The sequence below is a fragment of the Etheostoma spectabile genome, chromosome 11 (assembly GCF_008692095.1).
Source record: "Etheostoma spectabile isolate EspeVRDwgs_2016 chromosome 11, UIUC_Espe_1.0, whole genome shotgun sequence".
NCBI lineage: Eukaryota > Metazoa > Chordata > Actinopteri > Perciformes > Percidae > Etheostoma > Etheostoma spectabile.
The window spans coordinates 16,611,242-16,755,420 of record NC_045743.1 but is presented as its reverse complement, the minus strand read 5'-3'; the positions used below and the strand labels follow the sequence as shown (position 1 = coordinate 16,755,420).

The 144,179-nt window shown below is 39.4% G+C and overlaps 3 protein-coding genes across 3 annotated transcripts in view; 2 read left to right on the top strand and 1 right to left on the bottom strand.

Moving 5' to 3' along the window:
- The window catches only part of LOC116698423 (uncharacterized), a 20,200-nt gene extending 6,693 nt beyond the window's left edge, over positions 1-13,507 (top strand). The window contains exons 4-7 of the mRNA XM_032530356.1: positions 535-645; positions 2,445-2,635; positions 12,424-12,904; positions 13,464-13,507. Coding sequence (XP_032386247.1) covers positions 535-645; positions 2,445-2,635; positions 12,424-12,904; positions 13,464-13,507 — 827 coding nt within the window. The remainder of the gene's footprint in view (positions 1-534; positions 646-2,444; positions 2,636-12,423; positions 12,905-13,463) is intronic.
- Positions 13,508-16,240: 2,733 nt separating this feature from the next.
- LOC116698422 (polycystic kidney disease protein 1-like 2) lies at positions 16,241-44,779 on the top strand. Its single transcript, XM_032530355.1, has 28 exons — positions 16,241-16,364; positions 16,633-16,776; positions 19,182-19,306; positions 20,953-21,073; positions 22,792-22,923; positions 24,211-24,321; positions 24,672-24,786; positions 25,005-25,195; positions 25,281-25,511; positions 25,606-25,707; positions 27,947-28,125; positions 28,540-28,686; positions 29,392-29,591; positions 29,883-30,109; positions 31,004-31,181; positions 31,912-32,158; positions 34,278-34,518; positions 34,717-34,813; positions 34,898-35,029; positions 36,142-36,327; positions 38,069-38,399; positions 38,643-38,776; positions 39,047-39,174; positions 40,220-40,380; positions 40,842-41,052; positions 41,794-41,895; positions 42,029-42,160; positions 44,292-44,779. Exons 1-28 carry the CDS (start codon positions 16,251-16,253, stop codon positions 44,415-44,417), a joined length of 4,545 nt encoding a protein of 1,514 aa, XP_032386246.1. The 5' UTR covers positions 16,241-16,250; the 3' UTR covers positions 44,418-44,779.
- A 29,855-nt stretch (positions 44,780-74,634) lies between these two features.
- On the bottom strand, positions 74,635-138,381 carry pth2ra (parathyroid hormone 2 receptor a). The gene is made up of 13 exons (XM_032530066.1): positions 137,871-138,381; positions 131,385-131,490; positions 129,216-129,326; positions 128,329-128,450; positions 125,888-125,985; positions 119,417-119,600; positions 116,603-116,756; positions 112,388-112,448; positions 104,535-104,601; positions 99,688-99,782; positions 96,120-96,258; positions 80,549-80,590; positions 74,635-77,211 (listed from the first exon to the last, which is right to left on the bottom strand). The coding sequence occupies exons 1-13, from the start codon at positions 137,955-137,957 to the stop codon at positions 76,825-76,827; spliced, it is 1,653 nt and encodes a 550-aa protein (XP_032385957.1). The 5' UTR covers positions 137,958-138,381; the 3' UTR covers positions 74,635-76,824.
- Positions 138,382-144,179: the final 5,798 nt, after the last annotated feature.

Here is a 144,179-nt window from a genome sequence, read left to right as displayed (position 1 = left end):
TGTGCCCTGGATGTGCATCCCACAAATCTCCATCAACTGCAAGATGCTATCCTATTAATATGGGCCAACATTTCTAAAGAATGCTTTCAGCACCTTGTTGAATCAATGCCACGTAGAATTAAGGCAGTTCTGAAGGCAAAAGGGGATCAAACACAGTATTAGTATGGTGTTCCTAATAATCCTCTAGGTGAGTGTATACAGATAACACTAATTCTGACACATCCATAGAAAAAGATTTTTAAATACAGCTGCATTTCATTACCGTGGAGATAGTTGAGCAACTGAACATTAGCAGTCCAGGGGCAGTGTGGGAGCTTTGAAGTGCTTTGTTTTGTGCTCATGTTAGAAGCACCACACAAGTGCAGTCTATTTATGATAATAATGTCAGTGAGTTGTTGTGTAGGATCACTAGTTGAATTATTACCTTTCCACTGGCCCACTAGTAATGCTAAATATTAAGTAGTAAGTTGTTAAATTTTCCATAATGTCATTTTGATTGGTATTATAGTTAGCTGATTATGTACTGTTTGCCAGCTCACTGCCACAGCCGTCAGATCTGCCAGATTGCTGACGTTGTGGACTCCTTTGATGACCCCTGTCCACAGCTGGGGAGCTACTTGTCTGTAGACTACCACTGCAAAGATGGTAAGTCACAATCATTCTAAGCAATCATAAATGTTCCAAGTAAAGGGTATATCACACATTCTACATCCAGAAGAAGAGACAAGTCCCATTTTTGGATTTTGGCTTCTAAAAATCATAAAAACAATCTAATCCCTAAAGTTGATTTTTATTCTTTTGCATATTCCATTGTGTCTTATGTTCTGAATGGGAATTAAAAAAGTTCAACAGGAAAGGTATTAAGTGAAATTTCCCAGTTCAAGGTGTTTTCAATGTTGATTTGGTAAACTTCCACTGTTTTATAAGTTAAATAAATGCAACATCTTTCCAAAAGTCGATTAGTAACAAAATTTTGAAGATATTATTGTCCAGTTTTTCTTACCGTGCCTCTCTGCTGTCTGCTGAGATGATGAGGATCTGTGCTTGTCTGTTTTGTTGGAAGCCCAGTTTGTTAAAGACACTTTGCTTTAAATTATCTCCCCCCAGGGCTCACACTGTCAGTGAGCGCAGTGGCTGCTGTTTTTGATATCATCACCATTAGCGTGAAGTGGCTCGTCCATTTGCCACAGGGAAACCTTAGCTGCATACTGAGTACAGGAGATGGCCATGTTATTTATCTGCATAGTCCAGAGGGGTGAGTAATAACTTTTACAGACTCAACTGAGACAGACTAAGTGGGTTTTAAATAAATTATACTACTCAGCCTGTGAAAACAGTTAATAATGCATTCCGTGACTCTGGAGCAGCATTGCCAAGTTTGAGAGAATAACCCTGATGATGTGATGATTTGGCTTGAGACTTTAAATTCATAACAGGTGGATTGTATTACAAATTGTAGGGGTAGAGTTTGAAAAACATACAGCAGGCATTAACAGTCAAGGAAGGCCTGACAAAAGAGTTGCATTGTGACGAATGTGACATCCAAACATTTTGGATCACCCAACGTGGGACTAAAAGTATAATATACTGTGTGTGTGTGTGTGTGTGTGTGTCTGTGTGTGTGTGTGTGTGTGTGTGTGTTTGAGTGTGTGTGTGTGTGTATATATATATATATATATATATATAGGATTTCTTTTTTTTTTTAATCTGTCTCCCAAAAGTCCCCCAACTTTATGGTGTATGGAGCACTAATACATTGTTGGGGTACCCCTAGCCTCGCACTGCCAGATGCTGCCAGACCCTGGCGAGTCCAAACAGCATTCTTAGATGGGAGAAAAATGTGCTCTGGTTTATTAGCATTTCTTTGAACCAATAACAATAGTCATAGGCGGCGCTAAGCAGGAAGGTACTTGTATTGGTGGAACCTGTGTACGTTTAAAGGTTGTTTTTTAATGGATAAAGTTCTATTAATTGATATCAAGGAATTGACTGATTAGACTGATTTGTGTGTGACCTATCTAACCTGAATTACTTTTTTTTCTCCAAGAAGCAATAAGAGCACACTGTGATCAATGTTAACTGTTTCTATGTTTGATTTTTCTCAGGCTGGAGAGAAGCGAGGCACACAGATATACTTATCCAAGCACATTTCTTGTGGCAGTTGAATGCACCAGCAGGGAAATGTACATTAGAGCTCAAAACATAATAATCATTGAAGAGCCCATATCAGTGTTTGGTGCCATCAGGTGCTATGCTGGGAAACGGTCTTTTCATGCAACCAACTGCAAAGCCCTTTACAGGGAGCCATTTCAAATTGAAATAGAGGTAAAAGCAGGTAGGTGCCATCATGACCATAATATACCATGATTTATTTTTCAAGGTTTTGGTGTTTTTTTTTCATTTTTTAAACATATTTCTTTATTTTCCCACTTTTCTTTCTGCAGGTACAAATGTGACCTACCGAATCCAGAGTGAGGAACATTTGTTGTCAAACATATCTGTGTTCAGAGGAAATGTACCCCAGAACATCACAGTGGCTCCAGAAAGGATGAAGCAGCTAGGGCCTGGCTGCCACCAGCTGACCCTTTCTGCATCTAACACGGTCACGTTCCCTGAAATTTCCACAGGCCTGCAAGTAATGTAACATCAATCAAGTCAACATATCACAATAATAACACAATAGCAAGCATCATGCAGCAAGATGCATCAACCCTTCGTCATTTTGTTTTGGTTGTGACATTTTCATTAAGTTGATTGAAGGCCTCTCTAAATTAAGAAATTAAATTCAACCTTTAATTATAGCATCCCATTGCTTAATTAGTGGCATATCTGTACACACCAGAACACAGTGGAAGCATCATCACTAATCAAAGTTGGTCTTCAGACACCGTAAAATCGCATGAATGAGGGGAAAACACCACCAATAAAAATTTCCAGGGCTTTGCATTAATAGCAATCTTGCTATAAAAGGCATCTTAAGTTTTAAAGCATAGTCACAGTTTTAACAGCGATTGGCATTCTTGTTTTCCACTTTATGCCTTTTCAGACCTACAGTATCTCTGAAAAAATGAAACCGCCATGATGAGAAATTTTCTTAAAGGTGCCCTGCCACACATATACTGCCACACATAAACATATTTCAACAAAAGCAAATGAATACTGAAGATACTACAAAATCAAATGAACATATATGAACCCTGTAAGGTTACATACTGGAGTTATTGTTATTGTTATTACTCATTAATATATTCTTTATTAATAGGTTACCATTTCTTAGGTCACTATGCATAGACACATATGTATCTGAGGTTGCCTGGTTGTGAGTCCTCAAACTTCACTACACTGCAGAAAAAGATGAAAAGATAAAAAATCTAGAGCATCCAATAACTCTATAACAATGACATCAACTTTTGAAACTGAAGACCTTGATAGTTTTAACATGAGCAACACGATAAAACTGGGGCAGCTGCGTGATCCCGCATTTCTAAAGCTTCAGACCATATTTCAGTTTTTTTCAATTTTTTACATTTCTGAAAGCATACCCCTTTCTAGGAATCAACACAAAACCCCCAAAAAACCCCAAAAGGCAAAAACCCCAAAACCCCGCAAATGAAACTCTCCCCTTTAGGCAAAGGGAAAGGCAGCAAGGCGCTTTATTGATGCAATTTCGCAACAAGGCAAACAAAGTGCTTTTAAAAAAAATCGTTAAAAAAAAAACAAAAAAACAGTTAAATCACAAGCATTTTAAAACCGTTTAAAAACATGAATAGCAGTTAAAAAAAAAGAAACATAAAACAAATAAAAATTTACAGGCAGCAAAGAAATTTAAAGAAAAGATTAGTTTTAAGAAAGGCGTCAATAAAAGGCTTCACCTTGATTAAAAAATGAGAGTAAGGGGTTACGTTTCTGGGGGTTTATTCCCGTAGAGGACATGAAATGAAACCTTACCCCCGTTTAGTTCTGACTCTGGGCAGAAAAGGACCTGTCCCAGATGACTGGGGGGTCGGGTGGTTTATAGGTAACAAACGCATATATTTGGACCTAAAATTAAGTGATTTATAAACGCAAAAGTATTTGAAATCAATTCTTTGAGACACAGAAACCGTTAAGACTTCAAAAGGAGTGAGTATCCATCCGGTCTTGTGGGACCCGGCACAGCGTTTTGACCTGCAGCTGCCATTGATTTTTTTTAGGAGCCTTTAAAGACCCCTTACAGAGCAATCTACTGAAGATAAAAGGGATGGACAATTTTTTCCCAACCCTTGCAATAAGCCCTTTTAAAACCCTTGATAATTTTTGGGTTATGGGGGCCGATTTTTGGAAATTGGGTTTAATGGGGGGGGGTTAAAGTTCAGGTCGACCCTGAACCCCCAAGTTTTCCTTTTTTGGGTCTGTTTTTTAACATTGTTGTTTGAAGTGAGCCCCCAGACTTTTATCTTTCCCCTCTCGGGCTCCAAAAAAAAACCCAACCTCATTTTTTCCTTCATTTTTTTCCCGAAAGTTCGGAAAATTCCCACCCGGGAAATTTTGGTTCGTGCACTTAGTCAGTTTTTTGTTTTGGCTATAGCCCCCTGGCGAAAAAGGGTTTTTAAAATTTTTGTGTGCCCGCCCGCAAAACAAAAGGGGAACTTTTTTTGTTTTCCCCATAATCGACCAGGGGAAAGCATTTTGATGTTAAAAAAAAAGGGGCCCAGAATGGAGCCTTGCGGAACCCCGGCAGGGAAATTTTTTTACGCCCCGTTTGCATAATTCCCAAAAGGGGACAAAAAGGTAATCCCTTTTTTTTAGTAAAATTAAAAACCGGGTTTAGTACTGAGCCAGAAACCCAACGCATTTTTCCCCAATCGGTTAGTAGTATGTCGTGGTCGACCGGGGCCAAATGCGCACGAGATAAATTAATACTAAGATTAAAATTTTGGGCCATTATCTGTGTTAAGGGGGATGTCTTTAAAAGACTTTGAAAGACCCCTTTTTCATTGCTGGGGTTTTTGGGTGGGAAAACCCCATAAAAGGGAAATCAAAACTGGGGCTTAGGGGACAAGAAAGGTTGAGTTGTTGAAAGAATTTTTTTCAATGATTTTTTTAAAAAAAGGGAAGGGGTTTGATTTTTGGCCTAAGTGCTTTTAGGACTTGCCCTGGTTTGGTTTTTTTTTAAAGATTTTGGTTTTGTTTTACTGCATTTTTCCGGGGCTGTGGAAAATCCTAAAAGAAAGATGGTTAACAATTTTGTAAAGACAAAATTCAAACAATTGCAAACATTTTAAAAAGTCCCTTTGGTAAAACCAAAAGGGAAAAGGGTTCGGGTTTTTTCAGATGTTAAAAAATGCCTCCAGGTTTTATGGTTAAATCGTGTGAAATTTTGGAAATTTGGGGAAATATTTTGCTTAAAAACACTGGGAAAACACATACCCGGGATTGAAGGAGGCAGACTGTTTGTCAATCTTTTAAATTTTTTGTTTTTGGAAGAAGGAGGCCAAAGGGTCATTGCGGGGCCTTTGGGGAAAATAAAAAGTTCAAATGTTTACTGGTACGGGGGGTTTTGGTTAACCTATCAACGTAAAAAAACAAACCCGGGGGAAATTATTATTTTTTTCTAGGGGAAGATCAGAGAAAAGGACCTTTTTGGCACCCCTCATTCCCCAAATTTTAAAAAATGCAAGTCTCTTTTTTATAGGAGTTAAAGGACCAGGAGATTTGTTTTTCCCGCCCCCATTCTTTCACTTTCCTACACCTTTTTTTTCGGGTTTCTAACCATAGGAAATTTCTCCATGGAGATCTTTTTTTCCGGGATAAAACTTTGCCTTAGGGGGAGAAATGGCTCAATAACATTTGTGTTTTTAAACATTTGAATTATTTAAAAGCTACTGACGTTTGCCCAAAGGGGGCGGGTTTTGGGAGGAAAACCGCTTTAAAAAGTGTAAATGTTTTTTTCGTGATATACCGTTTTCTGATTATCTTTGTTTGGGAAAATTTTGGGCACAGAGATAGTGCCCTTAAAGAAAACACAGGAAGATCGGGGAGAGAAAAAACAGTCCCACAAAACCTTGGGGAAAAAAGTTCAGAAACCCTTTGGGGGGACAAAAACAATCCAAGGGGTGCCCCCATTGTGGGGGGGCCCGTCACATGCGAGTCAGTCCCCTAGTTCCCCCAAAACAACAAAAAGCTTTTTGTCCCCCCGTCCCCCGGGGCTGTCAAAAAGAAAAGTTTTAAAAACACCCGCAAGGGTTACACAATCAAAGGTTTTTTTCGATTTAAAAGAAAACAGTTTTATGAAGTCCTCAATGAAGGTTGCAAAAATTTTGGTGGCCCTTTGAAATTTTGAAAATCGCTTGAGGGGGAAAATCTTAATTTTTGGAGCAAAAAAATTTTAAAAAAACAAAATTTTCCTTTAACATATTGGGGTACGTGGAAGTCCAAAATTAAAAAAAATGGCAACCCCCCTCCTTTTATTCACCTATTCTCACGCATAAAACGAATTAGGGGGAACTGACCGATGAGAAAAGCCCCGCGCTGTTATTATGGTCTAAACCCGGTTTTAGTTAAAAAATAAAATCTAGATTTGGGGTTAGTAAAAAAAACATTGATTTAAAAAAATTTTTTGCCCAAAAACCGACGTTTAGTAAGGCTTTTTGTTAGTTTTTTTTCTTTTTTGGGACCGGCTTTTAGTGACGAGGAAAGGGTGGAAAAAGGGTAAATTTGCGTTAAGTTTCTTTTACCATTCTTTTCCTATTACCTACACAAAGAAATTTAGGAAAAATTGAATCCACGGGGCCCCCGGTTGTTTTAAAAAAGTATTAATACCCCTAGTCCCCGCACCAAGGCCCCCAATATCGATATTTCTTGCCGTTTTGCACACAAACGCCTTTCAGTTGGGGGGAAGGAGTTTCTGACATCCTGGTTTGTGGTGCTTGGCGTTTTACTTTTGGGCCCCCTTTTTTCCCCTGGGGGTAGGGGGGGGCAAAAATTTATGGGGGAAATAAGGGAAAAGGGGGGTGGAGCATCAGTAGAGACCGCTTTAATCCCGAAGGGTTTGGGGTTGGGGAAAGGGTTTTAGGGGGGGGACGGGGGGAAGAGGGGAGTTGGGGGTTTTTTCCCCTGCTCCTGGTTCCCATGGTCAAATCTTTTGCACAAGGGGGGGCTGTGCTTTGGGTTTACTGGCACTTGTTGGTCTTTCCTTTTTTTTTGTGACCTTTGGGGAAGGAGCAGGGGTAGCGCCGAAATTAAAACCGATTTGAGGGGAAACACCCTTTTCTCCTTTGGGTTGTTAAGGAAAGTCTATCGGGTTTTAAAAAAATGTCTGCGCCCCCGAAAATGTTTAAATTTTCAATAAAATTCAGAGGGGGGAAAGGACATTTTATTTAAAGCCTTTGGTTTTAAATCCCAAACTTTGGCTGGGAAACTCCCTCATCTCCCTTTGAATGAAGGTTTTGGAAATGTAAACCCCCCATTTGGGGCTTAGGGGGGGGGCTTTTCAAGCAGTTCCCTAAAGTCCAGTTTCAGAATTTAACTGTTTTTTTTACAACACATTTTTACCCTATATGCAGAAAATGTTTTTCACGTTTTTGGGGGTGCTGCCACGAATGGGATTTTTTGGGGCCCCCTCCCGACACCATGTTCCTTTTGGGAAAAAAAAATATTTTTGGTGGGTTTTTTCTGTTTTTTAAACCCTTTTTCAGCATCACCCACAATCAGGGTTTGAGGCCCAGGTTTTTACTTTTTTCTTTTTAATTTCTCTCAGGCCTTTCCCTTCTGTGGCGTGTGAGACGCAGTCCCGGGCCGGGTGACGGGCCCGCGTCTTTGGGAGAGAGGGAAAACAAAAATTGGGGGTTTTCCCCCGGGAAACCAGGTTGTTGGGGGGGGATTTTTTTGCTTTTTTCCCTTTTGCAGCTTCCCCGGCTTTGTCCTACTAGGTTTAAAAGGGGTTTTAAAGGCCCCTTCCCAATTTTAAGGCAGGCCACCGGTCATATCCAAAACTCCGGGCGCTGTCCCCCCCGTTTTTCGTCCTCCCCTTTCCCGGGAAAAAAAATTTTAATCCCTTTGCTTGCCCCCGACGAGTTCCAGGGGGGCCGGGCCCCTTTTTTGATTATTACCCGTTTCCCCCCTCCTGTTTCTTTGTAGCTTGTTGGTGCTAATTAGCCGGGGTTAGATACTTTTCTGTCCATTGTTTTTTTCAAAGGAAAGTGTGTCATTTTCCCCAGGAAACCGTTAACTTCCAGTTTTACCCTTTTAAAAGGGGCCCCGGGGTTTTCCCGAAGTGCAAACTTTTGAAGGAAGTTTGTAGTATTTCTTCTACGGAGAAAGGAGGCATCTTGCTGTAATTAGCTTTAGCTACAATCACTGTAGGACAGGCTTGAGCTATTGGTAGGCCACGCTCACGCAGAAAAATTTTTAAAATATGGCAATAGCCTACTATGTCACAAAAATGTTAGTCCAGTGTTTTTGAAGTGTCCAAGAGCCGCTGCTCCATAGTTTCTCAGAGGAAAAGCACGATTATCAGCAAAAATATGCAAGCAGAAGCAGGAGCAAGCAGCAAAGCGTCTGCACTGTAAGAAGCAGGAAGCAATAAGCAAAACAATGGGATGTCATTTCAAAATGTAATTCTGTGTTCAAATTACACACACTCATCATATGAATAGTCATTTACAAAAATCAATTAAACGCTTAGGTGCTCAGTGTAAAACACTGTTATAAATGGCACATGCCAAATCCAGCCCTAAAAAGCTTCCACAGCTTCTGCAGGTGCATGTTCCACAGCTTGCTGAAGAGGTATATACTGTACATGTACAGCATGGTGATTGCGATCATTACTGTGATCCTGCTCAAGTTTGGTTGTGCTCTCTGCCCAGCCTCTTTCATTGTTAGACTAAAGTGGCCCGAATCTCATCAGAGATTATGGCTCATATTGCTCTTCCAATTTCTTGTCCTCCCTCTTTCTGTACTCCCATTTCTCGTGCCTCTCTCTGCTTTGTTGGCCAAAACAGAGTAGCTCACCTGTTATTGCTAAACCTCTGATTGCTAATTGAAAAATTTTGCATCATGTGTTTTCCCATGTGAGGAGTCAGAGGGGATAGTAGGACCTTATTTTTTAAAGTGTAGCATTTTGTGTAATGCATATAAAAAGAGTATATTTTAGTTAAGAATGTCATGCCAAATGTGGAGAAGTGTGTGTGGTGTAAAATTGGTTAAGCGGGTTAGTACATAAGTTTAAGTTTCTGGTCATTGTGTCTCAGGTAAGTATTAGTGTGTGAACAAAAAAAGAAAAACTGTAAGTTAATATTAGATAATAGATCACCAGCTTTTTAGCAGCAATTAGAGCTAACGACAAGTGATAAATGGGAAGTTGATGGGAATTTCATGTTTCTCTGTTTTGTAACTGCAGATTTGTGTGTTGGAGAAAGTAGCCGGGCTTCAGGCCTCTGTGTTGACAGAGAGAGATGATTGTCTAGACTCTCCAGCTATTACTCTTGGGGTTTCCCTTGAAAGGGGAGCGCCTGTGCTGCTTCTCTTTTCTCTGACTGGAGACAACAGCTCATACTCTGAAACCAGAGAAATGAATACAAGCAACGACATTTTTCATATCGGACACCAAGTTCGAGGTATGGAAAACGCGGACCATGTATGAAGCAAAATGCCACTGTGATTTAATGACTTGCAAAACACTTAACCATCAACAATCTGATTAAAATAGTATTTAATCTCCTCATGTTTCAGCAGTTTTTATGTGCAGATTGTATTGAAATTATTTGAATGTATTCCATTTTCACAAGTGAATGTTTTGCTACAGGATCTGTGCAAGTGAAACTCAGAGCATGGAACGCATTCTCCTTTTTGGAAGTAGATGTGGATACGTTTGATATCTGTGGCAAGGTCATTAAACTAAATGAACAAAATAACCATTTGTTCAGACAGGTAAAATGTTTTTCTTTTTTTGCTTCAACATTTATATATTTATTTTATTATAATACATTATTTATTATTTAAGTCCTTTTTGTTAATTTTCTTTTTCAGAGAAAGAAACATCTTAGAGTTGTCAGGTCTCCAATGACCATCATTGCAGCACCTTCATATAAAATACCTGCCAAAAATCTAAGTATCACTCTTTCAACAAGTGATCCAACAAAACTAACTGACACCAAAAAACGATATGAGTGGGCATGCAGTAAGAATTATGCTTTTTCTACTCTTTTTTTAATTGAAAGATTAAGTATTAAAAATGTATTAGTTTCATAAACATAGGTTTTGTATTGATTGTCACAGGCCAGAACATTACATGTAAAGGAGTTTGCTAAACTCCACTACCCTCAGTTAGTCTTGCTCTGCGTGTCAGTTTTGTCTCCATTTTGACAAGACATATGTTAACAGTGGCAGATTGAAATTTTTAGTCATATTTTCAAGGCAGACACTACAGGTGAATATGGAACACTTTTTAGATATTACCATGAAACTTCCCCAGGTTGAGTACTTGCATTAAGACAATTATTTTTTTGTATTACAAGTTTTCTGAAATTTCGAGGCATTGTTTAATCAAATATCCGCTACAAAAACAGAAATGTGAACATTGTATGACAGCGGGTTCAAAACTCTTGTTTCATTCAGTGTATATATATTAGAATCAAAGGTTTAAACAGTGAGAATATGGGCTATCTCTATTTATTACTCCATTCATTGGAAGTTTGCCTGTGGTGTCTAGCTTTAACCCTTGTATTGTCTTCACTTTCGGGACCCTCTCGTATCCCTCGGGTCAAATTGACCCGTGACTTTTTTGGGGTTTTAAAAACAATTCTGAAATGCAATCAGTCTCTACTAGAAAACAATTAAAAATGGAAGTGTGATTCATTTTTTGTCATAAGGTTATAATTCATGTTAAAATCCACTATGGAAAAAAACGTAAGTGATCATATCTTTAATTTTCTGAATTGAGTCAGAAATGCATGTTCATCACAGAAAATAAGTTAAGGCCATTGATTTTTAGGTAGAAAAATGTATACTTGGGTCAATAGAAATGGGTTAATTTGACCCGAATACCGTACAAGGGTTAAAAGCTTCCCAGTTCTATATGGCCTTTGTTAATTTTGAATGAAAGCTGTAATTTGCAGAAGAAATTATTCTTAAATGTTTTGCATCAGCATGTCAATTGTTATTGCAGCAGAAAAATCAGTCCTTATTGATTCACAGATGATCCCTGTGTATGTCAAGAACGTTTTGAGGGACTGACGTACACTATTAATGGAAAGTGCCTACCTGATCCACTTCAATTTATTAAGTATGATTTTAATGAGATAAATAAAAAAGACAATAACGTGGAAAAAACCACATCTATATGCATCACCGTTACCCCTCAGATGTACGTGCCAGCTTGGCTCAGGTAATTGAAACTGATCATACTCTAGCATAAATTATTTTAACAAGCAGAGACATAAAATCTAATTGTTTTGCGCCTATATGGTTTCACAAGGCATTTGTTTGTTTGTACAATAGTCTCAGTTGTACTATAGGCTGTAACCCGATAAAGGAAGACACAGATGCAAAAATTGTAATGGATTGTGAAGGACAAGCACAGTGTCCAGTCGTTGTATGGAACATTGAGGACCCGAGTGACAGAAAGAACTGGCCAGTAAGTTTGATAAAGTAATTCTAAATGGTTTGGGACTAAAAGATCAGATTGTGTTAAATATTACTAATAACGTTAATGAGTACATGTTAATTAATTTACAGTCTGAGACAAGTGATTGTTACAAAGAAGAAAATACAAGGCCACTTATAAATAAACAGAATGGTGGGACTGAATACACTGTGGCATATAAGACTCTTCAGTCTGCCAAGTCAAATGGTCGGGATGTCACCGTTGTGATAACTTCTGGTAAGTTAGCTTCTGGTCCGTAACATATAAAATCTGATATGTGAATTATCTTGCCATTTCTGGTTCAGACCAATTATAAATGTGTGTTACTGAGGTAGTAGTTTTCTCATGAATATCCTTTGTTAACTGAGGGACAACATTAAGTTGAACTCACTCACACCATGGCAGAACCACTTTTTTTTAAATCCAGTTCTGTGTCATTGCACTGTGTATACATGAACTGTATGTAAGCTCCCTGCAGAACAGAACAATAGACGTCTGAAAAGATCCGTCAGATGTGAAATGCCGCATGGAAGGTCGTTTGAGATCTGACGGATTTTGACAGACCTTAAGCTGCCTACACAATGATGACACGGAGCTGGATAACATTTGGCAAAGTATCTCCAAAAGGATTTAAATGCTGTTGATCTTCTTTTTTTTTCAAATATTCATTCAATATGAACAAACCTGTTTTTGCAGAAAAAAAGTACTTTTATTTCTTTGAAATAATAGTCTACAATTTTTATTTCTTCTTTTATACCAAAGCGGATGTCATATCTTATTACAAAACGTACACCATAAAGACATCATCGTCTAAAGAGACATCCGATCCAACAGATGAGAACGAAAACCCAGTTACCAACCCAGTCACCAACCCAGTCACCAACCCAGTTACCAACCCAGTCACCAACCCAGTCACCAACCCAGTTACCAACCCAGTTACCAACCCAGTCACCAACCCAGTGACCAACCCAGTTACCAACCCAGTTACCAACCCAGTAACCGCCAGTACAACAGCAAAAGAAAAACCAAATACCACCGCTGGTCCTGCTTCTACGTCACCTGTCACTGCTGGTTACACCACCAGCACCCCTGTCATTGCTGGTCCTGCTTCTACATCACCCGTCACTGCTAGTTACACCACCGAGACCCCTGTCATCGCTGGTCCTGCATCTACATCACCTGGCACTACTAGTTACACCACCAACAACCTTGTCATCGCTGGTCCTGCTTCTACATCCCCTGTCACTGCTAGTTACACCACCAGCACCCCTGTCACCGCTGGTCCTGCTTCTACATCACCTGCTATTAGTGACACAACAACCACCAACAATTTTTATAGCCTCAAGTGTCACATATCTCCGCTCAATGGGACAATCCTGGATGCTTTCACTATAACTTGCAATACTAAAATTCCTTGTTTTAACTGTCAGTATTGTTTTAAGACTGATAAAGGTAAGTTTTCCAGGTTAGCAAACATTTCTATGATAGGAAGACTAATTTATCTTAACTTTCAGTTATAATATAACTCTAAAGCATAGTCTCCCAGAAACCCATTGATCAAATTTGTTTTCTTGTTTGAAAATTGTCAGGTAAGCCGCTGCGTTGCAGTAGCAACAATGAAGTGAAGTATGTATTCTTACCGCTTGGAGACACCAATTCCAACTACAATTTGATTGTCACAGCAACTGCAAATAATAGCAGCTTTGTAGCTAGCACCACTCTAACTGCAAAGGTTTGTTAAAAACATGCTGATAAAAAAATGTTGGTGCTACTAACAAAACAAGACTGATGCAAATGCTCTAAACCTCCTTTATGATACAGTCTGGCTTTTTCTCCACAGGTGCAGGATTTTACAGCTGCCTCAGGCTCTTCAGAAGATCTTGAGGCTACAGTGGAGTATTATGTGTCTCAGCTAAAGAAACAAGATCTACTGTCAGGTGAAACTGTGGGACAACTTTTCACTTCTGTAGCCAACAAACTGAACGGTCAATCAGATGGATCGAAAAAATCAGATAGGCAAAAGGTAAATGCACTTACAGACTGTGGATACTAAATATAAATCTATTGTATGTTTCAGAGGCTTCATTTTCAGGACTGCAGTTGCAGGACCCCTGTTTAAGTTAGCTTATTAGGAAATATAAGGATGGAATTATCTGCTATTGCTTTTGTCACTAGACAGGATATTTGAAAGTTGAGAGAAGCAAGACACAAGGAAGACTTGGGGCAGATAGAAATCAATATATTATAGAATAGATTAAATAAATTTAAGAATTAATAAGGTACATCTATTGCAAAATTGCCTGAATGAAGTGATACAGTGGGAGAGCCCAGTGGAAAACGCTATTGACCTTCATACGGGAGGCTGGAGTTCAGATCCCTGCCCTCCCTTTCCCAGCAACCAGTCATGATTACATTGAAAAGCCTTCCTGTTTAAGTGAAATCCTCTCACACACACTACTGAAGCACTCTTATCAAGACTATTGAATGCTCTCTGAAACACTATTATGAAGACAATTTAAAAGTTCTCACTCACACTACTGAAACACTCTCATCTACACTATTGAAATGTTCTCACAATACGGAAACACTCATGTACACAATTAAAAGTGAAATCTTACCATTTCAGTAGTGTATAGGATAGTGTTTCGGTAGTGTATATGACAGTGTTTCCGTAGTGTATACTATAGTGTTTTAGTAGAGTATGAGAGTATTTCAGTAGTCTATGACAGTATTTCAGTAGTGTATATCACAGTGTTTCCGTAGTCTATATGAGTGGTTAAGTTGGGTATATGATAGCAACGTCATATGCCCGAACCACCTCAACTTGCTCCTTTTGATGCAAAGGAGCAGCGGCTCTACTCCTCACACATGACTGCGCTTCTCACCCTATTGCTAAGAGAGACGCCAGTCACCATCCTGAGGGAACTCAATTTGGCCGCTTGTACCCTAGATCTCATTCTTTCGATCATAACCCAGCCTTCATGACCATAGGTGAGGGTAGGAACAAAAATTGGCCAGTAAATTGAGAGCTTTGCCTTCTAAATTGTATGTAACACTGCACCTGCTGCGCCAACCAATTTGTTCCATTGTCCCCTCACTCGCAAAAAAAACCCCAAGGTATTTGAACTCCTTCACTTGAGTTAAGGACTCATTCCCTACATGGAGTAGGCTACTCGGTTTCCTGCTGAGAACCATGGCCTCAGATTTAGAGGTGCGGATCCTCATCCCAGCCGCTTCACACTCGGCTGCGAACCAATCTAGTGAGTGCTGAAGGTCGCAGGTTTATAATGCCATCAGGACCACATCATGGAAAAAGCAGCGATACCGAGCCAACCACACTGCAACCACACTTCACCCTGATTACCCCTCAATATCCTGTCCATAAATGTTACAAACAGGATTGCTGACAAAGCGCAGCCCTGGCGGAGGCCAACCATCACCTGAAACGAGTCTGAATTACTGCCAAAAGCCCAGACACAGCTCTCGCTTTAGTCATAAAAGATTGGATTGCCCTGAGAAGGTACTCCCTGTCCTCATACTCCTGCAGTATCTCCCACAGTATGGGATCCACAAAACACATGTAGAACCGTTGGGTATACACCCAGGCTACCTCCAGGATCCTTGAGGGAGTGAAGAGCATGTCCGTTGTTCAATGACCAAGACGAAATCCGTCCTCTTCAACCTCTTCTTTTTCTTCAGCCAAAGGTTCCTCTTAAACCCGAGGACTATTGGCCAAACCCTCCTTTCCAGCATCTTGGAGTAGACTTTACCAGGGAGGCTGAGAAGTGTGACACCCCTGTAATTGGCACACACCCTCGGGTCCTTCTTTTTAAACAGGGGAACCACCACCCTGGTCTGCCACTCCTTTGGCACTGTCCCAAACTTCCACACAATGTTGAAGAGGCGTGTCAACCAAGACAACCCCTCCACACCCAGAGCTTTCAGCATTTCTGGATGGATCTTTACAATTCCCAGGGAGTTGTTTGACTACCTTAGCGACTTCCACCAGGGAAATTGATGACAGTACCCCATTATCCTCTATTTCTGCTGCTACCATAGAGGGCATATTAGTTGAATTTAGGGGTTCCTCAAAGTGCTCCTTCCACCGCCCTATTACCTCCATATTGACTACTGAGGCTGCCCTCAGTAGTCAATATGATAATGTTTGAGTAGTGTATTTTAGAGTGTTTCAATAGTGCATTTGAGAAAGTTTCAATGTAGTATGTGAGTGTATATTTTTTTCAGTAGTGTATATAAAAGCAATTTTTGTAGTTGCATTTCACGTGAATAATGTCCCTGATGGCCACTCATATTCATATATATTATTATAGATTACCGCCCTATAAAACTAGAATTAACCCACCATGCGCATTTCAAACAGTAGCATTGTACATTACATTGCACATTTTCTTTTTGATATGAATCTTAAACTTAACATAACACTCAAATTGGAAGTTACTTTTATATTCATTTAGTGTGATTTGTATTCATGTGTGTGAAACAAATCAATAAAGAAAAATGTTACAAGGTGGTGGAAGGAACTTGATATTAAACTTAATAACAAAATTAATCCTAAATGCTTTAATGCTTTGGTTTGTTGAAGCTCCGTGAGAAGATGCTGAACATAATGATTGACATGGTAAATGAAACTTCCACCAACACACCAGAAGAGGTTCAGTTGATAGCCAGAGGACTTGCTGCTATCGTCATGAAAGGCACTGAGCTCAGCTCCTCTGCTCAGGTACTGTACAGTGAACCCCACATAAAATAAAAAATGACATTATAGTACAAAGGAAAGGTTAGTCTAGTGCTGTTTTCACTATACAGTTCACTGTTTTTTGTTAATGAATTTTGCTTTAGCTAAGCCTTGTCATTTGTATGTGTAAGGATATTAGAAGTGAGATCTAAAAAGAGTGGTAAAATGTCCTTGATAATACAACAAATAGATACTTCTGGTATATAACCCCACAAATATGTCTGTGATTGTTTGAGTTGATTCCCACCTCCAGGAAGAGGCTTCGTTATTGTTTGCAAAGCTCAGCTCATCTCTTCTCATGGATGTGAACGCAAATGAAGAAAACGCAAATGAAATACATGCTGCAGCCAGCACCATTGTGGAAGGAGCAAGTAATATCCTGGACTACTCTTCAAATGTGAGTGTTACACCTCAAGTCCAATTCTGATGAGATTAACTTCTCTTAAATCCTTTTCTCACAGGAGTAGTATTACCTGGGGGCCTCTAGTAATTTTTAGTAATTGCGGAGGTTATCTGTGATCTTTATTCCGTGTTAATCTACCATGTCTTTAAAAAAATCTTACATATTCTGGCAAACACAGAGGCTCTGTGATAATATTATTAGATGAAAGTTGATTAAAGATTTGACAGAGCCATGACACCTCTCCGGGAACCATCACCTTATTGTGGTGAAGAGGTTTTTGTGTCCCTATGAACCTGAGGGCTATGTTGTCTGGAGCTGTGTGCTCCTGATAGGGTCTCCAATGGCAAAGTGGTCTCAGGCAAGTGGCCAAACAATGAATGGTTCAAAATCCCTATGAGTGAGCGAGGCAGAGAGGGAGTGACCCTGCCCGGAGGAAGCTTACGGAGGAATTTACCCCAGTGGACGAGAGGGTTGCCACCCTATGCCTGCGGGTGATGGGGGGGGAACTCTGACTGTTGTTTGTGCATATGCACCAAACAAGAGCTCGGAGTATTAAGCCTTCTTGGAGACCTTGAATGGATTCCTGTACGGGCCTCCAGTGGGGGACTCCGTAGTTCTGCTGGGGGACTTCAACTCACAGAACTTCAACTAAACCAGAGTGGTTGTCTGTTGTTGGACTTCTGTACTAGTCATGGATTGTCTTTAACAAACACCATGTTCAAACATAGGGATACTCATAAGTGTAGTTGGTACCAGAGCACCCTAGGCCGAAGGTCAATGATCAATTTTATAATTGTTTCGTCTGATCTGAGGCCATATGTGTGGAGGCTGGTGGCTTTGAAACAGAGTGGACAATGTTAAAAGTTTCCTTTGTTAAAGCTGCGGTGGAGAGTTGTGGTCTTATGGTCGTAGGTGCCTCAAGGGGCGGTAACCCACGAACACCCTGGTGGACACCGGCGGTTAAGGAAGCCATCCAACTGAAGAAGGAGTCTTTCTGGGATATGCTACCCAGAAGGATCCAGAGGCAGTTGCAAGGTACCTAAGGGCCAGAAAGGTTGCAGCCTCTGCCGTGAAAGAGGCAAAGTAGCGGATGTGGGAGAAGTTCGGAGAAGACATGGAGAAGGACTTTCAGTTGGCACCAAGGTGCTTCTGGAAAACTGTTTGCTGGGGAACTGTTTGAGGGGGAAGCAGGGAACCATCCAAGCTGTGTACAGTAAGGATGGGATTCTGTTGACCTCATCTGAGGAGGTAATAGGGTGGTGGAAGAAGCACTTTGAGGAACTCCTAAATCCAGCTAACACGCCCGCTATGGTAGAGGCAGAGCTGGAGGAAAGGAGGGTTCAGCCGATAGTCGAACCTTGGGTTGAAGAGGAACAATGCACATTCTATCCTGGTCGTGGAACAACGGATCAGATCTTCACTCTCGCAAGGATCCTGGAGGGAGCCCGGGAGTATGCCCAACTGGTCTACATGTGTTTTTTGGATCTGGAGAAGGCGTATCATCGGGTCCCCCGGTAGATACTGTGAGAGGTGCTGCTGGAGTATAGGGTGAGGGGGTCCCTTCTCAGGGCCATCCAATCTCTGTATGACCACAGTGAGAGCTGTATACGGGTTCTCGACAGTAAGTCGGACTCATTTCAGGTGAGGGCTTGCCTCCGCCAGGGCTGCGCTTTGTCACCAATCTTGTTTGTAGTATTAGTGGACGGGTTATCAAGGCGTAGGTGGGGTTGGGAGGGGTTTTAGTTCGCTGGGCTGGGATCTCATCGCTGCTTTTTGCAGATGATGTGGTTCTGATGCCATCATTGGCCTGTGACCTTCAGCGCTCTCTGGATCGGTTCGCAGCCAAGTGCAAAGTGGCTGGGATGAGGCTCAGATAAATTTGAGGCCATGCTTCTCAGCAGGAAACCGATGGAGTGCCTTCTTCAGGTAGAGAATGAGTCCTTACCCCAAGTGAAAGAGTTTAAATACCTTGGGGTCTTGTGTGCGAGTGAGGGGACCATGGAGCGGGAGATTGGTTGGAGAATTGGCTCTGCGGGTGCGGTATTATATTCAATTTATCGCACCGCTGTGACGAAAAGAGAGCTGAGCCAGAAGGCAAAGCTCTCAACCTACCAGTCAGTTTTCATAATACAGACTTTGCTTTTCCTGTGTGATCGCACAAAGCACAAACGTGTGTGCAAGTGTGTATTCAGGGGGGTCCTCTGGTTATACTAGTCCCATGCAAATTTGCGTTTTACCAACACTTGGGCTACAATGTTGTCAGGAACAATTAGTTTAGGGACCAGTTGCATGGCCAGTGATTAATTCACCACAATATCCATTTCAGTTTATTTGCAGATGACTGACAAAAATTAATCAACCTCTCACTTGTCTTGAATGCTTTGTGTCATCCTGTGCAGAAAAACATCTCTGATGCCCTTCTTCTTGCTATGAGCAATACGCAGAGTGCACTGTTAGCATTTAAAGAGGTTAATGGGGCCCCAACTATCATCCAAGAGGCTCATATTGCTGTGTTTGTTAAGAGGTAAGTTTGTCCTCAGCAACAAGTTGTGACATAGACAAGACTTCAAAACGTTCCACATTTTGGGAAAATGTATTTCCCTATACTGGGTGATTTTTAAACATTTTAGAATTTCAATTCATATGTATGTATATTGATAAGGATGCCATGAAATTTCCTTTTGTGTGTGTGTGTATGAGTGTGTGTGTGTGTGTGTGTGTGTGTGTGTGGTTTGTCTCTTTGCATATTCCTTTATCATCTCTCACAGTTAAAAAGATCTGCAGTGTTTTCAGTTGAACAGTTAACAATCATAACTAATGTATAGAATGTATAAAACAACACTATATGAATGAGACACTACTGGAAAGTAATTATTCTTTCCTGCACATCCACTATTGACATCATTTGAGTCTGTACTGAAGTTATTTGGGGCACGATCCCGAAAGATGAATGCAAACACACCATTAGACAAAGTGAAGAACACAAGCAAACTAAAATTGACAACAAAACAACTAACTAACTAACAAACTAACTAATAGAGATGTGCCGGATATTCGGCTGAAAACTAAAATTGACAACAAAACAACTAACTAACTAACTAACAAACTAACTAATAGAGATGAGACAGATATTCGGCTGAAACAAGTATCCGGGAGTAATACGAGTTAATATCTGTGCTCGGATTGAATACAAATCCTATTGGGTAGCGGACTGTGTCTGCGTTCTGTAATAGGCTAGTCGTCACAGCACCCTCCCCTACACACACACGCTCTGCTCCCTCACACACAGATCACTGAGAAGTGAACAGCTCTCTCCCTCTCCCTCAGGCACTCAGGTCCGTGGGTCATTTACATTAACGTTTAGGGTTTCTTCAGGTTCAGGTTTGTTTTTTACTTCGGTTTGTAGTACTTAGTTAACCGGTAGATTTCTGGTAAACGTGGGGTTTTTTCAGACATGGTACTTAGAATGCGACTCGCGTTGCGTCTCTACCGTCTGAGTTTTTTTTATTTTTTTTATTAAATTTAATCTATTTGATTCGTAGAACACAGTCCCCCCTGCCCCCTCTGTCTCTTTCTCTCTCTTTCTTTCTCTCTCTCTCTCTCTCTCTGTGTGTCTCTCTTATTTCACACACACACACTCACACATACCTGGTGTGGAAATTAAAAAAAAGAACCAAAAAGAACCAAAAACAAAAAAAAATCACACTGATCAAAAACAAATTGAAAGTTAAAAAAAGAAAGTTATATGGAGTATGAAAACTCTTGTTCATTACATTTTACTTCATAATTGCAACCGCATGTGTTGTATTCATTGTTGCAAAACTTGTTTTGTATATAGTTTGTTTGTTACCATGACAACACCATTGATCTGAAGCTCAATGCTGATGCTGTCATGTAAATAGTTTTCTAATCAGCAATAAATATAACAATTTTTGATCAACCCATATCAATTGCATGCTTAAATAACATACCGGCTAAAGCCCCGCCTATTTCAAGACAACCCGACCCACTTCCGGGTAAAATCTGCCCACTTCTGGGTTAGGCCCCGCCCAGTCCGAGTACGGATCCGGGTACAGATACAGATAATGCTGTACTTGCTCATCCCTACTAACTAACTTATCTTTAACTAACTAACTAACTTAACTGAGTCTTCTTATGTCTTTTCCTCAGAATAACACCGGGAAGTTTGCACACAGAGTCTATTAGTATTCTCAACAGTTCCTGGCCCACATTTTCTCTCCCAAGTCTCCTCTCCAAAATGTTACCTCCAAGTGAACCAGTGGATGTACGAGTAAGTCAGGAGTGTGTGTGTGTGTGCGCGTGTGCATAATCAAGTAGTTTTGTTTTTATGTGTTTAAAACTGTGACTGTTTCAAAACATGCGCCTCTATTACAAGGAAGTGTTGAAACAAGTGTTTTCAGGAGAAAATACATTTTCATAAAAATGTAATGAAGAATGCAGTTTAATTGTACTGGGATAAGATCCCATTTATTATCAATTTTCAAGTGTCTGACCTGCTAATGGGGTTTAAACAGACCATTATCACCCAGAAAACGGCCGTATATGTTGATTGTGAAAGCAGCTCATAATAACCCCTAGTTACTCCTAATCGTTGATAGGCGGCGACCTCTCATGGCTGAAGAAATTATCGCACACAATCAGGTTGGGGTGGTGGATGGATCAAATAAAACAAGGACATGAACTCAGGAGACCAGTACTTGTGTCCCGAGTGAAACCAAAGTCAACGGTCATTTCTTTTTTAACAGATTTTAACGGACTGAAGTCTGTGACGCAATGACATCTGTTCCATCATGTTATCCTTATTTTAGTAGTTTTACGTGACTCATTTTAAGCCAATCCCTGATGTTTTACTAACCTTAACTATTTTTGAGCTTTGTTGTCTAAACTTAACTAGTTCCATTTTATGACAGTAACTACTTTTTTAAAACTGCTCCAGTTTGTTATATGAAACGCTCACATGATTATACATTTGACAGCTGTCGCACTTCAGGGTCAGATCTTTGAAACAGCCACCGTGGGGTCTTCTTTGCTCTCGCAATAAATATTTCAGCCACCTAACATAAAATCAATGATTGGTCGTTATGAGCTGCATTAAGATCATAAATGTCTTTTTGGGACACAAGCTAAGTTTCCATCCACTTGTCAATCGAATTATATGAAGTTTGGTAAAAAACAACCATCCAAATAAAGCTGGTGAAAGTAGGTTTACATCCAACGGCTTTAAAGCAAATAAAAACCTGTGCGTAATGACGTAACATGTCTTTTTTGCAATTAAATTTGTATATGGAATTGATTTTAGACATGTTAAGGTGTTTCCATTCATTTTCGCACTGCAAACATTTGCGAACAAAGTTTTTCTAGACAAAATGGATCGCGCCATCTACCAACAAATGATCACTATTGCACAAGTTATAATTGTGCTTATGTCCCAGCTGATAGCAACATATCAAGCTAAAATAAGAAAACCATGACGCTATCAACACATTGCTATGATGATGCAGACATAACTTGCCTTTTATTTTCCCTCCGGCACCACTGCGAGACAACTCTTTTTTTGTATTGCTGAACGCCTTCCATTTACTCCGGAGGACGTCCCACAACTTGTCCTAACATTTGTCGGCCATTTCGTTTGCGAGTTCCTGATAAATTAAATTCAGAAAGTCTCTCGCCTCCTCGTCCGTCTACTTCCATCTGTCTTTGTTGACGCCATGTGTGCAAACAAACAAATAACGTTTCCATCAGCGTTCATCACATAAGCCGTATATCGATCAAGATAAAAATCCGATGAGACCCAACGTAGTTCCTTTGAGTTTATATTCATGAAATTTCATCGAATTTTACTGTTTCCATAAGGAATTTTTCATTCAATATCACTTAATTCAGATAAAACGTGGGGATGGAAACATAGCTACTGTCAACCTATTCTGTTGTTTAGGTATGCGGATGTGTTGGGTTTAAACCGATTTTGCTCTTTGAATACATTTACAGATGCTGAGTATGAACAAAAATCCATTCTCCTGGAATAAGAGAGGGAACATCAGTGGTCAAATAGGTGCTTTATCCCTTACAACAAAAAATGGCTCCAGTATCCCTGTTGAGAACTTGAGTGAGGATATTAAGGTCAGTGCAGCCGCTCAGAATTGTTCTATATACTGTGCTCACCTGTTGAAAACATATTTTATGTGGGGACAAATGTAATGTGGCAGTAGCTCAGTCCGTAGGGAGTTGGGTTGGGAACTGGAGGGTCACTGGTTCAAGTCCTCATATGGACCAAAAAGTAGGGAGTGTGGATTGGTGGCTGGAGAGATGCCACTTCACCTCCTGGGCACTGCCAGGGATTTTGAGCAAGGCACCGTACCCCCCCACCCGCTCAGGGTGCTGGTTCAGCTAGCAGCCCACTCACTCTGACATCTCTCCATTAGTGCATGTATAGTGTGAGCGTAGCCTGACTGTGTGTGTGTGTGTGTGTAGTTCAGGACTGTGTGTGGTTACTAACAAAGTGTGGACACAGAGTGGGAATTGTAATTTCCCCATTGGGGATTAATAAACAGATTAAAATTAATCCTTCTTTTAACAAAAACAGACTTCAAAGCATCAAAATGTATTTAGAGTTCATGAATAATAAAACATATTTCATAAAAATAGTATATTGAACTAAGAACCTTAACTTTTGTTAATGTGAAACGTTTTGTATGTGAAACACATTTAGTGAAGAATTACTTTAAAGTCGCATGTATGTAGTCTGGCTATCACCAGACCAAGCCAAACTCAATAGATTTGAGATTGAGCGTTGGTCTGGGGAGTCTGCTCTGAATTTTCTTTGCAAGAGGCGTAATGAATGGGCATAGTTCAAATGACTCTTGGGTAGACATTCAACCAATCAGACCAACAATCCAGGTGACGTAGAAACGATGGCGGCATCAACGGACAGAAAGAAAGTCTAGTTTGTTCATCTTAGCAGTGTGGATGTGTTTTTTATAAGTACTGAACCAATTACATTTATTAACACAATAACATAAAAATATATATGAAGTTGTACTTATCCTTGTCTATCATGTTATGATTAATACAATGAAATCAATATCATGAAAATCAGAATATTCAGTAAACAAATGCAATTATGTTACACCTGTTGAAATGATACACAATAAACTACTATCTTAAGCTATTGGGGGCCCGACGCTTTTAAATGATTGTGAATTATAAATAATCTTATTTGTGCAATGCATGTAAAAATATATAAAATATAAATGATGACCCTGGAAGGCACACTTTGTTTATTGTTCTAACTTTTTGTTCAAATGTCTTATTAGATTACAAACTGCTCATGGTAAGGAGAATTGTTTTACACTTGTATGCAGAATATTTCATTTGGATGTATTTTCTGGCATTTTGTCTGGTCCACAGATTTTGTTGCCGAGGCCTGTTGGAGAGCAGGTAAACACCTCTGTGTTGGACCTAAGGAACTTCAGCACAACGTCCATAGACATTCCTGCTGACACTACGCTGGTGTTAAAGGTCCCACAAGATGTTTTTATCTCCACTTCTGAGACGTGTAATACACACTTAAAAAAAAAAAAAGCTTTGGTCTACTTTGTCACGATGGACAGTTTTATGAGATTAGCTGTATTATTAGCAAGACACTCTTATTACAGCCACTACAATTGCAAACAGCATAATGTCCTCTCCTGTTACCAATCATATTTTTGTTAATTGTTCCATTTTTTTCTTCAATCCTGATATCATGAGGCTAAAAGACAAAATCTGTTCTACTGTGTTTAAAATATAGTGGTTGTCTTTGCTTTTTGGATTTACCAACTCTGGCTTTGAGACTTTTTCTCCAACTATGTTGACATAACTTTTCAAAGATGGTGCCTTCAAATGATCCTCTACCCTTCAAACTGCTCCTTGGTTATATGGACTACCCCACTGAAACAAATAATGTAGCTATGACAGAAATGCCTCACCAGGGAACAACACAAGGTATGATATTTCTGCTTAGTGGTTGAGACTTATGTATTAAAATCTAACGCCTTTTCAAATATACTTTGGATTCATTACTTGAGTACCGTATGTGTGTGTGTGTGTTTGTGTGTGTGTGTTTGTGTGTTTGTGTGTGTGTGTTTGTGTGTGTGTGTGTGTGTGTGTGTGTGTGTGTGTGTGTGTGTGTGTGTGTGTGTGTGTGTGTGTGTCCTACACAGAGGAGAGATACACTTGGCTACTAGACCCTAAGGATTTAAAGGGAAAGACTGGAATGCACTATCTTGTAGTGAGGCCCATTGTAGGTCCAGGTAGAAAATCCATCAATGCCACTTTATCAATTACCTCCATCACTACCGCATGCAAATTTTGGGATGAATCACAATTGGAGTGGAGCACTTATGGATGCAGGGTAAGTACAAGTATTTAAATCTGTGTGTCATGTGTAAAATGTTGCCCAGACTGTAATGCTTTAAACGCTGTTGTTGGCCTCCAAGGTTGGTGTTAAGACAACACATTTAGTCACCCAGTGCCTCTGCAACCACCTCACCTCCTTTGGAAGCTCTTTCTTTGTCACTCCCAACATTGTCGACCCATCACGCACCGCTGAGCTTTTTGGGACTTTCGCTGAGAATCCTGTTGTTGTTTGCTTTGTGGGGTCACTCTTTCTGGCCTATCTCTTGGTGCTTGTGTGGGCACGACGGAAAGACATCCAAGACACAGCCAAGGTACTGTGCATCTCAAGTATAATTCATAAATTAAGTAACATTCATTTACAAAAAGGCATATTCAAACAATTCAATGGTGTTGGCTGGTTGGCAGGTGAAGGTGACTGTGTTGGAAGACAACGACCCCATGGACGAGTACCGCTACCTGTTGAGTGTCAACACTGGGCATCGGAGAGGAGCCTCCACTTCCTCCCAGGTAAATATGCTATCAGTTCACAGTTAAAATAGTTAGATTTGTCAGAAAAGGCTCTGCTCTGGGAGCCCCAAAATAATCTGCACAGAACCTAAAATAGAAGCAATTTAAACTGTGTAAAGTGATGTAACGTTATCAGTTTATAGAACAATTCAATCCGAATGGCAGTTGTTGGTTGTATTTAGCCACCACTGGTTACCAGCGGCAGTTGTTTAGCCGCCGATAAGTAACTGTGAGACGGGTACAGGCACTGCCAGACAACAGTCCTTTCAGGGGCCATGGCAATGATTGTTAAGTTTAAGCACCAACACGACTAAGGTTAGGATTAAAATACTCCAGAAATAAAACAAGCTTTTCCTAGGTAAAAGTATAGACTTTTTTGTTTTCTCCCCGGCTTGAAAATGCTGTGTTTTATGTCAACACCACGTTGTGCTATTTTATTTGAGTTGAGTGTTTTGGTATGGCTGGCTGAGTGGCACTATATCCATGGTATTTCAAGGGGGATTTAATTCTTGCGTGTTTTGTTGTGCATAATCAAAAAATGTCCCCACCTTTGCTTTGTTCACGAATCGCACCCTGTAGACGGCTATTCATTAATTTGTTTCATTGCTGTCAATTCAACTTTTAACCAGACCAACTCTAGCTCATAGCTTTTGTTATACAAAAGGCAGGCCACCCACTTTAACCCCTTAGGTAATGTCAAGTGCCTCATAACATGGTGAACACAGTGGAGCATGTAACAGCTAATGTGCCAGATATTTCCATCATGAACAAAAAAATAATGCTAAACGAGAGGATTGACTTTTGTAAGATAGTTAAAGCAAAGTAAGATATTTAACTTTTAATGCAGAAGGTTGTTTTTACAGGTGGCTGGTGCTGCTTTTATTTTTGAACCTTTTTAGAAGGGTTTCTGTCAGCAGATCATTCAAGCTTCTTTTTTTTAATTTCATTAAAGCTCACAATATAGCAATGTGCGTTGGTTTTGTATCGATTGCCTAATAATCTATATTATTACTGTAGTACTATAGTCCAAACCCTGATCAGGGCTTACTTTGCAAGGTGTTTGTATCTTGCTTCTGAAAGTCATTGATTACATTTTGAGCAAAAGTTCTGTAACAAAGTGTGCTGTATCATTATGATATTTTAACAATTACACTGATCGTCCCATGACGGGGCAGCTAAACATTGATTTGTCTGTAACTCACACAAAGTCTCTTGAACTTTGATCACTAAATAGCCAAAGGACTGTTTTACAATATTTGTTAAGGCTTTTTGTTGTTTATCAGTCAAACTGGAGGTCTTGCTGGTTGCAGCCAGAGGCTCCACTCCTACCCTTCATTACCCTGTATCAGGGATCGAATGATACTGGTTTTTCAAGGCTAATACAGATTATTAATAGTTCCATTACAGTTCCAGTCACTAATGATATGCAGATTTGATATGCAGTCAGGGGTGAAGGATAAAAGAGAATCGCATTCAAGCAACATACAGATAGACAGGGAAACAATACAAAGAAGTACAAAAAGATCTCCTGTATGTAATACACACAATACAATTAATCACCACTGGAGCAATCTCTAAAAACAAAATCAAAAAAAGAAATTATTACATTGCATGTGCAAATTAAGCCGAGTTATTGCACATGGGACAACGGAGTTCCTACTCCTAATGCTTTTGAACCGAGGTACCCTTAATCTTTGACCTGAAGGGAGTATTAAGAACTCAGAGTGAAGGGGGTGGTTTGTGCAGTTTAATATAGGCTGCGCCTTTCAAAGTACTTGCTGGTCAAAGATAACCATCAAGCGGGACTGTGAGATGTTTACCGAAAACCAATATTTTTAACCAATATGCATTTACAGTGAAAATTGAAATCTTTAAATCAAAATTAAGAATTATGACTGTTACAAACACAAAACAACACAAAACTTTGTTTTGATGCTTCAAGTAATTATTCAATATATGAGAAACTTTAAACATAATATCCAGTAAAAGAGAGTCAGACAGCGTTGTGGGCGGGACATTAAGGCAGTCTCAGTGGTGAGTAAAACCGAATCAGAGGGACTGACACAAAGTTGTGTAGCGCACTTTTTAATTAATTAACTTTAACTGCCAAAAAAAGTCCTGATGATCGGCCAGGGCTGGTAATCCGTCTATCCCTACCCTGCATAGATGTAAGTAAAGAGGTTGTACTACAGTTTTGGACTCTTCAGTTTTAAAATATTAAACCTACTGAATTATTTAGGTGACAATCACTCTGCTGGGTGCAGAGGGAAACAGTGAACCACATCACCTGACGAATCCAAAGAAACGTGTGTTTCAGAGAGGTGCGGTGGATCTGTTCCTGCTAACTACACCCTTCTCCCTGGGAGAGCTGCAGGGCATCAGGCTGTGGCACAACAACTCAGGGAGCCATCCTGCCTGGTAGGCAAAGACAGAAATGTCAGAGCCACTCAAAAAAAACACATATATGTATTTTCTACCTCATTACAAGATGTTATAATAGCCACATAGACATTCATTCAAATGTTGTAGTAGTTGTCAGGACTAGAACACTGTGAACATGGAACACAATGTGAGTGCAATATGTCTTGGCTCACAATTATCCTGAATGTTGGAAAAGATTACTTGCTTTTTTTTTGCAAAGAGAACACAGTCATGAAATATAATTCAGTTATTATTTTAATGATCCTATAGATTAACAACCTATGTTTGCCCTCTTTATGATCTGTTTAGCTAACAATTGTGTCATTTAGGTGTACTTTCTCAAGGCTGGCTTTTTTGTAGTTTAAAAGTGATACATTCTTTACATTTGCACTATTTTTTTCTTTTTTTCAGGTATGTAGGCAATGTTGTGGTGCAGGATTTACAGACGGAGCAGAAATGGCATTTTCTGTGCAACTCCTGGCTGGCCATAGACATGGGTGATTGTTCCCTCGATAAAGTTCTTCCTGTTTCAACAGAGATGGATTTGAAAAGTTTCAGGTAAGGTCAAAGCATTGAGGTACCAGCCAGCAAAATTATACACACAAGCACACTATGAAAGTCTGAAGGTTGAATGCAAAACCAAAACAGCAATTTTTCATTCATTGAAGGAAATTCAATTATTTTATCTTCAATAGTTTACAGCAATTTCATTTTTTGAAATATGACAATCACATATGAAAACCATCAGGCAGAATGTAGCTTTCAATAAAGCTCCCAATCCCCTTCTCCAACACACATATTCTTACATGACTGCAAAGATGAGAATCAAATGAAGACAAGTAAAGTGTTGTTTACTGCAATACATAAAAAAGCAACAGTGACACAGGCAGTCATGACATTTATGTGGATTTGTTTTTTTATTACAATTGTTGCCAAGGACAAAATTTATTTGTGAATACAAAAACTGTAAATGAGCAAAAAAGGCTATTCATATTTACCCTGGTCTGTCTAGATTTTCATCACATACAGCAGCAGACAGATTAATAATTCATTTGAATGAAACTAAATTTAAGTTGAACTGTACTTGAAATAAAATGGAAGAGTTATACCGAGTTTAAGCAGCGATGTAATGACAGGGACTTTGATTTAAATGGGATATTAATCCATCACTAGTTGGTAGTTTGTGGAGGTTTAAAGTGTTTGTATAGTGTTTTTATTTTTTTTATTTCACAGTGTAACCCCCTGTTGCTTTTTATTTTCCAGCAACTTGTTCTTTATGAAGACTACAAAGGATTTCAGTGACGGACACCTCTGGTACTCTGTGATCAGCCGCCCACCAAGCAGCACCTTCACTTGTGTACAGAGAGTTTCCTGCTGTTTCACCCTGCTGCTCTGTACCATGCTGACCAGCATCATGTTTTATGGCATCCCAAAAGATCCCTCTGACCAGACCATGGACCTGGGTACCACACATTTTCATCACAGTTTAAAATACTGTAAAAAACCCAAACAAAAAAACATGTGTTTTCAGATCTCTGAAGTCTTCTTTATAACCTGTAGAGTTGCTGGTTGTTTGCTGTACTCTTATGTTTCGAAAACCAATCATAATTGATTACTAATTACATAAGAAGCCCAAAAAATGCATTTTTTGACAAAATACATATTTATGAATTTGTCGATGAAAAAAACATTTAAAAATTGAAAAAAATTGCACTAATCTAGTACAATGTCTTTTATCCCTCTCTGTTTTTCAGGTCGCTTTGAGTTTACCTGGCAACAGTTCAAGATTGGAGTTCAGAGTTCCCTCATCATGTTTCCCATCAATATCCTTATTGTTAGCATCTTCAGAAACACTCGTCCTCGGGAGATATCTTGCTGCAAGCGCAAAACTGAAAAACGAGATGCGCCTAAACAGACCTTTATCTCACAGACAGCTACCACCGACATGAATGTCAATGTCACTTTAGACACTGTCACCAAGGTAGGTGCTTCATGTTCTTTCATGTGGTAAGTAACAATTTAATGTGTCGGCCCTTAATATTGAAGCGCTGCTTAATTAACTGCATCCATATGATGTAATAAACCTTTTATGACACCCGCCATGAATATGTTCAAAAGTGAGGAATACGTAAATATTCTCATATCTGTAGGATTATAATTAGTGTACTGCCCGTTAAATCTGTGCTTGTTTTTTTTTCCGTTTGCCAAATGGACTCATGCCACATGCGCCATGCACCACCCACTCCGGCCAGTTAGGAGAGGCAATCAGCAAAAATCAGTTTAGTTTATTTCACAGTTTATTATCAATAAATGGAAAAAAATTGACATTTTTGTCCCTTTTTCAGACTTTTAATTTAGTTTTCACTAACACCACCTTACTACCACTAGTTTTACAGTACGTTTTGGAATTCATGGTCAAAAACCCTCATTTATATACCTAATATTCTAGTTAAAAAAGCAGATATTTTGACTAATAGTTAAGATCAGAGCAATGAGCAGAGTTTAGCAAGGAATGAAAGTGATCAATTGTTTTTGCAAAGAGCATTGAATGGAATCCAATCCATTTTTTGTGGTAATTTGGTTAAAAAGAATCCCATATTTCAGATATAGACATTTTTCAAAGGACAACAGGAGGGTTAATATCCAATATCCAATGCAGTTCAACCAGCTCCGTATTCCCAATCCTAAATTCATTGGGTACCCCGGAAACCAAGTGTGAAGTGAATTAAATGAATGGTTCATGAGATATTTTACAAAAAACAAATACCTACAGAGATTGCTCAATTAATTAGAGAGATGTATATTACAATTGCACATGTATTGCATGTTAGTTTATCCGGAAAAAAACCCTTTGTATTTGAACATTTTTTCTCAGGATATCACAAGAATTACCCATTCACTGTCCATGAAAAGCAACCGGCCTGGACAACCAGTTGATATCAACACTGTCCTTTCTGTGGTGGAGGACTTCATCACACAAAATCACAAAGCCAGCGACACCACCCAGCCCAAAACTCTGACCTCTGGCAACCTTGTTCAGCCTCAGCTACCAGGTGTGTGTGGGATGGGGGATACTGTCATATTTTATACAATTCTGTTTTCATTGTTCTATAGGCTGACGTGAATTTAACCCTTGTGTTATCTTCCTGTTGACCATGAACTTGTCCTTCTGGGTCAAAATTCAAAAAACAATTTTGGCACCTATCCCCACATTATGGTTAACACATAACACTTTTTAATTCATGGTCAATGAACCTAATTCAAATGACATTCATACCTAAATAATAATACAATAACACACAGAAAAGATGTTTTTGACAATAGTTAAGATCAGAGGATGTTGAGTGAATCACAGACTGGTTTATGTCAAAGTTTAGTCTGGATACTGTTTTAAAATCATTTGAAGATTTTTTTCAAATGCTATGAAATTGAATAAAACACAAACATACAGGCACAGTCCCATACACAGCGTCGGTGCATCTGTTGCTAGCTAGCAAGAAATTGCATCTGTTGCTAGCCAACAACAGATCAAAATTTCTCCCTGCGGGACTATAACGTATTCATCATAAATGAATTAATAATAAAGTATACATCATCATGCAGCTAACATACAGTTGCTACAATGCAAACTGCACAACTGGTCCATCATTAAAATTAGCAGGAATGGTGCCATGCAAAACGGTTACTTCACTTTTTAATGCATGTGTGCCTAAATTCGTAATAACTGCAACCCACAACAAGGTCGACACAGCTTACTAAGTCAGAAATTATGTGCATTTGCAGAAGGCAGTGCTGATATGCATCCTGGGTCAACAGCGGAAGGGATTCAAAAGCAAAGCAACAAAGCCAAGTATCTCTACCGGCAGCTGTGTCACATTGACAAAAAGCTGATCCTGCTGGGACCATCCAGCTTCCCCGCTCCACATAGCTACAGCCAGGCTCTGCAGCAAGTCCAGGACATGAAGGGACATCTCCAAGATCAGCTCTTCACTTTCAGCTGTATTAACCCGAATGAACTCACTCAGAAGAAGTAAACAAGTCACTCCTTAAAAATCCCGCAGTGGTTAGCCCCTTATCTATAAACTGTATAGTTATACTGTATTTCTCCTTTCCAGGATATCATTTGTTTGTTAGTCTTTTATTTGTCTTTCTTATTTTTTCATAGTAATTTATCACACATGATAATGCAGTTGCTAATGGATACCACTTTGGAAATAGTTTTTAGTTAGAACTCTCTTGACTTCCAACATAAGAAAAGTAGCTGCTGATAAGCAGTGTGCTTACGTGTTATGGTCCTGGCCCTTGTCATGAATAGAACTTCACTGCCACACATTTTTCAGGTTAGAGGGCAATTTTTGAAAATCAAAGTCAAATGGAATTCCATTGCAGGTTGACAGCCATTTTGGAAATTGTATAGCAGCCATTTAAGATAAAAAAGGTAAGTTTTTTTGTGATTCTACAACACTGGGTTGCACACATAAAATGCAAGGTATAGTCCCTTTATTAGACAAGAAAAAGAAAAGCTGAGTCTCCCAGCTTGATTAACTCTAGAACAGCCATGACGGTCATTTTGACCGTTTTGAAATTTCTATATGTAATAACTTTGCTGGATAAAAAAATACAATCCTGCTGGTTCTTGACTTTTCCTAAAAGGCTCTATATTTTAATTTAAAATAGTTTTTATATACATTACACACTAGGCAAATAAAATAAAATCACTTTTACCTATTTCGGCCATACACAGTCATTTTGACCGCTTGGATTTTCGCGGTATTGTTTTTAATCTTTCGCGCGGTTGAAGATGCATATTGGTTGCTTAGTTACTATCAGCGTCTCTGCCAAAGAAACGTCATAAGCGGTCTTGAGTAACTAGTGTGGGCATTATCAATGGGCCGAAGATAAAGCCAGAGTCGGTAACGCTAGCTACCACCGTGAATACGGCGGGGATGGACTCGCCAGGCGCTCGCTCTGTGGAAGGAGCGGTACACGGAGCTAGTTGGCCGCTGGCTGCCTTCGTGTTTATGCAACTTTATACATCCTCAAACTGGTTGGAATTGCACACATCCTCTCCTAGGAGTGCACCAGCAGTGAAATTGTCCGGAGGAAGTTCAGGCAGCAACTGGCAGAGGAGTTGAGACCAGGTTTAGAGAGGAGAAAAGGGCAGCGGGGCACGGTCCGAGCAGCGGGGCACGGTCCGAGCAGCGGGGCACGGTCCGAGCAGCGCTGCGCACCACAGCAGACACCAACACGGAGGCAGTGACAGGTTAGGTTAGGTTATAAATGTTCAAATAAGATACTTTTAGGTGTTATTTGCATGTTATAAGTTATGTTGAATGAATTTACATAACATAGTTTTCTGATGTGAATGAAACAATTAAGTTTTACTATGCTGATATGAATAATTCAAACACCTGGGCAACTCAAGTGTATAATTAAACTCGTTAAATTGTAAATTGTTGTGTTATTTCGTTTTTCTAAAGGTATCCTAACACAATACCTGCATTAATATTGCAATTAGGTATTTATCATGAGAGATTATAGAGTTTGGAATCTGGCGGTCAAAATGACCGCTCACGGCAGTTCTAGTAGTTATGGAATCCCGGCACTTCTAGTGTTAAAGAAGCGGGTGCTCCAACAGCACATACTTCTAATTTGCTTGCCAGATGGCAGCAGAGTGAACAGGCTGCTGTTGGATGGGTGTTGTCTTTTAGTATCCTTTGGGCTCTGTGCAGGCAAAGGGTGAAACCCTCCATAAAACCACAACTTTTTTTTTTTTTAATATGTGCTTTATCTGTTTTTGTAGCGATTAAACAAAACAAGGCAGAAGGCAAATTTTGTAACCATTGCACAGATCTAGGCTAGCTGTTTCTCCCTGCTTCCAGACGTTACGCTATGCTAAGCTAAGATAGTTGTAGCGACATATCCAAACAAACATGAGAGTGGTGTTGATTTTCTCATCTGTTATAATTGTGAACTATTCATTAAGGAATACACAACGTGGATAATGGACTATAACTTCTAAAACCATCATCTCATGTGGTATCTTCTTAAGATGTGTGCATCAGTTGAGTAACTGATACACAGTAATAACGCTTCATAGATGAACTGTACTTAAGTAAATGCATTTTGTTCACTGCTTTCATTTGTAGGTTGAGCCCTGCAGACAGCACTGTGGATGATGGCAGTCTGAATAAACGGGGGTGCTGTCATGGAGGACTACCCTGGTGGTTTGTTTTTGTCGGCTGGCTGCTCGTGATCTCGAGTAGTTTTGTAGCAGGATTTTTCACAATGCTTTATGGGTTAAAATTTGGGAAGGAACGCTCTGTGAGCTGGTTGGTGTCCATGATTGTCTCCTTTTTTCAGAGTATCCTCGTCATTCAGCCATTAAAGGTAATAAATAACTGCCTTTCCCGCTTCATACCTCACTAGTAGCTCAGTATTTCCAATACAATGTATTCTTTGTTTTAGAAAGCTTAATTTAGTTTAAATAGTTTAAACCTATAGAGATATATTTGTTTATTGGGAGATGCTAAAAAAAACAATTTAAAAAACATATGTATTTACTTATGTTCATGCCTTTTACCACAGGTGATATGTCTTGCAGTCTTCTTTGCACTTGTAACAAAGAAAATTGATGAGGAAGAATTTCATAATGTGGCGTTTGAAGGAAATGACAGAGATTTAGGTGAACACCAACAAAATACACTTTTTTAATCCCAAATTTTGACTTGTTACAGCAAACAGACAATAAACTCTTTGTCCACAGGAGCTTGTAAGGACCAAAAACTAGTCAGACGGGAGAGAAGTCTCTATGAGCCGCCTCCTCCTGCAGACGTTGAGAAGATGAGAAAGAACATGATTATGGAACAGAAAGCCTTTGCCCTCCTCAAGGAGATTTTGAGTAAGAAGAAACACTATTCTATGGCTGTAAGCCAAAGTATATGTATAATTTTTATTAATAAGATACAACTAAAAACATACAACTTTATTGTCAGTTTACACTGAAATTCATTTTATGCAAATTTCATGCAATTAAAATATATGCCATTTACAGGCTGCAGTTGATATAAAGCAAACGTAGACTTTAACGCGTCCATTATAACTAACTATCTATGAGTCTGGAGCCCATCCGTGGCGGAGGCACAGGAAGATTCTGAAAAAAAAAAAAACATACACAGTATCTTCGCCTGTCACGCGTAAGACCGGGGTTTGATTCCCCAACAAGGACTTACTTTTTAGGGGTGGCAGTAGCTCAGTCCGTAGGGTGTTGGGTTGGGAACCGGAAGGTTGCTGGTAAAAATCCACATATGGACGAAAGTATGGTGGTGGACTGGTAGCTGGAGAGATATCAGTTCTGAACAAGGCACCGAACCCCCAACTGCTTGGGGCGCCTTTCCATGTACTGAGCATGTGTGTGTAGTTCAAGTCTGTGTGTAATGTATGTAATAACAACAGAGTGTAAATTGTAATTTCGCCTTGTGGGATTAATAAAATATACATAATTCATAGTATCATAATTAATTAATCATAAACACGTCCAGTAAAAAAAACCTCTTTACCATTAATTGATTTCACACTAGGAAAAGCGCACACGGGAATAATAGCATTAGTGATGGCTGAATACCATTGAGCTGCTTTAGTTTCATGTTCCTGGTATCGTTCACGCTGGCTCACTGTCACACTGTCATGTCTAACTAGGACCGTTAAATAGAACTAGAACTGAGCCATTGTCAGTGTTATTAGTAACACCTGTGCTTTTCTGTGTCAAAATGTATGCTGTAAAAAAGATTTATGTTGCGGTCGTTGATGCTTACAAGCTGAAAAATAGGCATAGGTTTATTTTCATGAAATTATTTTTAATTATGCGTTGTTCTCTGACCGTAGACATACAATGTTTCCCAGCTCCCACTTTCCTGAAGCTGCAGCATCTGCTTTAACTGAATTTTAATTGACTCAGATCCCCAGCTCTGTTATTGGATGGTAAATTTGGAAAACTCTACCCATTTGTTGCAGCCTACATGGGATTTATGTGGATGTTGCTGCTTGTTGCATACGGCCAAAGAGATCCCAATGCCTTTTTCCTGACACAGCACATCCGGAACAGCTTCAGTGGAGGCATCTCAAACAGTATGGGTCTTGAGGATGTGTTCACTTGGGCCAACACATCGCTACTGAGTAACCTTTTTGGAGTTTATCCAGGTAATAATGCATCCCTCATGCACAGGTAACAGAAGTGATCATAGTAATCATTTTGTGTCCAAGCTACAAGAAAAGTTTCTGCAGTGTTTTTTTTTTTTTAATTCCTCTAATACACAAGCAGTTAATTAACATTTTACAATGCCCTGTGTCAAAGCAGCTTTTCTGTTTTTGTTGTGTTGCTTCTTTTGGAAGACCAAAGTCATCTTGTGCCAAAAGTTTGTTGCTGTGAAAGCTATTAAAAAGCTTGGTTGCTCTCCAGAAAAGCAGACTTTTTCGCTTTCATGCTGTGGAGTAAGACAACTATCAACTCCACAGCTGGGGAAACTGTATTTCTTTAAATATACTGCATGACTGTATTTGCCCCCACACATAATTCATTCATACTTGGGTAAACATTTCCTAGCACCAGATGGGTAGAAAAACACCCAAGTTAATGAGTTGTTATGACTCAGTGTCTTTGGATTGCTGTTGGGTCATGGAACTGTATGTTGTTTGAACAGTAGCAATCTATTCCGGCTCTTTCAAACTTAAATGTCACAATTTGTTACAGATTGTTAACAATGTGGACAGCCATGTTTAAAGCTAAAACTGCACAGACAATGTATGATTTCAGCCCCAAATTGGTGGCTCGCATCTGATTTTAAAGGTGGGCCAAATGTTTGCCAGATCTGTCTATCTTGTCATTTGGCATGCAACTTTTGAGGAAGGTCGATTTATAAATGGAAATTGTCCCATTAATGAATTAGAGGAAAGATCGCAATTACAAATGAGCCTGTCGCTTCAGCACCATGGACAGCACCATGGATTTATCCATACACAGTAATGCTACTGTGATATTTCAGAGTAAAAATATATATATTCTAACTTGCATGTACCTCAGCAGACAAAAGATCTGTTATAAACTCTAGTGAAGTTGTTGTAATAGTTGATAATAATAATAATAATTATAATAGTTCTAATTTAAATAGTAATATTACTGGAACAGTCATTTCCATGTTGTGGCCAAAACACAGACAATATTGTCAGCCTGCATTTTGCAGCATTTTCCATATTTTTCTTTTTTTTACATCATGTTTGTTCAATAACACAGCCTTTCTCTCTTTTGGTCAACATTGTATAGCATGCAACAACTTGATTGGCAATGGACAAAATGTGCTGGGGTTCTAAGCTTAAGTTCAGTCTGGGCACCCTCATCTTCATCAGTTGACTGATCGGTACTGGGTGTGAGCAAGGTTCTATATAAAAAAAGGCAATTTAAGGAGTTAAAACGCTAAAAACAAGTGTTCCAAATTAGCATACAGAATTAATAAAAAATGCCCAGCTTAATATGCACATCAGGTTGTACAATACATTTGTGACAGTTTTAAGGAAAAACTTGAGCTTGGCTAAATAACCCAACAGTGATATGAAAACAATAAAACACGCTCAGAACATTGGGCAACCTATTGGTGCTAGGTAAAGTAAACCCAGTACAGCACAAGATTTTTAGTACGTTCTGAATGGCAATTCACAATATTAAAGTACAATCACAAGTGACAAGTTAGGAGTTGGAGTAGGAGTAAAAATGTTATACAAAAATGCAAACAGACGCTAGTTCAGAAGAATTATCTGGGTGAAACCCATGAAATGAACTTCGGCTTTGACCCAGCTAAGTGGGCAAAGAGGTTAAATTCGTGACACACAGAGACCCAACACCTAAACCCCTGCTTTCATAGATAAACTGTAAAATGCTGTGTTTCAGGATTTATCACAGATGGAAACTCTAAGCTAGTGGGTAATGCCCGTCTTCGTCAAGTGAGAGTACAGAAAAACTCCTGTCAGACTGCAGGCCCCATGGTCCAGTTTGTGCCAGACTGTCACGCTCCATACTCATGGGAGGCGGAGGACATGGGCTCCTATGGCCCTGGCTGGAGCCAATCTGCCAAAGATAATATCTCTACGAGTACCTCCAGCCCGTGGACGTACCAGACACAGGCTCAACTCAGAGCGTATGCTGTCTGGAGCCAACTGGTGCTCTACAGGGGCGGTGGCTTTGTGACAGAGCTCGGTCCGGATTCACAAAATGCAAGCAGGTACGTATCAGGAAAATGAAATGCTTGAATAGGCAAAGATATTTTTTTCTTTCTTAACTGGGCTTTGAGTTTAAACTGTCATAAGTGGGCTAAATAGATTCAGTGACCCTCAGATTTATCAATCACTATATTAGCATTGAAAATGCAAGATTTGTTAATGTCTAATATATTTTTTAACAAAGCTGATGTAAAAAGCAGGAGACCTTCAGCACAATAAAATATTCTTGTATACTTCATTTACAGCACTCTTGAGTATCTGTTCAAGAACACATGGCTGGATATTTACACAAGGGCAATCTTTGTTGAGTTCACCGTTTATAATGCTAATGTGAACCTCTTCTGCATCGTCACACTCTTCCTCGAGACCACAGCTGTAGGTAAGGTTGAGTGTTTCCTTTGAAAAGCACAGATGCAGATGTGATGCATGTACTGTATGCTAAAAAGGTTTGTAAACCATTAGTGATGCAACAATCTGTGTATATTATGCAATACTGTTTGATTGTGATGCTTCTTAAAGTTGGACTGCAATTTCAATTTCAGTTCAGATTTTATTCACTTCTCCTACCTTCACATCTGTATACAGAACATGAATGAGATCATGCTAGCCGGCATGTGTTTAAACAAAACTGTTCCCGTTGTTTTCATAGGAGCGTTTCAGTTCACCAGTGAGCTGCAGAGTGTTCGTCTTTACCAATCACCTGATGGTCTTTACATCTTCGTTATGGCGGCTGAGATTGTGTACCTGCTTTTCATCTTCTACTACATGTTCCTGCAGGTACACACTAATGCAGATGCCACATACCTGCTCACAGCCCCATTCATTGCTTGGTTGTTTGTTATCCATGTACCTATTTAATTTCAGATATGTAATGAGACAGGCAGGGGTTTCTATTCACTGAGGGCTTTACAAACTCCAACTGGCCTCATAATATGCGAACAGAGCTCAGTAGTCAAATCGCATGAACCCTGTTCAGAGCATGCTTCTAATAAATGCTATTTGGTTCCAGCCCAATTTTCCATGGACACACAACTGTTTGTTACAGACGTTGGAGAGCTTGGTGTAAGACTGAATTGCTGATTTTGCAGCTGTGTTAAAACTGTCATCAAACTTTCCGTAACTGATTTGCATGCAAATCTAAAAGGAATCAACAGCTGATTCAGAGCAAGCAGCACCTTATTATGCCCTGCCCATAATTCCTCTGACTCGTTCAACCAGATAAATGAAACAGGACACTAGATTGCCCCCTTTGAGTATACACCTATTCAATCATTACGTAAGGGAGACATATCTGTAGACATTAAAGATAATGTGTTGTTGAGAGGATGTGACAGCACTAATATCTGTAATTTTCTTCCATATAACAGCTTTTGTGTCATAACCACTGCTCCATGTTCTTCTACAGTACAGTTTTTAGTACAGCACTGAGTCATATCGCAATTATACTTTTCTGCTCTTTTCAGGGCCATTGTGGTCAATATTCACAATTTCTAAGACAATAAGGTCACATTGTTTGTCCTTCCTGTACTGTTTGTAAAGTAAGCACCCAGCCTTTCAATTATACTTTTTTAATTAACTAACTAATTTTTTTTTTTTCTGAAAACATATATTTCAGAATTATATTATTTAAAGTGCTTGTTCTTGCCTATACAGAAAATTTAGTGGAACTTGTTAAGCCTTCATCATTATATTACACATTAATGTTTTTGCAACGGACACAAATCACTTTTTTGGTTATTCGTGCAAATTTCCTATGGTCATGCATACTGTACAAACCAGCCTCTGTTACATATGACAACCCTTTCTTTTGTTTTACTGTCAGGGCAAATTAATGAAGCAACAGCGGTGGGCTTACTTCAGGAATAGATGGAACCTTTTTGAGCTGACTATTATCTTACTGAGCTGGAGCACCGTGGCGGTCTTCATCAAGCGGACCCTGCTTGGGAACCGCGATATGACCTACTTCCAAAACCACAAAGACAAGTGAGACATGCATGTACTGTACTAAACCTTAGGTTTGATCTTTAGTTTGTAGGGCATGCAAAAAAAAAGTGTTGTCAATATGCAGTGGGCTTTATATTGTGGTTAGATGTTGTCTTTCTAATGCTTTTTACCCATGCTAGCAGCAATGGCAATGTTGGTTGGTCTTTTTGTGAATAACAAGTTTTGTATCTTTTAATAACCCATAAAACACCCATCTTGCAACAAGAACACATCCCCCCCATCTAGTGTCATCATCAGGCCAACCTTGTCCAATTGACATTCCCGATCAGTCTCGGCTGTACTTTGTCAGTGCTAGATAGCATGCCTAGCTACGATGCTGAACATGGAAATATTTATAGGCTCCAGAACTTGAATGTTGAGCAACACTATGCCTAAGTACAGTCTAACAAATCCGCTGTTTCTCCTATTTATGATAGCTCACATCTTCACTGTGTATGTAGATTTCCCAGTTTTTACGACACAGCCAAAGCAGACTCAGCGCTCCAGTATCTGATCGCCTTCCTGGTCCTGCTTGCCACCTTCAAACTGTGGCATCTGCTCCGACTAAACCCCAAGATGAACATGATCACGGCTGCACTGCAGCGGGCCTGGAGCGACATAAGCAGTTACCTTGTGGTCATTGTGATCATGTTACTGGCATATTCCATTACGGTGAGTATCGTCCCCCTTTTAACAAGACTTTCACTTTTACAAAGATTAGATTCTTTCCAGCTTTTATTCAGTACATGGGTGAGAATGTTACAGTATGTCACAGCTATTTTCTGAGTCATTGGGGTTTAGATAATATATATAATAAAATATAACTTTTATGATATTTTATCTTGAAGTTGTAGTTGTCAGAATACTTAAGTAAGTAAAGAAAAAACCCTAGATCAGGGGTTTTAAACTTTTTTAAGCTAAGGACCCCTTAGCTTAAAAAAGTAGCTAAAAAGCTAGAAAGAGACGATCAGGGACCCCCTACTACATATTTTGGATAAAATGAAGTTGCATATTAAACTAGGCCTACAATAAAGCCTTCACATAATATCTTTTTTGCATAGAAAACTAAGCTTTTAAAATAGCCCAATAATTGTTGGCATGATTTTATAAATCATGTTTTAATTTTAAAACCTACATGTGGCATGGTGAATCCTTAGGATGAACTCTATCTGTGGATGTCTATATCTTAGTGACTACCTTACCTATTGACCAGTAAGCCTATCATCAGTTGGGATTTAAATTTGCTAATAATATGTTGGATTCATCTGGAGAATGTTTTGTTTTTTGAAAAAGAACAAATTGACTCTGAGGACCCCCAGGGGTCCCGGACCCCCTGTTGAAGATTCCGGCACTAGATAGACCAAAATGATATTAGTATTTCCACTATTCACACAATGGCCCATCTCTTTCTAGTGCAACGTGATGTATGGCTGGCAGCTGTCCTCTTACAGAACTTTATTGGATGCTCTCTTGACCATTGTCGCTTTGCAGATGGGCATCTTTAACTATGACGAGGTGAGATTTCCCCCTATGTAAATACTTATACATGATTATTTTTGTGGAGTAACAATACTGCAGAATCTCTCACCAATAAAGGATTTGTCAGCTCAATCTGATATTGATGTCTCACTGATCCATTGCTCGCCAGGTCATTGACTGCAACCCTGTGCTCAGTGGACTAATCTTTGCTTCCTGTATTGTGTTCATGACGTTCGTGGTGCTCAATCTCTTCGTCTCAGTGATCCTCGCAGCATTCACAAAGGAGCGAATATGTCACAAGGTAACATTTATCACAAGTTTTAAAGCAACTAATCAAGGATCATTAAAACATAAGTAAATCTAATCTTTTCTCTAAATGGTTTTGATACAGATCACACAGCATACTGTTAAAGGGAATAGAGTACAGTATACTGTACAAACTGAATGTGTATACAGGAATTATATGCCAATTTGCCAGATAAGGGTTTTCCATGAACACAGTCTGTCAAGGTTGATAAAATCATGTTAGTTGTAGCAATATTCTACAAAGCTAAAGCTCTCAGTTCAGAGCATATTGTGAAAGCCAGAAAGAAGTCTGGTGTGAAACTATTTCACGCACATGATGCTTTTCCAACAATAGCAATAAAAACCCTACTACTTCACAAGCAAGCCTTTCTACAAAGACAACTACAAATCACACATATTGGTGCTTGACTACATACAAAATCCTTATGAAAGTATTGAAAATGGCAAGAAATGAACTGAACAGCCAGCTGCCTCCTTATGCCCTTTGGATGCTGCTGCTGTCCAAGCTATTAGGCTGAAATTCTAAATTTCATCAGTCTCCAAGGAAACTCAGATTTTAGCTGCTCATTATGCTTCTTCATGCTACAGCTGCTGCCAAGTCGAGACACTCATTGCTCCTGTCACACTGGAAAAGCTTCTGATTCAGAGAACAACTGATCCGGTTCACATCACCAGCCTGTCCTTGGCATAATTGTTTCTGTTTAATATTAGTTTTTCCACCTCTTCTATTATTCTGCGGCAGCTGCAGTTTTCTTTGGAGTGTGCGCCGACCAACACATTATATTGTCACTTAACTGCTGAAATTGTACATCCTGTATATGAGTATGAGTGAGATGTTTTTGTAAAAACTATAGAAGAGGAATACTTAAATTAATTTATTTCACTTACTGTTGTTTTTCTTTTTAATTTTATTTTTTTATTATTCACAATCAAAAAGGCACATCATATTTAAGAGAATAAACCACCAAGCGAGCAGTGGCAATAAAGAACAAAGGAAATTACAAAACAGAAATAAACAAGCGTGAAATAAAAAGGAAGAAAACACAATTGGTCAGTCAAATACCCAGTTAGAGTTGGTTAATTATTTAAGCTCACAAAAACCTTTACATATAAGTATGGTGCATGGTGAAGATCTGAACACAAGCTATATCTCCAGATCCTTCCCTCTATGCTAAACAACCTCGTCCTGCAGTAGAAACGTACGCTGTTAAAACAACCAAAGTGCTAATAAAGCCATGGCCAAGTATCAGGGACTAGAAATCATTAAATTAGGCATGAAAGAAGCCTAAAGTATAATTATTTAAAAAATGAAATGCTTAATACAGATTATTGTCTTTAAATTCTTAAAAATTAACAGGAAAACTCATCTTTGATTCAATATTGCCAGGAAACATTCCGATAAAAATCCTCGAAATTGCTTGTTTTACACAAAGTTACTGCAGTTGTTGTCACTATTTGGGTTTAATTGTACATTAAGTAAAGTCAGGAGTTGTCTTGAGTTTTACTCAATGATAGAAAAGGGGTCCCTCAAGGAAAAAGGTTGGAAACAACTCAGCTAGAGCACAAGGACAACGTAGTTCCAAATCCACTGAATTCTTGCTGTAAGAAAATCTAAATAAGTTTCCCTTATATTTAGCTTAACACAGACAAAGGCTGGTGGCCTGTGTTTGGTTGAGGAGCGAGAGAACATTTGTTACGCATGCAGTGAGTCTGTTGATGTCATAGGGTTCTGTAATTAGCCACATCAACTTAAGAGACTTTGAGGGCTTTCAGGGATTTCTAATCCACTCACAGGTGTCAATAAGGAGAGATAACAATAACACTTCCCAATGTGGTTGCATAGTAACTGCAACTGGAGGAGAATTTTGAAAGCCTCTTTTCATTCTCAGTATAAAATTAAAAAAGCAATGGTACACCTTAAAGATGCCACATGGATACAGGAAACTGTTGATTCATTGTTATTCACTGGGGGGGGGGGGGGGGGGGTCCTCAAAAGTTGAGATCCAGTTGAGATGATGGATGCCCATGGTATGCCGTTAGCAGGGAGTAGGAGAGCAAGAGACTTTTCTCAAACAATTCTTATCACTAACAAAAACTGATTTTGTCATCTCTCCTCTCTTACCCAGCCCTCTGACGAGGAGGAGATTGTCGACCTCATGCTGAAGAAAATCTGCGGTCTTTTTGGGATCAGATATAACGATCCTGACACGCTGAGGCAGGATGTGAACAGGGACGGAGATATGCCTTCATAACAGGAGAAATATCCTCAACTATTGATGGAAACATGTTTCAGAAATCTGGAAAGCTAGTAAACACCTAGCAACATTTTGTTGTATTTCATATGTGATTGTTTTTAATATCTTGTATGCCGTAAGCTCCACATGTTCATTTGATCATTTGTCATTGTTTGCCTGTTCTCTACTGGGCGGTTACATGATGCTGTTCTGCTTTGTGATTGTGACACAGTGAGGTGGGATACAGATTACATTCTTCAATATTAGATAAGTCATCATCATACATACACAAAAGGCATATGCATCTAAAAAAACTAAAGGAGAAGAAAAACAATTCTCTAAAAGATACTGTAGACAGACAATGTTTAAATTTTCATAAAACACTTTTCAACACACAATGAGTACAAATCAATATGAATTTAAAGCAGGCTTCACTTTGAAAAATATGACATCATTCTGAATTAAACCATACAAATATTTAATAGAATACAAGGGAATTAAGGGAAATACATACCTATAGGTTTAATGCATTATATAATGTATAAGTAATATTAGTTGTGTTACATGTATGTATTTATTAAATACATGTTTGAGACCATTGTATAATGTAATGATTTTGGTGCCTGTGTGTTGGTTGCGTGTTGGTAGCTCTGCTGCTCACGACATACCAGTTCAGTTTGTTAGATTTGCTATTACAGCGGCTAACTGTCCGCTAAACACTTATTCTTATAGCAGTTCTGCCTAAGTACTCACATATCTTCTCATTTTTTTAGCGACTTTTGTTAAATAACAGCTGTTTTAACGCTTGGTAGCTAACGCTACCGTACTTTAGCTTAGCTGCTAACGACTTTAACCTAGCAGTTAGTTATGTCGGCCCCCTCTCCGACTTTCTCCTGCTCGATGTGTGAGATGTTTAGTTACTCCTCTGCATTCTTTAGCGGTGATGGCGTGTGTAACAAGTGTAGTTTATTTTTGGACGTGGAGGCGAGGCTTAGTGAGTTAGAAGTCCGGATCCGCACCATGACAGATCAGTCGTCAGTTACTGTAGCTAACCCCCCCCCCGGTAGTCGGCACGGGCCGGCCTGAGCCTGAGTTAGCCTCTGGTAGCCGTTCCTCGCGAACTCCGGACCAGCCAGGACATAGTGCGTGGGTTACTGTGCGAGGACGAGGAAGAGACAGTCGTAAGCTTTCCAAGACGTCGGACCGCCACCAGCCTGTTAGCGTTTCTAACAGATTTTCCCCACTCAGCAACCCCCCCGCTGAGAAACCAACTCTGATTATCGGCAGCTCCATTCTGAGAAATGTGAAGTTAGCGAAGCCGGCGGCCGTAGTTAAGTGCATCCCGGGGGCTAGAGCGGGCGACGTTGAGTCTTATCTGAAACTGCTGGCTAAGGATAAACGTAAATACAGTAGATTGTTATTCACGTTGGCGTTATGACTCCCGGTTACGGCATCGGAGGTTACTAGATTAATGTTGAATCGGTGTGTACATACGCAAAGTCAATGTCGGACACCGTAGTTTTCTCTGGACCCCTGCCAAATCTAACCAGCGATGACATGTATAGCCGCATGTCGTCATTTCGCCGCTGGCTATCAAGGTGGTGTCCAGATAATGATGTGGCTTTGTGGATCACTGGCAGTCTTTCTGGGGAAGACCTGGTCTGATTCGGAGAGACGGCATTCATCCCACTTGGGCTGGAGCAGCTCTCATTTCTAGAAACATTGACAAGTTTATTGGTGGACCTAATCCTTGACAATCCATAGTTGGGACCAGGAGGCAGAGTCCCAGTCTAACACACTTCTCTGCTTCTTTATTCCAGGTGTTACCTAGTAAAAATCCCATAGTGACGGTGTCTGCCCCCCGACCATTAAAATTATTTAAATCAAAGGTAAACAGAAGAGGAGCTGTGCATGAAAACCTCGTAAAAATTAAAACCACAAGTTTTCTCTTCTAAAGGTGTACTAGTAAATGAATTGATATCAGATTCTAATATTGATTTATTTTGTCTTACTGAAACCTGGCTGGGTGATGGAGAATATGTTAGTCTAAAAAAATCCACCCCCCCCAGTCATATTAATACCCCATTCCTGGGGCACGGGCCGGGGAGGGGGATTGCCTACTTTTATTCTATCTACAAATTAGCTCTAAACCCAAAATAAATTATAATTTTTAAAAGCTTGTTCTTTCTTTCACACCCAATTTGGAAAAATAAATCAACCTTTCTATTTTTTTAGTGTACCGAGCCCCTGTCCATACCTGAATTTTTTATTCCAATTTGCAGATTTCTATAAAAACCCTAGTGCAAAAAGGGCCAAGTTTTTTGTGGGTTTTAATTTCTGTGGAGGGAAGAAGAAGCCTTGCCTGCGTTTTTCTCTTTAGTTTCTTTGGCTTCTTAAAGGGGTTAAAAAACCCCTCACCGTTTTAACCACCCCCGATTTTGTTTGGTATATGGTGTTGAAATTAAACATTAATTGTTCCCACAAAATTTCCCTTCCCTACGACCCTTTTTTATAACTTTTGATTTTATACTGCGAATCACCCCCTTAGGCAAACACCTATAAAAGATGTCTATCTGTAGTGCTTAGCTAAAATTTAAGGATGGTTTCCTTTAAATTTTAATTCATTACCAAGTCCCAAAAACGGGGACTCCTATCTATTAGCCCCCCAAATCATCATTTTGTTGATATGCAGCGGGCCGCACGAAAAAAACCTGACTCTGTTCCCCCTAAAAAAAAAAAAAACAAAAAAGGGTTTCCATGGAAACAGAAACCGAAAATTTAAAGAAATACGCAAAACTTGAGAAGTTTGGGCCCTCCCCAAACTAAATTCTCGTTTACCTGGAAAGATAGTCTTAAAACGTATGGGAAAAGGCCCCCCGTAATGCCAAGCAGCGAAACGTCTTTAAGGAAAATAGAACAACCCCCGGGTTTTTTTTCAGCGTAGCCAGGCTAACAAAAGGTCAACCCTATGACCCAAATTTTCCCTACTCTTTAGTAACGACTTTAATAGGTTCTTCAATGAAAAAATTATAACTTTAAACAAAATTCACCAAGCCCGCCTTTAAACGGTTTATCCAAAAATCGGGAACCTTAAAAAGCTGTAAACCAATACTTTTTTGACTGCTTTGCTTCACTTGATTTTTTTATAAATTTTAAATTCAATTTTTTCTTTCAAAACATAAACCTCCCTCTTAGATCCCCCCGATGGGGTTAAAGAAGTTTACCTTAGTCAACATTTTCATCTGAATAAACCATTTGCTTTTTACAGGCTAGTCCCACAGAATTTTAAAAGAGCTGAAATTAAACCTCTTCTGAAAAACCAAACTTGACCCAATTTTTTTAGCCACTTAGCCCCTATACCCAAAACCTTCCCCTTTCTTCAAAGTTTTGAGAAAGCGTGCCAAACCGCGTGCGATTTTTGGCAAGCAACAGTTATTTGGGGATTTTAGTCAGGTTTTAGAGTTCTCTACACGAGACCCCTTTGTGAAAATTCAATGCCCTCCTAATTGTTTCAGACAAAGGCTTATTCTTTTTTTTGTTTTTTAGTCTTGGCTGCTTTTGATACCATTGACCTTATATCTTATTACAGAGATTGGGAAAATTTAATTGGCATTAAAGGGGGCTCTAAGCTGGGTTTAAGCTTTTTTCAGATCGTCTCATTTGTTAATGTTAACGGAAACCTCTGTGCCGCCAAGGTTTTATGGGGGCCCACAAGGATCTGTCTCGGGCCAACCGTTTACTTTTATATGCTTCCTTTACTTTTTAGGAAACCCCTAAAATTTTTATTTTTTCGAGAACCAATTTTAATTTTCATAAAACCGGGTGAAATAATCTTGTTAACTTAAAAGGCCTTCAAGTATTAAAACCTGGATACCCTTTATTTTCTAATGAAAATCAGAAAAACGAATTATTGCTCCGGACCCAAACACCCCCTTTTTGCATACCAAAGATTTGTTTTGGGTGGGTCACCCCGGCCCCACACCCCGTGAAAAATCTGGAGTCTCTTGATCAGGAAGCCTTTAAATTTCCCCTTAAGACATTTTAGGAGCCTTTTTTCACCCACTAATATTGCAAAATCGGAATTCCCGTCAAAAAAAATGCAAAAAAATATCCCCGCTTTGTTACTTTTAGGTTGGGTTAAATGCAATCTTTCTACAGGCTGCTCGAAAAAATCCTAAAACTAAGTGATCCGAAGCGCGGCACGTTTTTCGACGGGGAAACAGGAAAAGAGACAGTTTCTCCTGTTTTAGCTTCTCGCATTGGCTTCCTGAAAATTTAGAAAGAATTTAAAATCCCTTTTTTCACCTACAAAGCTCTTCTTTTAGGGTCCTCTTATTTAAAAAGTTAAGTACCTTTAAAACCCAGGGGAGAACTACGCTCCCAAATCTTTTTTGGGTTCCAGAGTCCTAAAAGAAAAAAGGAGCCCGGGGTTCAGCTTCAGGCTCCTTCCCGTAAAACCGGGTTTAGTTTGGGGCCGGGGGGCAAAAACCCTTCCCCTTTAAGAGTAGGCTTAAGATTTTCCCTTTTTTAAAAGCTTTGTTAGGGCAGAATGAATTTGGGTTTGGGATAGTAGTTAGTCACAAAGTTTTCATTTACTACATTAATATAACTAAAGGGGGACTTGGAAAGCCCATCCGGTTGGGGGGGGTTCTGGCCCGGGCCGGGTGGAGCTTCTTTACCTTGTCTCCTTGGTTTGTTGTAATAATAGTTTTTTAGAAGCTTGGCTTTTTTTGATATCTGTTAGGGGTAGAATGAATATTTTTGGGAGTATATTATCCCTAGTTTTCAGATTTATCTATTACAATCAAGATATAAAAAACTAAAGGGAGACTTGGGATACACCATCCTTGGGGAAGTTCTGGCCCCGGGGGGGGACTTCTTTACCTCGCTCTCTTTGGTTTTTTTGAATAGTTTTTACGTGGGGATTTTTTGATACATGATCTCCTCTCTCCCTCTATCTTTCCTCTTTCCCTTTATGTGCATCCCTGTCCCCCAATGCTTTTTACAACCCACTCTGGGATCTTCCCCCGGGGTCTTTGTTCTTTTTTTTCCCCCATTTCCCTTGGGTCAGAGAGGGTCCCAAAACGGTAAGCTATCGCCAGGGGCCCGCTACACGTTTTATGCCTTTCAACTGTCCTCGGGGCCCGCTACGTCCTCTACGTTGCTACGTCCCGCTACGCTGCTGTCTTGTACTGCCGCACAGGTCCTGCTACTGAACATACAAAAAACGTACAAATACAATTTTTTCTATTTTTGTTTGCCCCTTCATTCTACCCCAACTCAAACACCCCCCCCCAAGCCGGGGCGACCCGGGTTTTTTGCCCAAAAGGAAGTTTTTTCCTCCACTGCCCGTTGCTTTCCGAGGAAACCCAGAACGTTGGGCCTTTTAAATTCTGGGGTGTGGTTATCGTAAAATTTTTTGAATAAATCTTTTTTATGATTTTATACTTAAATAAAATTGAATTGAATTGAATTGAATTTAGAGAATTAAAGAACCCCAATGGCAATTTGGCTCGTGGATATTATCTTAATTAATTGTACATTGTTTAGTTAGTTGGTAATGTTCTGACTTGGTTACTGTGGTAACAGTAAGTGTGGTTTAATACTACAGAAAACACTCTTTAAGCAGCTGTGCAAGTGTACAGTGCAGTCAGACAGCATTTTAATAAAAAAGTCAGTGACTTGAAGAAAGAGAAAATCTCTCTCACTGCTCTTGCTCCACCATCAACATATCAAACAAGAACACAACAATGCTCCTAAATACATTTTGGTCCTGTTATTCTGTTTCTCCAGGTGTGGGATAATTGACAATCACTTGGTAATGGACATGTCTCTCAGTGAACTCACAGGTTATTTGTGCAAACATTTCAATAAAAGTCAGAAAAGAAAAATGTAAGTTGCTATGATGCTGTGCACAGCATGGTTAATAACAGCAGGGAACAGTGAAGTTGGTCAGCTGGTTCAGATGTTGGAGGTGTTTGCATGCAGCTCTTCATCTTCATCAAGCTCTCCTGTGGAACAAGCTCCCAGTTTAGGCTTGAGGGGGCAGACACCGTCTCCACATTTAATGGCTCTGACACACCAACCCGATGATTGGCTGTCGGACAGTCTGGTTGGTGACTCGGGTCTGTTCGGTGTATTCCGTGCCATTGTCCGTCGGAGGGGACAACGAGGCAGCTAACTTTTGATTTAATTTCATTCAGTGATGTATTTAATACCCTTGTATTTTGTGGCTCAGTGGTTGAGCTTGTAGTGGGCCTATTCTGTATAATTGTCGTAGCTTTTTGCCTGTATCATGCGTTACCCATACCTAGTTTTGCCCTGTCTTGGATTTAGTTTTTCATTCATGTTTTACTTTGTGGAGTGTTGGATGGATGCTCTGTGTGGTGTGTGGGGACTGACATTGCCTGAAAATGTCACTCTCGAAAATTTGTCAGCACCCCCAACTCAAAATATGTTCCTGCGGCCATGCAACTCGCATGCACACGTGATGCTTAACTTCCTCCTTTCCCTCTCCTTGCATGTTTTTCTATCATCTCTCCCATGTTTCCTTGGTGGGATGGAAAGACTCAAGGAAGGGAAGCAAGTGAAGGAAACTTGGATGCAGGTTCGGGACCTGGGATGTACCTACATGGCCATTTGACATGGTATCCTGACACAGTGTAAAAAATGGGAAGGGGGGATTATTTGTCACTGATGCTTCATAACCCTAACCCTTCACAAGATTCTAGAACCTGGTGATTTGCATTTGTTGGATTGAGTTGAAGTCAGGGCTGGGCAGCCCAGTCTCATCGTAGTGAATGGTGGAAATTTAAAACTTAATTAGACAGATCCAATGCCTAAGTTACTGAGATTTTAATACAAATGTCTTTCTAAAGGTGTCTTTTACATCCACAGCTTTATACTTGATTGCACTTTTTAGCAATTTGGCTGATGCGCCTGAGCCCACTAATTGAAAGAGGCTTTGGCATATTTATGGAATTATAGATCAGCACATTGGGTCTCTTTCTGTCTTTCATGTGTAGGAAAGGACGGGCTGAGGCTGTCAAAGGCACTTGATAGGCAATTAAGTCAGTCTCTGAAATTAAAACAGCATTTTCCTCTAAAGATCAGTGAGCATAAGAATTAACAGAAATAAAAGGTCATATTTTTCACTTAATGAAACTGGAAGTGCTAGTACCTCTGGGGCTCTTTCATATCTGTTGTTCTGGCACAGCTGAGGCAGAAACAGTGTAACAGCCCTTGAAAGTTGTACTGGTACCATAAAAAGGCTGCATTAAGCAATCAGTGTTATCCCTGAATGGAATGTATGTCTTCTGGTAAATAATATCGCTGTGACCGAGAAAAGGCAGGCACGGTCTATTTCCAGTTCACCTGGTGACAATGTGGCTCCCTCCCTCGTCCAACTGCTCATCTCCTCTCCTCTTCCTCCAAGCTACTTCCATGAACATGTCCCACTTTAGTTGTTTGTTTAGAACAATGGCGCCCAATTTTGGGCCCACGTGCCAAGTTTGGCCCGTGCTCTCTTTGTTTTGGCCTGCCACAGATTTGACATGCTCTTGCTTATTGTCTTCTCATTTTAAAAGTAACGTTTGTTTTTAAATCTTAAACTTTTTGTCTACGGAGAATGGTAAGAATTACGGTATTCTTCAACATCAACAATTATTTTTGGCCGGCGACCTTCCATCCAGATATATTTAGGCCCTTCATTTGAAACAATTTGGGCCCCTCTGGTTTAGAAGCTGTATGATTCTGTGTCTTGTCCCATCTGACTAAGTTTTAGTGATAACACAGCTATTGTAGATCTCAGTGATGAACTCTGTGATTGTAGTTGACAAAACTATACAAACTTAGGTCCAGTGTGTAACGTGTTAGTTGTTCATTATCAAAATCTGGGATGCCCAGTCACAAACTTGTCCTTTTTCATGAAAATATACCACCACCATCGTCTATGCAATGAGTGGAAAACCGACGATGGCATCACCCCTCCTGTTCTAAGTAAATCCCTCATACCTGTAGTGAAAATGCCAGACTACTGTACTAGTGGACTCTTTCATATGTTCTTTTTGAGGCTGTGTATAGTATTGTCATTTACCTGATGCACAATCTCCCATTTACATGCAATTAATTTGCTATAGTGTTGCCTGGATGATAATAAATGAAATATTTCATTTTGTGTATGGGCGCCTTTCATTTCACTCAAGGCTAATGTACAGCAGTAAAACAGTAATTAAAAACAAGAACAAAGACCATAAACAGCAATAGTAAGAATTGTATAGTCAGACAGAACATGCTAATCTATAACAAGGCGTTTTAAGGTTGGATTTGAAGGTGGGAATGGAGAGTTAATTTCACGGATGGTTTGAGGGAGTTCCAGACGGCAGGGCTGTACGGCTGAAGCTTCTACCCTTACCCATAGTTGCTAAGCAGGTAGGAGGTGTGGTGAGGAGCATGCAGGAGGAAGATCGGAGGGCCCGGGAGGGGGTTGTACAGGAAGTGTGACGTATAGGGTCAGAAAGGTACAGAGGTGCAAGGTTGTGGAGAGCCTTGAAAGTGAAAAGGAAAACCTCATAGTCGATGTGATGATGTTTATGTTCACTGGCAACATTGTTTTTCTAATCCAAGAGGATGTGACATTCTTAGACTACCCTAAAGTCATTGGGAGGAGGATGCAGATAGTTAAGTAAAAACACAGGAAGAAAGTCCCATGGATGATAATTGCATATGTGAAAGGTTGGTAGAATGATAGTCTTGCATTGCCAGACCTTCCTTCACAGCGCAGCGGAAGAGGGTCTGGCTAGTCAACACAGCATTCCAAGATATAAGAAAAACATGCTCTGGTTTATTTGCATTACTTTAAACCAATCACAATTGTCTTAGGCGGCGCAAAACTAAGACGGAGCGCCGGTGCGGCTGCAAAATAGCCTTGCGGAAGGAACTTGTTTGGATGAAACATGCGTACGTTCAAAAGTTGTTTTAGTCGTGCAACAGAAAACTCAGATTGGACAGATAGTCTAGCTAGCTGTCTGGATTTACCCTGCAGAGATCTTAGGAGTAAACTATAGTCCTCAGAAATCCACCGGAGTTTGTGTAACATCATGGATATAGACTAGTATAATGTTATTGTGTTTCATGTTTATGTTTACCTTTGAGCGGTATAATTGACATGTAGTCAAGAATGTATTTTGGTCAAAATGTATTTGTTAGATGGTTAAGTCAAATGTCTAAAACATTTTAAAATATCGTATTTATTATGTGTCCTTTGCTTTTTCAATATCAATGGTGGTCAATAACCTATTGCACTATTACGTTTGAGTAGCCTGTGCCATTATTATGTGATATTTTTATTATAAAAGATTCAATTACAAACCTTTAAGGCTTATTCAATAATGAAAAAATGGTGTTGACACAGTACTTAAGTTTTTTTTTTTCAAATTACAAGAAAAAAGACCTTCAAACCAGATACTGTTACATCCATGACTGAGAGTCCTTGGGGGCACAAACAACTTCATTAAAGAAAAAAGTTTCTGAACATTTCTTTCCTTTGTGCACCAAAGAGATAAATTGAAAACAACTAAAGTTCAATCTTCAAATTGTTGATATAGGGCTTATCCTTCAAATGTTGACCCCAATTACCCAGCAAAAGGAAATTGTTTATCAGAAATTGTGTGTGTGTGTGTGTGTGTGTGGTGTGTGTGTGTGTGTGTGTGTGTGTGTGTGTGTGTGTGTAAACTACTTGCCATAAAAACGGTAATTATGGAAAGTTTAACAAGGACACCAGTCCGCAGTTTACATTTTTGTGTGTCCTTTGATGTTGCTGTGTGCTTGCTTTGTTGTGTAGCCTAAAAACGTGGTGATTGTGTTTGCCTATCAAGGCATCATTATAGTGTTTGATACTATTTGTCAGTATTATTATGGTGTTTAATGGATAATTTTGTCATGGGGTATACGACGGCGTTGGCATAATTTTATGTTTATTACAGTCCCTGACAAGTCTTATCTATTTTGTAGAAACACCTGCTATTAACCTGACTTTTAATTAATCACTAGGTGTAAGAAATAGCTCATATGAAAAGCTACAACCCTCCCAAATGATGTTCAATGCACTGAAATAAATTAGTTTCACTAAAAGATTTATTATTTAAACAAGACACAGGTCAAATTTTGGCAAGACAAAAGTTGTTGCCTATACATAAATTGAACAAATTTACTACAAATACTAAAATATGTCGGCAAATTAAATAGCGGTGCTGTGAGATCCAAATTTAATATCTTGTATGACTTCCATGAGCTTGAAGGACTGCATCCATGCGGTTTGGCAAGGATTCATACAATGTGTTGAAGTCATCAGGAATGGCTAGGAAAGCAGTCTTGCATGCCTCTCAGAGTTCATCAATATTCTTTAGTTTGGTCTTCCATCCTTCCTCTTTCATCCTACCCCACATATGCTCAATGATCATGTCTGGTGACTGGGCCGGCCAATCCTGGAGCATCTTGGTCTTCTTCGCCTTGAGGAACTTTGAAGTGGAGATGGAAGTATGCGATGGAGCACCATCCTGCTGCAGAATTTGGCCTCTTTTATGGTTGGGAATATAAGAGGTAGCTAAGATTTCTTGGTATTTGAGACTATTGATGTTGCCTTCCACCCTGCAGATCTCTCGCACACCCCACACTGGATGTTACCCCTGACCATGATTTTTCCGCCACCAAACTTCACTGTTTTCTGGGTAAATCTTGGATTCATGCGGGCTCCAGTAGGTCTCCTGCAATATTTGCGGCAACTGTGTTGTAATTCAACAGAAGATTGTTCTTAAATCCACTTTCTTCCTCTTCTCCAGCGTCCATCCTTTTAGCAGGCTGTGGGCCTTGGCAAATTCCAGTTTTTCAATTGTCTTTTGTTTAGTGCTGGCTTCTGGGCACTGATTCGACCATGGAGGCCATTTCGAGACAGAATCCAACAAACCGTTCTGGTTGACACAGGAACTTCAGTGGACCAGGTCTGGTGGAGCTCTGCTGCAGTGGAAAATGGGCTGGCTTTGGATTTTCGAGCCAACAAACGGTCCTCTCGAGCAGTTGTCTTGCGGGGTCTGCTTGACCTGGGCTTGTCAAAAACATCTCCAGTATCTTCAAATGTTTTTTTAATCCTCTGTACTTAACGCTGAGACACATTGAAGGTGTCTGCCACATCAGCAGTGGATCTGGTCTTCAGCTTCTTAATAATCAAAACTTTAGTCTCAGGGTGAATCTTAGACCTGTTTGCAGATGTCTAGTTGCAGTTGATGTGAAGGTCTAGTGTACTGGGGTTGTTTTTATACACACCTGAGACCTAATTGATCCATTATTAGTCACAGGTGAAGCTCATATGACAAGGCGACAACACTTGTCTTTGCAAAAATTGACTCAATGGACTTTACCAAGCTGTGAATATTAGAATACTTTTTGACAGTTTATTTTTGCACTGAAACATTATTACAAAAGCTGTTGGGATTAAAATGAGCCATTTCTTGTAAATAAATCTTGATTAGAAATGTATTTCAGCGGTACTTGCGGTCAATTTGTACACAAGCGACAAGACTTTTGTCAGGGACTGTATGTTAGATTAGATTCAATGTTATTGTCATTTAGCAGAGTACAGATAGAGAGCCAATGAAATGCAGTTGACATCCAACCAGAAGTGCAAAAGAAGCATTAAATACCTAAAGTGGAGGTTGAGTATAGTATTCTGTGAAGTTATGTAGACGAAAGATTATGTACAACGAGGTATAGTTAGAGAATACAGGTTTTCCAGATTACATGTTTTTTTTTTTTTAAAGAATTTTTGGGGCATTTTAGGCCTTTAATTGACCGGACAGGTGAAGACATGAAAGGGGAGAGAGAGGGGGGATGACATGCAGGAATGGGCCGCAGGTTGGAGTCAAACCCAGGCGCGCTGCGTTGAGAAGTTAACCTCTATGTATGGGCGCCTGCTCTACCAACTGAGCTTTATAGGGGCGCCCCGGATTACATGTTTACAGTGACAGAAAAGGAGTATAAAGGGTTATGAACAGAGAGTATAAATAGACATAAGATATATATACACGCACACGCACGCACGCACACACATGCATACATATCTTTCCAAAAGCAAAGTACTACAAACACTAATGTCAGACTTACTGTGCAGCTCATATCACAAGACGTTGTTTTTATCACAGACTTTTGTCACGCTGATGTGAGGGTATACACAAACTACACAACTGTTCAGAGGTGTACTGATTGCAAGATATTCCACTTGGAAAAATATTGGAATGACTGGATCCATTGAAAAACTACTCAAGAAGACACTGGCTGCTTAAACATCTTTTGGAAATTGATCTCTTAAAGCCTTCAAAGAAATTTGGAAAATCCAATCTTCAAGGACACCAATTTTCTTTGTGAATGAATATGTATTGTAAATAAATAACTGTTTTTTCTTAAAATACAGGGGCAAATTTAACCACCCCATTTTAAAATTCCCTTGAAGGGCAGATTTTTTTTTTAAAGGCCAGTTATTTCATGGATCCAGGAATATGCATCCTGAAAAGCCCCTCCCTTGAAATTAAAAAAAAACCCTACATACATCCCCTCCCCAAAACCAGAGATGGTAGGTGTTTTTTCTTTAAAATTAATGGGGTTGGGTTTTGCTTTGAGGTTACTTAGGGAAAAGTTCCCCTTTCTCTATGTAGGGAAGGGATATGGGGTTTTTTTAATTCCCAAAGGGCCCCGGGGAACTTATCAGGAGATAGATCCGGACTGAAAAAAAAGGGAAGACTTTTTTTTATTTACGTACTTTTTCATTCACAAAGAAATTGGTGCTTTTAAAAGGGGTTTTTTCCCAAAATGTTTTAAGGCTTTACATAAATTTTCCCAAAAGGGGGATTTTTAAGTCCTTTTTTAATCAATTTTACCCGGGTATGAACTTTCTTGAGACTGTACTTTTTTCCTTGTTGGGATTAAAAGCTTATGGAATTAAGTATTTCTTTTTTGCAGTTGTCTGAGAAAGAACAAGACTTGAATTTGTAATAGTTTTTTGGGTTCGGGTTGGGGCAGAAAACGAAACAAATCAAACTGCAACCACAAATAGATATATGAAAAAATAAATTTTTAAATTTTGTGTTTAAAAATTTAAAAAAAGGAAAGGGAGGGAACAACGAGATCCAATTGCCAGTCACAAAAAAACCCCATTGTTGTCAAATCACTGCACAAACCAATTTAGTGAAGGGCCACCCATCGAAAAGGCCACTGCCCACTCTTACCAGTGTCCACTCTGGGCCATACATGCCAAATCTGGCCCCTTGCAAATTTTGAGCAGGCCTGCATGCCAGTTTACATTCACAATAGACTTTGGGCTGCCTATGTGAGCCAAACCAAAAAGACAGTGAAATGTTTTACTGAGTGTAGTTGTGCGACACTCAAAGCAGAATTTCGGAAAGTCGGCAGATTTGCCGACTTTGAGACTCAGAAATTGCCATAGACTTTACATTACAGTTAAAGTTTACATTACATTCTGGGTGTGAAACAAGTTGTTCTGAAAAAATTGAATGTTTGTTTTTTGTGATTTGCTAAACTTTATGATGGCTAAGGAACTTTTTTCTGACAATTTCTGAGAGTAACTCCACTGCCACTATGGCTAATTCCTTGTTTAAAATTCCATTGTGTGTTTTTTCACTATAGTGTCTCACTCTGTTCATTCATGTCAATGTCAACAAAGGTCACTGACATTGTAAAGATATTGAGTAGTTACTGGACTATGCAGGTGGCTCTGTCACACGCCACACAGAAAATAGAAAAAAAAAATCACTCCCATTTCTTTGGTCCCGTGTTTGGTCACGCACAGACTGAGAATGAGGGTTCAGTACATAGACCACACTGAAATCACACAAATTAGCTACAGAGGTTTGAAGTGGCTATGTTGAGAATATGACAGATGTCTGATCTTTACTTTCTGCTTGCTGCCATGGCCTTATGTTATGTAATTTATGTGATACCTGGCTTAAACCTTTGTAAGAAATTAACCTGATACATTCCAACTTTTCCAAAATGTGAGGGCCAGATTGGTGTCAGATGGCCTACATGCTGCACCCACAGTGTAGAGAATCATGTCAAGACTAGTTATTGGGGTCTGCAGCAGGTCAGGTTTTGGAGAAGAGCACATGTGGATGGTGGTTATACAATCATGACTTTCAACTTCATCGTCCATTTGAAGAGAGAGTTTAGATGAACGTTTCAAAGAACTGTGGGAGCTCTTATGAATGATGGCCTCATAACCAGAGCCATGAGCAACTGTCCTATGCAAGTTTATTCAGAGGTGTTGAAAATATGTGACACTGCATGTCATGAGCCAGTGAAATTGGTAAGGAATTTTCAATTAAAATGGCTACTGCTCAAGGGCAGGAAAGCATGCCTGGGACCACAGGTGAAAGTCGTGCTGAATTAGATGCATCCGGTCTGTAATGGGATCCTGGTTTCTGCACCAGAATACTTGTAGCAACAGTCTGCTTTTTATGTACATGTAAATGAAACTGCTGGTCTTGCAGACCCAAACGCTGGGGACACTGAGGTCACATTATGCATATTTTCAGTCTTTTGTTTGTCTTTTTTTCAAGACCAAGAGTGATAGGTTGATGTTCATGCATGAAAGTGTTCAAATGTATTTAACCATTCACAGGGAGCTTTTAGAGCATAGTCAGCATGAAGTGAACACTAGGTTGCAGGAATAGATCGGAATGCGTCAAACGAGTAGAAGTGTCTCACAAATAAGAAGTCGTTTCAAAGGTAACCCTGTCTCACAGAAATGGATCAACTGACCGGTGCAGGACAAGAAGACTATAAGAAACCTAGTTATTTAGGATGTTCTCTGGTCATTTGTGTACAGACATTCGTGTGTGTACAGAGGTGGCTCACTATGTCATGTAAGTTTGTTCACTGTTTGAGTAAAGCTGCACAGGATCTGAAATCTTTGGACTCGTCCCCTTTTGAAGTCTTCATCAGCATCTCCTGATCTCAACCCCATATCAAAGAGTCGATGGGAGCATAATCAAAGATCCAGTGTCCATAAAATTGACAGATTGTCTTTTTTTTTCTGGTTTTAGGAGGAAGTACATTCACACTGTTGGTTGACCGTGGATGTCCATCTTTTAAAACGGGACCCAAGTATTCAGGCAGGCAAGACTGGAGCTTAGCCTGAGAGGCTCTGTGTCCTCACTCAATCAACCTTTTGTAGAGCAAACTTTTACTACTTTTGCACACACTTGGACATTAGCCAAATGTTTTTTATTAGCCAACGTATTTGCAGCTAGAGGGCCCTATGTTAACGATCTAAGGGCATAGCGTGAAGATGCCTTGGCGCATATCTATTATAATGGTGGATTTGCACCATAGCATTTTTATTTTTAATCGTGTTTGTGTGTAACGAGCATAGTGCGCGAGCGCTGTGCATAAGCCTAGGCGCACTTTACTAATGCGCTGTTTTGACTTTATATCAAAAGCCTGATGAAGTCTAATTGGGAAGAAATGCTTTGTGCAGTTTTCAGTCATGCTGTTCATCCTTAGAGGAATGAATAGCACCAGGCACATAGCTTCAGCGATGAAAAGAAAAAGGGAAGAAAATTAATCTAAAAAGAAACAAAACTGACTCATAGCTCTATGGACATAAAGCCAAAGTGTGTGTGTGTGTGTGTGTGTGTGTGTGTGTGTGTGTGTGTGTGTGTGTGTGTGTGTGTGTGTGTGTGTGTGTGTGGTGTGAAGCCCGCGGAAAGAAAGATGACAAATGATCATATACCTGGCAACAAAGCAGCTGCTGTCATGGGGTTTGGGTTGTCTCTTCCTATTTTTCAGTCAATGGTTGATGGAGAGATACTCCTGCTGTAAATCACTTTAGCTTAGCCAGTGGGCATGAATGATGTTTCTCCGCAGGTCCAGACATTTTTTATTGTCCCTTCTCAAAAGCCTCAAAAAGAATACCCATGTGCTGATGTTCTCTGTTACTAATGTTCCCTGGACACACCAGCCTGACACTCACTTCCATGAAGTTAAAGAATCTTTAGACACACCCAGACATTGCTGCACTAGTTCAAATATAGCCTTTGTACAACACACAACACTGTCGTAGAATGAATCATTGTTTCTGGCCATAATGTCAGAGAAGAAGGAACGCCTTGCATTCCTCAGTTCCAAACTATAAATGCAAAGTCTCACTGGTGTTTTCAGTGATATACCATTTTCTGATTATCTTTGTTTGGACATTTTTGTGCACAGAGATAGTGCCGTTCAGACCCTTGGACGTAATCAAGTCCATTGTATGCCCCTTATTGTGTGTGGGCTTTGTCACATGCTGAGTCAGTATATACTTCTCAAAGACATAACAGTTCTTTGGTCCCTCTATCTTGGGTGTCAACATGAATGTTAAAATCGCCCACAATAATTACACTGTCAAAGTTAATACAGATTATAGATTGCAGTTCAGTAAAGTCATCGAAGAAGGTGGCACAGTATTTAGGTGGCCTGTAGACAGTTCGAAATATCACTTGAGGGGAAGACTTTAACTGAAGAGCCACATATTCAAGAGGCAAAATTTCCATAAAGTATTTGAGTACACTGGAATGAATCACTAAACAAAATGGCGACTCCACCTCCTTTATTATTCACTCTATTCTCGCTCATAAAACTGAAGTTAGGCGGAGCTGACTCAACGAGAACAGCAGCGCTGTTATTGTTGTCTAACCAGGTTTCAGTTTAAAACATAAAATCTAGATTGTGATTAATGATAAAATCACTGATTGATTTTCCTGCCAAAGACCTGACGTTTAGTAGGGCTAGTGTCAGTGTGTTTTCATTTTTTGGGACAGGCTGTGGCTGACAAGGAATGGATGCTAAATTTGCTAAGTTTGCAGTTAAATGCTTACCGGCATTCACCATTCTTTTTCTTTTACCTATCACAACGTAAATTGAGAAAGAATTTAATACATGGCCCAGGCTTATTCTGGAAAGAATCATGAGTGCCACTTGGCATGCAGCCTGGACCCGGCATATATCAGTTAAAGCTTACTGCTTTTTGTACAGAGGCATTCTTATCAGTCTGGGGAGGAGGAGTTAGCTGCCATCCTGGCAAAGGTGCCTGGCATTTTACGATAAGGGAAGGAAGGGGGGTAAATTTGGTTCCAGCATCTACTAGCTGCTTCATCTGGTCCGTGAACTCCAACATGGGAATGGGGGAAACAGGATAAGGTGAGTAGAGAGAGAGATGGATCCTCAAAGGCGTCAGGGTGGGTAAGGGGGTTTGAGGGGCATTTGTCATATCCACTGCCCCATCACCCATTAAGCTTACCACTTTAGTTTTTTGTGTTATTTTCATAATCAAAACCGTGGATTTCACAAATCCCATTAAAAAAATACTGTAAATATTAAAGTGTGATTTCTGTGATCTGTATCTAACAAATAATTTTTTTCTTTAGTCTGTAGGATACAATTTGTTGGCTGGGACGTGTCTGCAGCACCACAATACTTACCCCCCTGCTATTTGGACATTAAACTAGTCCATATTGCGATTTCGATAACATTGCAATCAATAATACATCCCTAGTGTCAAGGTGGGGAGCTGAGACGAGAGCAAATTATATGGATTCTATCTGTCCTCTGGTGCTCTGTTGCCGATCTGTGATGGTTCTCTCTGATGGCTTAATGCCAGCCCAGGACACAGAGGACTGAAGGCTGTAGAAGTCAGCAGATGTTTCACCTACAATGTTGGGGTGTGTATACAAATGAATCCTTTAATTTTATCAAGGTTTTGTTTTAAGGAGTGCTGGCTGCTAAATTTGTCTTAGAAGATGGAAAGACCCCAGGAACATGCTTAATTTTCTAATTTAATTTAACAATAAACTTTAATTTTATTTTTAGCTTTTCTATTTAACAAACAAGAAAAAAAAGCACAGCAGAACACAGCAAAGTAACCCACCCATTGACAAGCAAATAACAATAGACTAACAATTAAGTAGCTAAATGATAAAGTATTGTATCAAAGTATGCATACATTAAGTACATGTACAAACACAGGTCCAAATAAAAAAAAGAGTAAAAGAAAGAAGGTTGCTCTTCTGAGAAACATGGTAAAACCAGTTAACACAGTCACCAAGGGAAAATTGAAAGTGTATCAAACACTGAGGAAAATGCAAGAAATTCAACATTTTAAGACAATCTTGATAAGACAGTTGCCATATTTTGTCAAAGGATACAGAGTTGAAAAATACATTGTATAATACTTTCTCCTTAAGAATCAAGTTGGATATCTCTGAGAGCCAGGTCTTAAAATCCTAAATTTTCCACAATGTTAAAATATTCTGTTTAGCAATAATCATGCCATATTGAACAGTCTTATGATGTAGACGGGGCAACATTTTAACATACATGGTACGTACGTAATAACGTACATGGGTCTAGTATAATACTGTATATCATAAACATTGAAGAGGCAGGCAGAGATTTCTGACAAATATATGTTAACCAAAAAAGTGGACCCAGGGCTCCTTCTGCAGACTTACATTTTGGACAGGTTGGGTTTGACCAATGGATAGAAAAAATGTAGTTCAGTACAGGAGTAGTGAAGTCTACAGAGCACTTTAAATTGAATTAGCTGGTGTCTAGAATTTATAGAACATTTATGATTGTCTTTAAGATAAGAAAACCAGTGATTGTCACACATAGATCCTTTTGACATGCTTCCTTTAAATTCTGTGTGGGAGTCGGGTTAAATGCTGAAAACGGGTCAACAAATTGAGAGACAATTTTTGGAGTCAGGACTGATTCATTATGCTGAAAGAAATGTTGAATGAGAGATTGCACTGAGCAGTCCCTCCAGAAAAAAATCATGCGATCGCATAATTCAATGCATAATCAGCCAAATAAGCGGAATGTTATGAAGTGACGTAATAATGCGACAAGACAAACCACAGTTTTTGAAACTTCTCGCAATTTCATTGCATAAATATCCCACATATTCCAACAAAGTTTTTATGAAAACGTGATGCCTAATCTAGGATTTTTGCCCGCAACAATCACAAAATGAATCTGCATGCAAGGACTATTTGAGTAACAGAACAGAGGTTAGCCCGGACGTTATGTCATAATGTTGGCTCTCTATGTTGGATGAAACCGCATGCAGCTAAATTGTTAAAGTTCATTGCACCCACAAAATTAATCTTGACAGTCCTCATTGACTGATGGTTCTCTGCTGAATTCTCACCATTATCATTTCCCCTTTTTTCCTCAGTCTGTCTATTTATTTAAACTATAACTATATCCTTCCCTTAAAATATTCTTGACAGCATCTAACGGCAACTGTTGTTTTCCCTCTGTTTATTTTCTCTTCCATTTTCTGGCTACCCTCTCTTTTTTTTTTTTTGGCTCCCCTGGTGTTTCCTTCTCTCCCATCTCTGAGGTTGTTTACTATTTACCACTTCCAAGAACTGATCAGCATGCTGTTATTCGCCCATTTGTTACCCTATCTGGCCAATAGTCTGATCTTGCCTGGAGGCACGTGTTCACTTTTTATGTATTATCCTGACGATGTTTGACATCTGACTCAAAAGTCACAGTGACTGATGTGAGCAAAAGGAATGATGGTAGAATATCAATTCTATGTTCCTGATGATATTTTTTTACTTTAATCAATGGAAAATGTTTGAATCCAGATGCTCCAAACTGTTCATGTAAAGTATCCCAGTGGTTTTTAAAAGATAAAAAAGAAGCAAAAGTGACTTGCAATCTTTTTTTTCCCTTTTACAGTGTTTGGGTGCTTCGTATTTATTTAACCAATCTCTGTCTGTGTCACGTTCACTAGGGTACCTATGAAAATGTCTCTCAGAGGAACTAAATTCGGGAAATCAGAACATCTTTGTTCTCACACTTCATCCCCACATTACAGTCAACGACATGACATGCAGTATACTGTGCGCTTCGTGCTGTCCTGTTAGGTCCATGTTACGTCATACAATGTAATGTAATTGTTGCTGCTCTCTTTCGTTTTGTCTGGCTCACAATGGCAATTCCACAGGTACTAAATGGACTACATTGCATCAGTGCAATCTGTTATTGTATTCTGACATTTGTCATTCTGACAAAAAATATATATATTTTATTAAATAAATCAAATTTGAGCATATGTCAGTGGCTTGTTAATCTTTACATTGTTAGTTAATTTCCTATCCTCATACAGTTTGTTAAAGTACTTATTGGACTTTAACTTATCATTGTACTTTAGGTTATCCTGTACGAATTTCCTGCATCCACCGTATGTTTGTGTGTGCGCACGCGTCAGTCGCGGGGGGGGGACGGGACTGAGCAGCCCCGCCCACAGCAGAGCGCCGACAGGATTGAAACAGCAGCAGCTTCAGCATACATTGATGTTAAAATGTATACAATTTGGCAGGACGGTCTGAAATGTTTTGCACGGTCTTTCACTGTACATTTTGTTGGTAAATGTGAGATGTTTGAGTCACGCACGTCTAGTCAGAAACACGGAAATGAATTTGGCTACATATGTGTGACGTTAACCCGTTTTCACTCCCGCTTGGTCATTGGCTCTCAGAGTCACATACTGACACACATGGGACTTCTAGGATTGGTTGAAGTTGCAATAAACTCTGGTTATTCGTTAAAATTGCGAGTCACACTAAAGTCACAGTGATTGGTTGAATTTACGTGCATTGGCACGATCGCGACATCGCAAAATCCTGGAGGGACTGATAAATCTCCCAGTGGGACATTCATACCTTCACTTAAATCAAAACAACAATGAAGCAAAAGCAGCAATCCTTGCAGCTAATTAATTCCGAAGGTATTGTGCAACAACAAAGAAGTTACCTGTAAAAGTCAGATGAAAATACACATCCAGTTGCAGGTATGCTGATATGACTTAGGGCTGGGCAGTATATATTGATATATTGATAATGTGATATGAGACTAGATATCATCTTAGATTTATTTTTGTATTACAATTTGTATGCATCTCACCTAATCATATTGACAACCTCCGTGCTTCTTGTAAGGTGTCGCACTGATTTTAATGTGGCACACAGCAGGAAAAATGACATAACCGAGCACTTTAAAACACAGCGGCACCATCACGCAGAAGAGGCCGATAAGGGCACACAGGCAGTTTCATCCTTCAAAATAAACCACTTTGGCTTTAAAGTACACTCCATCCAAGAGGGCACTGAGAGCAGCTAAATCTGCCACATACAACTAAAACACTTTAAAAATATAAGTGAGCACACATTAATGTTTACAAAACATACTGATGTTTACCAACGAGAGACAGTTATTGATGTTCAAAGAATGATGAAAAATGATGAAATGAGTTTTTACCAGAGTGTTAAATGTATTTGTACAAGTGGTATTAAAAATTGCAGTGCAGTGTTTCTGTGATGTTTTGTATATATACAGATCATCATAACAATTGCACAACATACAAAATAAATCTCCTGGATTTTGAAAACCAAATGTTGGGTACAAACTGAATTACGTAGGTCCTACCAAGGACCGATTCAAGTTGCCTCCACTGTTCCAAATTTCAGAACCTGAAAGCCCATAAGGACAAGTCATGAGGACAAGTCGATCTGTCCTTCCTGCATGTTAACAGAGAGCAGGACTTGGCTCCATGTCACACAGAGCTGCAGTGCAGACGGAGCAAAACTACCTCGGCTCAGCAGCTTGTTAAAGTCACAGAGTCACAACGATGCCGGCTAAGCATGTGCAAGTGTCATTACACTTTTCAAAATTCCACACAGACACAATTTACAGCTATATGATATTAATGGCGAGCTATAAGCGGTTGCGTTGCAGTTGCACTGCATGAAGTCCATGCAGGCACACCTGTGTTTCTATGCCCTAATGACTGACTGGCAGGCTGGAGGTTGTAAGGCAAGGTAGCTTTTTTCTATAGCACATTTCAGCAACAAGGCAATTCAAAATGTATTACATAAAACATTAAAGAACAGTTTAAAAAGAGATAGAAACTAACAAAACAGGCTAAAAAAAGAATAAGATGCAATGAGAAGCATAATGGTTCCACTGCAGTGTGAAAAATGAATAATTATTTGATTTAACTGGTTGTGGGTTTGAGAGGGAAAAGGGAGGTGTTTTATTTTGTGTGGTGTGTATATCTTAATAATTACCAAAATGTTCTAAGTAAATAGGATAAATAGGTTTGGAGTTATTTTTACAACTGAAATCTTGGAAAAATACCCCCCAAAAAATGCACTCTTTGGTACCGGAACTGAACCAGTAAAAGTACTGAAAAGAAATGACAGCTGCTCTTTTTTTAAACATCAGCTCTCTGCAATAAAAGAGCTTGTATGTCTGCTTATTTGTTTCTGGATTTAACCATTTTTACAAGGAAGAGATGGAAGAACAAAGAGGAGAACAAAGAAGAAACAAATGCAACACATGAGCACCAGTCAAACAAGGATGGGTTCCCAAAGGTGGACAATTTTATGGTAGTTTTTTCAAAAAACTATAACAATAGATTGTTTTTAATTGAGGAATTCTGGTTGGTGGGGGCTTCATTGGAGAAATGGTTGGGCAATTTGTTGCCTCTGAGAGTCGGTTAGGTCTTAAGTCTTAGAAGAAGAATACATACCACAACAAATTATGAAAACAACAGTGGAGGCGGAAGTGCACTGCATCAGACTTCTTTTTTATAAAAGGAAAGGAAAAAAGAAAGAAGCTGTTTGAATGTTACGAGGTCAGCATTTGAGAGGCAATTTGGCCTGGTGTGCTTTGATTAATTTGGCATGCAGATAAGACACCAGTCATTATTTTGGTTTCAATGTAAACCCAATTGTCTTTACCACAGCATTTGTGGATCATCAGCTTCTCTTTTCAATGGCTGGGCTGCAATTTAGCAAGACTAAGACAAACCGCAAGGGCGTATCCCTTTGAAATAAGTAGACAACACGATGGGGGAGAGGGGTTGTTCCACAAAGCATAACTTTAACAATTTAACAGACCGAGCAAATACAGATCAGTTAGATCACACACAGCTGTGCACACAGTTAGTTCTGACAGATATTTATACCAAACATACAGTACAACCAGGCAACTTAAAAACCTCCCTCCTCACCCACCTATCATGTTGTTGCATCTCTAATACTGAACAATGCTAACAAAACATAGAGAGAAGAGCAATGATTCATACAATAATAAGAGCTCATGCAATGCTCATCTCCCAATGGCTTTGTTTAGAAGAGCTTACCCTTGCTTCTAAAATGTCTCTATCATGCATACACAAACCAATAGACCATATATTATTCCATTAACTGATACCCTCAGGCCACAGTGTGCTGCTGAGATGCAGCAGTAAAAACCATAGCATTAGCTTTCCTAAAAAGAACATGGACACATCTCAAAACATCACCCTCTTAAATAATGCATGTGTTAAGTCCTGTTGCTAAAATGTTGATGTTTTTACTCCCAGTGTATGGAGTTACATGTTGTTACCATTAGTCATTGGTGGGCTCACAGTGCTTCAAGTGCACAGCGAAACCCATGTCCTCTGCTCAAGCTGGGAAAACAAGCCATAAAATCAGGGCTGACTGTAACCTTATGGCAGATTGTCAGATCATGGAAGGTGGAAAACAAGGCATCTTATCAGGATAGTTAAGGGCACGCTACCATGCAAAGTGGTGGGTGATGTTAAATGTTGTGAAAGTGTTTTTTTTCTCCCCCTAAATAGAATCTGTGCAATTCTTTCCATGATCCTGTAGTTTGACCCTGGATAATGACACATCTGAACGTAGAACAGGGGTGATCATTATGTTCCATTACTCAGGCCGGCTCTGCCCAACAATTCCAAAGCCGCCACACTCAAATGCTGCATATAAAATGAGACATTGTGGTTTAACGAGTGGGCAGCCTTTGCATCAGTATGGATACCAAAAACTCTAGCCCAGATGACTGCACACAGTACTCCAGATGTCCTTTTATCACAGGGAAGCCACCAGCTCACACTCTGCAACTCTGAACACAACCATTGATTACCACTGGCTAACAATACTGTAGCTATCCATCTATTATAATGAAGTTACTATTGAAGCCTGGCCTTCATGTTAAATGAGGTTTTGAACAGTCAGCCGACTATTCTCTAGCCCTGACCCAACTTACTTTCAGCTGCCTTTAAATCTTACTTTCACCCAAGCAAAAAGCAGATACTCAAGAGATTACTCTGGCCTAATTGTATTATCTAGTTAAACGTATGTCTCCCCACTGGCTTGATGAGCTGCTTCATAATGCAATGACCTCCATGGTCTTTTGAACCATCAACTGTGATTATCGCGCTCCACTAGTCTAACAATTGTCTGACCTAATGCGCCTTTAAAGTGTCCTTGAATCCTTTCCTCACTCAAGCAAAGAGCAGATTCTTGGTGGCATGACCAAGCCTTATATCTGTGATGTATCAGTTTAGGCTGAAGTACACTGGTCTAACAGGCAGGAATGGCAACATCAAGTGAATGACTCAGTTGTCTAACCACCATCAGTGCAATGATACCAGTAAACTTACCTATAGCCGTGAGGTAGCAACCCCTAATCGTTCCTGAATTATGTCCCTTGAGCTGTGTTGCATCTTGTGTTTTAAATATAAATTTGTGTGCGAGTATAAGAGTGGCAGGCAAGTCTGAAGGATTATCACTTGGGCACCATTTAAAAAAACCATTGAGTTCCACAACACTAACAAGGCTCAACAGTTGTTTGCAGCGTCCCAAAACCACCATGCTCTTTACTCTCTCTTTATTTATTTACAGACTCAAGGTCCAGATAAAAAGTACACACAACACATTACAAGAGGGGTGCAAACCAAACAAACATAAATGCATATAGACAAGCTAACTCCCAAAAATATCACAAAAGAGACACACATACATACAAACCTACAAATAGCAATGCCCAATAATTAAAACAGGTACAGGTGTGTGTTCCAGTGATTCCAGAGTTTTTACGAATGTCTGATATGACCAAGTGCAGGATTGGTCATAGCATTTCAAATTGTATCATTTGACTCGGTTAATCGGCATATGAATCTGTACATAAGATTTTCTCAGCACAGTGTGGAAGGTGGGAACATTACACATCACGCACAAATGGCCAACACTGGTCTGGTCCATCTTGGACACTTCATCAAAATTCTAAATGCATCATTATATGCCGCCTTTATCTTGTTTATCTTTGCTTTACTGTAGCTGCACCATAGATGAGGTGTATAAAGTAGAGTACAGTATGCTCTGAAAAGAGATATTTTAACTTCTTCAGAACACATATGAAATTTGCGTGCCAGAGTATTTGCTTGTCCATATAATTTATGGCACTGCTGCTGTATATCATCATCACAAAAAATCGTTCTTGATGTGGCCCAAGTATTTTACTTTAGTAACTACGTTAAGCTCTTGCCCTGACAGTTAAAAAGAGGGAAAGCATAGCTTCCTGTCCTCCTCAGTTCTGACAATCATTACACACCTTTTAGCATTGAATTTGATTTCATGCTGTAGTCCATAGTTTGAGCAGACTCTAAGCAGTTGCTGTTGGCCAGCACTTTATGGAGACATAACAATTAAATCATCTGCATACATGAGATGATTAATACAGCTATCCCCACCATACATCCAGTTTTAAACACTTCCAATGTCCTAGAAAGATCATCCATATATAAATTAAAAAGAACAAGTGACAATAAAAACATTGTCTTTTATACTTATTAGTGCATATATACCAGTACACACATCTGTACTATGCTTTTTTTTTTTAACCAAATTGATTGTCAGTGGTTATTATATATTCTTTTAGTCTATCAACTAGAATTTGTTCTGACACTTAAATTCAATTCAATTTTAGATATAGTATCAATTCATAACAAGAGTTATCTCAAGACACTTTACAGATAGAGTAGGTCTAGACTAGGGCTGCAAAATTAATTGAATTTTAATCGCGATCACGATTTTGACTTCCCGCGATCAAATTTGCGTGATCGAGCGATTATTTTTTTTAAAGCGTCATTTTATAGAACGCTCCGGGTTTTTGGCAAAGCCAATCTACTGCTCCGTTAACTACTATCTGCTCATGAGCCAGTCAGTTGTTCCCTGCACCCCGTGCAGTTTAGTTTCTAGATCTAGACAGTCACAGAGGACAGAGTAACGGGAGGACAACTCTACAGATAGCAGTCGGTTATACGTCGGTCTCAAGGTTTACCAGTTTACCAGTACACGCAACATTTTGTCCCGTCTGTGTTTCAGACAACAGCAGTGAGCAGTGCTAGTCGGTGCTAGTAGCGTCTGTTAGCTGTTAGCTAGTAGCGTCTGTTAGCTGTTAGCTCCTCTAGGACGCACCGGTGCTAATGTCCTCGCATCCGCTACAATGCTGTTTATATGGATATTGTTTAATTTTGCGTTACATGACCCATTTTGTCTGTAAAGCCGTGTCTGTGTTGAATCTCTCCTCGACTCTCTCTCCTCTACTCTCCGAGCAGCCCGGCCACACAGCCGCCGCCGGTCCACACTTCTGACTACAGTTTTAATTTTTTATTAACACAGCTGTATGTTGTTAAGTATGAGGGGCAAACTTGTATTTGTACCAGTGTTTCCTCTGGTAACTCTGCTATGGCAGCCGCCACGGCAAAAAACGCAGAAGAAGTTATTGAATGCAGCTAACTTCAGTTGGTAGAGTAACAGCGTGTGAGACGGAGCTGCAGGGCTGCCAACTCTCACGCATTGGCCGTGAGACACACGCATTTGACTGGTTTCACACGCTCACACGCCACACCCCCGATTTCTCACGCTAAAGTGTCAACCCGGTCGGTCAAATTTCTGATAGATGAGTTTATCTATAGATTTAGCTGTTGAGCCACTTATGATCGACTAGTTGTGCTTTCAGAGACTGTGAGGGGGTTCAAGAGCGCTCCCTGTCTGTGAAAGTTTCGAATTGTCGCAAACTGAGAACATTTTTTTACGATCCATCCCATTTCCCCGGCTTTAGGTATGAGCTCTGAGTATCACAGACCCGTCCGTCGCTTCGTGACCACTCTCTCTGTAACAGAGGTGAGCAGCGCGGCTGGTAGTGTAGCAACTTCAGTTCATGTTAGTGGACCTGCTCTGCTGTGGACAGTGACGCGTTGCAACCGTGTAGTCCTGCGATAATGCGCAGCGGACAGCCGCCTCTAAACTTTGTCAGAGACCAGAGACCCGAATGGGCCTCTGTGTCCGTCAGACGGTCTGAGTGAGATCCACCATATCAGCGGAGCAAAGACATGCACAGCAGACTATATTACAACTCTCCAAATCTCGGCCAACAGAGATGGGAGGAGTTATATTTTGAATGTGCACAAAGTTGTAAACATGAGCAGAAATCTGATGAAACACATCTGAGCTATACTATATATATATACTATACTATATAGCCTATACACTATACTATATATACTATACTGCAACGTTGGGCCACTATTGTGCTTCTTAAACCTCGGTGCATCTCTAAATGTAACTGTAAATAATTAATTTGATGTTTTATGAAATGAACAAATAGTCTTTTTTTTCCCAAAAAGTAAATCCAGTAAGTGGGGCCTAGAGGATGAGGGCCAAACATTACTGAACCTTGGCACAAAGGTTAAAGGATAAGAATTTATGTAGATCAGTGGTTCTTATTCTTTAGAATTTCAGTGGTCTTAGTTGATCCCTCAACATTAATTTAACTTTGGGTCCCTTGTCCCTACACCAGGGACCCCTGGACCTGTTCACCACAGACCCAAATCTTCTCAGCTGTTGATAAGATTTGCTACTGTCTCTTCATGTGGTTCATTATGTTTGGCACGTTGTCTGGGTCAGTTCTTATATCATAAGAAGTTAATAATGTATATAATGTAAATGCTGAATGCCCTAAAACCTGTTGATACTACAACAATGCAAAGGTTCTTAACCCTACAGTTTTGCATATATCATGTAAGACTTGATTTCTCCATTTTTTTGCAAAAAAACTCTCCAGAAAGTGCCATTTAATGGTTTATTTTTCAATTTTTTTTCCTGAGGGGGCATACCCCCATACCCCCCTATGGAGAGCCCCACCCCCCCACATATGACAAATCACAATTTAAACCCTAAAGGATAAAGACCCAAAAAAATTGCTTTGTACGTGGCAAAATATGGGTTGGCCCGCCCAAATCTCACTCCAAGGTTTGGGGAAAAGTTGGCAGCCCTGGAGCTGCTGGATCTTGGCGAGAGATGTGACACATGGCAAGAATAGCATAGATAATAAAAATGCAGCGCAGTGACGATACAGACGTGTGTATCCGCCGTTCGACCCGTGCTGGACCAGTTCATAATGATCAGCCGTCTCTCTGTGAGTAGCGTCCATCACACTCCCTCTCGCAGTTAGAAATAGCCTATGTGACGTTAACATTTTTTTTGGTTAAAATCAACAAATAATCGTGAGAATAATCACGATCAAAATTTTGATCAAAAATAATCGTAATTATCATTTTGGCCATAATCGTGCAGCCCTAGTCTAGACCATACTCCAGAATTTACAAGCACCCAACAGTTCTAGTAGTTTCCTCCAGAGCAAGCAACAGTGCAACAGTGGTAAGGAAAAACTCCCTTTTAGGCAGAAACCTCGGACAGACCCAGGCTCTATGTAGGCGGTGTCTGACGGGCTGGTTGGGGTGAAAAGTGGAGAATGAATAACAGTCCCCCCCAAAAAAAAGTAGTTTATAGTAGTTCTTTGTAGTAGTTTGTGGCATAGCAGGGCACTGTGCAGCATTACAAGGCACAGCAGGACGTAGCTGGGCACCGCAGATCGTGGCAGGATGTAACATGGCATTGCAGAACGGATCATGTAGCGGGACCATGGCGACAGCTGCTACCATGATTTTGGAGCCTCCCTGATCCGAGGAAACATGCTGGGGGAAAAAGAACATAAGGACTCCGGGGAATGACTCCCCAGAGCTAGGTTAGTAACACGCATTTCTGGGACATGGATGCACACAAGAGAGTAGCGCATCAAAACCCATTTTAAACTTTGTGTTGTCTTCCTGTCAAAATTGAAAATCAACGCTTTTTATCAATGTTTTTAATGTTTTTTCTTCTTTTTGGCATTTTCAAAACTACATAACATTAACTTATTAAATTTAGTTTTACAATTATTTTTTGAATTTATAGTCAATAAACCTCATTTATAGGAAATCATACCTAATGTTTGAGTTAGCGAAGCAGAAATTAGGAATTATTTAGACTAAAATTAAAGGAATGTATCCTGATGGATAATCATAGGCTGGAATATGTCAACTTTTACTCAATACTATTTCAAAACCACTTAAATGTTTTTTTTTCAAATGCTGTAAAATTGAATAAGACCCCCCAAAATTAATGAAAGTAGAGATTTGTACTTGCCAAAGAGCGTTGTGCGGAATTAATCATGTTATTTTGGGTAATTTGAAAGAACACTGATATAGGAAAACGGGTCAATTTGACCCGAGGACAACATATATATACATTGTTAATGCAACAGGCTACAAGTCATCACATAGGTCACTTTTAATCAAATATTATTCTTGCTACAATGCTATACAGTGAATTGTAAAAAAAAAAAAAAAACTTTTTAATTGACAGCTGAAATATCCAACAGAAGCTCAACAGGTAGTTGTTGAGAACATTAAACATTTATTATCAATTAACACGGTATTGGGGATAGAGGAAACAGAAAAGATTGAAAAGAATGTGTCACTTTTTTTAAACGCTTCTGCTAAAGAAGGGAGAGGCATGTGTACAATAAAGACCCCATTTTTGTGACGAGCACTGACAAACATGCATGTAGAAGGTGGACACAAAACCTTTAAGCGGCTACCAAGCGGCTACCAAATGTAACCCCCAGTCGGCACAATAGTTGATTGTCAAAGATACGAAAGAACCTGTCTTAACCCCTATTTTCCACTGGGCACATCTGCGCTGTGTTCCGGGTTTGTCGTGACACGCACATGAGCAATCACGGCTATTCAAGCCAGTGCTTGATAATCCACCACTAGCAGCGGCTCTCAGCTCCCCTCTGCTAAAGATATGCGCCAGCTCTATGTCCACGTGAGCTGTGGGCCGTTTGAACAGCCGGGCAGGAAGCGAAACAGCAAAAGTATCCAGTCAATTTACCAACCCCCCCCCCCCCCCCCCCCCCCCCAATATCGTAGCATCTCCTCTACAAACCACAGACAACAGGAGATTCATCATGGAGGTGGAAAACCAACAAATACAATTCCACGTTTCTCTTTACAAAATGGGCTGACTGTACAAACAAGCACATATGTTCATAGGGGTGGGGGGAAAATGGATACACCATAGTATTGCGATATTTTCCGTGGCAACCCTGCATCGAAACAAGTATAGATCTATTATTAAATATGTGTTTGAATTAATTTTGGCTGCTTGACACTCCCATTTCGAGATGAACAAACAGAGAAATTCATCTTTTTAGATATAAGATGTTGACAAAATTTCCTTTTGGGGACATCATTTAGAAATTGGGAAAATTTGAAGTTGGAAAAAAAGTAATCAATTGCAATATCACAGAATACTGCAAAATGTTTACTATCGCAATAATATATCACATTGTGACGTGTAAGTATCGTGATATTGTATCCTGAGGCCTCTGGTGATTCCCACCCCTATCAGTTCACTATGACACTGAATTTGTCCATAACAAGGACCTCTTGCATGACAGATAATCAAATTGGGACAGATATTTAAACAATACGTACCCACAAAAAAAAAAAAAAAACATACGTACTGTATGCCTTTTTTCAACTAACTAGAATTTATTAAAATGTGCGGTGAGAATGTGAGCACCTCACGGAGACTTCAGACCAAGATGGTTTTGTCTGAGATTGCAGCTTGTAGAATTATGAGATTGAACATACTGTAGGTTTAGAGAGTGGTATCATTGTTTTCAGATTGTTTGCCAATTTTACTGATTGTGTTATTTTTGCAGGTAAGACAGCAATCTCTAAAATATCAAAGGTTTATTTATAAACCTAATTTGAAATTATGAGTTAATTCCATCAGTCACTGTATTTACATTTAGGCATCATCTACCTTAATCATCATTAACTTTCATCATAAATTGTGAACCACTGCAAGTAAACTGTGAAAAAATCTTATTTTGCATGGCTTCATGTAAACGGGAATATTAGTGGAATACTCACTTTCATTAGCAATGTAAACAGCTTAGGCAGAATTTGTCCTTTTCGTAATAAGGGCAAAACCTGGAATAATATGTGCATCGTAGTCAGTGACATTTCCAATGAGTGGTGGAGCAGGCACAAGTATCGATATGCAAACAGATGTTTTTAAAGGCGTTTCTACATGAGGTACAGTACAAGCATGTGCGCCCAGCTCCACAATGATTGAAACTTATAAAGCAAATCGGGCGTACCTGCGGCTTAATAAAGTAAATCGGATTAAAAACTAAGCATATTTCTGTCTTTTTGTGTCTTCAATCTACATATTTCAGTAAGACAAGAGGGATAGAAACGCCTGTAAATTACATTTTGTATGTAGCTTCCTAATATGTGAAGAAAATTACACTCCTCTAGTGAACAGTTGTTGGCAAGAACAAAAGGTTCATCACATCTACACCTTCCAGGAGAGTTTTCTTCTACTTCTTTCTGCTGCTACTTTTTTTAGTTAAAAACAACAAAACATGTACCTTTTTTACTTTCAACCGTTTCTCCCCAGCTTATACAATTTGTTTGTTTATTTCTTAAATGTTTCTTCTTAAGCGCATTTTACCTACTGTGGCTTATCATTATCCTAAGATGTGGAAGTCACAGCGGGAAAAGTGGACTTTACTGGAAACACTGACATAATTGTCCATAAAGTCAGATAATTATTGACAACAGCGAGCACCATGGCTTAGCACCCCCCGAGAGCTTCTCAAGGTTGTAAACCATTGTTGCCTTCATAGAGAGGGCCAGTGTAGCATCCAAGCTCCCTCAAAGTACCAAAATTGGCACATCATATTAGATTTGTTTTGTTAATTGAACAAGTTGCATTTTATCCTTTTTCCACATTCCTACAAATGTATCAACAACATCCAACATGAAAGCTAAAAAATGTTGTCACAGCGAGTGAAAAGTGTAGCTGTGGAATTCAACAGACATAAACATTTGCTTTTAGGTTCATGGTCTGTGTCAAATCAGTCGTCTTTTTTTTTAACCATGTCCTTTAAGTTCTTTTTTTATAAAGGGGTTCTAGACATTTCTTGTACTGTAAATGTTTTGTTTGCCTTTGATACCCTCTTTAGAGTTTAATTGAAAAGAAAGAGTAATGGGTTCCACAAACCACTAGAGCGTCTCTCTCTGCTGCATGTTTTGACTTGTTGAAGACTACCGCTACAGTGTTTCCTCCTTGTCAGCTGTTGCGCTGGTACTAAGAACCGGCAGGTTTTCCTTCAGCGAGATATCGTCCACCTGCTTGGGGCCGCTGTCTTCAGGTTCTTCAGGTATGGACGGGTCTGAGTTACTCCTCACGTATCCTGGGAGGGTGGCGTGCATGCTGACCACAGGGGGATCTATGCTCCGGTAAACATGGCTTGAAACAAGTGTGGTGGAGCGTGTAGAATGGTCAGCCCCTGCCAGGTGGGGCTGGCTGCTGGTGCTGTTGTTGTTGTTGATGCCGACGACAACGGAGCCGTAGTGGTAGCGGCCGCAGACCACCGGGCCCTCCCACTCAAAGGCCAGGTTCCAGCGTGTCCATGTTTTCTTTATCTCTGCCTGGACCTGTGGGGATAGGAAGAACAACGGCTTTCAATATCAAGAATTATATTGCAAAAATTATCAAAGTATACATATTTATATAAATTTTATGCAAATACATGGATTTTCCTTGGTATAGGGTCATTTTTTTTTAGTTTGGGTTTATACAAATACTGTTTTTTTATAAATTTTACTTATTTAAATTTTTAGTGTGACAGTACAAAAAAGGACAAGCGCATAAAAAAGACAAAATAAGACAACAGACGATTGGGAAAAGAAAGACACAGCTTGAACTCACTCAGTGCAAGTAAAAGAAAATGTGTAAATGTACATGCCAATTTATTAGACAAGATTGCCCAAACTGTCCACTCCTACAATTACTGTTTTAAACTGGTTAATTTTTTGTCAGTGTACTTTAGACTGTGATACTTCTGTGGAAACTGTTATTCAGCCAATTTAACATATAAAAACTCCTGCATGTCAATATATATGCAAACAATTGCCTTAAATGCAGAGCAACAAAAAGATCCAACTGGAGTCAAATTCACTCGCTTAGTAGCTCTGCTTTGGTCTCCACCAACTCTTGACACACCTACTGAGAAACATTAGCAAGGTTTTCAACTTGCTAAATGTTTGTCCTCACCACGCTCATATTTTCAATCTCCACCACTTAAAGGGTAACTACTGTTTTTTCAACCCCAAAGTGTAGTTTCCCCTTGTGGGATTAATAAAGTATAATAAAATAATAATAAAAAAAAATGTTTCTAATAGACTGATGTAACCAGAAATTTTTAACAGTGGTCCAGTATTGATCAATATCGCAATTATGGGCCAGGCCAAACAAAGCTGCAATGTAACCTGATAGGGTAATTGCACAGCTATGCCTTTTGTCCACTAAAAGGGATTTGTTTTTGCTACTTACAGGCTCAGATTGTTACTAAAAGTGTTTGACAACTTTATCGATCTCAGGACAGTGACTTTTTTTGGTCGAAGAAAGCGGTGTGGAGAGTGGAACGCGAGACAGGATAAAGACATCAACACAGCGTTGTGTCCGAGGTACATGCCTGGAAACATCCAGACTACAGATATCTGGCAGCAACAGGTCCCAATCCTGACAATATGTTCTTTGGGCATACAGGGGCACAGCACCCACGGGAGCACTACCAAGATCCCGAGCCTTGCAGTCCTGCACCCGCTAGTTCACCCCCCTCCTCCCAGTCTCTCGCTCTCTTTCTCTCCGTCCATTACGTTGTACTTTGGCTCAAATGAATACAGGTGGTCATCTAACTATAATGACCGTATCCACATTGTCAAAATCATAATATTGAGTCATGGCACTGACAATCTTTTAAATGACAGGAGCCTATAATTTCTGTAGCCTACTCCAAAACAACAGACTCTGAATGCCTTTTTCTCGTTTGGCTTTTGACTCTTCACACCATTGTCTTCGGACAAAAAGTCACTTCCTGGGACTAATAATGTTGTCAGACACTTTTAGTAACAATCTGAGCTTGTCAGTAGCAAAAATAAATCACTTTAATTGGACAAAAATGCACAATTGCCTTCTTAGGTTACTGTGCAGCTTGGTTTGTGCCGGCCTGTCATTACTCAATATTAGACCAATTTCATTGATTTTTGGTCATGTTAGTCTATTAGACACAAATAAAGGGGAAATGGGGTCCAGTTTGAAAAAAACGGTAGTTACCCTTTATAGTTATGGAAGGTACCAAACTTTCAGCTTGGATTTGCTGGACACTGCTGCCTTCTGTCTTCTATCAGCATTTTGATGAAATCAATGTATGTGAATAGGAGTTACTCTGTCTCAAATCCTGGAACTAGAGAAGTCTCAAACTTGTGATGTCATCAAGTATAAAGTGTGCAGCTCCTCCACAGACAATGCTTTGGGAAAGATAATATAGGTGACACTGAGAGCACCCAGGGGAATGTTCTGGGTATTTGGGTACATGTTCTGTTTCTGAATTGAGAACACCCCAAAACAATAAAGCTCATCCGTGTTTAAAAAAAAAAAACTAAATAATATTCCCATACAGTGTTTATGGAGTAGCCTCACACTTTATACTTGATGACATCCCAAGTTTGAGACTTACTTCTCTGGTTTCTGAGAGGGTCGCCCATGTTTACAAATGTTAACTGAACTTCCGTAGGCCATGAAAATAACACATTTCCTTTAGGTGGTGTTCCCCTTTAAGAGCGGCTTACATCTGCTTAGAGCTGCAGTGTAGGGTGTTAATTCCAAGCGTTGGCCTTGACCCTTCCACAGTACATTAGTCATTTGGTCCAGTGCTAAATACTAGGTCTGCTTTAAAAGCTCAGATTCAACAGAAAATCATCTGTTTGAGTTGTTTGAATTGCAGTAATTTGAAAGGCTGGGGAGGATAAAAGGATTGCTCTGCAGGATACAATGATTGCATTTACATGCACATAATATTCCGGTTTTGGCCCTTATTCTGAAAAGACTGCTACAACGACTACTCCTAAGACTACTGGCTACATGGCTAATAAAGGTGAATATCCACTAATATTCCCGTTTACATGTAGCCGTGCAAAACTGGATTTCTTTCTATGTTTTACCAGCAGTGGCAGACTAGTTGGACCGTGGGAATACAGCGTCCCTCTTTCATTCCTTCAACCAGCTTCTTGAAAAGGTCGGCGTAGTGATATGTGCGCATGTCCAAAAACCTGTTGATGTCCAAGTCTTTGATAATGTTTAAAAGTAGCTGTGTTTCTGCTTCATATCGGGTCTTCAGCCTTGCAGACTGTTGGCTGGTTGGTTTGTGTACAGCAACCATAGCACTGCGGTAAAAACCCAGATTGAGACGCATATTCCAAATGCACTGTATACATGTCAAAACAATGCCTTTCAAACCCGAATAATACCAGAATATCCCACGTCTTAATCGGAAGATGCTATATTTGAAAAAAGGCCTTATTCGGAAGATGCTATTTACATGACCTGTATCAAATCACATTTGGAATTAAAGTGTAATATTGGTGTGCATGTAAACATACTGAATGTAGATCAAAGAAGGCAACAAAAAGAAGATAAAACTGGCAGAAATTACTATTCTAAATGCCAATTGAGAGTGCCAGTACAGTTTAAAAGTAGAGGGAGACGGAGAGTGAATGCCTGTTATCATGACAGCTCTTTTCACCACATATACCTTTTCAGCCCGATCCTGGGTTATGTGTGCCTGGAGTAATTATACCATTATCAGTGGCAATGCTTAATTTGAACAAACTAATTTTTGCAAACACACAAAATAATTTGATTTACGGTGTTGCTGCGGTGTTGTGCTTTTTCTGTGTGATCAGTGGGATTTGAAAAAAATGACCCACTCACCTCTCCGTTGCAGTAGCAATAGATAATGGACACAAAGAAGCCCTGAAAGGAAAAGATTGAAATACAAGCTCAGATCTCAGTGGGAGCAATAAAGAACAAACTCCATACACAGTAATGATGATAACAATGTTGATCAAGTGTCATTCTTATGTGTCCAATACAAATGCTTTTATCAAAAGATAATAAGGATGTTCCAGGTCACCAATTATCTTTTCCTCAAATAGTGCTTTTTGAAAAACGGATATGGCAATCTCTCTGGCTGTTGCTTGACCTGTTTCCCCTTGTGTTCCTACTTCCCGCTACCGTAAGAAGTTTTAAAAGACAAACATAGTCTGTGAAAACAATGGGTTTTGGGAAGTAGGGCACGGGCCTGTTGCACGAAAGTACAATAAAGATATCCAGGATAACTAAAAAAAGCGCAGCTTGACTTAGTGTGATCTGTTCATCGCGGCTTAATCAGTTCCACGTTTGCCGAGCCAGGATGAACAGGTGGAGCTATGTAAAGCCAGGTGTAGATAGCTGGGATAAGTGCATGTTCACGGCTTTCTCAAATAGACCACGGTATAGATCACAGATTTGCTGATGCAGAATTGAGAAGACGCATGCGCCATATGTTTCACCCAATGAGCAGCAGCTTTCAATGGAAAGTAACGAGGAGGTGAAGAATATAATATGCAAAAAGAGAAATACGGCTCTTATCAAACGGAGAGAAAAAGCCCAACGTAGCGGACCCGACTGAATGTGTGAGGGTGTAAAAATATCTACTTAGCCGACTAGTCACTCCACATTTTTACAAAGTTGTGGGCTACGCTGTGTTTTAAGTGCTTTAAATATGCTAGTTTCATGTTTCTGTTCGTATGAGATAAATGTGCTGGCTTACTGTAAAGTGTCCTTGACTAGCCTACCATGTAAAGCACTCTATAAATAAAATGTATAATTTATATTTGTTGTATAATTGTATAATAAAAGTGAGCAGAGGGAATTAATGTTCCTCAGGAAATGGACCCTAAGGACTATAGGCTTCATTTCAAACCCTTATTCACAACGCGAGAACATGTGTTACAACCATATGCACACATCTCTATAAGCTATATCTAATTCTGTGTACAATACGTGCAACAGGCCCCTGGTGTGTGTCAACGTGTGTGTGTGTGTGTGTGTGTGTGTGTGCGTGTGTGCTTCGCTGCATATCTTTGCTGGTGAGGGACAACCAGGCAGTGACTCATCATTACGTGCAGTGAATGCTGCTTCATCCTCAATAACAATGTTGATGTTCAGCCCCAGACCCCAGCTGGTCAGAAACTCTGTGTTCTTTAAAGTTCTAGTTAAGTTTGAAATGTTCAAAACCATCATGTGAAAGATGTGATTGAAGAAGGTCTTTCATTAAAGTATACTCAATTCAAGCAAGAGAGGCAAGTGAATGAAGAAAATATGAATATTCATATTAACAGATGGTAAGTAAAATTTAAGTCTTAGCGAAAGTTTTTGGCGCTTAAACTCTACAGGGAAATTTATAATTGAGGGGCGTCTTCCCTGAGCAGCAGCAATAGAAATCCCCCCCCATGGAGTCCTGACACTGGTGGTGGTGGTGGCTTATGATTCTGATAGAGCTGAGGAATCTGCAAAGACTGGCAGTGATGAGGAGGTGGAGGGGCGCTATGCCATTTACGATGTTTTGCACTGTAACAGCTGACAACAACAGAGAGAACAGGTTTAAATGGCGTAACAGCCGTGAACGTACTGCGCGCATAACAGCAGCATGAACGTAAAGGCAGAGAGAGAATCATGTTCAAACGAGGAAGAAGCAGGATGATAGGCTGACAATGTAGGTGTAATCGCAGAGTTGTTGTCAATCTCAATTTTATTTTTGTAGCACCTTTCTTTACACGTGAAACCAAAGTGCTATACGTTAAAAGCAGCACACACATTTAAAACAAAGCATGAATAGAAATAAGAATACAATAAGAGGAAATAAGAGGACAATCAACAAAAACAAACAAGACGTAGAAGTGCAACAATACAAATTCACACACACACACACTGTAATTTAAACAAATGTCTGAGAAAATAAGGTTTTAAATTTGCTTTTGAATGATTAAAATACTTTAATAAATTAAAATACAAAAAGAAAACATAACAAACAACCATGAAAACCCCTGGACTAACTATAAGCCTTCTTGAACAGCAGAGTCTGCAATTGCTTTTTGAAAGATTCAACAGAATTCACACAACGTAGAGAGCGAGGCAAGACATGCCACAGTCTAGGAGCCACTGCTTGGAATGATCGATCCCCTCTGGTTTTAAAATGAGTGCGGGGAACCACTAAAAGCCTCTGACCTAATGACCTCAGACTACGGGTGGGAGAATTATTAAGCTGTATCAAGTCAGAGATCTGTAGAGCAACTTGACCGTGCAGGGCTCTAAAAGTAAGAACCAGGATTTTAAATTGAATTCTATACTGGACTGGTAACCAGTGAAGTGATGCTAAAACAGGCGTGATGTGTGCTCTCATGTTAATGTGAGTTAAAAGCCTTGCAGCAGAGATCTGAACAGCCTGGAGACGGTAAAGCTCCTTCTTACTCAAACAGGTATTAGCATTAGCTTTCCACCTAGCTGGAACACCTGCCCTCGTTTGGCGTTTCCGCTTAGCGCACACCACAGTCGATGTCCCCTTACCCGGCTGTAGACATCTGGCAACACTGCTGGCAGAGGTGCTGGTCTACGTAACAGGTAAAGCTTGCGTAGTATGTTGAGTATTCCGTCTGTAACAAAGTTTCCTGCATATTGATATTCTCCAATCTGTACCTATGTATCCCGGTGGTACACATGAGCGGTAGTTTGAATGCACATAATCGTAAGTTTGCTGCTGAAAAGAGAGAGCCTGTTAGCGTATCTTCAAGATGGCTGACGCTCGGCTCACTTCGCCTTGGTTCGGCTCGCTTTGGGTAAAGAGTCCAACCCCCTGTGGCTGGGTTGAAAACATGTGGAACTAGTTGGCTTGTAGTCCACAGCGTCTTGGCCAAAATGCCTCCAATGACGCAAAATGATGATTTTTGCGACGTCAGTTTTTTTTCCCAGACACACAATACAGAGATTTCTTGTCTCAGGGGACATGAGGGAGGGATACACGGTTATTTGAAAATACTACCGGGTTTCTACTGATCCAAAGCTTAATGCTAATCGGTGAAGTTTCCCTTTAAGTGATTTAAAGATTTTGAAAGTGATTGTGTATTGTAACGGGAGCCAAATAATGTATTTGAGTACCTGAGGACTTATTAAGCCTTATAATGTTGGATTGATGAGATCAACTACTAAGATAACTGCCAGCCCTGACAGCAAGGAATAAACAGTGAGAATGTGTGTGTGAGGATTGAATACACATGCTTGAGACAAAAAGAAGGCCTAAGCATGCAAAAGTCTAAAGTATAAAGTCTTTCTGACTGAACCTACCAGCATGTTGTTAGGGTTTTGCTTCGCTCTCTCATCCCTTCTTTGTGTTCCCAGTTTTTCCCCTCCCTGCTGTTTCTGTCAGTCTTGTCTGTTTAGTCCTCTGTGTGTGTTTGTGTGGGCGTGTCCGAATCCTGGTTCATCACCACCTGCAGTGCATTGCACATGTGGCTCATCACTCGAGCAGTAAATACTCTGGTTCAGCTCTCACTCGTTGCCAGTTTTTCAGTTTACCTCTCTTGGTAATTTGCTCCGGCCACTCTGTGTATTTGGTTGAGTATTTTTGTGACATTTACTAACAACCTGTTCTCCGTCTGTCACAGTTCATTCCTGCCTGCTGGTTCTTTGCCCGCCAGCCTGTCTGTCCGCCCTGACTGCTCCCTGACACACTATCGTCTGATTTGCTTCAAGCCTGGAATTCACCGCAACTTCCCTGTTCTCTAGTCCTGTATTGCTCTTGTAACTAGCGATAAATCCATCGGCAAGGGGATGCTGAATTTTTACAATGCACATTTTACAGTGTTTTGACTGACTCGGGTAATTCGCTGCATGCTGCCAGAAGGAGGCAGAGGGAGGGTGCAGCTGCCACGATAAGGATGGCGGCAGGGGCCGGAGAAGTTTACCTGCCCAGGGCAAGCACCCAGAGTGGTGGGGCCTTTGTTAAAATTGAATTTCAAAGAACAGAATCAGATTGTACTGCAATGAATGTCAGTGTAGCCAGTTTTTCGCAATGTTGCCGCATTGCATCCTGGTACATGTAGGCACAGCTGCCACGGATTTGCGACCTTGACAACTCGTTTGTACATTGAAATTCAGATCCTATTGTGAATGCATGACATCACTATAACAGAATTTGAGAAACCCTGAATGATTGGCTTGCTTTTTATTAGTTGCTCGCAAGAAAAAAATGGGCTTGTATCACAAATGTACACACATGAAATAATTTGTTGTGGAGCTTGGACTTTTTGCGAGGATAATCAGCACATTGCTCAAATCCCAGCTATTGGAGAAATGGTCTCCAGTTGACCAAATGCGGAAATAATGCTTGTGGTTATGGGGCGCCGTTTGTAAAGCTGCTCACGCTGAAAATAACAGCAACATTTTGTCACATTTAGCTTTAAATAATGTTTAAAAATCTGGTATGAAATTTTGAGGGTCACTTTCTTGCACATTTACAACAATATTTGTCAACTTAGAAATATTTTAAATAGTTAAATCCAAATGTTAAGTGTTACACCTAAATCAGATCAGTCAAAGTGAGCCCCCCCGTGACTGGCTATAGTGGCTACAGGTCATAAGTCCGGCACCATTCATAAAAGTGACAATAAAAACTCAAAGCACTCTTCAAATACAGTTTCTCCAACTGTGTTTATTATTTAATTATCACGTTTATCCAAGTTAAAGAGTCCATATCCCCGGATGAGATGATTTTTATTCGTTATATGACAATATAAACATACACTGACCTCCTCAAGCTTTTATTTTGTTACTTCCGGTGACCGGCATTTCATTTGCATATTAGCTAAATATTTAGTTTCACCCGAAACATTTAGATTTAACATTTAGATTTAGATTTAGATTTAACATTTAGATTTAGATTTAACATTTAAATTAAGATTTAGATTTAGATTTAGATTTAACATTTAGATTTAGATTTAATATTTAGATTTAACATTTAGATTTAGATTTAACATTTAGATTTAGATTTAGATTTAACATTTAGATTTAGATTTAACATTTAGATTTAGATTTAGCATTTAGATTTAACATTTAACATTTGGATTTAACTATTTAAAATATTTCTAAGTTGACAAATATTGTTGTAAATGTGCAAGAAAGTGACCCTCAAAATTTCATACCAGTTTTTTAAACATTATTTAAAGCTAAATGTGACAAAATGTTGCTGTTATTTTCAGCGTGAGCAGCTTTACAAACGGCGCCCCATATGTGCTTGCAGCAAAATTGTTTAATTATTAAGTTTATTTCTCAGGGACGGTGTATAAAAATAAATACTGCTTTACATATGCCAGAGGCTAGATTTCACCTGTAGTCCTTGGCCCTGCTTGACATTGGCAGACAAAAATTAGCCTAAAAGAAACATTAGCTTCGGCAATAACAGAATTCAACCAGAATTTCTCTGATAACGTGGAAAGAGCATCATGTCAAGTCGCCACCACAAGTGCCCATTGTCAGAGTTCTACAGAGGTTTGGATTAGTCCAGATTTGTCAGACAAGGCACCTTGCCAAAAGGATGCTCAGTTTTTTGACTCCACATACGTATGTGAGCCAACCTGTTCTCTTGTGACACTGAACCAGAGCAGGCTGACAGGTCACCTCTGTAATGTACTGCAAACCTCCACGGCTTAAAACTCAGTCATTACGAGTTTCTTAGACAGCTCATTTCTCTGAACTGTATACTTTTATCTGGTTCCTGGCATGAAATATTTGGATACCCCTGTGCTAATTTGACAGAAAATGTGTTTTGAAATTTGCGCAACTAAAGCACGATTTCAACTGACTTCACAAGGCCCTAGGTGGGTCCTGGTTAATTAATTGTGAGCCACTCTACTTAAGAGGATCAATCTTGTCAATCAATTTAATGCCTTCATTAATTCATTACTATGCTTACATGTGTACTTATGTGTATTAATTCATTATCTCACAGTAAGCCAGGGGCCAGGCAGTACTCTAGCAGAGAAAAGAGAGTTATTTGTGCCCCAGGGCCTCCTTGCAGCTTAATCTTTGACTTGTGTGCACATGTTGACTGAACCTAATTGTTGTTTTGTTGTAGTTTTTCTTTTCCTAGGTTAATAGCTCACCTTTAAAGGTCCAATATATAATATATTTACTGAAATAAATCAAAAAAGGACCCCAATACGTCATCAGATATTAAGGAAACATGCAAAGTTGAAAAACTATCCTTTCTGAAAACAATGCTAATGGCAGTATTTTCACCTTTTGTATTTTTTGTTCTGTGATGGAATTTCTGTTAATGTTTTGGCCTGTGTGGTATCAACTACCCAGTTTGACAGCCAGCCCGGGTTGCCAGATATACCTGTAAAAACGTAAAGCCAACACACTACAGCTGTAAGGTTAGTACAGCCATGAAAGCAGCAAATAAACAAACAGGATCACAGAGATAGATTCTACCCGACCTAATAAAAACGACATGTTTACCCCGGGAAAATATTGGAGATGTATTTGAAAAAATTGAGACAGTTTAGAGCCCAAAAGGACGCCGAGTTGGCGAATTTACTCTTGAACAGGTGAGCATTAGCTTCAGGTTAATTTATCACGGCTACTAGGGATGGGCATGTTATATCATTTCAGCGTTAGTGTACTCACATTGAATTATATAGTTACAGTACCTAAGTATTTTACAAACTCACAAAAACAATTGAGACACAGCCAGTAAAGTGATCCCAACTGCTCCTGGCTTGTGCCGTCATGCTAACCCTGCTAACTGCTAATGTTACCAGAGCTGTTTATAATGCGCAGCGTGTTTGGCGGCCCGTAGCTGACTGTGGCCCATAGCCAACAGCTGTGAGTCATTTTAAGCCAAGAGAGGGAGCTGTAAATTGGGAAAAGAGGCCTGTGAGTTAGCAGTGGGATAAGCTATTGTTGCCATAATTCTAAGCCAATAAAGTGTGTATTTTAGTCGGTTGGAAAAGAACGGCGAATTTTTAGCGGTTCCTAGCGTAATTCTCAGCCGAGGAAGTGTGTCTGTTAGTTGCGAACATAGCTCCGCATGAGCTCGGGCTTTTATGACTGTCAATATAGCCGGCATCTAACGTTAGCTACTCCTCTGTGCTGTGAAGTAATATATGTGAGACATGCGTCTAGCAACATTGTTGTCACTCCCCGATGTAAATCGAGTGCAGATTTGAGTTGCGCATGCATCACTTTGCGACATGTAGCCTACAAGATGCTAACGAGAGATTTCTGTAATGTCAATACAATAAAAAATTGACCTACTTAACCACGTTTGTTCACTGCTGGCTACAATAGGGTGACCAGACGTCCCCGGTTTCCGGGGACAGTCCCCGATTTTGGCTACCTGTCCCCGGCTGGATCTGTCCCCGGAAATGTCCCCGGTTTTCACTGTGACTGAAAGACCCGAAATTGGAATGAAAGAAAAAACTGACAAAACGTAGCCGATAGTCGCACACCCTACACACGCAGGCTCCAGGCAGCCAGAGCTAGCGGTGCGGTGCTCAGAGATGTTTTAGAAAGCCGTGTGTTACGATGCTAAAATCACTGATTATTTACATTGAGTCTGGTGGGTTTAGCGAACGCAATTACGCAGATTTTTATGTTTTAAAAAGGATCTTAATCTTTAACAGAAAGGTCGACCTCCTTAGAAATCCTTTCCATAATGTTGTCAGACACTTAGAATATTAATCTGAGTCTGTTAGCAGCTAAACGAGCACTTTTATGAACGTAAATACAACCTGGACAATTATCCTATTAACTTACATTGCAGCGATCTCCTTTAATACTGCATCACTGTCAAAGGAAAATATGTCCTCAGTAGTTTTTGTTGTATCTGATTCTCAATGAGCTGTTGCAGAAACAAGCCTTGAGCAGTAAAGCAAAAGCTGTCAGTAGTTCAGTAAACATTACAACATTATGAAATATTGAGACTTTCTATCTTGAAATATTAAGACTTTCTATCTTGAAATATTAAGACTTTCTATCTTGAAATATTAGGACTATTAGGACTTTCTATTTTGAAATATTAGGACTTTCTAGCTTGAAATATTAGGATTTTTTATCTTGAAATATTAGGACTTTTTATCTTGAAACATTCCCCTCTGAGGGGTAGTGGAGTAGGAAGAAGCAGCAGGGGGGGGTCTAGGATCAGACCTGGGGGGGGTGGCTCAGCCCATAATGAGAACAGCTCTAGGTCTAGTGTCCCCGTTTTAAGTTTTACAAAAATAAAAACATTACTTGTTTTGGAGGTAAATACGCTTCTGAGCTGAAAATGTCCCCGGATTTTGTCTGAGAAATCGTGTCACCTTAGGCTACAAGTTAGCATCAAACACAACAAAGGCTGTCAGTTGAATGGCGTTTTGAGCTAACGTTAGCAATTAAACAGCAATTGCCAGAGATGGGAAGTAACGAAGTACAAATACTTTGTTACTGTACTTGAGTAGATTTTTCAGATATTTTTACTTTACTTTATTATTTACTCTTTTGGCGATTTTTTACTTTTACTCCTTACATTTTAACAAGAATATCGGTACTTCCTACTCCTTACATTTTACAAAATTGGCTTGTTAATTTAGTTTCATACAAAAGCTTGTCTATCAGGTGTGATTGTGAATAGTGGAGAATAGCGCAGACACGCGCCTCACTCCGCAAGCGGGCGCGCACGGCACACGGAGAAAATAGTGAGAGAAAAGAAAAAGAGACTAGCTGTCCGGAGGATAATCCGCTGAGATTATGTCTGTGCATCTTTGAGAACTGATGTTGTCAGTTCATTTAAGCCTGTTGTTGTATTGGTCTATAGTTCTTGCAAAGTTAAAAGTTAGCTTGTTTGTGTTCTTCACCTGTTAGTTAGGTTACACCTGACTGTTGATTCGATTAAATGGTGATTGTTGAACGTCCTTGCTCATTAAAATAATGTAATTAATAGTGGGTTTATTGTTATTATGATTCCTATGCATTGTGTATCCTTATTTATTTCTTTTATTAACACACACACAGCCATAGCAGAGCTAACCCCCCCCCCCCCCCCCCCCCCCCCCCCCCATGTTTATACTGATGCTTGATTATAATAAAGCATCAACAGAGAGAAGTTGTCTCCGTCCGTGTATTAACAGACACACCTGGGCCAAAGTTGGAAACCAGAATCATCTTTAAATCCAGTCCTGATCTAGTCCTCTGAATTTCAAATAATTTTTACTGGAGTTAGTTATTATTTTTGCATCATCAATACCAAATTAAATCTAATTGGATGGGAATATACACAGACTTCTCACAAAATCACAACTGAATTCATATCTTGCTACTTGGTCAGAATCTTATTAACCTGGACTTCCAATAAGCTACAGTGGTGTGAAAAAGTGTTTGCCCCCTTCCTCATTTCCTGTTCCTTTGCATGTTTGTCACACTTAAGTGTGTCGGAACATCAAACCAATTTAAACAATAGTCAAGGACAACACAAGTAACACAAATGCAATTTGTAAATGGAGGTGTTTATTATAAAGGTGAAAAAAAATCCAACCATCATTGCCCTGTGTGAAAAAGTGATTGCCCCCTAAACCTAATAACTGGTTGGGCCACCTTAGCAGCAACAACTGCAACCAAGCGTTGCGATAACGTGCAATGAGGCTTTTACAGCGTCCTAAGGAATTTTGGCCACTCATCTTTGATGAAATGTCCTATTCAGTTACATAGAGGGTTTCCGAGCATGAACGGCCTTTTTAAGGTCATACCACAACATCTCAATGGGATTCAGGTCAGGACTTTGGCTAGGCCACTCCAAGTCTTCATTTTGTTGTTTTCAGCCATTCGGTGGTGGACTTGCTGGTGTGTTTAGGATCATTGTCCTGCTGCAGAACCAAGTTCGTTTCAGCTTGAGTACACAAACAGATGGTCGACATTCTCCTTCAGGATCTCTGGTAGACAGCAGAATTCATAGTTCCTTTTATCACGGCAAGTCTTCCAGGTCCTGAAGCAGCAAAACAGCCAGACCATCACACTACCACACCATATTTACTGTTGGTATAATGTTCTTTTTATGAAACGCGTGTTCCTTCTACGCCAGATATACTGGACACACACCTTCCAAGAGTTCCACTTTTGTCTCATCGGTCCACAGAATGTTGTCCCAAAAGTCTTGGGGATCATCAAGATGTGTTGTGGAGAAATTGAGACGAGCTTTGATGTTCTTTTTGCTCAGCAGTGGTTTTCTCCTTGGAACTCTGCCATGCAGGCCATTTTTGCCAAGTCTTTTCCTGATGGTGGAGGCATGAACGCTGACCTTAACTGAGGCAAGTGAGGCCTGCAGTTCTTTGGACGTTGTTGTGGGGTCTTTTGTGACCTCTCGGATGAGGCAATCACTTTTTCACACAGGGCCATGATGGTTTGGATTTTTTTTCACCTTTAATAATAAACACCTTCATTTACAAATTGCATTTTGTGTTTACTTGTGTTGTCCTTGACTATTGTTTAAATGGGTTTGATGTTCCGACACTTAAGTGTGACAAACATGCAAAGGAACAGGAAATAAGGAAGGGGGTAAACACTTTTTCACACCACTGTATATGTTTTAGGCCTATTGGCAGACATCCATTTAAAATGTAGGCAATGATATATAAAGAGCCTTTTTTCCATGTCCACTGTAGTTTCTCAGCGTGCTCTCTAGTAACATGTGTCTGGTCCAGGTAGCTTTGTCATTCGCAAGGCTACTTTTACTTTTATACTTTAAGTAAATTTCCAAGCCTCTACTTTGTTACTTTTACTTGAGTAAAGACGTTAAATCAGTACTTCTACTTTTACCAGAGTATTTTTTTACATAATTATCTGTCCTTTTTCTTGAGTGTGGGAAGTGAGTACTTTTGCCATCTCTGTCAATAGCTAAAACATTTTTGAAATGACTGCCCGCTTATCTACAAGCTAGCAATCAAACACAACAAAGGCTGTCACTTGAATGGCATTTTGAGCTAACGTTAGCAAGCTATCATAGACAGCTAAAACGTTTTTGAAATGATTCCCATCTTCTGTTGTTTGTAAAGAAAAAAGTTTCATGGATTTCACAAATTGCAGTATGACATGTTATGCTGTAAACAATTTGCATCTGAGCATGCGCAACTCAAATCTGCACTCGACTCACATCGGGGAGTGACAGTTGCGGTCTCAGCCCCTCAGGGAGGAAGGGGCTGGGGAGAATGCAATAACTATTTTAACCATTGTTGTCTACCCGTCAAAATTGAAAAGCAACACTTTTGTTGACGCTTTTTATCGATGTTTTTAACTTTCAGCGGCTGGGATGAGGATCAGCACCTCTAAATCTGAGGCCATGGTTCTCAGCAGAGAACCGATGGAGTGCTTTCTTCAGGTAGGAAGTGAGTCCTTACGCCAAGTGAAGGAGTTTAAATACCTTGGGGTCTTGTTCGCGAGTGAGGGGACCATGGAGCGTGAGATTGGTCGGAGAATTGGAGCAGCGGATGCGGTATTACATTCCGTTTATTGCACCGTTGTAATGAAAAGGGAACTGAGCCAGAAGGCAAAGCTCTCCATCTACCGGTCAGTGTTCGTTCCTACCCTAAGCTATGGTCATGAAGGCTGGGTCATGACCAAAAGAACGAGAGCCAGGGTACAAGCGGCCGAAATGGGTTTCCTCAGGAGGGTGGCTGGCGTCTCCCTTAGAGATAGAGTGAGAAGCTCAGTCATCCGAGAGGAGCTCGGAGTAGACCGGCTGCTCCGTTGCGTCAAAAGGAGCCAGTTGAGGTGGTTCGGGCAACTGGTAAGGATGCCTCCTGGGCGCCTCCCTAGGAAGGTGTTCCAGGCACGTCAAGCTGGGAGGAGGCCCCGGGGAAGACCCAGAACAAGGTGGAGAGATTATATCTCCAACCTGGCCTGGGAACACCTCGGGATCCCCCAGTCGGAGCTGGTTGATGTGGCTCGGGAAAGGGAAGTTTGGGGTAACCTGATGGAGCTGCTGCCCCCGCAACCCAACACCGGATAAGCGGTCAAAGATGGCTGGATGGATGGACTTCAATTTTTTGCTATAAATGCTATAAAATTGAATAAGACACCCCAAAATTATTGAAAGTTCAGATTTGTACTTGCCAAAAAGCATTGTGTGGAATCAATCATGTTATTTTGGGTAGTTAAAAAGAATATTGACATAGGACAACATGAGGGTTAAACATTAGCTGTCGGTATTGCATATTGCACCTTTATCTTTTTACAAAAGTTGACTCTTCGTAAATAGTATGTGAAAGAAAGAAACACTCTGATCTAACATCAGTATATTAATTTTCTCGAGAAATAACTTTTTTTTTCTTTTATGTAAGTCTGTATGAACATACAGGAGTGGGTGCGTTAATTATAATCTTCTACATAAAGTTCTCATCTCATAGTGGCATTGCATGAAAGGCGTCTTTAAATAAAATGTATTATTATTATTATTATGTGTTTGATAAAAAACATCAGATAAATAGAGTCAGGCTCATTCTCTAATCTGGATCGATTATTGTTCCTAACTTTTGCTCTGATGGCGTATGAATAAGATCATGTAAAGCAATTGTGATTTTAGTCACTATTAATATCTTTGTAAATGTTACTTACTGTAATCTAACTAGTGATATTGTTTGCCATCATTCAATACTTTCATGATATGTAACAGAGTCTGGGTTTTATCATGTGTGGTTTCTATTTATTTTGTCTTTTGCTTTTTAAACTTGCTTTTGTGATTGCATGAACATGCAAAGTTAATCTCAAAAGTACATGGTCTCACAGGGCACTGTTGTGGGTCCTCTTCCGTTTGATTTAGGGCTCCAAACGGTTTTATTTGGCTAAATTAGAGACCTAGGGGCCTGTGTCACAAAGCAAGTTAACTAAAGTTATAGATTATAGACACATGTGGAGTTGTATAGACCTTATTTACATACATACAATTAAAATATACATTTAATCTGTTATTTACATAGAGGTGCAAGCCAATTTCCTTTGTAATTGGGTCTGTTTGGTAATATTGTGGCTTCAAACAAATGTGCTCATGCTGAGATGGATGGGGTAATGCAGCTGAGGATTGTGTTTGGCACCTCAGGTGGCAAAGTGTAATTTTGACATTAAATTGTGCTTTTGTTGTGTCTCTGGCCACCGTCACGAAAGCAAATGCACTCTCATTGTTTGACTTTAGTCGGCAGATGCGTACACAAAGACCTCTCCAAAAGCACAAAACCCTTTTCATGTGTGTTACATCTACCTCTTTCACTTTGATATAACTTGTATAAACTGGCACACGTTGAAATACACATCAAAAATTAAATTGATGTGATTTAAGTTTCATCCTGTTTGGTTGACTAAATACTTGGAGTTGTCAGATTTCAGCAAGAATTTTGTACACTTCATCTGCACTCTCTAAATTAAGGATTTTGCTGTATATGATTATGCATGGTTCACAGATTTGGGTTTTGTTCATTGGTAAGATAAATCTTTCCACCGACATCTAAAAATACAGGTAAATTACATTTTGTTATTTTTTACAGATGAAAATTGTACACTGTTCCACACTGGAGTCTCTGCCCCTTTAAAAACTAAATAACAGTCTGGTCATTTATATAAATTATTTTATATTTACTAAGTGATCCTAGCCAATATGAGTCATTCTTCCTGTTTGTGAAGACACCACTCTGTACTCTTAGATACTTGTTACGTTTTTGTCCAATAGTATTTAAATAGTGACTCGTTTTTTTTTTTTCAAAGATAATGGGTCTTAAGATGGCTATTTAAGTCAATTTCAATCCAAGCTTTTCTTGTGTAACTCTCTACTCCTGCCCTGCTCCATGCATCAACCAAACACCTTCAAAAGGCTCTGCAACATGATTTTTTAATGTCTTTCATTTTATTATTAAGCCTGAACTTTTTTCTTGGGCACATATGCTCTCTGTAAGTCCCCAACAAAATGTATTTTCTAGGAAAGCTACAATAATGATATTACATAACTTTTGTTCAACATATGGAATATATGAACAACATCGGAAAAATCTCACGTCTGGTCTGACCTCGTGTGCGCAAGTTTTCCAGTCAGTATGGACTAGTGGTGCAGAACGTAACAGGAGAAGAAGAAGTCAGTTGATCACTTTACGACAACGGCACATCTGACTCTTTTAGAAGACCTCTGTGAGCCGTGCAACAGTGCACGTGTACCCTACACACACAAGCCACGGTGGAGGGGGGGACCCTACTATACACGCCAGAAAAGTCTGCAACATTGTTTTAGCCTGTGGGGTTCTGCACAACATCGCGCAGGAAAACAGGGTGCCATAAATGCAGTGACAGAGCCACGACTGACTCTGACTCACGAAAAAAACACAAGTTAAATAAAAATAACACTGCATAAAATCTGCTACCGTGTGTTTATTTAAATATTGGTACACCTACCTTCAGGCCAAATAAATTGCAATATAAGCCTGTATATTACTATTAGGAGTATACATATGTCAAGGATGTATAAATTAATTAAACTTCAGCTGGAGTCCGATTTAATACGGCAACACTGTTGACCGCATCAGTGATCTCTTTCTATTCTGCATTCTTCCTACAGCCTAATACCAGTTGTTTTTAGGCTGCCAAATAGGACACATGTTACTGCAATTTAAACTGAGATGTCACGGTTTCAATCTCCACCTCTGGAAAGGTCCACTTCTTAGCCGGATTACGTCTGGCCACGTTGTAAATAGTAGGGGCGAGGCCTCAAAACCGAGAATATATTGGGCATTGCATTTATCAGTGTACGATCTTTCTTACGCTCTGATTGGTGTGATACAAACGTTTCATGAATCCCACGTGAAGCCTGTCGTAGGAGGATTTCTGCGCTCATATCTGCGTTGTTTTCTACGTTTGGTTGATAAATGAGGGCCACTATATCAGTTCCACTATGTTTGACACTTGGGGCTTCCACTGTAAATTATCAAACCGCTTCACAGACTAATGAAGTGCAGTCTTGACACTGACTTACCCACTGTAAAATGAAACCTGGTAAAAGGTTATAATCAGAACCAGTCCATAGTGGAGACAAAGACCACGGACACAGACCACAGCCTGTGATAGGGACTGTGTGCGTGTGTGTGTGTGTGTGTGTGTGTGTGTGTGTGTGTGTGTGTGTGTGTGTGTGTGTGTGTGCGTGCGTGCGTGCGTGTGTGTGCGTGTGTGTGTGTGTGTGTGTGTGTGTGTGTGTGTGTGTATTTGTGTGTGTATGTGTGTTGCAAAGGGCTTTAAATTATACAATAGACAACCAATGAACTGGTTGATCTGTGAATGTGAGAAGCAATCTTAAGTTGACTCATGCTTGTGGGAGTGCTTGCTGTAAGTGGGCAACAAGTGAGTTGGGTTTCTCATAACGTATCAGAAGCTGCAGTGTTGTAATGATTGAAAAATCCCTGAGTACCTGGAAGGAGTTGAAGAACAGCTCACAGTACATGCGGACCTCCCAGCTCGGCCCCTGAAATGTAAGCGGCATCGCAACAAAGATTATGTAGTGGATGCCAAACACCAGCACTAACACAAGGGTGGATTTCGCCAGTTTCCTATGAAGGGACACAAACACATATAAACACATTATGTAAAGAGCGCAGAGCCCATCTGCTTTGGGTTTTTGTTATTGATACCAGTATCATTATTTGAGAATAATAACCATAAAATAATGATATATCGGCTGATTTCTTTTAACATTTTCATAAGTTGAACGGATGCAATAGTACACATTAAAAAGTTGTGGTGATGACATGTCTGTGACTGGATTTATGATTCATTATTGAATAGGGCAAGGTATCGTTCAAAAATACCAATACTGTGACTTTGATACCGGTTTCTAAATGATACAAATTTCATAAATCAAAAAGAAATTACAACATTACACATTATGGCAAACATTTTCTTATTTCTTTTTCAGCTCCTCAACGTTGAGTTTTTCCTGCGTGTCTCTTTAACGTGTAACATAAGACAGCCAATCACAAACATCATTATATCTTGATAGAAGCATGCTGCGTGCTTATTAGCTCACTGACACTGATGAGATTTACTCCTTTGAAATTGGGTATTGAATGACAAGGCATTTTCTTAAGCGGCAATTTGGTCGGTGCCTTAAAAGTATTGAATTCTTTACCCAGCCCTATTATTGAAGATGATCATAACCATTAAGCATTTACTATCCCTGGAAAATAAATAACAAATATAAAGGAACTAGCAAAAACACAAAGAATACTAAAATGTAAAATGCTGTAATATAACTTTAACATGTACTGTATGTTTAATATGTATGTGGTTGAACCATTTGGAGTTTTATAAGGAATTGGTATTTGTCAGAGCAAAACCAACTTAGCAAAAGCATTAACTCGCCAGCTTCATGTGTGTGAATGCAAAAACAAAAATGTGGGTATGCGATGCGAGTTTTCATTCTTTGTAAACAATTTTAAGTTTAACGTCACTCTACAGGACAAACCAAACAATCAAGATTAGGGCAACAATGTTAAGTATAGGGAGCAGCAAATTATGTTTATGGTTACCGATTAATGTCTTCTAACACCTAGACACTAGGGGTGGGAATCACCTGAGGCCTCAAAATACAATATCATTATCATCAAATTGTCTCGGTTTGGAGGGGGTGTGTGTCGCATGGTTTGACACATGTGCAAAGTAGCCTCGTTCCCCGTATGTGACCTCAGACTAAGTGTGTGTGTGTGTGTTTGTCTGTCTGTCTGTCTGTCTGTCTGCTAAGTTAGAGGAGGTTGACTGACTCGCAGCACTTCAACACGTGTTTTTTTTTCTGCTTGACAAGCCAACAATGAGGGCGTGGCCGTATCGACGATTGAATTTTTAAATTAAATATTTAAGATTGTGACTTAATTTCGACCGATTTCGATTTAAAATTGAACTCATGACACCCTTACTAGACACTGAGACCAGTGATGGCAGCTGTAATCTGTCACAATCTTGTGCATTTCAGTTTTCTATTAGCATAATATAATTTGTCAGGTAATTCTAATCAAAACAATATTTCAGTCCGTAAAATACCTACATACATTTATTATTATTATTGCAAAACAAAACCAACCTTCCCCATCTCTTTCTCTTACTGTAGCATTTCTGAACTGTTGAAAATGTGAAAATAAGTAATAAACAAGGTTCCGCCTAGGTAAAAAGGAGGGTAACATAATCCAATCTAAGATGCAATTTGCAGTCAGTTTCAATCTTTTAAATATATGTATATGTATTTTTTTTTTAACAATTCAATTTCTTAAATTGCTTCCATTGCATCCATCGTAAACAGGTCAGGGGCTTCTGATTATTTTTTTTTCATCAGAAGTTTTTTGGTTTGGCTTGTTATATATAATTGCACAAGTAAGTGATATAAGCATGCTATATGCTTGAGCAGACATACATAACCCAGAAATAGATATTATTTTTACAATACTGTAAATTATGATATATAAAATTACATAAAATTCAATTCTCATAGCCACCTCCGCTAGACAGTGGGATGGTCATGTCTCTCTCTCTCTCTCTCTCTCTCTCTCTCTCTCTCTCTCATAAATAATCACACAAGAGTATGTACTGTACGTGCCTCTTGTCCTTCTGTGATGCTTTCCACCCCCAATACTGGTGCTAGTGTTTCGCTGCAAATATGTGTGTCTAAGCACATATAACTCATGTTGTGGCGATACATATTTTTTTACAGGGTCATATTGGGGGGAGTTCCCTACTAACAAAGTACAATTTCCAAGTTAAATCTTCGGCCAGGGAAAGGGTTGGGTTAAGTGTTGGGGTTGGGCAAGAAGTGGTAATGGATACTGTTAGGGTAAGTGCAGGGGTGTAGTGGTGCTGTAGCGTACCGGAACAACCCTCTGCCACTTTCTGTTGAACAATAATCTGGTTGAAATTCACATAATTTAAGAGATTGAAGATTGAAGAATTGTCTTTCATGCGAGAGAGACAATAAAAACAGATGGAATTGCCAAAGTTGTCATCCAAATATTTAAGGTGTGTTGATTGATTTTATAACAACAACTCATGCATCCAGTCACAGTTGCTGGTAGCCTTTGGCAGTAGCCTTTGAGTACAAAGTGAATGAATTTATATTTTCTTAGTCTAACTTAGGCTAACTGTTAACTAGTAAAGTTGAAAATGCATTTTAAAGTTATAGTTGACCAATGTAAGTAAGCGTGTCATTGTAAGAGCAGTGGTTAAATAACCTTCGAAACATGGCACAATTTTACCGTGCATGCATGCATCCTCGTCATAGTTTTCCTCCGGTACTTTATCAATTAGCACTACACCACTGCATGAGTATGTTTGTGTGTATTTAAGAATCAGTGAGAAAAACATACATTTCTTTATAAAACGTGTTTAACACGTAACGTTTTAACGTGTTTAAACGTGTTTAAACACTGTTTAAGATCTAATTTTATAAAGGGAATAGCACACAAAAAAGTAAACCTACTATGTTAATGAAGCACAAATCTCAGGCTATGTCTTAGATTGTTGATTTTGGTCTTTTAATGAGATTTGTTAACAATGACGATAACCTAGAATAACACCAGCCTTATCCTCTACGGTTAAAAATGACCTGCGTCCTCACTCTCCAAAATGTTGGCTCATTATGAAAGTTCTTGGCCTACGCTGAACAGAGCTGAACGCTGAATCTCTTCCCCCCCCCCCCCCCCCCCCCCACACACACACACACACACACACACACCCTCTCTCCCTCTCAGTGCACAAACAACAACATTATGCATTCAGCAGTCATATGGCAAGGACATATTCTGGTTGTTCCACTTGTTCTTAACTATTTAAACCTCCATTCTGTCATATTCTCTAATCAGCATAGTCTCTTAACATGATCTCATCTGAACACAGAATTATTCACACAAATCTGCAGCACACAGTTTAGGTCAAACTCCAACATTGGACATAAAGAGGACAGCTGGTTTTATAGAGACAGTCAGTTTAGTACAAACCTGTACTGTTTCCTGGTGTCGTATCTCCCTGCGTTTGTCTCTCGGATTTTAGTGGCCAACACTCGGACAATGTTCACAAACAAGACGAAGTTGAGCTGAAACAAAAGAACAGAGATGGAAAGCTCTTAATTTATTCAGTAGGTTACATGTTAGTGATTTTAGTTCTTGTTGCTATAAATAATATATTTTACTAGTTATAAAACTACTTGTGTGTGTTTAACGTGTCTTCTCTTCTGATTAAAACAAAACTGTTTAACCATAGAATAAGGATCAAATTATTAGAAAGGCTTCAGAACATAGGTGGTTACTACGGTAACAACAGGCAGACTCTCCGGGCTGCGTTCAGCAGCTAACGTTAGCTAGCTGGCTTTGTACACAATGTACCATGGATGTGTTAAGCAATGCACTGTTAAAAGTTACCGCGACAGCAATGGCTTCTCTTTAAAGGTGGTGGTACGGACACTTTCCTGGGATGGAATAGTGAGTAAATAAGGACGGTTTCATGCTTCTTGTAACCTAGTGACCTTCCTATTTAGTAAGAAATGGTGAACACTGATGATGGCTTCTAGCTGAAAGACGTTTGTGTTTTGCCCACATTAAATAAGAAGATAACTTCTCTGTGAGTGACGTAGTTTGTAATTTGCTTTGACCCTGTCACTGCTGTGGACTCCATACACTGTCTAAGAGTTGGCGCCTTGCTGGCCACTTTTCATTATATCTTTCATAATTCAAACAATGATTGGCTGGAAATTTTCATTCTTTGATTTTCTTTTACTGCTGCTAGCGCATTTGCTGCTCATGAGCTCATAGTCCTGAAGCAAGAATGCTGTTATGAATGCACAAAGGATATGTTCCATGTGTGATTTCAGTCTGATGTAGGCTATTCTATGTCATGCAGTATGTGAATACCTTCTCTGCTCTTTTGGTTCATGTTTAATTTCCACGTTGTGCAATAAAATGGTTAATATTATAACAGTGCTGTGAAGAGCTAATGCTGCTGGTACTGCCGGTGCAAATATTTTTTACTCTGAATAGGTTACAATTGGCAAGTTTTTGTCTATATTGTTGTGCACAAACCTTTTAGACTGAGCTTTGTGGGTTGAGCATGTTGCAGACGTACTGCTATTGCGGTTGTAATGCAGTATATGATGGAAGGTAAACATTTTTTTTTTCAGTTTGTCCTTTTTGCTACTTCTACGTCTTTTTGAAAATGGCCCACTCACTGTTGTACTGGCCCGCCCAAAATACTATTTCTGCCTACGCCACTAATGTACATTTGTCACAATATTTGCAAGTAGAAAGGAACAAGTATAAAATGGCCGCAGTTTCATTTTAAGAATGATAGTGAAAAGCTTTTGATGCGTATACATGCCCTAAAGTGACCTATTGTGGTCGTCTGTAGAGTCAACTGATTTTTTCATAACTGCAACAAACCAAAACCAAGTTTTTATATGCCAAGTTTTGGGGTTTCTACTCTGAAACTTTAATGAGGCTGAAGTGAAGTAATTTGTAAAGTGCAAATTAAATCTTACATTTTCTACAGCCTGAGGCTTGGGCCCCTGAATCTCTACCATCCCTTCAATCCCATCTTGCAGCTGCATACAGTTGTCATGAATAAAAATACTTTATCTCCTCCATCTATCCTTCATTATTACCATACATAAATCAAAAGACAAACAAATTGATTAGAGTGAGTATGTTTGACAATATAATGGAGGAAATTATTCTCTTATTACCATGCATCGTCATGAGAATGTACTGACCCTGAAAACGCAGAAATATGTGTTAAGTGAACCAACTCACAACTCCATATTATTACTTTTCCAAACAATATTAGTCATTAAGCACTGTGATGGCTATTAATGCCATCTAATCACATCTTTGTAAATAAGATATACTCAAACCATGCACTTGGCACACAGATTTTGAGATATCTGTTCCAATTTCTGTAACTATAACAGTATGTGACAGGTGTTTGGCATATAATTTACCGCAATGCAAATCCATTTTTAAATTGCCTATGGATGAGTTTCTTTGGAGTGATGGCAAGCTGATGATGTAAACATCTAGCTGTATATCAATTGCAAATTCATGTTCTGCAATAAATCAGATACCATCTTATTTTGAAGAGCTTGTCAACAAACTTCAAAATGTAAATTTATTATAGGCCCACACACACCACAATCAAGAAAACACTTTGAGTAAGGCAAGGCAAGGCAAGGCAGCATTATTTGTATAGCACATTTCAGCAACAGGGCAATTCAAAGTGCTTTACACAAAATCAGTTACTACTATTCTATACTACTATAGATACTATAGTATTGATGCACAATCAAACTTTATATCAAATAAACTATTTAGTATAAACCTGTTATATATAGCATTTATAAGAAATAAAATAATCAATATATAATTTTTAACTTATGGTTTACAAAGACTGAGCTATATGTGAGCTGTGAATATATTAATTTATTGTCAAAATGATATGTGATTTTTCATATATGAATAATTATAGTCTACATCTCTATTGCACAGTTCCATTTTAAGGTATGTGTACATAAACTGCCCTAATTAAATGCTAATGCCATATGTACGTACAACATAGAAACAAGAGTCTGCAGCTACGCTAGCTGCTCTGGGAGGCTGTACACAACGGGCCTTAGGCTAAATTGTAATGCCAGCATGCTAAATGGATTGTTCTCATATAGCACTTTTCTAGTCTTAACAACTTTTACATAGCACAGTAACCATTCACACACTGCAGCCGAGGCTGCCATCCAAGGTGCCACCTGCTCATCAGATAAACACTCACACACCGATGGCGCAGCATCAGGGATAACTTGGGGTTTAGTGTCTTGCCCAAAGACACTTTGACATGGGACTGCAGGGCCAGGGATCAAACCACCAACCTGCTAATTGGTAGGCAACTGCTCTACCAACTGAGCCACAGCTACCCTAGCTGATGCTGGCTGGGGGCACAACAGACCAAGCACTAGTCTGAAATTGGTTCTGACACAGGCCTTTTTTTGTTTAGTTTGCTTTTGACAGCACAGTCCAGAAAAGATGTCTAGCTGAGAAAAGTTGAAGTTTTGTTAGTTTTAACCTTACTTTTGATGATTATACTTTCTACATATAACTAGTGCCACAAGATCTGCTGGACAGACAACTTGGCAAAAAAACTCCTAAAACGTTAAATCCTTTTCATATTTTACATTCTTATACACAGTTTTACAAACAAGATGCAACCAAAGTAATGGTGGTTTGTCTACTTCCGCCTACAGCCCGGATTGTATCCAGATGTCTATATGGCAAGCTAATTTCACAAGAGAAATGAATGTCTAAACCAAATATCATACCAATCAACCCAAGGTTCAGTAGGATTCATCCTCTGGGGGCATTGGATGTCTGTACAACATGTCAGCAGATTTTTTTGGAGGCCAAAATGACTTAATTGGATTGGTGCGTACACTCACTTACTTACAGATAACAGCCTTTAAGGCGGCATCAGAGGCCATTCTGATACTGGTATTGGCAAATCAAAGAATTCACTGCATTATTGCACAAGGATTGTTTAATTGAATCTACAACACAGCATGTGATCTCATGTCTGCAGGTGGATCTTTTCTGTATCTTCAGGAGAATCTATTACAGCCAGGTGTGCGAAAGCAATACTGTATCATCAGAATATGCAGGAGACTTAAAATCACAGCTTTGTAGCAACTTTAGCAACTTAATCCGCAGTGACGGTTCAACGCAGAACAACAAATGTGTAATTATTCGTTTAGTTTGGTCATTAATTTATTCTGTTGCAAACAAATAATGATACCATTAAGCTCATTTGAATTTTAATTAAAGGAGATGAAATAAAGAGAGAAATAATTAGAGAAAAAGCATGTGTACATTTCTCAACTGTAGTGTGAGTTAATACATGTGGAGTAACAGGAAAATTATTTTCAATTTTGAAGTACCATGTGAGCCATGCCTGCATAATTCTTCTCCCAATAACGGGCTAAGAGGACAGTCTGTTTTAAATGATGTCTCCCCTGCTCCTCTTTTTCTTTGTCAAAGTATCTCATCGCTACTTCTCTGTGTTGCTCCTTCCTTTTTGAGGACAATCCGGGAGATCATTAAAAACTTGCATGATAAACCAACTCTAAGGTTACTTTCTGCCTTATGGTTAATTGTGCTCAGATGTGTTTGGCTTTAGTTGGCTCCACCCTGGTCTGCACCCTGTAGGCGTAGATTATTAAGCGAGTGAGCATGTGGATTGCCCATTCCAAAGTTATACAGCGCACTGGACATTGGTTTATTTTTAAGCTAGAAAACATGCCAGAAACAAGTTCACCCGTTCGCTTCTCAGTGGCTTACTTAGACATACCGTGCATGTATTAGTGCATACATATGTTAGTTCTGTTGAAAGCCATTACTGATACATGTGTGAGAGTATAAACATTGTTTGAAAATGTGTGTGATGGCGTGTGTGTGTAATTGGCCTTCTGTGTGATACGCAAATATGAGCTACTGTGTGAGAGCTGCAGTGATAATTGTGTTGGCTGGTATCTGAAATGCTTGCAGTAGACTAGTCAGAGTTTACGGTGGTTTTGTATCTGTAACGTTAGTGCAAAAAAATGTACAGTGAAGGAAGTGATTTTGATTGAGGAAGATTTATACCTAGTGGGATGTCACAAGCTTAGAGGAGTTTTATTTTGATTTATGCCCTAACTCACACACTATTTGGGATGGCTGTCACTGTTCAAAAGGAGTTCAATTTTACTTAAGTCTCAGTAAAGGTTGCACATTAAGCTCATTTAGCAATAATGAACTGTATTCCCCACTCAGGCTCTTACCCCAATGGCTGTCAGGATGGGAACCTGGTAGATCCACTTAAAGTTACCAGCACTTAACTCCCAACATCTGCAGATGACAAAAATACAGACGAGAGGATGAAGTTAGAGAAGCAGGAAAAATTAGAAGCACATAGTAATTGTTCAGTGGTAAAGATAATATAAGTGGTTAAATATTACATTTTTAGGTTAGAAGTTGGTTAAAGTGATGCAGTTGTTTTGGTTTGTCAATAAAAATCCGAGATGACAGAGAAGAGGGTAATGTGGAAAACGGATGCAGACAGTGGGCAGTCATAATGGGGATATGGAGTTGGGTGACAAGACACAGCAGGAGGGATGCCTTGGCAAGTGCTGAAGAGAGAAATGTTATATTTTTTCTAAAGATGTTTCTGCCTTCCTCTGATGTTTTGAATTTGTGGTTTTACACATTTTCAATCAATTTTAACTTTTGTGTATTTTGATAATTCTTTTGATCATTTCCATTATGGCTGTTTTGTCAATATTGTCAGACACTACCAATCTGAGCCTGTCACTGGCAAAACGAGTACTTTTGTGAAGGTAAATACAAGCTGGAAAATTGCCCTATTAACTTACATTGTAACTTTTTTTTTTGCTAATGTCGACTGCAGCGATCTCGCTTAATACTGGACCATTGTCAAAGATCATTGTTCGCATCAGTCACTTAGACACATAAACATAGGAAAATAGGGTCCATGTTGAAAAAATTGTTTTCAGTCAATGCTGAGATGTTTGGGTTCATGATTTAGGTAAGCATGTGCGTTTATGGGCTAGTGACATCTTTGTTTGCTTTAAAGATTAGAAAAAGCCTGTATTTGGTAAACAGCTAGACTTAAGTTAATAACAGCTTAGAAATGCAGAAATCTTCCGAGTTGGGGATTTATTGAGGCGCAAGAAAAAAAACTGAGCAAATTACAAACAGGTTTGGCCCTAATAAGAGAATAGACAGTGGCAGAATACCAGAGCACCGTGACTGATCCAAAGCCAAGGAAAATCCTTGACTATGTACAGACTCAGTGAGCACAGCCTCGCCGTCAAGAAAGGCTGGCGTAGGCAGACCTGGCTTCCTGATGAGAACAGACTGTGCTCCTACTGCACAAACATTACAAACACCCGGAAAGATTTTGAAAGCATGACTAATGACAATAAACTTACATAGGGTGAAATCCAGTAATGTGCTAACACAGCAGTAAGATTTGTGCGCTGCTGTGACAAGGACATCCAATGGAATAAAACCAGCATAAAGACTACACTCATTGTCTATTGCTGCACTGGCCATTTGCACAATGCTGATCTCTGCACATTTACACCACTGTACACAACTACACAAAATGCAAATACCTTAAAATACCTTGAAAATGTCTCAGTTTACACACTCACTTTTTTATATTCATATTTTTTTATTTTAAGTTTTCTTTACTTATCTGTATATAGGCCTATATGTATTATATTAAACTATACCCATTTTCATTTATGCATTTCCTATTTTTAATATTTGATTTATAATGTTGCAATGGGAGTCACGTGAGCACGCTGCAGAACATGGCCGCCTAGAACGCAGCTCCCAGCAGAATAACCCAAACCTCGTAATTACTCTAAAGTGATAAAAGTGTGATTGAGAACTTGTGTACACGGTGTAACAAAGATAAGTTTTAGATGGCAACCGGGGAAAGTCAACAGCCTCGTAGAATGCTGCAAAGTAACGCTAACAACATGGTGGACATACAGGACAACAACGAACAAGAAGAAGAAACTACAGTACAGGCCAAAAGTTTGGACACACATCAACGCAAAGCACTGGCATTTCTGGAAAAAAGAGGCTGTTGGCAGGCTGCCCAATGACGGATACAGGCTACCGGGTCTGTTTTCGAGACTTAAGGACGTGTTGAAACATGAAAGACCAGTATCATGGTAGGAGAGAATGTGTTAATACTGACCTGTGGGGAACAGTAGATAGGTAAATGTACACGTTCTAAGTGGGGAGGTATAAGTTCGTTTACTTGGAATGATAAACAAAGACGGCCCTGTGTTTCATCAAGGGGGGCTGTCGGTGGCAGTCCGATGCCACCTGTTGGAAAGCAATGAAAGCAAGATTGAAACCTTTTTTCAAATATGTGGATAAGAAATTAATTGGCAAAAATCGTAAGTGAGGCCTAGATCTAGGTCTTGATCTCAGTCAAAGACCTCTAACTTTCAATTTAGATGGATCCCAGTGGGAATGGAATGCCTAGGATTGAAGTTAACTTCTGATCTGTCTGCTGTAATAGAAATTAATTTAATGCCATTACTTCAAGAGATGAAAAATAATCTGGAGAGATGGAAGATAGTTAATCTCCCCCTGCGGGGAAAAATTAATACTATTAAGATGGTGATAGCACCACAGAGGAACGGTATATGTGTGATAGATGATCTGTATAAGGATGCAGTTTTTAAGTCATATCAGCAGCTTGTGGATCAATTTCTTTTGGAGGGAAGGGGGGAATTTTGGAAATATTTACAACTAAGGAGCAGTGTGCAACGTGTGTTCCCACTAAACAGAATATATAGAGGAATCTAATATGTTGCAAAACCTTTTTGATTTGCCAAGTAAAATGCATAGTGCTTCAACATTTTACAAAAATATAATGGAATTACTAAGTGTGAGCACTGACAATCTTAGATTAATATGGGAAAGAGATTTGGAATGTGAAATAGGTAAGGAGAAATGACGTAACGTAACATTTCCAAGGTTGGCTGGGTCACTAGGGATGTTAGAAGCAAATGTACTCATTACAAAATTATACATAGATATTTCTATGCTCCTATAAAGCTTTTCAGAATGGGCTTAGTAGAAGACAAAAGGTGGTGGAAGTGTAAGGGAGAAAATGGTACATTTATGCATGCCTTTTAGGAATATCCTGTGGTATTACCTATCTGGAAAGAAGTATTAAGGAAACTGGGAGATGGGTTGAGACAAAGGTTACCGGAATCTCCACTGTTCTTTCTCCTGGCACACTTTTACCACAAGGAGTCAACAAAGGACATTATGCGCTAATAACCGCAGGCCTCATCACTGCAGCAAGGCTGATATTGAGGAAGTGGAAGAGCACGTACACGCCGGGGCTCACAGATTGAACTTAACTGATAACAGGGACTGCATCCTATGAATATTTTATTGCCAGGAAAAACAATGTTAAAGGAGAGTTCCATTTAGTATGGGACTAGTTCTTTCCCCATATTAAGGGCTTGATACATTAAGCATGTGTTGAAACACATTGTAGTTGATATAATCACAAACAATAGAGTGGTACTGAGGGGTGTTGTCCCTTGAGTTAGTTTCAACTGCCTTTTTGTTTTTCGTTTTGTTATAATTTGTAAGTTGTTTGTATTATTTGTTGAAAAATAAATAAATACTTAAATAACGCAATAGTTTTGCAATGTTACACGGCAGAGTTTACACTTTATACACCACTTCACACTTACGCTTGTACATCTTTACCTATTGGTATGTACACCTTGCTTTGGCAATGTTAAAATCGGACCAGACAAGAAAGGAGCTTAAATTGCATGTTGGAATTTTTTATATGAATTCAACAGCCCTTTTGCAACTCCAGTGTTACCTGTGTAGAGAGTCAAATCAGGTCAATAGCTTGGAGTGCACCAAAAAGTGAATGTTAACAGCGGTTAATGAGAGGCAGAAGGAGTTCATGCGTGGCACCAAATACCATTACACCTGCATTTATGAGATACAGCACTCAACGCAGCTATTAATCTGTAGATTGTCCTGTAGGCATCCTGGGCTGCACCTAGTTTTACCTTTTGTGTTTGTAAAATACACTTTAATCACCAAAAGTATGTGTATATACTAAATTGTGTGTATGTTTTGTCTAGGACCTTAAGTTCCAATTAAGGGAAATCCTAACAGGATTTACCAAGAGAGTCGGGTTATTACCCTACAAGTTGCAGGCTGTATTTTAAAGTGTTACTGATGATTCTCATATGAATAAGTACAGACAGAAGATGCCATAGCACACATATCTGTTATGGTTTCAGTTTTGTTCCTGCTTTTTTTTCTGCATTTGTTGTTTTCTGTGTTTCTCCGTGTTTTCTCCCAGGGGCCTGTTGCACGAAAGTAGAATAAAGATATCCAGGATAAATGAAAAAGCGCAGCTTGACTTAGTGTGACCTGCTCATCGCGGCTTAATCAGTTCCACGTTTGCCGAGCCGGGATGAACAGGTGAAGCTACGTCAAGCCAGGTGTAGATAGCTGGGATAAGTGCACATTCACGGCTTTCTCAAATAGACCACGTTATCAATCACAGATTTACTGATGCAGAGATAAAGAAGACGCATGCGCCACATGTTTCACCCAATGAGCAGCAGCTTCTAATTGAAAGTAACGAGGAGGGGAAGAATATAATATGGAAAGTAACGAGGAGGGAATAATATAATATGCAGAGAGGGAAATACGGCTGTTGTCAAACGGAGAGAAAAAGCCCAACATAGTGGACCCGACTGAATGTGTGGGGTGTAAAAATATAGCCTTTGCCTTGAAAGTGAGCAGAGGGAATCAATGTTTCTCGGGAAAGGGACCCTAAGGACTTTAGGCTTAATTTCAAACCCTTATTCACAACGTGAGAACATGTTTTACAACCACGCACAAATCTCTATAAACTATCTCTAATTCTTTATTAGAGAAGGATAAGCAACATGAAAATGAAATCATGAATGTATTGGTCTCTGACCAGTCTGCCATTATTATCATCTGGGAATATCGCTACATTAATATCGTCACACTTAATCTCCGGAGCGCGTCCTGTAGAAACCTGAAGCTGAGACCACGGACGCTGCGCTGCTCATCTCTACTTTTACAGAGAGAGTGGACACTGACGGGACGCACAGGTCTGCCGGCAGCGGCCACCGGGCAGCGGCCACCGGGCAGCGGCCACCGGGCAGCGGCCGCACGCCAGGCGGCCTCGACACACTACCGTCCCACCGGGAAAAGTCCCACTCCACATCAGGGTGCCAGTGCAACCATTTCTAACATCTAAACAGCTGTAGGGTTTAAATCAAACTCACGACAACAATAGTGACAGTAGGCTAATGGATGTTAATAAAAATAAAGCAGAACACATGCAAAAGACTACGGAATAACTGTTAAACACGTTTATTTCGGATCAGACAGCAGCTGATTTGACACATGAGACCCCAGGATTAATCTTAGCCTGGCTGATAGTCTGCTCTGGACCAGGCTAGCCGCAAAGAATAAATCTCCATGGTTACTTGGCTAGGCTTAATTCAATCTGGTTTCGTGCAACCGAGTCCAAGCTAAATTCATCCAGGATTACTTGAATATCCCGGCTTAATCCCTTATCCTAGTTTCGTGCAACAGGGCCCCGGTCTTCTGTTGTAGTTTTTGTCTTGTGTTCCCGTGTGAGTGTCTGTATGTTCTGTTTCCTGTTTCCTGTTTTATTTTGATTTGATATTTACATCCTGTGTTTTCCCACCCCTGTGATTACCTGATGTCTTTCACCTTTCCTTCTCCATACTTTCAAAGCCGTCCATAACCTTGCTCCTCCTTATCTATCAGAACTCCTACACATTGCCTTCCCCTCCCGCTCCCTCAGATCTTCCTCCTCCATCCACCTCACTGTCCCCCCAGCCCGACTTGTCACCGTGGGGAACAGAGCCTTCAGCCACTCTGCTCCCCAGCTCTGGAACTCACTCCCACCCGACCTCCGCAATATCAACTCTCTCCCCCTGTTCAAAACTCGACTAAAAACCCATCTGTTCCAACTTGCTTATCTGTAAATACACTGTTCCTGTTTTGTTTTTGTTTTTTTGTTTTTTTGTTTGTTTTATTTGTTTTATTTGTTTTGTTAAAACTCCTTACACTTTTATTGTCTGTAAAGTGACTTTGAGTGTTCAGAAAAGCGCTGTTAAATAAAATGTATTATTATTATTATTACCTGTATCCCAGCCCTTTTGTCAGCTGCCTCTCGTTATCTCATTACCCATGAATTTAGCTTTGACTCGGTTGCACAAAACCAGATTGAATCAAACCCAGCCAAGTTACCATGGAGATTTATTCTTTGCGGCTAGCCTGGTCCAGAGCAGGCTAACAGCCAGGCTAAGATTAATCCTGGAGTCTCATGTGTCAAACCAGCTGCTGTCTGATCCAAAATAAACGTGTTTAACAGTTATTCCGTTGTCTTCTGCATGTGTTCTGCTTTATTTTTATTAACATGCATTAGCCTACTGTCAGTTTGATTTAAACCCTACTACAGTTGTTTAGATGTTAGAAATGGTTGCACTGGCACCCAGATGCGGAGTGGGACTTTTCCTGGTGGGACGGTAGCCTACTGTTTCGAGCGTGCGCTGCTGCCCGGTGCCTGGTGCCCGGTGGCTGCTGCCTGCCGGCAGACCTGAGAGTCGCGTCAGTGTCCACACTCTCCGTAAAAGTAGAGATGAGCAGCGCAGCGTCCGTGGTCTCAGCTTCAGGTTACAGACGAGCTCCAGAGATTAAGTGCGACGATATTAATGTAGCGATATTCCCAGATGGCAATAATATTAATGGCAGAATTGTCAGAGACCAATACATTCATGATTTTTTGTTGCATATCCTTCTCTAATAAAGGACAGGTGTGTTACTCCTTAAAATGTAGGCCTAATGTTTTTTATTATAGCTTACATTGGTTTCATAACCTTCTCAATTAGTCTCACACCCTTTGACCAATAATGTGGCCTATATACGGTAGGCCTACGTATGTAGTGTAGTTATCATTCATCACACTGGGAACACCACAATGCTTCTTAATCTTTTTATTTTGGTGCGGTCACTTGTCAGAAGAATAAACCAAGAATATTGTTTCACAAATGCTCACAGCATGTAGCCTATTGAAGTCACTTACTACTTTTTCTAGTTGTTGTCCCTTTCTGATTGTTCTGTGTGAACATTAATTGTACAAAGAATTAGATATAGCCTAGCTTATAGAGATTTGTACATATCGTTGTAAAACATGTTCTCACATTGTGAATAAGGGTTTGAAATTAAGCCTAGTCATTAGGGTCCATTTCCCGAGAAACACTATTATTCCCTCTGCTCACTTTTAAGGCAAAGGCTAAATAATTATACATTTTATTTATATAGTGCTTTACATGGTAGGCTAGTCAAAGACACTTTACAGTAAAACCAGCACATTCATCACATAAAAACAGAAACACTAAACTAGCATATTTAAAGCAATTAAAACAGTGTAGCCTACAACTCTGTAAAAATGTGGAGTGACTATAGGCTAAGTAGATATTTTTACATCCATACACATTCAGTCGGGTCCGCTATGTTGGGTTTTTTCTCTCCGTTAGAGCCGTATTTCCGTTTTTGCATATTATATTCTTCCCCTCCTCGTTACTTTCCATTAGAAGCTGCTGCTCATTGGGTGAAACATATGGCGCATGCGTCTTCTCAATTCTGCATCAGTAAATCTGTGATCGATACCGTGGTCTATTTGAGAAAGCCGTGAACGTGCACTTATCCTGGCTATCTACACCTGGCTTTACATAGCTCCACCTGTTCATCCTGGCTCGGCAAACGTGCAACCGATTAAGCCGCGATGAGCAGATCACACTAAGTCAAGCTGCGCTTTTTCATTTATCCTGGATATCTTTATTCTACTTTTGTGCAACAGGCCCTGCTTGCCTGGCTCTGTGTTTTGATCCTAACTTCATTGAACTGTAATACGTCACCACAATTAAGCGACAATTATACCGTCTCTTTGTGCATCTTTTTATATTCAAGCTTTTATCTTCCAATTTTGGAGGTGTTAAAGACATTTTGACAGTATGACTTGCTCTCTTACCTTGCATCTGCTAGTGTTGCCCTGACAATTGCCCACAGCACCACAAAAATCGCTGGAACACCTGAAATTAACACCAAAAACAAACAATAAGCTGTGCTGTCCAGATGATGTCAAAACACAAACTAGAGACAGTTGCACACAAACCCTCACCTCGATCACACCCATTGTTTTCTATGTAATCCCGCCCACTGGAGGCATATTGTGGCATGGCTAAGGAAGGATAACATCTAAAATATTACGACACAGTACCAACACCAGTACTCTTAAAGGAATACAGATCCCAATTGAATATTTGAATGCTGAATAGCCAACTCTGTCAAATGCACTGTACTTGACTTCAACACACCAAACTGTATGGGTTGTAGCTGCTGCAGTAGTGGGCCAATTGCAAGTTGTATCAAATTGAAAAATGCTTGTGTCAATTGGCTGTGGGGGGGGGGGGGGGGGGGGGGGGGGGAACCATACAAATAGTTATTACATTCTAGATCTGGGTACAAAAAAAGATTGAAAGGAGGTATCAATTAACTGGAGAGCTTTCAATACATGCGATACTGGGTATTTTGGTCAATAACCAGCCCCTTGTTATCGCTCTATAACGCTTCATGACGAACCTCGGTCCCATCCACCAGTGTTGATGTGTCAAACTTTAAGAAAAGCAGCGATTTCCTGTCTTTTATGCTCCAGAACAGCACATTAATCCATATCTGATGTGTTCTTCTGGTGTAAAAATGACACATTACTACATGACATGGCAACTGTATGTTGCACTTTACTGTACACACACAAACTATAATAGAATTTGGACAGTATTCACATATTCCATACAAAAACATGTCTAAACTTTCAGAACCCTTATAAAGTAGACTAACTACTTCCTAAAAAATCTTAAAATTGCGTCAATAGTTTCTTTAAGTTTAGTGGGTCGCTATTGATTCTGCTTTCCCTCTGCTTTTGTACTATCAATTTGTCAATTTAGTAAAACACTATAGATTGGGGACTGTCGTAATGTATCAATTTAGGAACAAATCTGTTTTCTAAGGATCAATTAACGAATTAAGACTAGATTTGCTTTTCTCAGGTCCTGAAACAATCTACTATGCACTTCTAAAAGCCAAAACAAATGGTGCCATCGTGCAATGTACGTAATTCACATTGAAATGGTATTATAGATAGAACTGCACTAGCAAAGATTAAAACAATCTTGTGGAGGGAAAAAGGCACCATGGAGAATTATCTGTGAGAGCCAAGAAAATGGAGTGTGACCCATTACGAAAACTATTGAGACTTGAACAGATTTACAATTCAGAAAAAGTGCAGAAATTAAAAGTGACAGAATTTGTTTCTTTTATCTTCAGCAGTAAGACTAACCGTGCACACATTCTGATGCTACTGTGGTAAGACTAACCAAGTCTCACCAACAGAGGGGTCCTGCAGTTTTTACTGTTTTATGGTGGCTTGCTCAATTGTACATTCACCAGAGAATGTGATAGATAATGCATTTGAAATGACTTATGTGGCATTATGAATACATCTACAATCTGAAACAGAAGTTATTGCATTGAATTTTAATAATGGTTGTGCCAGATTGACCTCTCTTTTAGAAGAAATGTCTCTTCCCTCTATGATGTCCTGACCATGGTTATTCTGTGGATCTTTAACTGGATGATAAGTGTTACCCTGTCAGATATTAAAAGGATGCTGCATCTTATCTGTACCTAAAACTGAAAAAAATTAAGAAAGAGAGCGGCTGAGAGCCTTATGGGAGTGTAAGTAGAGGAACGTGCAGGACAGCTATAATAACAATAATATTACACTGAGCACAGCACAGGAACATGAAGGGGTTGTATTCTTTGTCAATGGGAAACTGATAGAAGCTACTGATGATAAAAGCATTTTCATTAATTTTACCAGATAGAGAATTAGATTTGGCATCCCAGTTATGGAATTGTTTTCTTTTGGGTTACTGACATCCCTGTCAACAGAAACAAATCAATTCTAGTGTTTGAAAAGGACAACTTTTCTACATGTCCATATTACTGTAACATTGTTTGGGGTGCGTTTGTTAATCGTTGTGTGCACCTTATAGTGAAATCTATCAGACAAGTCTTCACCAGCTAGAAAATGATTCCCCTTTTATCTCCAGACAAATTCACTCTATCACTCTATCAAGCTATATTAGCACAAACTGTGTGCTGTGAAAATAATTTGTTTTTTAGGTAGCTAGAGAGAGCAGAGCTGATTTTGGACCTGACTAGAAAGACATCCTCTCTAATGGATGTGAGAAGATATCAGCGGGTTAAAAAGGATTGACTGATTTTTTGTTGGTAGCTGTGCACATGCACTTGTATGGTTGACATGACACACAATGCTGCCAATGGCTCACAAGGTGTGTGTGTGTGTGTGGTGTGTGTGTGTGTGTGTGTGTGTGTGTGTGTGTGTGTGTGTGTGTGTGTGTGTGTGTGTGTGTGTGTGTGTGTGTGTAAATCCATTTAATAATACTAAATTATGACTAAATGACCTACTGACAAGTCACAGAATCAGCTCTGTATTCGTATTCCACCTGTAGGTAAATTCAACCCCACTGGTCATTAACATATAATCCATAAAAACAAAATGAGTAGGCAGGGCAAGAACCTATATTTTATTGCCAAAAGGCAATAAAACTTTTTAACACGTCATCACTGGGTGCTAGATAACTCTGTGACACCACAATACTGCACTAAGTGCAACCTGCACAATTGGTTTCTTTACATTCTACCATACTATTTAAGCAGTTGCACATTTTGTTTTTGCCCCGGGGAAGACCTAGGACTAGGTGGAGAGATTATATCTCCAACCTGGCCTGGGAACGCCTCGGGATCCCCCAGTCGGAGCTGGTTGATGTGGCTCGGGAAAGGGAAGTTTGGGGTCCCCTACTGGAGCTGCTTCCCCCGCGACCCAATACCGGATAAGCGGTCGAAGATGGATGGATGGATGGACATTTTGTTTTCCCATCTTGTATATATTCAAATATTTGTTCTCATATTTTTATTCCTATTATTATTTCATGTATATTGTATCCTAGTATTTCATTTCTATTCTGTGCTGTGTGACGTATGTTTGCTGCTGTAACACCATAATTTCCTATTTTTTTGGATCAATAAATATCTATCTATCTAACCATTAAAACACAGACTTTGAGTCTATTTAACAGAACACTGCTTTTGTCAGTGTTCATCTAAAATGATCATACCTGTTTCCAATTATTCTACTGTAGACTTAACATGGAATTCTTCTCAATAAAGCAGGCAATAGGTAATAATAACACAGCACTAATCTGACAATCTTTACTTAATTTTGCAAGTTTGCTAAATTTGCAATAGCATTACATTTAGAGAGGTTATCGGAAATTCAGAAATGCAAAGTAACCATTCAAATCATAGTGCATTTTCAGATTTGGAAATACAGCACAGTGTAATACTTATACAGTCATTTAAATATTGACAAGGTGTGCATAAAGTATAACCAAAAAAGCAGACACAGGTGAGACAAAAATCTGATGCCGGGGCCCTTTTTTCACTTCAAAGAAAGACAAAAACCTTTCATCTGCAGTACTTGTCTGTACATTGTCACATACCTGTTGTTCAAAAAAATACACACAAAGTAGTATCAGCAATTCTGTTTCATAATGAATATAATGTTTATTCCAAAACTCCCATTTTTTTTCTCCATCTTATTTACTTTTTGAATTTCTTTTAGTACTACACACCTGCTTTCAAAACTGTAATTTACTGTTAATTAATGACGTGTTATGTTTGAGTTATTAAATTATTATACCCAGGTAATTTATTTCGTTCCAAAATGCAAGTGTAGCACTTTCTTTAAAAAGCATTTCATTTATCCTACATTTGCATCAAACATGAGCAGACACTATTAATAAGATGGGATTTATAAATGAGGGCTAGAAAGAACTGCTGTGTAACACTTTTTCTCTAAAATGGGGTTTGGTGCAGAAAAGGATGATGTATTGTATAGAGTATATATTACCATGGCATTGTCTGCATACTTATTCATAGTACTGATATGGCAATTGTTACTGTATTGCAAGTTTGAGCTCTGTATTAGCTGAAGCTTTCAGGATTGGTTACATTTCGAGGATTGTTTTGAATGGATGCTTGAGTCCTGCTGTAACATGGCATAGGTGTTGTATGACAATTTAACCTTTTCTCTGCTTACCCCATCCGATGAGGGTAAAGCCCCAGAGGTATTTGGAGTCTGATCGAAAGGCCATAAAGATGAGACTGTGTAGGTACAGGCCTTCTACCAGGATCCAGTAGTAGTTGGTGGCCAGAAAATAGATGAAAAGCAGCACTGTCACCTTGCAGCCAATCTAAAGACAAAACATGAACACTTTTATCAAATCCTATTTGTGCCTGTTTATTGTGTGTGTCTGTCTGTCTGTCTGTCTGTCTGTCTGTCTGTCTGTCTGTCTGTCTGTCTGTCTGTCTGTGATTGTCGTGATCACAGTACAAACTGTTCTAAGACACCACGGGTGCCTCTAAGCGAGTAGCTGATCTAATCACATTTTGCAGCACCTTGCTGTATAAATTTGCACATAAATAAGGTAAGGAAAAGAACACAGCTGTCAATAAAAGCCATCACATCTGCTTTAAGTTGGTCCACACATTTTACTAACTGACCATCATCGTTTGTGATCACTCTAATTAATAATATGCTGCCAAATGAATTATACATTTGGCTGTGCAATCATAATAATAAATGAACAAATGTATCGGCATTTCCTTCTGATGTGTCATCCACAACCAATATCTAGAGATGTTACAATTCTATTTTTTTCTTCTCAATACCGATTTCACTACCTGAACTTGTGTATTGGCCGATAACCATATGTATCTTTCTGGTACCAGTGTGTAAAAAAAACAAAAAACATAATACATACAATATGTATGTATGTATGTATGTATAAATATATATATATATATATATATATATATATATATATATAATATATGTGTGTTTGGGTATGACGATGGCTCACTAAGCAGTCTCTTAAAATTGTGCACTTCAAAGTATAATCTTTCACTTGTTTGAAGTTTTTTATTTTATAAAAGACTTTAAAAGGCAAGGATTTAACTACATGGTTCAGGGCAAATCAAAATAACTCCTTTCAGGTTTGCATATTTACTGGTAACCTAACTACTATTTAAGACTCAAATCACCTAAATGAAACAAGAAATCCTGACCTTTGATGCCAATTAAAGATCTCTTGAATTCACTCGATCACTCATTCAGAAGCAACATTCTGATGCCCCTAAAGCTGAATGTTAGTGCTATTACCGTGCTCGGTCAAACTCATAAAGCTCTCTGAAGCTGGGTCACTGATTAAATTTGTTTTATGAAATAATAAAGGACAACATTTTAGAACATTTGAGAAAAGGAAGATTTCCGGAATCACAGAAGATTTATTGTGGAGGCGTTATGTCAAAAACTGTTCACTGTAGAATTTTAATGATGAAAGGTTTATTGCTACAAAGCAGCCAGAGTTGTCTTTCCCCTCTCCTTATGCAGCCCTGCAGATGTCAAGCCAGAAGAAACTTAATTACACACCCATGGCAGCCTTATATTTTAACTTTATGTAGCAGTGCATGATGGCAGAGGCTTGTTCCTTTCATCATTTGGATTAAATTGCCAGTTGAAAAGCCAGTATTATTTTGAGGCAATTTGGCTCAACAAAAATGAATTTTAGAAAAGATGCTTGAGCCACAGTAAAACTGAAGGTCAGATACATGTTTGGCCTTGAAAGTTGATGATCAGCACTGAATTTTATTCGTTATTTTAAAATGAGATATTTTGTCTATTATGTTGATCGCTGGCTTTAAAATGCTATTTTTTTCAATACTACCATGTAATTTCAGAAACACAATTATCAAAAATTGAACGTTAAGAGGTAAACCTTAACCACTGAAGGATTTGATGCATTAGAATTTCTACTATTATTATATTATTATTATGTGACTATTATTGCCACTGTTCATCACACCCCCAACCGGTCCTGTCAGACACCGCCTGGGTCTGCGAGCTCACATAGATTAAAGTATGCAGCATTTGAAATGGGTTATCAACAAGCAGTAGAATAAATGAGTAAATCAGTTGGATCAATTTCCAAATTTCTAAATTGTCTTTATAATAACATTACACAGCCTCGCCAAATGTGATCTGTAGAACTTTAAAACTCATATTAAAGGTGCCCAGCCACACAAAACCGTTTTATTTGCATTTTATGTCAAGTCCATATGTGTTTGTGTTATGTTGTGAATCTGATAAATGAACTGTTACCTCCACTGTCAGCTCTAGCCACTGAAAAGAAATATGCGGAGAAATCAGGCCAATTACAAAATCAGAATCAGAATCAAGGTCATTGAATATTAATGAGAACTGGCAAAAATCAAGCTGAGTCTTCCTGCAGGCTTTCTGTACCACGCTAGAATGGCTTGAAACAAGGTAACCAAGGTATTTTTTCCACAAAAATTGTTAGAGTCCAAGGTAGCTCTTCAGACATTACTACAAAGTAATGAAATACGTGTGCCAGGGCACCTTTAAGACATGTTTGTGAGCTTTAATTCTGCCAGAGTGAAGTGCTTAAATTGCATAATAGTACAAAGTATGCAAATGTATTTGTGATACTGCCAGCATTTTGCTGAACAAGGTGAAATGTAAAACTTATTCACCAGATTATAATAAAGTAAGGAGACCTGCTCAACCACAGTACTTATTAATTATAATGCCACTAAGTAGCCAAGGGACGGGCTGGAAATAAAAATGTACCCATACAACCACACAAAGATGAAGGATTAAATTACCTTACAGTAATTTAACTTAATATAACTTAATAACTTAAGTGTGATTTAATTATATTATGTAGTCAGAGCACCCAAAGCATTTATCACTTTATTCTTAATTCAGGTCTATAAGCCAAAGTTGTTAGTACTGTAAAGACAAAACATCCAAACAAGCAGAACTGGTACTTACATACTGAGACGTGTCCAGTGGTGCCATGCTAACTGTCTTTAAGTTGTCCAAAAGGGCAGAATCAAAGTCCTGCAATCCAGCACTGGAATGGACAACTTTGTCCTTCACAAAGATGCTGACTGCTCGTAACATGAAGGACAGAAACAGGTGCATGTGGATGTAGTTTCTAGTGCAGTGAAGACGCCTGCCATGACAACAAATAGTTCACTGTTAGAGATGAAAAGATGCATTGTGAAATAGTTTAAAATCAATATAAATGTGTAGATATTATATCCGGTTGAAACAAAAACTGAATTGAGATGCAATTTTTAAAAAGCCTACGGCATAATCTAGTTTTTTTTTTAACGTTTGTTTGACTATAGAAGTCACTACATTAGCTCAGGTAATTTATTGAAGAGATTTTGTTTCTATGCATTAGGTTTTTTGATGTTGGATTTGTTTCAAATATCTGATGAAAATACAATTTTTGTTTAACGTTCGATAAGAGAACACACCTGCACAGTTCATTTAAATAAAGGATTATGTTTCAATCAATTGTCTAGCTCATGCTGTTAAGAAAATCTTATGATGAACTTAAAACAGCGGCACGCTTTTGATGGCATTGACGGCATATATACACGGGTACGTGTAACTGAAAAAAAATTTGAAAACTGACAGCTTTACACAATGTTATTTTTGAAAACGGAGAGGTTGAAATGTCCGTTTATGACAATAGCCGTCCACGTGTAAACGTAGCCTGAGATAAAAACAATTAAGACACGTTTGTAGATGGCACATAAATCCAATTTATTTCAGCTCAGATTGGCCTGAAGATGATGCATGTGTTGTTTGAGAACAAAGGAGGGACATAATATAAAGCACAGAGAACATATCTTTATTGACATGTGCCTTTTGCAGACTATCAGCTCCACACAACTGTCTCTAGTTAGGCTATGTTCAGAAGATTGTGACTTTCCCACGCAGAAGCTCAAGTGAAGATACTTTCCTCTTCTGAAGAGTCCGTCATGGTTTTTGTTATCCTCCTTGTCCTCCTTGGCTACTAGCAAATGCATGGAGGAGGGATAGGGGTGCATGTGTGCGCTATCACAAAAGGCTGTATCATGTGGACGCGCCAACAGTTTTGTTGTCATTACTTAGAATTCCTCATGGGGGGGCAGAAACTACACACCATCGCTTTAAGCCCTGGATGCAGCAACGGTGCCCTTGCTTAATAAGAAAGCAGCTATAGTGCCCTCGGATGTCAGGCTTTTCCCCAGCATTGCATGTCCATTGAGCAAAACTACTGTAGTTGTTGACTAACTAACTTTCTACTTACATCTCTCTTAAATGAATCCTTTAACCTTCTCTGTTGCGATAGAAATGCTGGGATTCCAATCAAGAGACGATTTCTTTTTAGTGAATACCCACTACTCATTAACGGTGACACAGTGATCACTATGATGGATAACTTTTATGTGGGAGATAGGTATTTAAAAGCAATGGGCAATGCTGGTGTGGACCCAAAGGTTGATATTGCCTTAAAAGACCTGATCTCAAATCCCACTTTTTAGTCTCAATAGCTGGACATTGGGTTGGTATACACTAAACACCTGCTTTTCAGGCTGTCATGAGACAAGGGAGTTGCCTATTATTATTATTATTATTAAGGATTTAACCCAGGTAAAAATTTGGAATAATATGCATTAAAAAAGCCAAGAAAACATGGAAAAATCTCCAAAAGGCATCAAATTCGTATTATATGTCACAAAAATTTAGATTTTATTTCCATCATTTACACTTTCAAAATAACAGAGCACAAAAAAATTGCGCCTGCAAAAGTTTGGGCACCCTGCAGAGTCAATACCTTGTACTGCCCCCTTCGGGAAGTACCACAGCTTGTAAACGTTTCTTGTAGCCATCCAAGAGGCTGGCCATTCTTGTTTCAGGTATCTTCATCCATTCTTCCTTCCAAAAGTCTTTCAGTTCTTTGAGATTTCTTTGTCACGCACTGCTCTTTTAAGTTCTATCCATAGATTTTCAATTATGTTGAGGTCAGGAGATTGTGAAGGCCATGGCAAAACCTTCAGTTTACGCCTCTTGATGTAATCCACCGTGGATTTTGAGTTGTGTTCAGGATCATTATCTATTTGTAGAAGCCATCCTCTCTTTAACTTCAGCTTTTTCACAGATGGCATCAAGTTAGCGTTCAAAATTTGCTGACAGTTTATCGAGTCCATTTTTCCTTCTACTCGTGAAATGTTCTCTGTGCCACTGGCTGCTATACAACCCCAAAGCATGATTGATCCCCCCCCATGCTTAACAGTTGGACAGAGGTTCTTTTCATTAAATTCTGTGCCCTTTCTTCTCCAAACGTACCTTTGCTCATTCTGGCCAAAAAGTTCTATTTTAACCTCATTGGTCCACAGAACTTGTTTCTACAATGCATCAGGCTTGTCTAAATGTTCATTTGCAAACTTCAAACACTGATTTTTGTGGTAAGGACGTAGAAGAAGTTTTCTTCTGATGACTCTTCCATGAAGACCATATCTGTACGAGTATCTCTTAATAGTGGAATGGTGTAGCACAACTCCAGTGTCTCCAGGTCTTTCTGGATGGATCGTGCAGTCAATTGTGGGTTTGAACTTGCTCTTCTCACAATCCTGAGCTGTTCTGTCTGATATTTTTCTTGGTCTTCCAGATCTTGCTTTAACTTCCACTGTTCCTGATGACTGCCATTTCTTAATTACATTCCGAACAGAGGATATTGGCATCTGAAAACGCTTTTCTATCTTGTTATAGCCTTCTCCTGCTTTGTGAGCATCAACTATTTTCAGTTTCAGTTTTATAGACAACTGCTTAGAAGAAGCCATGGTGCTGATTGTTGGGGCGAGGTCAGATGAGTCTGGGAATTTAAAACTTTAACATTGACATCACCTGGTCTTTCCAGACGATGATTGAGAACAATCCATGACGCTGTCAGGTCTCAGCTTTCCAAAAGGGACGGTGCATGCTATAAACTCTGCAAGGTGCCCAAACGTTTGCAGACGCCATTTCTTTGTTGTCTGTTATTTTGAAAGTGTAAATGATGGAAATAAAATCTAACTTTTTGTGACATATACAAATGTCTAATTTGTCATTTGATGCCTTTTGGAGATTTTTCCATCTTTTCTTGGCTTCTTTATGCACATTGATACACATTTTTACCTGGGGTGCCCAAACTTTTAAGCCCCACTGTAAGCAATATTGTGTAAAAAGTTTACTTTATATAATAGCTTCCAAATCATTTTGATTTTGATGCTGCACTTACTAGTAGTAAGGAGGGGGCTTCTTTGTCATTCTCACTCTTATTGAATCTGCCTCTGATTTTGATGAAACTGGATCATAATTTATGGAGATGAGGGTTTTCCCTCTGATGTCCTGCAGCTGCTCTGCCTCGACTCTGTGATTAACAGAGTTCCCTGATGGACAGAAGGCTTTTTATCTTTTTGCTAAAGTAATGCTAAATGCTAACTGCATAGCTGCCATCAGCTATAGAGCGTTCTATTTACCTTGAAAGCCGGAGCTGAGAATGACGTCACACCAGAGTTGAATGCGTTTCACTTACAAGTCAGATTTTTTATTGTGGGGTTCACTCTAGACAGGTTAGCTATTGTTAGCAATAACAATTGATAACATAACAGAGTGTACTGTTTTTTGTGAATACAAACTGCGTAACAACATGTCTACATATAGAAGTTGGACAGGACTGTGTTTATGACGTTGATTATGATGATTTAGTGAGACACAGATAACAAAGAAGTGCTTATAAACTATTGTTACTACAGCTTTCACATCTATTGGTACACTGGGCAGCCATGTTGGATTTTGAGCTTGGGGTACTTGGAGGATGTCCGAGTTCTGGGGTCAAGGGGCATGTTTCTGACTTTGACTTCGGAAAATACAACTTCCAATTACAAAGGGAACGCGTTATAGTTAGCTCAGTTAGTCATGCTGCCAGGACTGGGAGTGGTGGCATAGGATCTTTGGACCACTGGAAGAATAAGGCTTTTTGTGGTAGTTGAAGAGAAAATGTCTTCTCTTTTAGTTGCAGGGGTAGGGAGGTAATGCTTTGCTTTACATCATTGTTTTTATGTTCATGATCTCTAACATTTTACATTGAAAATGTCCTGTACGTCATCTTTACGCTTCTTTCCCATAAAGAATGTACATTTGATTTACCAGTTTGACTTTTTAATCCAGTAACGTACATAGAAAGTGGTTAAGCCACAGTATTTATGGAGCCACTGTTAAATAAATTTAAAATAAAATAAAATAAAGCTGATTTGTAAATGCTCAAATCTTTTACAATACGGGTGATTTCCGGTCAAATCCTTTACAGAAGAATTGTGTAAATCAGACCCCAGTTTTTACCCACAGCTCTGGAAATGAAAGTAGTGTTCTCTTGTCGCTTTCCTGATTCCCAGGGCCTGGAGTTAACGTTTTAGGATTTTATCCACTTGCAACTGTGGCTGGTCATTTTTTAACAGCCAGTTTAATTTTGGCCTCATAAAGTTGAAAAACAGGAATTGCTGTGGCTGCATGACCCTGCAATCCCAGCAGTTCCACGTCCAGCCGCTGACCAAGCGGGAGTGAGAACGGGTCAAATTCATTTCCTTGATTCTGATTTGAAGACAAGACGTGTGTGACTCGAATATGTCACATTTACCGACAAAACGTACAGCATCCTAGTCTGAAAATTTCCTAATATGGGCTGGAACGCACATTCACACAGTTTGATAAAGTACTTATTGGACTTTAACTTATCATTGCACCTACAATAATGTAGCTGTCTTCAGTTTAGTTCATTCTGTAAATCTCATCTGCTGTTTTTCCTGCATCCATCATGTGTAATTATATGTGTGCTTGCGCCAGTCGCGGGGGGAAGGGAGCAGCAGCCCCGCCCGCTGCAGAGAGCCGACAGGATATAAACAGCAGCAACTTTCAGCGACATAATAGTGAAAAAACTTTACAGTGTACATTGATGTTAAATTGTATACAGGTTGAATGGCCGGTCTGAAATGTTTTGCACTGTCTTTCGCTCTTTTGTTGGTAAATGTGGGATGTTCGAGTCACACACGTCTCATCTTCATATATGAAACACGGAAATTGGTTTAACCCTCGCTCCCGCTTGGTCAGTGGCTGCACGTGGGACTGCTGGGATTGTCGCGAGTAATGAAATTGCAATAGGGGGCCCCAGCTGTCAATCAATGTCTTCCAGTGATGCGGGCCCCTGATTGGTCTGGGCCCATAAGCAAATGCGTACCCTGCTTAGCGATAGTTATGTGTCTGAATTCACCCGCATTTGGAAGGTGGTCGGGTGTTAATTTCAAGCCCTGCTGATTCCTATTATGGAAAGTTGTAAACAGTCGCAGAGAAACACTGCTCCTCCCTGCACGTTGCCTTTGCTGTGTCTTGGGAACCAGAAGTACATTACATTATGAACTGGTTAGACTTGAAAGAAAGGCGACATGCCACATAATATTAAGCATGAAATTAGAGAAAGCTTTTGTTCCACTGGATGCCAGGTGCACATTCAGCAGCAGCAACAAGAATTAATTACTAAACAAGTTTCACGTCTTGGGGGAAAAGGTCATTGTAGTGCAGGATGTGGTTGTATTAATTTACCTTTTATTAATTATTGTGGTGTTGTATTAATTGTGTGCATGTAAAAAAATAGTTATTTGTTTCTATTACATATCAAATCTCAAGACATATAAATACTCTGACATTTGAAAAACTGAGTATCATTTGTTTTGCTGATTTAGTTACATTGTTAGGTTCATTTACTTCACTACATGTTCTCAATCAGTTGAGTTTTTAATCAATATGTTTATACATATTTTGCATCTTGTATAGATACATACAAGAGATTCATTTAGCATAATTGAAATCCTATAACCAGCCAAGAATGTCAATATACTATTTGAACATACTATGTTCAATGACCAACTTTGGGCAGGTAACAGTTAATTAAAAAGGGAATGCTAATTGAAATTCTGTGACAGATTGCAAACTCCCTACCCGTACTTAATCATTTCCTGCATTTGCAATGTGGGTGTGATTCCCTGGGATTTTGGGCTAAATAATTGTTGCACACTTGTGCTTTTTGCTACAATGTCTGCATTATTTCACAAAAGAGAGAGAGACAAAATAGCAGTGTGAGATAATATTGTCCTCAAGCTATTTAATTGGCATGGTATTCTGAACTAGGGGTACCACATGGGGGTGGAATAGAGTTAGTATTCTTGTCTTGTTTCTGGATAAATGTAAACAGACAGCCCCTGTATAGTTGCTTATTTGTAGTTACTGCAACTGAAACCTTCCCAGACACAAGTTAAAATGTGAAGAAGTAGGAGACAAAGTAGAGGAACACCTCCTGCAGTTATTCCACTGATGTGCGTGTGTGTGTCTAAAGACAGCACATCATTTAAATATTAGGAAAGCCTGTCTTACCTGAAGGATCCAATGATGAAAATGGCTACCAGCAGAAAGCTGAAGGACACCGCGTACCCAATGGTATACATGACATACAGTCGCTCAAAGAAGTCTTGCTGTGAACATAGAGAGAAATATTGAAGGTAAAATAGAGTCGCAGAAGAAACACATACATGGCTGACAGATGCTGGGAAAAACAGGATGCTGCAATGACAACATTAGGAGTTTAAAAATAGCAGCTTTTAGTCTAAAATCTAACATAACCTCTTCTTTTCAACAATGGTCTGACTTACGAGCCTGAAGATTTGGTCGATAGCATGAACAAAACATGGCTATAGCTCCATCCCTGGTGATTTCTTTTCATTTTCACAAAGAAGATAACAGAAAGGTTATGTGGTTGCTTGAATGAATGGGTTTGCTTATTCAAGATTGGTATTTTGTGAGCAAACTACAGCCATCTTTTAGGCAGTTAGTTATTATATTATGTTATTTTTAAAGTCTAAGTCAAATCTGAGATGGACATTTTTGCTATATATGTATATGTGTAGTCTTTCTAGAAATCACTGCTCCTGAGTTCTTTGATGCTTTGATTTGAAGATTGAGGCTTGTTATGTGTCATTTAATGCGTGTCTCCTCTCAGATCAAAATTAAAAGATTGCAAATCAGCATGAGGATAAGTGTCCACTTCAGCCACTACTCCATATTCTTTGAAGTCTCAAGGGATTTAAGTCCTCGGGCAGTCAAGTCCCAAATAAGTCAAGTACAGATGTAACTAGTGTCCAAGGCTAAAGTCTAGTTTTGATAAGCATGGTTCAAATTACTATCTTAGAAAATCACAGGCAGCTGTCTCGTCACTGAATAGCGGTAGTATTTACTTCCTATTTAATAATGTAAGTTAGAACTCATCTGGCCTAAAAAAATATTTTAGAAAACAAGAAATAAAACAGACTCAAAATGGACGAAGACTATTCAAATGATGAGGAGCCTGTAATTTGGATTTAAAGGTTAGCGTGCACGATATTTTGGTTCATCGTCAACATGCACGACAGTCACAATGCAGGACGTTGCAACGTTGACGCTAAAACGTTTTTGCTGCTTGATAGAAAAGTAAACTGTTATGTTTCACTGTTCTCCTTTTACATGATTGTTACCGGCCAACCCTTCCCCTGTAAGACAGGTAGCCACGTGGGCAACGTGTGTATGTGATGTTAGTCCGACAGGGTTTGTAATTGGAAGTGAGGCTCTCCGTGTGTAGAAAATTACTGTAAGCAGCAGCTGCTGGAGACACAGTGATGCACATGCTGTTCCATGGGTAGTGAAGCTACAGTAAACAGTGTTTTATGCAAAGTGTTTATGCAACATTTTTCACCGCAGAAAGCTGCTACCAGCCAGGGTTAAAGCTCATATAGTTTAAACAGTAAAGGCATCTGTCCCAACTGACGTTACGGTTTGGAGCCGCAAAGCTGGAAACGTGACACTAATCTACAACAGCAGTCTGTGTCTGATCTAACATCATTCACACTGATTTAAGTGTTCTTGGATACACAGTTTGTTGCTAGTGCGTAACATGCAAGCTACTAACAGTGTTTCGTTAGGATTTTGTTTTAGCGGTGGGGGCAGGTCTGTCCGAACAACAACTAGATCAGAAAAAATCAACAAAGGAAACATTGACCAATCACAATCAATGTTAATCAATTCATCAAACAACTAAAGCTGGCCCCGCTAGTCGCCCACAACCTGAAATTTAGAGGACGCAACATGCAGTCATTGTCATACACTTTAGCCTGGATTGATAGTATTATATGAATACAATTGTGTCTTGTCAGTCAACTAGTGTATGTATATCTAATGTCACCTCTAAGAAGTTACAATTAGTTAATTAATTAAATTAGTTACACCACTTACTTGCTTTGGTGTTTGTAAAGCATTAAAGTTTAACAAAGAATGGTTCACATTAGAAAATGTCCTTTTTTATTTTTATTTTCTATGTAGATGCACTCCCCAACAAAATCACCCCAGTAGTCAAGAATTACTTATTATTTCCAAATAGAGCTATCTATGTCATCTTGTAAAAATGTGTCTTTTTTTTACATCAACCTAAAGGAACCATGGGAAAAGGCCTAGTAACCCAGTCTCATCCATCGCACCTGTCTCATAAAATGGATCGCAATGTATATCTCATGGTAAAGAAATATCGTAATGTCAGTTTTTTCCAATATCGTGCTGGCCTAGTCCATAACACCAACCAACTTTGCACAATGTGACTCCCTGCATGAGTTGCCTTGCATCAGATCTGTTCTTTTCAGATTGTTCATAGCCTCCACATGAGCTTGCCCAAGCGTCCTGTGAGATTTACAGCTTTGACTGCTACATATGCTAACAACCTGTGACTTTACATGTCAATGTAGCCAGCTAACCAAATCAGCTCTTGCTTTTTTACATTTTACAGTCATACTTACTCTCCCTTCCTCATTGGTGGGCAGTAGGAAGTGGAGACACTCTGTGTAGTTAGTCCATGTTTTGTTCCAGCGGTCCACAAACACCCAGGAACCATTGACATCACACTTCCTGTAAGCATGTCCTGTAAACACATGTTTTAAATGATTTTGGACATTTAAAACACACAAAAAAGTTGTGGTCATGATTAAAGCATTGCATGTGGATCTATGGCCCACCAGTCTGTTAAAGTGACATTTATACCAGCCTTGATGTGTTTAAGGACCTTCACTCCCATGGTAATTTAGATTACTTTGATTATTTGGGCTGATTAGACCTATTTTCAGGACTGTGTGGGCATGTGCAGACAGTTCTTGATTGATTTTTCCCCGACTCCCATGATAGCTTGTTTGCACATATTAGGGCGGGGCAAACTACACCTTTATTGGCCTTTTTCACTGATGAAATTTGACATTTCAGAGCAAGAAACATAGTCAAATGAATGATGAATTAATGCTGGCTCAATGTTACACTGTCATGGCTTACTGAGACACTTGATTAGAACGGAGCCATCGAGTCAAATTGTCTGTTGTGAAAAAGGTCTCGTAAGTCCATTGAGCTCACATAATATCCATCATCGCTCCACCCATCTTCACCCTAAGCACATGTCTGAGCCAGAATGATTGTAAACACCTGTGAGAGTGTAAGACCTTAATTAAAAATATACAGTAGAAATGCAATGTTGATTTTGAATATTACAATTTAAAATAGTCCTTCTGAAAAATACTTTAATGTAAATCAACAGAATAAACAGCCTGATGTAAGATACTTGTACTCTTCTAGTTCTCAGTGTTGGTGATGGTAGAGTACAGTACAGCTGCACAACAAGAATAACAAAAAACCTGTTAACCTTTGTGATTGAAGTCATAGATGTAAGATGGGCAGGGAACCTTGGTAACCTGCCCAGGGGAGCCATGGGGCCAACAAATAAGACCGTCCCAGTCTGGAGGGCACACCTCATCTACAGCGAGAAGAGTAGAAGTAAGAATAAGTCAACATACACATACTGTCATCTGGATGCTGGTTCGTCCTGTCCACATGGGATTAAAACTATAATGCACAATTTTGTTGTTTGGCAAGACCAGATTTAGCAATTTTCTTGTTATTCTGTTGTTCTTTCATCCTTTCATTTCATTCATTTCATACGTTTGTTACTCTGTTAAATTCCATGTTGATTTGACATGATTTTATTTAGCCTTTTTGAGCTTCATCAGATTTTTTCCACCACATGTTTTGAAACCTTAAAAGAAGGCTTTTCATGGTTTAAATCACTAAATCGTGACTAGGAAGATTGTCTTAACTTGACAAAAAAAAACTTACAATGTGCTAAATCTGGGCTCTACACTGATTTCCCTAGAACGCCTTTACCTTTTGTCAACAAAACCTATTAACAGAAACTAATAGATGCCAGTGATTGTATTGTGCAGAATGTTTACAAAATCCAAAAACTGACTGTGAGAGCCACTTGAGGACACTGAAATGGACGCCCCCAAAATAAATGTGCATCTCTGCTGCGTCATCTCCTCCCTGCTCTAACCACACAATGACTGTAGTACTTACGTTCAAAAGCAATGCTCTTTCAAGAAAATAAATCTGAATCAGTCAAAAAGGGTACATTTTAAATTGGTCAGATTCTGGCTGCCACCACTGTGATAATTTCATGCTGTGGTGTAAAGGTTTAATGGTGCTTTTTGGATGTTTTTATATATGCCTTAGTGAGGTAGGGGGTGGCAGGGGGGGACCCTGACCAACTGCCACTTTGCTCGTTTGAAAGCCATGATGTCTCTTTTCTCAAAGGCAAAGCAGGATACCCAGGGCTTTGTTTACACCTATCACCATTTCTAGCCACTGTGGGAGCATAGGCAGGCTGAGGAAATGCATATCAATGTTAAAAAACCTCATAAAGTGAAGTTTTCATGCCATGGGATCTTTAAAATTTGAAACAGTTAGGTTAAAAACAGTTTCAAATGCACAGTGTTTTTGTTAGAAGGTAGTTGCAGCTTTGATGTCAAAGTTCCCCAATATAAATTGTACACAAGGCCATATCACCCTTGTTTAGTTCTATCTACTACTATCTCCTGAACCCTTCTCTCTTTACCTTGCACGGCAGCTGGATTCTCATGACATCATGAGATCAGGCAAGAATTGCGGGATCACATACTCTCTCACATGAAAATCAATCTTGTCAGGCCTCAAGTAATGTGTTTGTGTCTGAACTACCAGCTTACCTAACCAATCAGTGTCCAGTGAGTAGGGTTGGGCATCGTTTGGATTTTAACAATTCTGATTCCAATTCCGATTCTTCCTTTCAATTCTGATTCTCATCAATTCTCGATTCCGATTCTTTGAGTGGTGGAGTTAAAACGGGACACGTGCTCATTTTACAAATTAGAGGAAAGTTTTATTTTGATACAATGGTGGGTTGCAGTTTTACTGGTCTTTTTCAACGTGAAATGAAGCCACACTAGAGCGCTATTTACCCGGCTCGATGGTTGCAACACAACAACCTGCCCACTATGGGAACCAAAACTTGCGCATGTTAAATTTGAAATCCATGATCAGATTTGAAACTAAGTCCTTCAAATGATTCCAATTAAAAAAAAACGATTCCACTGGAGTAGTAATTTTTGAAACGATTCCAAGTAGGAATCGGTTCTCGATGCCCAACCCTACCAGTGAGGAGCTAGTGGCAGCTCCGCGTGTTGTATAGGTATGTGTGATGGCCGCAAATGTTCGTTCAAAACAACAAGCGTGAAAGACAGATGGCTCATCCAATCACCTTTCAGGGTTTTTTTGTAAGTCCCTGCCATTTCACAAATAGCTTCCAATGGGAGCTTAACTAGTTTTGTGCCAACTCATTTGGCAATGGCTTGAATGTAATGGACGTTCATTAATATAAAAATGTTTTGCACTAAAGCTTTAAATGAGATAAGCAACTAATATGAAGACAACTCAGTTTACCCCAAATGTGCAGAATTGTGTAGCATATTATGAAAATGTAACTGTGCAAGTTTTGTACCTGTGGAGGCTGGGTCAATGTTGGAGAGGTTCTGGTGGCACTGCAGTTTGATTTCATAAAGGATGTACATCTGCTCCTGTGCAGAGAGAGGGCCATCAAATCCCATCTGTGGAGCACAACAAACACAATCAGATCAGTCCCCCTGTAGCATATGTGTGTAACTGATCCTTTGGCTTTTTAAAAGACTACCATTTGTGGCCATCTTGCCATGTTCTATCTGGTGTGGGCCAGGCCAACACTTGTGGCTACCAAGTGGAGAAAAGGCGTGACAACTAAAACAATGGTAGAAAGCAGAAACATTTTTCAACATTTTTTTCACACATTTTCATTTACATTTGCGTATTTTTAATAATGAATTCCGTATATTTTACTGTTATGATTCCCATATTGCACCATCGGAGCATTACAAACCCACTCAAACTTTAGGAACATTGTTTGGTAAATTGTAATATTTGATTAGTAATTACTGCTGTCAACTCTCCTTGTTTACCTTTTTAGAGTTTTGTACTATATTACTGAAGCTATAGTTTACATTTTAGAAGTAAAGAATACTTCATCTTGTGATACATGATGGAAAACTGTCATTCATTACCAGCCTAAAAGAACCTGCTGCAAAGTAAAGCAAATTTTTTAAGAGCAAATGACATGTTCATTTTAAATACATAAAAAGGAAAGGTCCGTCTTGAGTCATGCCTCAGTTTAAGTAGTAAGAATATGCGTATATTTGTTTTAAATGAACTCTGGAGAGGCATACTGGAGATCAAGTACAGCTAGTTCTAATTATACATATCCTGTTTCATCCGATTTCAGGAAGTTGCATACCTCCATCTAGAATGGCATTTTTATGTGGGCACTATCTGCAGCCCCAGTAGGAAGATGAGTTCAATCACTTCTTGACCACATTTGGATCCAGCTGCACTTTCCCTGTGTCTATAACCTGTGCTTTAAATGCAGGCATCTTCCCCTAACCTATTACTCAGCTTTAGTGTCATATGAGAGAGAGAGAGAGAGAGAGAGAGAGAGAGAGAGAGAGAGAGAGAGAGAGAGAGAGAGAGAGAGAGAGAATCCCAGTCATAGCATGACAGGGAATTGAATCCAAGGGGATTGAATCCCTGTGATGGTACGGAAGGAGTTTGGGTCCCGGTCATGAGGCCCCTGAGAGAGTCCAGCACGTAACTGCAGAGTGGAAGATAGGGCTGTGCAATTAATCGAAATTCCAATCATGATTACCATTCAGGCTAATGATGACCAAGACAGAGTAATCGTGAAAAACTTTTACTTTGCACATTACGTTTTGCAAGTAAACTCTTATTTTGTCTTGTGTTCTGAATTTAAAAAAAATAAGTTCAAATGGGTAAAGTATGAAGAGAAATTTCACTGTATATGGTGTTTATTCTTTCCTTAAGTTAAAGTACTAACAAAAGTAAAAATCCTGCATTGCATGCTACTGAAGCAAACGTATGTTAGTATCATTAGGAAAATCTACTTAAAGTATTCAAAGTAAAAGTAATCAATGCAGAAAAATCCTCACCTTTTAGAAACTGGAAACGATCCAAACAGTTCTGTCAATCAAATAAGTGTTAAATCAGCTAATCATTTTAGCTTGACTTGTAGACCGTTATATTGTTATTATATTATATTGTATTGGTGGTTTTAATTTATATTAAACGTTGTATTTTACTAACTACATGTGTTTTGTGTGCACAAATCTCAATTTATAGAGTAACTAGTAACTAAAGCTTTCATATTAATGTAGTTGAGTAAAAGGTACAATATTTCTCTGTAGTGAAATGTAGTAAAGTAGCAAGTGGCATGAAAAGAAAAGACTCAAGTTAAGTACCTCAAATTTGTACTTAAGAACAGTTCTTGAGTAAACCGGTGAACAGATGTGCAAACATTAAAGTGAATGCAAATATAATAACACAAAAACGTTGAGTTTTGAGTATCCTTTTTTTTAAATTCATTTTAATATCCTGTAACGCCGACCAGATGGGAGCCTGACATGGGGGGTCAGCAGTGATTGTCCCTCAAGAGCTGTTGGAGGATTGGATGCTCCCTCACTCCCATCCCTTTCAGTGCCGTACGGACCAATCTGCTCTAATTTCAGTTTCAATTTTTCGGTTCTGCTGATTGCATGATCAAATACTAACACTATCATATCTGTTTAACCCCAAGCACCCTAAATCTTCCCGGAAAGTAAACTCACTATATTGCACACAGAATTCACATGGACATCCCTTGGCAGATTAGAATCAATATGTAGTATTTTACTTTTTTCCAAATCCAAATTAATTTCTTCTTTGTAGTACCTTGATTGCGAGCAGGCCAGGTTACTGTGTTCACAAAAAATAGTCCCTTTGTGCCAACAGAGCAGCAATTAACCACTGACATGTTGGAGGTAAAGAGATCCAAACGCTCTGTGCAGAGAAAGTACTGGCAGTTGCTGATTCTGAGGACGGGAAGGATGGACATTTGAAACTTGACGCATCACTGACAAAATATTGCGTAAAACACCACAATACGTGCCCATACTTGTCTGTATGTATGTTTAGGAATTGTTTTCTTTCCGTTCTGTCTTGTTGCAAGTTTAAATATATTCAAGCATATGGAACCTATTGTTGTCCTGGTGTAATATTATTTATAATATCTGGGGGACCATGAGTAGTTGTTGGGAGATTACTGTACATTTTCCGACTGCACTGCATGCTCTTTAGGAATTGGTTTCAAAGTCATAAAATAACTTTCTTATATCAATATTTATCTTTCATTTTAAAGGGGCTTTCACACCAGCCCGCGGTAACTCGCCACCTCCACGGTCATTATTATGACAACAGGGAAGCGGGTCCCGCCCACGTAAATGCGCACAGATTCTGCTCTGCTGCCATGCTGAACACACTGCCAGAATGCTTCTGCTTTTCAGTGAAACGCTCTGGCAGGAGCCGCATTGTCAAACTAGCTTAAGATCCACGCCTGTGAAAGCCGTTTTTAAGCCCTTTGACTATGGAATACCCGGAGACTGTATTGTTAGAATGGAATGTTGGCTTTTTATCTAATGACCCAATTATACCCATAATAATTTTATGTGGAGTAAGGGTGCAACATGTTTGAGCCTCCTCCTTTTTTATCACTCTTTTATTCTCATTTGTTGCACCCACTTTTATTGCTAGAAGCAGCATAGCACAAGACCAAAAATTGCTTTGTCTTAACAAGAACTGCCAAAGATATTCATTTATTTCGAGGTGGGAGCTAATGACAGCTGAAATCCAGGACATGGTTGAAGTCAGTTCATGCTGTTGTACCATGAGTCCCCCTGAATGAACTGCCCTGTCATGGGAATTAACAGATGTAGAAGTATTAACAAACAGGATATTTTTTTATCAAGCACCATAATCAGACATTGAATTAGTCTTGTAGGCATTGCTTCAAAGTCTTTCCCATACCCACTGTAGAGATGGTATGTTTCAAGACATTTTAATTCCACACTTGGACTGAATTTTTTTAAATATAGACTTCATTATAAATTCATGCTGTCTCATAACCTGCCAACCAGCCTGTTGAGGAGAAAGCCATTTGTTTTAAGTACTAAGTCAAGTTTACTGAACCATGTCAAAATAAGATTTCTGACAGACCAGTTAGCAGACCAATTAGACATACTTAGTGTCTTTTACAAGATGTGCATGATTAAAACTGAGCTGGTGCATTAGACACAGTGGAGGAGGATGTTCTCTGAAATGTCTGTCATTTTCCCTGAACTGTTTATTATAATGAATGATGTCAATAATGTCTCCCAGTTTCATGAAAAATGGAACTGTTGTGGCAGGAAAGCTGAAGAAGGCCAGTGATTAAATGGCCCTTCTGTAATACTGAAACGGTCAATGAAAGGTCAATGAGACAGGATGTGTTTACTTTTTTAATATTTCGAACCAAAGCTACAATTTTCAACTAACCACCGTATTTCCCTTTCCCTTTCACTTACCCACTGTAACCTAAACCCTATGAGGCACATGCACATCCCAGTGTCTGGAATCAAGTGTGCTTCTTACGCCCACCATCCACCCCAACCATCTCCCCGTGGCTCCTGTGCAGCATCAGAATGCATCCCTTAATCGAAGCAAAAAAATTGCTGGTGAACATAATCCAAGCAACATTTCCTCCAAAACATAAAAATGTAATTTTAAGGAGACAGGGCTGCATTATGACGTAGGGGGAATGGAAGTGGGGAAGAGAATTTAGCGTCTATAGTTATAATTACAGAGATGAAAGTCAAGCTATTTTCTTTACAGTAATCTATGGTGTGTAGTCACAAACTATGGTGCATGTCTTTTTTCAGCAGCAATTTAGTTTCATCTTCCCAGCATGGACATACATTTACACATACATCTAAAAAAAAAACTACAAGTCAGTGTTGATGTTGACAAGCTGTCTATGTTTATCAAAGATGATGAAGGGGCAACTTAACTTATTCAGATACTAATATTATATAGAAAGAGGTGGTGCGCAATAGGAATGTGTGTATTGAGTAAACTCCATATTTCAGGTAACATTTGAAGTGTTTTCCTACGATTTACCGACCTTTAGGAAGAATCTTTTGGAAACGCATTTGTCAAAACCAGTAAAAGTATGATTCATGGACAGTAAGTTAAGATTTCAAACTGTATTTTTTGAAACACACAAAACACACACACACACACACACACACCCCAGACTATCTCCCTCTCTCCCTCTCTCCCTCCTTAGCTAAGTCAGAATCAGAATCAGCTTTATTTGCCAGGTATGTGGACACATTCAAGGAATTCTTCTTTGGAGCATCGTTACTCACACTGTGCTTACACATACAAAACAACCAAAACAAAAATATACACACTAATATATACACAATATATACTGTACATACTCTAAACAGAAACAATAAAGAGGTATGAGTGCAATGAAGAGTTCAATAAAATTATTTAAATGTGGAGCATAGTGCAAAGGATACTGGGATAATTAGTATTATAGGTGGAGTTGCCATCGCAGTGATGTCAGAGTGCATCATTTACCAGACATAAGTGCACCGTGTATACCTTTCGTGTGTGTGTGTGTGTGTGTGTGCGCGCGCGCGTGTGTGTGCACGTGTGTGTGCGTGCGTCTGTCTCACTTAGTGGTACTCACGTATCACAGCAATATATGAGAATGCTACGCCAACTGAAGGCGAGTTTTTGAAACTTTGAGATATAATTTATACGTGGTTGAATATTTAAACCTTTTAACGTTGATGCAGTTTAGAAGAGAAACTTGAACAATGTGCTGCTTAATGTGCATCTGATATCACGTTATTTTCCTCTGCTTCTGATCTATGTTTCTCTAATCTGCTTCTTTTACATTTTCGTTCAGACCTACTGCTGTGTTGTCTTTGCATATTAGCCTTAGATATGTTCATTTTATTTTGTGTAGAAAAATTGAAACCATGGCAGTCTTAAATTACAAATCAAACACTTTATTTAAATGGCTACTTTAGGTTGTAAATGGTTACTTTTAAAATTAATTATACTGCAGTGTGCACTTTATTATGCTGCATGCTTGTTGCAACTGTGTGCAGTAGTGTAATTATTTCATTTATGCTTAAATAATTAGTTTTAAAATTTATTTCCTGAATTTTAATTATGCTTAAATTTTTTTATTTTCAGTACTTAACTCCTTTTTTACTTGTTCAACCTCACCTGTTTGTTAAATATCAGGGTTTTTTAAATTCAATAAATGTTCCTTTTTTAAATTGAGACTTGTCACATTGTTATCATCGTGTCATTTTTAGGATGTAAACGGAGGGAGCAAAAGCAGTATCAGCTCCAAATATCAGCTCAAGAAAATCGGCAGCCCGTATTGGTCATCTGCTAAGCCTGATGAAAAGAAAATCGGTATCGCATCGGCACATATCGGCCGATCCCTAAGAATGAAGTACTTGGATCATTTAGAGGAGCTGTTAGGTCGAACTTGGCACCAGATCTTATTTATTTAATGACAAACATATCTATCTATCATCAAATGCTGTAGAGCATGTACTATGGGAAGAATGTGAGACAAATTTTCAGATGATGATTATTGATACAACTCCTCAAATAAGGAGCAACCCCCGTTTGTTGCACCGATTTTGTGACACTATAAAAAGGTCGGCCATGAAAAAAGAGACACATGTTAGCCAGATGTGAACAGATCCGAGCTGGTGGCGAACTAAAGCACCCAGAATATATGACTCATACTGTTTTGTCCCTGGTGGCTGGTGGGTGACCACTTCTCTGTACCTTTTTGAATCTAAAGGACGAAGGACTTGCTACTGACATCAGTAGCAAGAAATAGCGACTGTAAGAATTACGTACTTTGATCATTTAGAGGAGCTATTAGGTTGAATGGGTTGGCAGCAGGTCTCTCTCATTTATTTAATGAGTAACATATCATCAAGCGCTGCAGAGCATGTAACGTGTTGTAAAAAGCAAGCGGAGGTGTCCTTACCTGTGCGTCAACTGAAGTCCAGCACAAGAAAAAGTTAAAGGCTGATAGCCACAGGAAGAAGTTCACACTTCGTCGATCTGTCTTCATCTCCAGCAGTGTAAATATACGTTCATTCGAATTTAAGCAACGTCATATGCTTGAGAATAACATCCCCTTTTGTAGAAAGTTTCATCGCAGGCAGTGGTGCAAAACTGAGCTTCCCAGCGCAGTGGGAAGGATGCGGCAGTGGACTTTAACAGTTCACAAATTCCACTTGGTTTTCCCATTTATGTCCCGCTCTGGTGCGCCCAGAAAGGCTCTCAGAAATGAGTACCGTGACATCGCTGCCCCTGCAGAGGAAGAGTCCTGGACGCACGCTGACATGGGAGATATCAGTTCTGGGATGTGGCGCGCGCTCTCGACCTGTGCGCGAGGGAAGGGAAAGCGAGCCTCACGTCCATGACGAAAACCCATCTCTGTTGTACATCCCGTCAGCCTGTGCGCACTCTCCGCCACGCAGTTGGACGTACATGCTGCCTCTGCCTTGTCCTAGCGGCCAACAATGGGAGGAAGCCATCCTTCTCCCGCATTCATCCCTGGCACAGGCTGGTGAAGGGGAAACCCACCAATGCGTTCGTCACTTGTGGCAGCAGTGTTTTTGTTGACATGTTTTCTAAGACATAACATAAATTAAAATATAGGCCTATTTTTAATTTATTTTTCGAAAATGATATTCACATCTTTTCCTTTTTAATCAGCTGAGTAACTGTCTAGGTACACTGTAAAACCTCTAAGTTGTATCCCCCTCTCTTTTTATAGCTTATAAAGTTACAGACAAGCTTTCTCGTTTTACAGCATAAGGTTTGATAGTTTGTGATCCAATAACTGCAATGTCAATTTTTTTACCAAATTGAAAAGCTGTAAACACCACATTATGGCCTTTTTTTTAGCATGACCTGGATGAATATTCGATTCTGATTGACAGCAGGGTGTCCATTAAAAAGTGAGGCCTACACCTGTTAAGATGTTCCTGTAAAACGGGGTGTTTGACATTTAAATGAATGCGCTGAATTAAATAGAAAATTACATTCATATAAAAATCACATTTGCTGTTCAACTCGTTATTTCAAAGCCTTCAGTTGTTGGCATGAGCTTCGCGAAATAAAAGGCTGCAAGACAGACGACGAGCTCGCCATCTTGGCTGTTGGACTGGTAATATTAGCTGGCTTGCTATGTCTTGTATTGTTGCACGTGCTTCACTGTGTTAGCAAAGTTGTCAACTAATTGCTAGTTTTTGATCATAAGTAATGTAATTTAAAAAAAGCGGAGTTGCTGCAACATCTTTAAGGGTGCATTCACACCAAATTGGGCGTTCTAGCGAATGCGCCAGTCCTGCCATTCATTTGAGTGTGGGTTGTGTGCCATTTGCGTCATGTCCTGTTGTATGTGTGGATGCAGCACAAGTAGACTTTCTATTTCACAAACATTGTTTTTCGGTCAGATCGTTTTTATGACATTTCCTACTGCACTTCTAGGCAGTTTCAATTCATAGCAGACAGAGAGACAGAGAAAGAAAAGACCGAGGGAAAGTGCTTCCTGCAGAAAACAGTCAGCTGTGAACTTGTGGGTAACCAAGTGCTTGTGCTTCTTTTTTTTTTTTTACTTTCTTGTAGAGGCAGCCACTAATGAGTGCCCGATCTAGTCTGAATGCATTCAAACAGTGTTTTCCTTTTGTTGCTTATTTTTCGAGCCCATGGTGCTGAAGGAGCTGTCCATGGTGCTATAAGTGGTAGCGATCTACTTGGCATGTGTGCAACATGTCCTCAAGCAGAGCGGATGAACAAAACTACTATGCATCCTCAGTTTGAGAGTATAACCCAGCCACAGTGTCACATTTGTGCTTTAATAAGGTTGGGATTTTTGTAGTCATGAGATTGTATGGCACCTCACTTGGCAGAAATTATTGTCGATTTTGCAATATCTCTGGGTGAAAAAACATACCTTCTCTTAGGAAATGTCTGTATTTGTTTATAAAGAATGTTGCATGACTAACTCATTATGTTGTGCCTAGACTGTAGCACAAAGCACACATGGGCCGAGCCTGTCTAATGACTCAGTAATGAACCAATGCCTTTAGCACATACATTATGGCCTCGCACAGTGCACCATCCTGTTCAAGTGTTGATGGCATGCAGCTGTCAAATTGTCATTTTTTTAGCCATCATTTACCCAGAACGTGATGAGAGTAAAATCAACCACTTTACAACCTTTTTGTGACAATAGAGAGGAGAGACAAACAGCGAACAAGAGAGAAAAATGGCATTGACTAGTCAGAGACTTTCTGAATGCCTTTCTGCAGAAACAGAAACAGATCACAGGAGCATGCACCCTCCTTCATTAAAAAAGGGTTTGAATAGGCTGTGATTATTGCATGATTCTCAAAGTGCTGAAGCAATGGCTTAGGCGGGTTCCATCGATTCACCCTGATAATACCAAGTGTTGGGAAATCAATCCTAAACATATGTACAGTAACCTCACTCTTAAAGCTTCTCTAACGCTCATTTAGTTCAGATTCAACTGTGTTGCACCTAGCTGCTTGCTCTCACCAGGCAGTCACACATACAGTATCTCTGGAAACTCTTACTCGGTGTAAAAAAGGTATCTTTGGACAACCGAGAGATGTCAGTGTAGTATTTTTATGCTGAAGACACAAATGATTCAAGCAATTTAAAAGGTGTGACTTTCTAGCATGATTAGAAAAAAATTGTCTTCAATCAACCATCAGCTGCTAGTAAAAGAAATACTTTTAATTTCACTTAATTTCTTTTCTTCCTCTTCCCTGTTATCTTATCCCTGTCTATGCATGCTAATAGCGTGTCTTAAATACACGTCAGATTTCATTTGTGACCCTGCATATATTTAAGGTGCCCTCGCTGGTTCATTATCTTCACCTCTCTGTCCCTTTAATCAAGTGTATTTTCATTACGTTTTAGCTCAAAAGTGTGTCTGTCTCTGAGGACTCGGCCACACATATGCTAATTATGGGAGTAATGAGTAGCACAATACAAACGTTTTGACTCTCAAAATTGTAAAGAAGGACAAATATGTCTCAGAATGTGAATCAGTTATAAACAAGGGGAAGAAAAAGTTCCTGTGATCTGGAAGGCTGATTATGTCACGTCAGTGTTCAGTGCATATTAAACTCACATGGTTATGCGAAATGGTGTTAGTTTCTCCCACTGACTCTGTCATTCGCAGCGCCTGTAGAGGCCAGTCACATCATGTTCAGTGGAGCTGAACAGGAAATATGACCTCTTCTAAAATTAAAAGGCTGGTGTTTCTAATCAGGAGCATGTACAGGCATATCAAAAGCTCATCAATCCATACCATTTGTGTTTTATTCTTTTAATGAGACATACAACTAGTATTGATGTTCTTTCTAAATTAGCCACAAAAACGGAATTCATTCATGTTAAGAAAGCTTGATAGCCAATAGCATTTTACTGCAATAGCTACAGCTTCAATGAAACATATCAATATCCTGTGGTTCAATATCTGATGTGGGACCCCCAGATATATATCAATAATGTAATTGCGTGTGAGTGCATTGCTTGTATTGCTGCTTTAGCTCAACTTACCTCTCATGAAGATTTACCAAGAGACAGCTTCTTTTTGGAAAATTATTTTTCAAGCTGTATTGTCAGCTTCTGCCTAGTGATGAAATATACTGTAAGGGTACCTTGCTTGGAAACATTATTTTAAAAATTAAAAGTGGCTTATTTACGGAGCCCCTAAAGGGACATGGGAAATTTTCTTTTTTCTGATACTTTTTGGTGCGCAAGATCCTTTTCTCGTGTGCACACGATAGTATTCTCATACTCACGAGAAACCCATCTGGGTACCAGTCAGAACTGCTGCAGAGGAGGTATTCATCTTCCTGAAAACGCAACAAAATGTACCTGATAGTTTCATTAACACACAACATGCTGTAAATGGGAAATATGAACTTTAGCCACATAACGTTAGCAGTGCTTCATTAGCATATTTTTGCTATCCTTCGATTGGTTTTGTGTGAGCAAGTGATACTTTTGCGTGCTCCAGAAAATAATATCTTGTGCACACCATAAAGTATCTTGTGTGCAGGAGAAAGAAAAAAGAAACAAAAACAAAAAAAATGTCCCTTTCGAGCTCCGTACATATTTCCCCTGACGACAATCAAAAAGGGTGCATGAAGACGCGTCTTCTTCTATAGTAAATTTAATGTCCAAGATGACTGTGGGACTAACTGCCTTGTATTTTGAAATGACAACTGAGAAGACAAGTGTAACTTGTCAGCAAACTCTCAAAGTGCTCGGCCTCAGAACAACTGGTGCCCAAACCTAACCGACACCCAGAGAGCGTGGCTGCTGCTTCCCTTCTGAGTGCCTGAGAGGGGAGGGGAGCTGATGGAGGCAGAGTGCAGTAAGTCCTGCCAGCTTGCTTCCTCTTAATTTGTGTTTTGATAACATAAAATAGTCACGTCTCTCCCTGCCATTGTGTGTAAACCGTCAGAAAACTCTCGCTCGTTATTCTCTACGCTATTTTTAATTTCATTAATTTCATTTTCATTTTTTCTTTCAACCACCATGCTGTAATAAACCGGTAATCACTCACAGCTCAGTTAATACCTTTTTAGATGAAACATTGTTAATGGAACAGATGTGTACAACAGATGTACTCACCATAATAAAGGGTAGATTTCTTTGTAGATTTCCTTTTATCCCTAGTGTGTCACACTGAAAATGTGTTTCAACACACACGCAATGTTCTCTGAAAATACAACAATTGCAGCACCAAAACCAAACCTTCTAAACTAGTACATGCTCTCAAAAAACGTGTTATGTATTGGCACCCACATATAAAGTATACACCAATATTTTATTAGTATAAAACCATGATTTTATAGTTTTACATCAGTGATTGTAACACAATAATGTCAAATGTAACAAAGACAGATATGAAGGGGATACCAGGGCCAGTCTTTTCAAGGTCGGAAGAACAGGCAGCTGAATTGAATTAACTCTGAAAAGGAAATTAAGGAAAGATGGTGCAAGTTATTGAAGGACAAGGACAAGTGACAGTGTAAATATAAAAAAAGTAAAAGGAACACGAAAGGTTGCATGAGTTAGCATAACTTCTCAAGGAAACAACAGCTGTTTGATTGTAGGTAATACTTCTCATTTGTTTTGGATCACTGAAAACGACATTGATAAACTTTACATTTGACTAAACAGAGATAGGCAAACATTTGCTGCCAGGTAGTCTGGCCAATCCAGTCCTGCAAATTCTGTAACTCTGACATGCAAGAATCATGCAGCATAAAGAAAGGCCGATGTAATACGCTTTATCTTAATTATTATAATTATAATTATTTTCATGTGAGGCATTTTCACAGGGGTGAGATATGTCCTAGGAATGAAATTGTAGTAAATCTGCTGATGGTCTGGATTTTGTGTTAGACCATACATCATGCCAGTCAAGGTTGATACTCCGGCCTGGGCAATCATGTGCCCAGATCCTCTCAAGACAAAGGCCAGAGCGTCCAAATATCACTAGAACTGATAAAGCTTTGATACCATACCACAGGTTTTTGGCTACATAGTAAATAACGTCCGGATAGGATGGATGGGCAGAGCCCTCTGCCAGGGGACACCGTATGCCTTGAGTGCTGATCTTAATTAAAGGTTAACAAGAGGAACGTGGTAGATTGAATGCGTTTTGTAAGTCAGAGAAGGGTGACAAGCCAACCTTGCTAAAAATGTCTTTTAGACAACGAACCCCCCTCTTTTCCCCCTATGAAGCTGTTATAGACCTCCCACTAATCAGGATTGCTGTATTGTTAAATATTGGAGAAAAACTGTGTCAGTCACAAGCTATTTGGCAGTATGTTTCAGCCAATCTCCAAGTTTTGATAATATGAGAGATAATGGGGGCAAACGTCATGGAGTGACCAAGGCTCTTTCATTGCATTTTGTAAGGTACACCAGCAAACAGACGTACCTGGATTAAACCAGGTGAGGAGGGGCCTCAATACAAAGGACCAGAAATAGTGTTTGAAGTTGGGAACTGAGAGGCCACCATCCTCTTTCCTCCTCTGTAGAGTAGATATCTTGAGTTGTGGCCGCTTGCCTTTCCAGGTAAAAGTAGATACTGCTGATTGTAATTTAAGCCAGTAGCCAGAAGGAGGGGAGAGACGTAGCATAGAGCCCATAACATTAATCCATTTTAACCACTAAGATATGGGCTTGAATCAACCCTGAATGGAAAAATGGATAGGTGTCCACCTATCCA

Bases quoted from the DNA above. Each gene is read 5' to 3' on its own strand.
- LOC116698422 (XM_032530355.1), top strand. From the start codon at position 16,251: ATGATTGACATGGTAAATGAAACTTCCACCAACACACCAGAAGAGGTT. The intron at 31,182-31,911 runs GTGTGTGTGGGA...GTGCATTTGCAG, and splicing joins TGTTCAGCCTCAGCTACCAG to AAGGCAGTGCTGATATGCAT. The intron at 40,381-40,841 runs GTGAGACATGCA...CTGTGTATGTAG, and splicing joins TTCCAAAACCACAAAGACAA to ATTTCCCAGTTTTTACGACA.
- pth2ra (XM_032530066.1), bottom strand. From the start codon at position 137,957: ATGAAGACAGATCGACGAAGTGTGAACTTCTTCCTGTGGCTATCAGCC. The intron at 131,491-137,870 runs GTAAGGACACCT...TGTGCTCCACAG, and splicing joins GGACTTCAGTTGACGCACAG to ATGGGATTTGATGGCCCTCT. The intron at 99,783-104,534 runs GTAAGAGCCTGA...CTTTTGTTTCAG, and splicing joins CCATCCTGACAGCCATTGGG to CTCAACTTCGTCTTGTTTGT.